The sequence below is a fragment of the Melospiza georgiana genome, chromosome 7 (genome assembly GCF_028018845.1).
Source record: "Melospiza georgiana isolate bMelGeo1 chromosome 7, bMelGeo1.pri, whole genome shotgun sequence".
NCBI classification, from domain to species: domain Eukaryota; kingdom Metazoa; phylum Chordata; class Aves; order Passeriformes; family Passerellidae; genus Melospiza; species Melospiza georgiana.
In genome coordinates this window covers 40,669,786-40,772,167 of record NC_080436.1, presented here as the reverse complement: position 1 = coordinate 40,772,167, position 102,382 = coordinate 40,669,786, and the positions used below count along the sequence as shown (strand labels likewise).

Sequence of the window (102,382 nt, the reverse complement as noted above, 5' to 3'; positions counted from 1 at the left end):
ACTTACTATTTTATAAATACTGTAATGGTACTCAATGAAGAGTGCTATGGTGGAGTGTGAGTACTCTTTTGTCTCTTGTCATCTCTTTGGCAAAAATGGGATGATAAAAAAGCAGCTGAAAATCAAAATACGTATCTTTAAAGAGGTCTAAAGCCTTCTTTTTAACAGTGGTTGTCACCTAGGATTCAGAACAGTGAAAGACCAGGCTTCAGCCGTGGATCACAGAGTGTGTAATCAAATAAAATGCTATAAAACACGGAAGGCCAATTATTTACGGAATGCTTCCTGGGCGCAGTGACTCCGAGAAAAGTGACTTTGTCTCCCTCAAAACGTGTAGGTGCCGGCTAAACCATTTATTATGTGTAAGTTGCTGAGCGTGTATGAGAAGGCGGGGGGAGAGGGCGATGGTGTAAGTTCCCTGATGGCTGCTGGGCCTGGGGGAGCACTCTTTGCTGGAACTCCCCTCGCTCTGCTCGAGGGCCGCGCCTGTGGCGGGCGGAGGCCGGGCTGAGGCGGTCACCGTGTCCATCTCAGCCGCAGAGCGCGGCCCCGCTGCCCGCTCGGACGCGGCTGGCGCCCGGCAGTGCTCTGACGTGCGGGCGCGGCAGTGGCCGGGATGGCGTCCGGCCCCGCCAACGTGCCACAGGCGCAGGGCTCGTGCCAAGGCAGGCCTAGCGCCGGCGGCTGTTGCGCGGCTCCGGGCCGGCGCTGAGGCGCCGAGGGCTGAAGGTCGCACGACCCGCGCCCACGCCGCCCCGGGGCCGGGGCCAATGGCGGCGCTAGAGTGAGACACGCAGCTCCGGCTCCCCCCGCGGCCGGCGCGCAGTGGCGCGGCCCGGAGCGCACCATGCCGGGAGGCCGGGGGAGCCCCGCGCGTGCGCAGCTCCCTGGGCCGCGCGGGGTGGCCGAGGCGGGAGCGGCGCGGGCGGGATCCCCTCACGGCCGGCCGGGGGCCGTGACTGGCGGCCGCGGGGACATCGCGCAGCCGGGCACGGTCTCGTTTACCCGACACGTGCCACTGGAGCTCGGGGCGACTCCGCCGCCCTTCCTAGCGCGTAGCGCGTCCCGGCCGCGCTGCCGGCGCCATGGGTTGGGTGGGGCTAGGCTGCAGGAAAGAGCAGTAGGGAAGTGGCTGCCAGCCGTGTCGAGAATTGCTGCAGCTGTTCCCGTGGGCCCGTGCTGCTGGTTTGTGGATTATGAGAAAAAATACGTAATTGCAGAGATGATGCTGTGGTGCTGAACATTTCTCTGGTGACGAATGCTCCCGCTGCTCCTAGCTCCCTCAGTCGATTTATTGATACTGAAGCCTCTTGTTCTTAGGTTTGCTTTTCTGCAGTGAGCTCCTGAAAGTCTCCTGACAGTGAGATCAAGGTGCCTTTTACAGCTCATCTTTCCAGATGTTAAGTTTTCTCTGACCTCGTCAGAGGTTTCTCGTAGTTGAGGAAAATACGTATTTTCTTTCTGCAGCTATGTTATTGATACTTCTTCACTTGTTTAATGGTTTTAGAGTGGTAGTAAAACTGAGCATCCTGAAGCTAAAGTAGGTAGTATTCAATGATCTTGTCTTTAACTAAATCGATGTGCCATACACTGTCTGAAGAGAATGAGTATTTTTTCCTTACATATGTACCTTTGTGTCTGTAGGTTATACGTATGTACCTCTGCATATGTGTGCATACATTTATACATACTTACATGTCCACATACATACAAACGTGTGTGTGTGTGTGTGTTTCTATGCAAAAAAAGTGTGAGTATAAATAGTTTTGTTCGCAAATGCCTCAGCACTGAAGTTATTATTCAGAATGAAGCACTTATCTAAAACAGCAGACTATTATATAAGTTAACTCAATATAAATAGTATTTCTGGGTTTTCATTATAAACAGCTTATAAGAGCTATAGGTACTTCGTTTTGGCTTTGTGCATTTATTCTCAAGGAACTTGTCTGTGATCTGCAGCATGGGGGATAACTGATTGGAATGTACCTCTTTGGGGATTTCCTGGACCTCAGCAGTGTAAATCACTTGTCTGATACAATTTAAACTAGTTCTAGAAGTTTTACATCCTGAAAAAATGCGTGTGAAGTTCACATTGCCTTTTGTTGTTCTGTGTAGCAGCAAATGCAATTTCTGGAGAGGTTCCAATGCTGATCACACAATTAATATTCACATTTTGACTTAAATGTTTTAGTCAGGCTGGTCAAACTTTGGATTGGCAACACAAGTATGTGGGTTTACGCTGATGTTTTGCCATCAGTAGCGTTGCTGTCTGTGAAAGTAAGCAGAAGGGAGCTCTTGGACAAATTCAAACAAAAAGGGAAAGGATGCGAGTGAGGACAGGTACACTGGGAGGACTGCAGAGAGGTCTTTCGGGCAGTCAGGGGTTAGGTTGGGAAGGCCAAGGTTGGGCTGTGAGGATAGTGAAGCCCTGGCACGGGGTGCCCAGAGAAGCTGTGACTGCCCCATCCCTGGAAGCATTCAGGGCCAGGCTGCACGGGGCTTGGAGCAACCTGGGATAGTGGAAGGTGTCCCTGCCCATGGCAGGGGGTGAAACTGCATGGGCTTTAAGGTCCCTTTCAACTCAGTCTGGGATTTTATGATTCTCTGCTTAAACAATGCTAGGTGAAAAACTTACTTTGCAAATAAGTTTTTCTTTCCTTTTTTTTGCTTCAGAAGTTATCTTGCTAAGGTAGTATGTTTCATTTACGAAACAGGAAAATTAAGTCTGTTTAAATCTTTTTCAGATTTTTTTTCAAATGGCGACATTAATTCACACTTTATCAGATCATAGCGATGATGTCAGTTACTGTGCCTTCTCATCATCGTGCTTGGCTACTTGTTCCTTGGACAAAACAATCCGCGTTTATTCTTTGAGCGACTTTGCGGAGCTGCCGTACTCGCCTTTGGAAGGGCACGCGTACGCCGTGCACTGCTGCTGCTTCTCGCCGTCGGGGCGGCTGCTGGCCTCGTGCTCCACGGACGGCAGCTCGGCGCTGTGGGACACGCGCGACGGCCGCAGGCTGGCCGTGCTCCCGCAGCCCGGGGCCAGCCCCGTCCGGGTCTGCCGCTTCTCTCCGCAGGGCCCCTACCTGCTGGCGGGAGCGGCGGACGGCAGCGCCGTGCTTTGGAACGTGCGGTCCATGCAGCTCTACCGGTGAGTGCCGCCTGCTTCCTGACAAATACTTGTTTTGAGGTGAATACAGTTCAAGCAGTATGCTCTACAGTGTACGAGATACGTACACTTACACCACTGATGGATATCACAACGAAACGGGGATAGGATTTAGATAACCTAAAGGTTATCGATAGGAGAGGGACAAGTGCTAAGTAGCTTTTTGGTTTTTTAAGTTAAACAATGCAAACTCGAGAAGTTTTAATTTTTACAAGGTTATCGTACGTCTGAATCCTGATTTTTTTAAAGTTAATTTCATTGATTTAACATGAGATCAGGATGCATTGCACACTGTATGCATCCGGTTTCTAAGGGTTGGGTCAGCAAACTGTGGTACATAATACACAGTTAGTGTGACTGTACTATGTGCTTTATATTGCATTACACATAGCAGTATAAATTAAATGTTTAATTATTAGGAGTTTGGTGTCCAGGAAGGTCTTAGAAGCTTGCTGGTAATCCAGCAACCAGAGTTTGGAAGCTATGGACCTGTCCTGAAACTGTACATTTTAAGACATCAAGTGACTGAAAGAAGTATTGGTGCTAAATAGGTTAAGCATGACAGCATTTCACATAGGTTTCCAAGAAACATTTGAAGCAAAGCAGATGAGTATATTTATTGGTGTTGCATAGTTAAAGGCATGAATCTTAGAGCTCTCTTCAGAGTCCTCCTTTACATCTCTGTCTTTCAGTAAATTCTTTAGGCCAGTTGTAATCTGTACTTGGGCAGGACATTATTTAGGTTTTAGGGCTTATTGTCCAACTAAATTACTGTCTAAAGTTCGAAAAATAGTTAAGAATTTGAGCCAACTGATGTTTCACTCGGGATTGAGGGAGCAGCTGTTTCTGTTTGATGTTGGTAGTTCCCTGTCAAGCATGTCATTTTGTGGCCTCTTTGCCTTCCACAGTGGTGATTTATGTGGGAAACTGTGCAGTTTTTCAAAATGATTGATTATAGTTACTTGAAATTTTTTAAATCTGGAAAATTGTCCATAAATTGTCCAAGATTTTTGCCACCATGTTTTTTGTAGTACATAAAGAAACACTGAAATGGTTTGTGGTAGTAAAGAGGTACTGATAACCTATTTTTCCTAGTTTTATCTTTCAGAAAAATTAGGAAGTTCAGTCATTAGTATTCTGAAATCTGAGGTTTTGAGACATTGAGAGTGAAGAGATCTTTTTTTTTTTTTTTTTTTTTTTATTCAGAATGCTTGTTGCTAAAGGGAAAAACCCAGAAATATGAAGACAACATTTCTTACAGTTGTATGTTCTTAATACATGCAGTGGTGCATATTTTAGACCTACATCCTAATTTTCTTCTAGTTGAATGGTGGATGTATAATGACTACAAAGAAATTATATTGTTATTACAAGCAGAAATTATTCTGTTTTGGTGTTTTCATTGTAGAGATATAAGAAAAAAATTTAACATTATGATCCTATCCCCTTCAACTACTAAAGGTTCATTTCAGAGTGTTAACAGGCCAGAAGAAGTCAACTTTATATCTATTTTGGAATGTGCACGTGTGTATGTATTTTCAGCTGATGAATATTTTTATTGTGATTTGTAATTGCAGGTAGGAAAATGCACATGTGCTGATTTTAATAGTTGAAATCAGTATAACATAGAAATCATCAAAGTACTTAAAAATTATGTAACTGGAAGTTAGTTAACCATCTAATGTCAATCTGTGGTCCTCTGTTTCTTTGAAACAGTTGATTGTGTTGATGCTGAAAATGAGAAAACATTTTACTACACTCTTTTGTCAGTTGACTAAATATATGGATGATAATTATAATAAAATTACATAAAATTTGTTCCTTATCTACTCAGCTGTTGTAATTGACGGTTCAGATTGTGAAGTAAGGTGGCTATTTAAATAAGTTCTATGGTGCCTGTAAACAACAGGAAAGAAGTTTGTGTGTATTTCTTACTGGTCTCTATTTCCTGTTCAGTAGTAAGTTACAAAACTGGTATTTGGCCTGCAAGTTTTAAATGCATGCAAAATGCTATTTATTTTACTGTTGCTTTCAGAGCAGAGTCAGCAACTTCTTGTGTGAAAGAATGAAATTTGTAAAAGCTACACTAAAGAAAAAGGATTCTACATATAAAAATGGGAAGCACTGTACTGGAGTTGATAATATTTTTAATAAAAGAATTTAAGGAGACAATGCTTTTTAGAAAGTCGTGGATCTGATTAGTGTGACATCGAGTAAAATTTGACTTGTCTTCTGTGACATTAAGCTTGACACCTCTGGCAGTAAATAAAATTTCTGTCAGTAAAAGAGCATTAGCAGCTGTTGTGCGAAGTATGATGACAGAGTAAATAGTTCTGTGATTTCCTCCCCGCACTCAAAGACTCAGCTGTGCATGCTTGGCTGGATCTGGTGTCCATTAAAAGGAGTGAGACTCTTTCCATTAACTTTAGGTTATCAGATAGTGTAAAGGAATCAGGTTGACCCCACTTCCTTCCTGAGGGTTGACCACACTTCCATATCTGCTAGAAATTTTCTTTGAAGGTCAGTTTTGCAAAGTGCTTTGGCTGACTTAATTAAAATACATAATTTCTTTTCCATCTTGCTTTCTCTTGTGTTCAAGTGGTGCAAAATTAATCCTGCATCATAAATCACCACGTATACCACTCAGGTACACCTTATTATATGGGCTATTAGGTGTTCTCTTTTGTCTCTAAAACAGAAGAACTGTCAGTCTTTTTTCCCCCTTGTTTGTGTACATGATGTAAATCTGTGTTAATTACAGTTGTATATTTATCTTTGACTTTTAAAATGTATCCTGCCATAGAATTTTAACAGTGCATTGTGCCTTTTAAGTGTTAAATCCATGCAAATTGTCTTTAGTTTCAAAATTATTTTATCACTCAGTTAAAATTATTGCCTTGGGCCTCCATCTAATATTTTTCCTCCTGCTGTCAAAGAGCAGGTCTCGTCCCTGCTGCAGAGCTCATTTTGCTCTCCTTTCATAGTTGGTTTGAGTTTCTTTTTCCTCTGTTAGCTAGTTCCAAAGTGCAAACCATAGAAGAGTTTGGCTTATTGCATCAGACTGCATTTGAGAGGTCACTTTGTAGAACCTTACCTACTCTAAATTCAATCCTGTGTACTCTTGTTTTTCAGATCTGGGAAAGTTAAAGATGGTTCTTTGATGGCTTGTGCATTTTCTCCCGATGGAAACTGCTTTGTCACTGGATCATCTAGTGGTGATTTAACCATTTGGGATGATAAAATGAGATGCCTGTATAATGAAAAAGCACATGATCTCGGTGTTACCTGCTGTGATATTTCTTCACATCCAGTATCTGGTTAGTTATTCAACTCATCAGAGGAGGAACATTTTAAAAAAGAGATGTTTATTTCTCCCTAGCTCTTGTTTTTGTATTATTTTTGCCATTGGTGCTCAAGATACAAATGACCTTGTGATGTTTTGGAATATTCTGAATATTCTTAAGTAAAGGTTGTGGTCAGGTTGGTGGCAAGGAATGTACTAGGTCAACAGACAAGGTGATAACTTTGAGTAGCTAATTGCCCCCATGGCAGACAAGGGTGTTAGGAGATGCAGTGTTTGGTTACCATTCCCACTTGTCTCTTTCATACTTTGGATTAAAACAGTGCAGAGAGCTGTAAATCTAATAAGCTAAATGCTTGAACTTTGGAATATGAACAGATAGGCTATTTTCCTGCACCTGACTTGGTCATTTAGAGGAATCTGGGGAAGTAACGAGCCCAGAATCTCCTGCATTCCACTAAGATCTTAAAAGATCTTGGAGCTATTTTAACATTTGATCACATAGTCATTTGCTTCTAATGGAGGTTAGGAAATTGGGAAGAAATCTCTTTGTCAGCTTTAGGAAGTAATGAAGCAACTTCACTTAACAACCGTGTGTGTATACTTTTGTGCTTTCCAGATCTTCATAGACATATTTAGGCTTTTGTATTCAGAATACACAAGCTGCCCTTTCAAAGGCCCCAAAAGTTATACCTGAGCAGCCACTTGCATCTTCAAGTGCTGAACCTGGCAATAAGTACTACTGTGTGTGTACCACCATGTCTAAGGAGGTGATGCAGAGCAGAAGAAAACAGGAGAGAAGCAGTGGGAAAGAAAGCAGGAGGAACCTGAGGAAGAAGGATATGAACATACACTTCAGAACAGAGAATTAGTGATTGACAATACCAAATCAAACAAATATATGCCCTCTGAAAGGTGTAGGATCTTACTTGATGAAAATACTACACAAAAAACTCCATCATGAACTAAGAGTTGCATCTGAGAACAAAACATATGTTGCAGCTGAAACAGATCAGAGTGTAATTTCCACCACTGCATTTCATATTGAGATTATTCTATTGGTTTAAAAATTACAGCCTTCTGCCAAGATAAACAGGCAACAAAGCAGGTATTTTCTGCACTGTGTATTTGTTCTGGCTGATTTCTGATAAGTTTTGATTTTTTAATCTATATATTATTGAAAGTCAACATACTTCCTTTTGTGCGTTGCTGTTTAGTCATCAATGGTTGAACCTTCTGGGATTTATGCCAGATTTAATATTTTATGAAATGCATACAAGTAGTGCTTATCCAGAACAATTATAGATAGTTTTAAATTGAGACTCTCTTTACCTGCTTAATTCAGAGCAAGTTTTGGTCCAGAGTGTCTGATAGGTTCTTTGTGCTTTAGGCTGTAATAGGTGGTTTTTCTTCTGCCTTTGAAGTGGATTCAGTCACAGTTGCCTAGGAGCTCATGGGATCTAGAGCTGTTGTGGTGGAGTTTGGTGGAGTTTACCATCTTAAGGGATATAGGTCAGGTAAGGAATAGAGGCAGGCTCTTGAACTTTAGGAAGGCAGACTTCCAGCTCTTCAGGGAGCTTGTCAGTGGGATCCTCTGGGAGACTGCCCTCGGGGACAAGGGAATGGAATGGAGTTGGCAGATCTTTAGGAAGGTCTTCTACTGAGTGCAAGAGTCAGTAGAAGACTGAGGATGTGCTTGCTTGCTTCCTTCTTGCTGCCTATTAAATATCTTCATGAAGATATTAAATAGCACTGTTCCCAATACAGAACCCACCCACAGACACCACTGGTCCATTGGGACTCTGAGCCATTCACCACTACCCTGAGGTTGCAACCATCCAACCACTTTCTTATGCATCTAACAGTCCAGTCATGGAACATGATTCAGAAATGTTCATAGCCACTGAATCCAGAAGGGAAAGCTATAAAACTATTGTTGTATTTCACACTTAATGCAGTATTTACTGAGTGTTTGGCTGACTGCAGTCATGAAATGTCAGTTTATAAAAGTGAAAAGTTGAATGTGTAAAAGTATGAAAATTCCCTGTCAGATACTCTCAGATTTTGTATGTGTATGTGGTTAATTTTGAGAATTGTGCAACTGTAGAAAAAATGGATACAACCATATAATTTAGATTTAAAGACTCTAGTGGTATAATCAGAGGATTCAAACATTTCCCACCAAGAAAGTTTAAAACACGAGCACAGCTCTGGTCTTAATCTACTTATTCAGAAAAGAGTATAATGATACCTATTTCTTACGTCCAAACTGTTTTAGAACTTCTGCAATGATTTTTATGCTGATGTACTTTACTGATGTGCTGTTATTTTCAATGTTTCTGACTCCCATTTATGTATTTTTATTTTGTCAGTTAGTGAAAATGGATTCAAATACTTCCAGATGGCTTCCTGCGGACAAGATAATCATATCAAACTCTGGCTTATTTTGTTTGCAGATTTCTCAGGTTTGTATAGAAATGTTTTTTTGATTTACCAGTGTCTTAGGTCTTTAGTGACAATTTAAATCAAAAATCAAATTTGTGCTACAGGATTCACAGCCAAACTAACCACAAAGTGAAAGTTTTCTTTTAATTATTAGCTGGAGAACAGCTAAGGCATTCAGCACTTTGTGATGCTGTGCCATGTAGATTTTATTTAGCAATCTATTTAACAAGTATTGTAAGTAAAGATTTAAAAAAAATTCTACTGTGGCCTTTCAGCGGATTGATAGGTTAAAACCTCTTAATCTGCCTGGCCAGGGAGAAGTTTGTTTTCATGTTTCAGTATATCCTGGGCCATGAATAAGAGCCGGAGAAAAGAATGTTGGCTCCTGCAAAAACTACAATGTAGAGACTAAGTAAATTACCAAAAATATCTTCAGTGGGTGCTTTTCTGTAATCTCCTTCATAAAAAAGTGTGTAAGCATTAATACTGTGTGTCCAGATACACATTTAATTATCTAAAACCTTGTGAGACATGCTAAGACTACAAAGTGATAAAGTTCGAGATATTAAAAGGGGAAGTTGTCTCTGTGATCTTTTTATCCCCTTTTTTGTAAACAGTATGTCACAGAGTCACATCTTCGGTGCAGCTTTGGGCTTCTTAGAGCAGCTTGTGTTATACCTTGTCAAATATAGCCATATGTAATAATTTACCTTTTTGTTTTTTTAGGTGTTCAGTTAAAATATAAATGCACACTGAATGGGCACTCTGCCCCAGTTCTGGCTTGTGCATTTTCATGTGACGGACAGATGGTAGTCTCGGGGTAAGCAGCGCCTTGTTGAAATGTCAGGCTGTCCAGGTTCATGCTTTAATATTATAAAACAGAAAGTTCAAAAGAGTTAAAAATTTCTAAATATTTATTATCAATAATTAGGGAATAGTTCTGTGACCTCTAGAGCTGTTGAAGTGTCTTTACAATCAGTCTGTGTCTTGTAGGTGATTGAGTTTGAAATCTTGGATTGTGGAGAAAGTTAATGAAACACTTTCCTTTTCCTTCTCTGCATCACTTTCATGTCAATGTATTTTTTTAAGGTCTGTGGACAAGTGCGTCATAATCTATGAAACTGTAAGTATAGCATAATACCAGAGGATTTGTTGGGGTTGTCTTTAAGTATAAATTTCTTCTGCAGTGTCGTAGCAATGAGAAAATACTAAAGAATACAAATTATACGAAGCCAAATGCTTACTGTGCGTTTGGGGGCAGGAGGGGAAGGAGTCTAAGGAAGAATATCTCCTGAGAGCTGATCAATCTTTCTCACTTTCTCTTTACATTGTGAGGATTTGTCAATTGATTTCTCTGCAGCAGGGTGTTACTGAATTAATTCCATACTTATGAGTGTTACAAGATTCACATTGAAGCAGAAGGATTTTTTTCTTATCCTAACTTTAGCTTTGCTTCCAAAGCATGGAAGACTGTGACTTTTGACATAAAATCAGGAATGGTGAACATAGAAATTCTGTAGTTAGTTATATGTAAAGTGCAAATAGAAGCATAATAAAGAATTCAAGAAAATTTTTATATTAAGCACAATATCTTTAAAACCTATTGTTTAAGCATTTTCTATAGTAACGTTATCTCCTTTATGATTCACCTGTAAGTGATAAATATACCTTTAATACTTTATAGTATTAAAAATAATAATTTTGCTGAAAATGAAGGATGAACAAATTTTAAACTTCTTCAGCTTGCTCTGCACATACTTGTTGTATTGATACAATTTTTAAATTAGCATTAAAGTTTTTCACCAAAATCACTAATACAATATCTGCAAACTTTTTGGCCCAGTTATTTTAGTAGTTTAGACAGGTATATAAAATGTCCTCTAGAGTTCAGAAGCCTCAGAAAACTGGAAGATGAAGGAAACCACAGCCTAAATATTTCTTAATACTGTTCATCAGCTTTTGTGGCCTTAGGTTTTTATCAAATTGGACATAACTTTTCTAGTTCTGAAATTCTCCTTTGGATATACTCAAAACCTGCCTGGACACCTGCTCTAGGTGATGCTGCTTTAGCAGAGGGGTTGGACTGTGTGATCTCCAGAGATCCCCAACCATCCTGTGATTCTGTGGGGAAAAGTAGGGACAATAAACCTTTGTGAGAGGGAGAGAGATTTCAGCCTATATTCGGGAACTTTAATCATGTTGGACAGCTCAAAATAGTGGAGTGCTAACTGATCAATTAGTGATTCAGAATAATTTTGCTCATCATCTTTCCAACCTGTCTGTACCTGAAATGCTATTTTTCTTAGGAGGGAAAATCTTTCTATAATAAATTAAAACTGCCAAAATTCAGGAATTTCGTTTTTTTAGTTAATATTTAGTGGCCAAATAGAGAATAGGCCAAATAGTTGTGGTTAATTATTGGTCCAATTGAAGGCTTGTGAGTTGACCCCCACAATGACCCTTTTGGTCATTTCTAATACAAGATTTATAGAAGAAATGTCTTTATCTACACAACCAACCAGCCAATATGGATTTAATTCAGTCAGTGTTTCCAGCACTCTTCTCCTTGCATGTTCCACGCTGGCTGATTGTGCAGGGGAACAGTGCATCAAATAGGGGCTTAAAGCAGGAAATTCAAGTTGCATTTCTGATTCTGCTGCTGATCAGCTTTGTCGAAGTTGTGTAACTTCTCTGAAGGTACCTTCTGTCACCTTTCAAGAAGCAATATTCCCTATTTTGAAAGGAAGCAAACAAGTGAAGAAACCCTTTTTTTATTCTTTAATATTTAAAATCACAAAAACTGTTTTACAGAGTACTGGCAATACCCTTCATACTTTGTCTCAGCATACAAGGTAAGAAACCAGCATGATTATTCTGTTTCATAAATAAAAGAAATCCTTTTCTAATGAATTCTCAGACTTTTTTTTATTTGTAGATACGTTACAACTTGTGCTTTTGCACCACGTAGTCCTTTACTTGCCACAGGCTCAATGGATAAAACTGTGCACATATGGCAGCTTGACCTTAAACAACCCTGTGCAGGTCAGTGTGTGAGGTATTTGAAATCTGTTCTTTTAAATTCAAAACACCTTCTGAAGATGCAAAAATCCCTCATTCCTGCCTGCACTTAATGTGTAACATCAGGATTGTGTGCATGCTTTTTATCTTCTAAATAACCTGACTAATGCCCAGAAGAGGTATTCTCTTTTTGTTGTTTTGTAAAGAAAAAAAATACTAGACGTATCTTAGTTTTATTAATTTGGTCTGTCTGTTTTTCTGATATTTGCAATTGCTTATTTTTTGGCATTTAAGAGGTGAATGTTATTGCCAGTGCTGAAGCACTTCTTGGACACCTGTAATTTGTGATGAGTTGCAAATATGCTAATTGCAAGTGTAATTGTCAATTAGAAATGCACCTTACCAGTTGTTATAGGTGAAAAACTAATTGTACAGATGACATTAGTGCTGTTATTATAGGATAACTAATGGTACAAATTACACCAGTACCTCAAGTGTTTGGAACAAAGGTACATTTTGTCTTTTTTCAAAGCACAACAGTAAGTTTGGATTTTGGTGTGCCTTCTAAGGATGTGCAAGGTGATTCCAGTGTCTGCTAGCACTTTTCTGGTTGTTTGTTAAATTCAAATTTGACATTCAAATTTAATCTAAGAGATTAAATTCCTCTAAACTTTGAAAATTGACAGGTAAAAGGTAAACCCAAATTACTGCCCTCCCTCACAAAAGAATCTCTAAGAAGCATTTATTTTCTTAGTTGAAGAATGTATAGTACTGAGAACACTTAAAAACAGGATCTATTAATGACATTGTTTCTTTGAACTGAGAATTTCATTGTTGTTTGCTTTTGGGGGGTTGTGGTGAGGTTTTTTTTTTTGTGTGGGAGGGAGGATAGTGTTGTTTGTTTTTAATTGGGTTTGTTTTGTTTTTTAACTCTTTTTCGTTTTCAAAGGAGGTACTGTAGAAAATGAATCAAAGGTGGCTGTTGAGGACTGGTCAGAGGATGATGTTTCAGCCTGGCTCTGTGCACAGGATTTAGCAGACTTTGTTGGACTTTTCAAAATGAATAATATTGATGGCAAGGAACTGCTGAATCTTACTAAGGAAAGTCTTGCTAATGAATTAAAAATTGGTAAGAGTATTGAAATTCAAATAGTTTTTAATCTCTAGAGTACTTTGAAATGTTGGAATGAAAGCAAGTTAGGAGTTCGATACATGGATTTTTTCCCCCTGAAATGCCTTTTTTATTTCATTTCCAGGGTTGTTAAAAACCCCCTTATTTTACATTATCCACAGTATTCCTTTTTTTGTGTGTGTTTGCTTATACCTGGAGACATACAATGCAGTTCCACTAATGATACTGTTAAATGGTCTTACCTGATTTTGTTTCTGTTTTCTTTTTTTGATCTTGTATTATTAAGCTGGAAAAGGAATTTCAGCTTTTCTTTATAATTCATGTTTCTCACTTTGGTAAATAGGGTAGTCTGTATTTTTCCTATCTGTCTGCAGAAGTGCAATGTTGAGAATTGCGGGTGGTCACCAGCCTTGAACAGTAAAATTCCTAAGTGTGCGTTTGATGATGGCTTTTGGTAAGGACCAGGCAAAGCTTGCCTGGGTCAGACAATTTCTAGTACATCAGGTTCTTACACTGTGCTATTGCTTTATTGCAAAACTGCGATTACATTTTGGAAGGAATCAAAAGGAAGCACTATATTAGTCATGATTCCACAATGGTCATTATGAAATAAGAACATTTAAAATAGTGAACTGCACTGGAACTTTCAAAATGCAAGTTCTCTATTCATTTTGATGGCCAGATTTAGGTGTAAATTAGGTGCTAATACATTTGTTAAAGTGAGGTCAAGTATGACAAAAGCCTGAATGAGGTAAGAAACCTATTAAAAAGTACAGTTGGATATTTTTTGTTGTAGGAAGACTGCTCCCTTTTGTGTGTGTCTATGTGGAATTGGTCCATATTGGATCATATTATCTCTGTGTAACAGCTGGCTTTTTTGAAATGTAGAAATAACAGAAATGCTGGGAATCTGACAGGCATTGTCATCCGTGAAAGACACTTGGCTTCCTCATTTCATGCAAACATTTTCCTTAGCATTGAAGTAGCATAAAACTTTGTTGCAGCAATTGCCAGCTGAGGCTAATCAGATAACACTGACTAGAAAGTTCTGTGAGAATTGAATGTAGTGTGACTTGCTACAAAGAGAGTTCTCTGTGGGGAGAAGGTATAGAAAGGTATAGAAATTATGGCCTCATGTATCTGACTTAAAAAATTGCTCTCTATCTGCCATAGCTCAAGCATTTACAAAGTAGGAAAATCCTATTTGCCTACAATGACCAACATTTTCTGTGTTATTTATATTCCTGTTTAGCTAAATTTTAGGTGTCTACCAGCATACAAATTCTTGAATGAGCATGTTCTTTCTTTCCTTGATAACCTGTTTTATTTCCTCTGAGACTGTGATGTAAGATCTTGCTAAAGACCTCTAGAAGTTTTTCACAGTCTTTGCAGATTGGAGGACATCGGTGTGCTTTAAAAACCACAGGCCTCAGGCACCTTTCAGGTGTGCCTTTGTGAGCCCCAGACAGCAGTGCTGTAGAGCAGGTGTAGTGTATCAGAGGTGGGTATGAGCAGGCGTGTTGAATGCCAGTGTGAAGGGAGATGCAGTCTGTGCGAGGTGCACAGCTGTGCCTTCCCCTGGCACTGCTCTGTGCCCTGTGCCCAGGCCAGCCCTGCAGTGTCCTGTCTGTGCGAGGTGCACAGCTGTGCCTTCCCCTGGCACTGCTCTGTGCCCAGGCCAGCCCTGCAGTGTCCTGTCTGTGCGAGGTGCACAGCTGTGCCTTCCCCTGGCACTGCTCTGTGCCCAGGCCAGCCCTGCAGTGTCCTGTCTGTGCGAGGTGCACAGCTGTGCCTTCCCCTGGCACTGCTCTGTGCCCTGTGCCCAGGCCAGCCCTGCAGTGTCCTGTCTGTGCGAGGTGCACAGCTGTGCCTTCCCCTGGCACTGCTCTGTGCTCTGTGCCCAGGCCAGCCCTGCAGTGTCCTGTCTGTGCGAGGTGCACAGCTGTGCCTTCCCCTGGCACTGCTCTGTGCTCTGTGCCCAGGCCAGCCCTGCAGTGTCCTGTCTGTGCGAGGTGCACAGCTGTGCCTTCCCCTGGCACTGCTCTGTGCTCTGTGCCCAGGCCAGCCCTGCAGTGTCCTGTCTGTGCGAGGTGCACAGCTGTGCCTTCCCCTGGCACTGCTCTGTGCCCTGTGCCCAGGGCAGCCCTGCAGTGTCCCGCGGCAGGCTGTGGCTGTGGCTGCGGGGCAGCGCTGCACTCACTCTCTGTCGGTCAATTGCACGGCCCCCAGGCCACTGCTCTGCCATGGCTCTGCTGCACCTCCACTGGTTTTACTGCTTGTTTTCATTACTCCCCAAAGTTCCTGTTGCACAGAAGGAGACAGAACCTGTGGCAGAGCTGACTGCAGTGGGAGCCAGGGCTGGCTGCAAGCTTTTGGTTTAGGGGGTGGTGAGATGGAGCTATGTCTCCTGTAACATAGATGCTGACTATTCCAAGACCTGACCTCTTTGCCTTACCTGCTGTGCTGTCCACTTCATGTAAAATAATTTTTCAGAGTCTCTTGGCCTGCGCAGTAAAGTTCTCCAGAAAATTGAAGAACTGAGGATGACAATGACCTCAGTTTCTGTTCCTGATGAGTTCCTGTGTCCTATAACAAGAGAGCTTATGAAAGATCCTGTCATTGCCACAGGTATGTCTCTACGTGACATGGACTAAAACTAATTACTTGAGGGTAAAGATAGGCCTGTTTTTGTATTCTCACACCTATTTAACAGCAGACCTAGAAAGATAAACTATTCTAAATAGCTGTTGCAATAAACCAGAATTGTGATAAATGTTTAATTTGCTGAATTACAGGTCTGATATGGAGAAAAATACTGTATCAAGCAACTCCCTCCTTTTCTTAATGTGCCTCCCTTTATGTGCCTTTGTAAATATAATTACAAGCCTAATTACAGTGTTGGCTCAGTAAATGCAAAATGGAAGTGTGCCATTCATTGGGGTAAAAAGGAAACAAACAAACCAGCCTCCCACAAAAAAAAACAACAACAACAACAAAAAAAACAAATAAAAAACCAACAACAAGAAAAAAACTAAACAGAAAAAAACCCCACAAAAACAACCAAAAAACTCCAGGCACATTTCTGTGCTTAGCACACTCCTATAAATGCAGCAGCCATTGGACCTGTGATATGTCAGCAGCATAGGATGTTATGTAGTTAAAGCATTTTATAAAGACCTATTGTTTTGTAGTTCTATTCTTGGGGGACGAGGGGAAGGGTGAGCATACAAACATAAGATCAGTATATATTTTTTTTTTGTTGCTCTGTAAACAGTAACTAACTTCATCCAGTACTGAGGTATTAGGCAGACTTCTGAGAAGTAAAACGGCCAAAATATGAAGACATTTGCTAACTGCTGGAGTGATAGCTGCTTTATTCAATAAGGAGTAAGGAGACAAGAGGAGGGGCATAGGGCCCAGGCTTGTATTCTACCACAGGTATTCCTGGGGCCTAATTTTTTGCTCTTTAAGGATCAGATGGTTCAGCTACAAACTCTAAGAGCCAAAGTCCTGAACCTGGGCAGGTGGTGAGGGCTCTGCCCAGGCACAGCTCAGGGCTGGGTCAGCCAGGTGGACAAGGCCCCTGTTCAGCAAAGCAGAAGGCTTTAGCTGTGTTAGTCAACTGATGGTAATGAGCTTTTATTTCACATTATGGATCATTCAAACTGAAAAGAAAATCGTATTTAACCTGTGCATAATATATTTAGGTGCTTTGCAGGCAGAGATAGATATATGAAACTAGACAGAACTGTTTATATCCACAGTAAAGATTTCACATACAGTGTACTTAGTTTAGATCTCAGTTTTTGTGTTTGCATGTGTTTATTTCCTTACTTCCCTTTTACATTTAAACTACACGGTGCCACAGTGCCCAAGCCTCTGTAATATGAGCTTGTGTTGATGGTTTCTTTGCAGATGGCTATTCCTATGAAAGGGAAGCAATGGAAAACTGGATCAGCAACAGACGCTCTAGTCCCATGACGAATCTTCCTCTGCACTCTCTTACGCTCATACCAAATAGAACACTAAAAATGGCCATTAGTCGCTGGCTAGAGACTCAGCAGAAATAGTTAAACCACTTAATCTTGAAATTGTTTGTTAAAATTAATTGAAATTTTATGCAGCTGGAGGAATTAACTGTATCAGAAACAAATGGAAAGCAAAACTTGTATTTCTCTTCTATCTGTGGCTGGTTCAACCTTCACTGGTGGAAGCTCCCGGAACACCTTTTAAGTTCCTGGTAGTTCTGCTTTGTGGTATTTCTGTTTAAGAATCAAGTACTCAAACTCAGTTTTTCAAATAAAATTTTCTTATACTTTTTACTACGTTTATGAGGTTTGAGTGTTCATCTTGCCAAGTCAGTCTTTCAGAAGGTAAGAAATAGCAAAGTACAGGATCTGTATTTCTTTTTCTACTCTAACAAACCAAAATGTGTCTTTCTCTGTTCCCCATTGCTGGACACGTAGTTGGAAAAGCTGGGAGAGAGTTTCTCCTGTAACCATCAGGGACTGCATCTCATCCCACAGGTATATTAATAATCTTTATTTTGTATGGAAAGAGTACAGTAGCTGTGCAAAAATAGAACTACAGGACAAGACTAATATGGGACTTGTACAAAATATCAAAGAAACAGTAAACAATAAATAAGCTAAAGTGTAATGATACAAACTGCAAAAGGATGTGTAGAGCTGGGTACAGCTGTTTACAGAACACTGTAATCAAGCATGATGGGAAGAATATAAAGCTGAGCACTCCAATTGAATTGCACTCATAGGAATGTCATTGCAGCAGTTCAGTTTCAGTATGTCCTTGCCAATAAAAATCCTCATTTCCTTAAAAAAACCAACATCTCAACTTCATCCTGTCATGCAACTGCACATACGCTGTTCCTCAAACTTTCACGTTCACTCCATCCCTTTCTTGGGTTTCCCATAAAAACATTTACTAAGCATTTAGTTGTTGTACCTTTTCACAAATAAACAATAAATCATTTTGCTTTAAGATAGCACCCAAAGGTGATTAGATACCCTATATAAAGTGCGATTATTGTTAATAGGCCATAATAGTGTGTTCTTCAGTGCAATAACCAATATGGTCAAAGCCTCCCAATACACATGCAACTGTCACTCATTTTATTTAATTTCTTCTATTTACTAAAAATAGTTTTATTTACACATCAAAGCATGGCTGCTTATAGTTTACTCATACACAAATTATTTATGCTTCCTAAATGTACAGCATGCAACCCAAATTAGATCCCACTAGAAAAGTGATAAAATAATTTGATTTGAAAAAAATGCATGCATGTACAGATCTGAGTATTCTGCAGCAGATTATCGCCCTTAGCGCTGCTGTGAGACACCAGCACGTAAGCATTTGAGAGGCACAAGTACTATGCGTGAGATGCAAGAGAACCAAAAGCCAAGACTGAAGCCATATGTGAAAGGAAAGGCTTATTTACTGGTAACATGTGATAGAAAGGATTTCTCTGCTCGAGCTCCTAGGCCAACCTAATTAAGTCTTTCTACACTAATTTGTTATTCCAGTTACTGTCACTGCCCTGTGGTGGCAGTAACAGTTGGAAGTGGTTGTATCCCATTAAAGACTGCTCCCTGGGACCCAGCCATGCCGAGGCAGTCAGTGTTTTGTAGAGCAGTCAGACCCTGTGATGCTGTGAGCCAAGTCTACCCTGTCAGCGTACAGAACAGTATTTATACATTTGATTCAATGAACGAGCGCTTTGGTTTTGCCGTGGTGACGTGACTGAGGTGGCCGTCCTGAGTGCTGTGGGATGGCAGTTTGGCTACAGCATCGGGGTATAAATGAGAACCTTGGTTGGGCGATCTGCTCTCTGTACAGTGGGAAGGGGTTTGGCACATGAGCTCCTCACGTTCTTTTGCTTGCATGCTGCTCTGGCTGCCTTCTCCAGGGGCAGCGCCTGTAGAGGATCCCTTAGTTGAGTAGTGTTTAACTGAGAACTGCTCCAGGTTGGAGGGCTGAATGCCTGCAGAAGCAACGTTTGTGGACAATCCCTCTGCTGCCTGAGAGTGCCAAGGGCGACTAGATTGTGTGTTTTGCTGCTGAAACCTTGCAGTCTTGTCCATGATTCCCATAAACGGGGTATTGCGAGGTCGGTGCTCAGTGCCCTGAGCTTGACTGATGTTGGTCTCCTTGAGTCGAACATCTGGGCCCAGCCCCTTAACACTGCCTGACAAACTGCTGGCTGCAGTGAAGCTGCTTGATGAGCTGGAAAGAATCACACTACTGGATGGAGAGCCAGAAGAGCCACCACTGGGTACAGGGCTTTGCTGCCTTGAGTCACTGAAATTCATTGGAGCAGAGGCTGTTGATGTGTCACTAGGTTTAGATTTACAAGCAAAAGAACGAGAAGAGAGAGTCTCATGATGCTGTGGATGTGAACGCTGGCTGGGCACAAACTTCTCATTGTGCAGTTCAGCAGCGGGATCTGTGGAAATGCTTCCAGATGAAAATATGTTTGTCTCATCCACCTGTTGACTTCCACAGTGCCGGATGGGCATGGGACTGTGGGAAAGATGCTGCAAAGATGATTGTGGCTTGGTGCTACCTTGACTGCTTCCTGGTTTAGATCCAGGCTGGATGGAGCTCAGATGCTGATTCGTTTTTACAATCTGTGCCTGCTTTGTTGGCTGCATAATCAAACCTGGCTCTCTCAGGTACTTGTTGCTTGTTCTGCTTTGAGGAGACACACACTGAGCTTTCTGAACACCTTCTTGAAGGGTCCTGCTAAATAATGAAGCAGCAGAGGAACACTGCAGCCTTTGTGGAGGAGAAACAGATTCACTGGGGTGTGGCAGGTCATCTTCCCTGTCTTGAAGATTGAAGTTATCGTTCACACCTGATACGCTTCCTTCCTCCTCATTATCTGAATTGCTGGTGTGTTCAAGCAGCTGTGGACACTGATGCTTCTGTTGCTGTGTTCTCTGGAGCTGTTTGCACTCCTCTTCTACCCGAGCCAAGAGACGTTTTATCTCCTGATTGCTGGGGCATATCTGAGTGGCTTCCCGTAGGTCAGAGAGAGCAGCAAGTAGTTTTCTGTTTAGAAACAAGTAAGTAAATAATGAAAACTGGGGTAAATCTGTGTCCCAGCACTGCCTACTACTAATCCACCTCCACCCTTTTAGCCAAATGTCCTGATTTGTTGCTTCCTGCTGCAGGTGGTGACAAATTACAACTGGAAATTCTCCACCTCAGGAACTTCTTAACTAAGGTGGAAGCACAGACCCAACCCTGAATGTTTCCCTAAAGTATCCTGATACCCCATGCAGGCAGGCAGAAGAACTCTCTGCTGGGAACACCAGGAACTGACAATTTGTCTCACAAGCTCTTCCACAGTTACCTCTAGAGAAGGGAACCTGCTGAATTCTGCTTCATGACCATTTATTGATGTTTAGAAAAGATATAGTGAATCAAAAAGGCACCTCTTCCTGTACTTCAGCTACACCACTATAGTTTGTTATTCTTTCAACCTAAAAAGATAGTTCCTCCTCTCTCCCCTTATTTTTGTCTTCAACTGCTGATGATTCATCATATTATTTCCTATCAAAGCAGCCAGTAATAAACTGTAAGCTTGGCAATAAATAATAAAGTGCTGGAATTGGGTGGCACACTGCTGGTCACATTCTGCTGAGTCATGTGGAGCAGCAGACCTATTCACTGTTACATTTAAAATAATCCCTCTTCGTATGAATTTGTTACTTTCTGGACTGTCTCATAAGTACTTACAAAGTATTCAATATCACTATTTGGATGTGGTTGGCTTTATCTGATAAGAGAGACCCAGTAGAGATGTAAAGGGCACTAAAAAATAATTTTTTCTTTGCAAATCTGAAATACAACTAGCAGAAAAGAACAAGTTATTAAAAATGGCAAGTTAAAAAAAAATCTCTGCAGTACCTGCTGTTCCTCTTGGCTCTCGCTCTGGCATAATAGGCCTCGTAACACTTAGGCTTCAGATCCAAGGCTTTGGTAGCAAACTCTTCAGCCATTCCAAAATCCTAAGAAAGGAATCAAACACACCATTACAAAGCGCCAGTCACAGCAAGCTGCCAGCTGCAGGGCATGGCTCCAGGCTCTGCCCCAGCCTGCAAGAGCAGGTATTTGCTCAAAGCACACATGGGCACAGCCATGGCACCTGGCTGTGCTGGTTGATAACAAAGGTAGCAGTGTTTTGCATTCAGTCTTTTAAAAGTACTACAAAGATCCAGCAGTTCATCATTCCACAATAACTGCATGATGTAAGACCAGCTGTAACAGATCCCCCACGACAACATGCCCTCATCTTATAAGCCACCCATTTATTGACATGATAAAGCCCAAGATCAGGATATAGTGAAAAGGATTCTAAAATAGTACAGATGCATGTCCACATACAACAAAGCAATGCAGTAGGATATAAGTCTCAGATTCCCAATGCTAGAGAGGCAGCAGACTAACAGCAAGAGCTTACATTTGTTTTGCGGCGACACCGTGACAAGTTCAGGTATAATGAAACTCTCAGCTCAGTGAAGGCTTTCATTTCCTCACCAAACCCTTCCCTTGGGAATTTCCTCAATGCATACTGATAGCGCTGTGCTGCTTCCCTCATCTTGCCTTTCTGCAAATTTTAGGGAACAAGAGGTTTTTCACAAATGTCTAATATTGCAATACTGTCCAAAAAGCATATTTATATTTGACATCTACCAAGAGATGCCCTTTGAGTAGAAAACACAGAGATTTTTTTAATAAATATACACAGTGTGAACTACACTTTAAAAAAAGCACAGGGAGAGCCTGCATGTTAATCACAGTTTGTATCCCTTTCTGAACTCAAATGTTTAATGGTATTTGACAAGGAAAATACTTGCACTAATATGTACTACTACTAGTACCAGAAAAAAATCATATAATCTGATATATTACTACTCTGTTTTAAACAGATTAGTAATATGTTAGATTATATAACTGAAAAGGAGGCATAAAGGCATTCAGTCTGCCTTCAGGCAGAAGTCCAATGTTCTGCTGCCAGAAAAAAAGAAAAATCCACCTACTTTATAGAGTGTGTTTCCTTCTTCCATCAGCTTCTGCAGAAGAATCAGGAGAATATCAGGTTTGGAGGTGGCCATTGCCCACGCTGCATTTCCTGCAAGTTAAAATTTAAGGCTCTGTGACAAAAGGGAAGCAAGTGTGTTCCTGCTGTCTACCACAGTAGAAAGCCTGGTTCTACTTCAGCATATATTCCACCTACATGGAACCAGTATTACTATGATCATCATAATTAGGGTGTACACATTTAAAATGCATCTATGCCACCACCTGGACAGCAGCCAGGTATTAGATGGCCTGATACATTTCACCTCTGTGAAGGAATGTATAGAAGTCACAATTAAATTCAGGCCTAAGTAAGAACCTGTATTTAATCACATTTACTACCCAAATAATATGAAATAGGGATTCAAATGTACTAAATATTCAGTAATTATCACAAACACAACTGCATCATATACTTGCCTACTGACAATACATAATTTACATTTCTTTGGCAAAAATACACAGTTTATTAGAAGAACGTTATTTAAAAGTAAAACTTCCTAATCTAAATCATTAATAGTGCCACAATTATGTATCAGTAATAGCACAATCACCATTTTCTTGTCTTAAGGCAATATATTAAGGCAGAGTAACCATATACAGTGACTCCTCCAGACCTCGCCATCAGCACACATCAAAGAAGGAGCAGAATAAAAGTCCTTGTGTTTCCTCACTTCTAAAGGGTGTCCTGTGTGTAAGCCTTTAAAGGAGATTGTTTATCTTCGGCGGGCATCTGCAAACCAGACAGCCTGCAAAAATCTGGTGTTTTATTTCATCTACTTTACAGAAATAACTAATTCTGGCAGAGCAGAACCCAGTTGTTTGTCACGGTGCAGGGCAGTTTCACTAACCCAGCTTGGCTCCCTTTCTCAGCAGCATGACCACAACTGAGGTATTGCGGCAGCCAATCGCTCTGTCCAGGGGCCTCATGCCACTGTGGTCCACGTGCTCAATCATTGCTCCTTTCTCCACCAAATACTGCACCTGGGAGAAGAAATGAAACATGCTTTGTAACATGGCTTCTGGCGTGAAAGGCAGACCAAGGAAATATTTAAGGTACCATGTAATTTTCTTTGAAACACACTGAGCATATGCTGCTGAGTAGAGCACAGCCATCTAAAGCCCACCAAAGGCACCACAGCACAGGCAGGCTGGAGGGAAGCAGCAGTTCTTTCCCATAACTATTACCTGCTCAAGTGCCACCAGCAGTGATCTTGTAAGGGAAGAGGCACCAGCAGTCCTGCCCATGGACAAGCCCCATGACCCAAAGCCATGGGCCTGCACAAGGACCTCTTTACTGGCATTGTCCCTGTCCCAGCCTGGCCAGCAGCTGAGCACAGACCTACTGAAGGGACCGGTCCAGGCAGGGAAATGGGAGCTGGCACTACTCCAGGACAATGACCTACAGCAAATCCAGGGACAGGAAGGAGCCTGGACACCCCTCATTCTCCAGCAGAGCCTACAGTACCAGGGTCACAGGCAAAAACAGTGTCTGAAAACTACCAAAGCCACTATGGAACCTGAGGACTTACTTACAATTTCAAGTTAATTCAGACAAAGGCTGAATGGGACAACATGCCATAGTGAGTTACATGCCACAGCAGCAGCTGAAACAGACCTTGTGTATGCAAGCTGCAGAAACACAGGTGTGAGTGAGTGTGGGAGGCTGCGTGTGCTGTTCTAGTTCCTTGCTGACCTCTTGGATCTGTCCACAGCACACACAGACCTGAGTGTGCCCTTCCTCTTCTTACACCTCTTCTTGGGGTATTTCATCTACAAAGGCATCAACTGATCAGGACCCTGAGAAGGGACCTCTGTGGGTTTGCAGTGTAATTCTGGGCTTCTATCTAGAAAATGCTTTCCTGAGCAAACATTTTCACTGCAGTCAAGATGAGAGCAGTGTAACCTTCTTGGTTACTTCCCCAAATTTCCTATTTTGGTAGGTAATATTTTTTGTAAATCCTAAATTTTTGTAACTTTTTCTCGAATGTTATGTTTTGTTATACTTACAATATCAGCATCCCCATAAAAAGCTGCCAAGTCTAGGGGTGTTCGTCCATTTTTGTCTGTCTGATCAGTTGCTGCACCTTTCTCTACTAAGTACCGAACTACTTCCTTGTGGCCTTTCAGACATGCCCAGCTCAGAGCTGTCAGTCCTTCCTTGTCCAGAGATGAAACAGTTGCACCTGTAAAATTAATATGAACTTTGTTATGAAGCTTCTCTGCTTAAATGGAAAAATTCCCTAACTCACCCAGATGTAATCCCTGGTGCAGCTGTAATCTGCTATTTATTTTCTACCTTCAGAAAGGAGAAATTCCACAGTGCTCAGATGTCCTTCACAAGAAGCCACCATCAGTGGTGTCCGGCCTTGCTTATCACTTAAATTCACATCAGCCCCATGTTCCACTAGAAGTTTGGCAATCTGAAACAGAAATTATCAATTTAAAAATACGTTCCATGCACCAGAGGGGGTTTAGATTGGATATTAGGAGAATTTCTTAGAAAGTGCTGTCCAGCCCTGGCACAGGGGCAGGGGTGGAATTCCCACCTGCCTCATCCCTGAAGGGATTTAAAAGCCACGTGGGTGTAACACTTCAGGACATGGGCTACTGGTGGCCTTGGCAGTCCTGGGGAGCAACTGGCCTCGATGGTCTTGGAGGGCTTTTCCAATTTTACCAACTCTATGATTTTATTAAGTTGGCAGATTGAGATTTCAGCCATAATATCATGAACTTTTAACAAAGAGGACTAAGGTAGTATTTATGGCAACCACTGAGAAGTTCTATGTAGCTCAAGCCCTGACTGCAGTTCAAGGCCTCCTGACAGGAGAGGCCAGCATGAGGAAGGCTTCTGAATCCAAGGTTCTCTCTCTGCACAGCAGCAGTACAGAATCTTTGATCTTGGTCTAGGAAATAAAATATTTTAAACTCACATTATTTTTCAGGTATATTGTAACTAAGATTGTTGCGATGCCAATGTGCTTTTTAAGTTATTTCCAGGGATACAAAGGGTTTGGAAGTGAAGCTTCTGAGCATATCCCTCTGAAGCAGATGCAAACATGCATTAGAAAACTGACACTAATTATGTTCACAGCTAGAGACGGGAGGAACCGGGGCCACCTCCCCGGGACCCCAGAGCAGCCAGACCTGGCAGTGGCCGTGCCGGACGGCGCAGAGCAGCGGCGGCGCGCCTCTCCGGCTGGGGCTGCTCACGGCCGCTCCGTGCCCGAGCAGTAACCGGCACACCTCCAGCTTCCCTCTTCCTGCAGCAGCTGTCAGGGCTAGAGAAAGCATCTGCATCAACATCTTGGCTTACTTGGCCTTTCGACACATGCACAATATGTCAGTGTTACTGAATCCCCATTCTTTCGGCTTTTCACTGTGACACTTACTGAAAGCTAAAAAGAACAAAAAAAGAAAATACTTTCCCCATCATAATTTTTCCCCTTCTTCTATTTTGCTCATATTGTGTTTTAAACAGAATTTGAAATTTAAATTTTGTTGTTTGTATTGAAGCCCCACCAGTCATGCCAACAAGTATTAAAAAATGAGTTAACGTGTGACTTATGCAAGAATCAGCAAAGGACTTGCTCCTCCAGCTTCTAAAACCTAGTAACTTCCATTTTTTTTCTAAGAAGTGAGTTAAATGGTGAATTTCCTGTTATTCATTTTTATCATTTTCAAACATGGTCAATTAGATTTTTTGTTTAAAATTCCAATGAATGCTGAAAGTAAAGGAAATTACGAACAGTCAAGGAAGAAGTACATTTTTCTTTTTTAGCACTTATCTTACCCATTCCCTCCTCAGTTGATGAAACTGCACTGTGCAACAGTTATAACAACTGTTTAGAGCTGAACAACTGGAAAGTAACTGTTATGGATATCAATATTACAAGCAAAGAGTTGAGTCTTGTTCAAAAATCCCCCTTTTAGGGAGTTCACTTCCTCAGTGAGTGAAGATTCCCAATGTATTATGCAAGGATTTCAATAAAAAGTACTGACAGGAAAATATTGAAGAAAAAATTAACTTAGATATATGGCTTTTGGAATTTGCTGGATTTGCAGCGAGGGGTTTGTACACGTGCAGGAACAAAGCACATGTGCTTCTCTAGGGAGTGAGAGGCCACTGACCAGCATCCCAGTGCTGCTCCCCTCCCTCGGCTGTGACCATGGCATGGAGATGCCACTCACAAGCACACCAGGGAACTGCAGTGCAGCCATTACAGCCCTCCTTAAAAACCACATGTGGCCTTGCCCAGGCGCCCAAAGGCAGGTCTCTCCTTCCACTGCCTAAGCAGAACAAATGAGGCTATGGCCCAGCACTTCCTGAAAACTAATGATATTTAAACAAAGGTTCTCAGACAGAGAATCCCATAAAATTCCACACTAAAACTTAAGCACTGTATTTCCACAATTTTCCATTTAGTTAAAAAGTCAGTAATTTACAGTAATTTTAATATAAAATAATCTTTCAATATTTGAGATGCATAGATTCAGTAAGTTAAAACCATACTTATAAACTGCATTTTATTATTAAAACTGGTATTTTCCATTATTTTTATTATGGAGAATGAAATTTAAAAAATAAGATTAAAAACTCCTTATTCTTAAATTAGCAATGCTAATTATGAAACACACAAGAAGGGAAATACCTGTTTCTCCCCACAAGGCATCAGTGTCATTGATGTCCATGTCATGGTCTTTTTCAACTGTCAAGATGTAATGAACCACCTGCCAAAACATTGAGCAGAGATGGGTGAGCCACAAGAGCATCAGCTGTCACTCACATGACACAAGGGAGAAAAAGATGTAAAACAAGTGAGAGTCCTTCTCTCTCAATGCATATAATCAACAAAAGAAAATCAGTATTACTCAAAACAAATTCAGTAGGACTTTAGAATGACTTTAAGACAAGTGAATGTTATTGAAAACAATTTTAAAAAAGCCCAGTGCGCTTCTGTTTTTAAAAAAGCCCAGTGCTCTTCTGAATTTGTTGTTTGGCATGACTATGATTTAATTAGTTCCCATGTGGCATATATAGAACAGAATAATCAAAATAAACAATGGCAAAAATAAAGCCTCCCAGTTCAGTAAGGAAACTCCAGATCATCTAAAACAAGAGAGCAAAAATGAGAATATTTGCATACATTTTGTAAAACGGTGATACCTAGGTTTTTCCTTCCACATTGCTTATAGGTTACCTGTTTTTCTAAATTTCTTCCCAGAATGGTCTAAGCACATGTCAATAAATGGTAATTTTTAAAGCTGAAATAAGCTTTAAATTAAGTTTTGCCGTGTTTCTACAATATTAAGGAAATCTGTGTTTTGAAACCACCTGCTAAAAGATCATTAAATGAAAACTTTTTCTCAAGACTGTTTTAAATAGATTTTCTACTGGGGCACATGGTCACTGAGGCTGCAGTCAACAGGTGAGGGAGGAGAATCATACTAACAGAGTTTGGGATGCTGCAGGAAAAAACAAAGGCAGGAAAGGAGAAAGGATCTGTGTGTTTTCAGGCTGTCTGAAAACTGTTGTATACAATGTATGGAAAATCCTAAGATTCAAAATGCTAGAACATAATTTATTAAAATTTATGAAGCACACAGATCATCTTTTCAGCTAAGAATACAGCTTCTTAATGTCTTAAAACAGAGAAAGATGGACATTTTTCAGGTATGTATTTATGATTAATGTGATCTCTTTTGTTGACATTCAGGAGTTGACTGCTTTCATTTAATCGGTGGACAGCAAACAAGAACTTTCATGGGAGTAAAGGAATGATCCATTCATCCAAGTTAACCACAGCTCAGAATCCTCAAGTTTATATTGTAAGACAGCAATGGCTCATATACCATATAATAAATTAACTGCACATAGATATTTCTATATTTAGATCATCTAAACAACTTCAAAGATCAGACTTCTTATAGCAACTTAAAACTAGATTTAAAAGAAGTAAATATTGAAACAGCTTCATTGAAGAGATTTTGTTTCCATTTTGGCACTCACTTACTACAAAACTAAGTCCTCCTGTTTAGTTGATCTTTATTCATATCTTTACTTACCCATTACTTTTCTATCAAGTAAAATTTTACCGTTTATTTTCCCAATGAACAGAAGACATACTTGTATTACCTAAATATCTAAAGCATTTTTAGTACTTCTTATGTGTTTATTTTTAACACACACATTTATTTTTAGTGTTCCTTCCCAAATTTCTGTCTAAAGTGACACTGAGCTGAAGTCTGTAAGTTGGCATGTGCATCAAGCTGAAAACTGAAGCCTGTGCGATTACATGCAATGAAAAATTGGAAGAAAAAAATCAACCTGAAGTAGAAACATACTTGGGTGAATCAGTGACACAGAAAGTCATCACCACTACTAGAGATTTAGGACTACTTCCAAGGACAGGGAGGACAAAGTAGAGAGAAAATTACATATAAACAAACCTTGAAGCAAACTGAATTATCAGATACTCAGCTAGATCATTTAGACCCGCTGCTAATATATACTACAATAAATATCAGAATATTCAACTATTCTTTCCAAGCCTCTTTTAAAAATAGCTGCAAGCACTGTTGTACAGTTCGGACAATTTCCAACAGATCTGGGAGGACCTGTATTTCCAACCCACCTGGCAGTGCCCCATGCTGGCAGCTGCTGTGAGAGCCTGTTGCAGTGCCTGGCGCTTCCTCAGCGAATCCTGTTCTTGGGAGGGAGCCACCCACACCAGGCCGAGCAAGAACTCAAGGATTCCGCAGTGCCCTCTCAGTGCACTGTGCACCAAAGCACACTGGCCCTTCTTGTCTGCAAGGTCAGCCTGAAGGGGAGAAAAGGGAACATCTGAGGTTAAAAGATGCAGTGAAAAGCTGTGGAGAGGAGACGCTTCAGGGCACTATGAGAGAGCAGCTCTCATTCCTGACTTTCAGGACAAGGGGGAACATCTGGGGAATTACAGGCCCAACAGCCTCACCTGAGCAGCTGGGAAGGTGTGAAAAAACTAAACCCAGAGAGCACTGCCAAACACAGGAAGGACAAGGTGAGCAGGACCAGTCAGCATGGGCTTGCCAAGGGGAGATTGTGCTTAGCCTGCTGGACAGCCAGCAGCTCTGAGGGGACCAAAGGGTGGGTAAGGAGAGCAGGGGATGCCCTTGACCTTGACTTCAGAGGGCCCCAACACTCTCTTGGTAACAGTCACTGACAAGCTGATGACAACAGGTCGTGAAAGTGCACAGTGAGGGGCACCCAAAACTGGCTGAACAGCTCTGCCAGAGGGTTGTGACCAGTGGCATGTGCAAAATGCTTCACGGAAGTCTGGACTCACCCCACAGGCCTCTGCCTGAGAATTATACACCTAAGTAATCAATAACAGCTTTTTTAGGCCTTTGTATGACTCTTCTAGCTGCAGGCTTGGCAATCTTTGTGCACCAGCTTACCTTTGCACCTTTTCTGCACAGCAGTGACACGATGTTCATGTGACCTGCAGCAGCTGCGTAACTAAGGGCTGTCATCCCGTTCTCTGAAGTTCCATCAATAGCAGCTCCAAACTCGAGTAAAAGAGTGACCACTTCTTCATGCCCAAGGTGTGACTGAACACACAGCACTGGAGCATTATTCAGTACTTCAGTTCTGTAATTCACATTTGCTCCTGCCAAAATCAGCAGCCGACTCACCTAGAATTTAATTTAAACAAAATAATGTTTTGCTCAGATTTGTCTGAATTTGATATCTTGATCAGGTACTCGTTTGTAATGCCCTAATTTTGATGCAGATTTTACTGGCAGACATCAACTTTAACACACATATAGCAATACACCAGTTTATAATCTTCTATTAGCAAATATATTATTGTATTACTGAGCACTGCACTCCCAAGAGAAGACCTGTCTCTCCCCTGAAACTCACTACTCTCATCACAATTGCATGTGTGACTTGCTGCTACTCTGCAACTACCTCCATTAAGAGAACCAGACTGGATAAAAAGAAAATCTCAAAAAGATGGCGTGAGCATGTGCGTGTGCATTTATGTACACACAAATTTCCAGTTAAAAGCCTTAGCAGTTGGCTCAAATTCCAACTGACTGACTTGGATTTTGCTATCCATCATCTGGGGATTCAAATAACAGTGTAGAGTTGTGGAATTTAAATCCCTTCCTCTCACAGTATTTTCCCCTTTCACAACTGACACTTTCCCACAGAAGCAAAGAGCACTGAGTTCTGCCCAGCAAGGCCATGTGGAACATGTGACCCAAAAATGCAGCCACACACTCACCTGTGCTACAGAGCACAGCCACAGAAGAAAAAAAAGTAAAAACCCTTCTTTCCATCAATACTATCAAGGAAAACTGATTTGAACTTAGCTTACAAAAGTACATGAAAGCTTGCCACAAAGGAGTTCAGATCCAGGTGCTTTTCTGCTGAAGGGTTACACTGACTTCAGCATTCCCCTGCCCAGTGCCAGACAAAGCACTGGCTGTACAGCCCTGCTGACTGTTCTCACCTTCACGTTGGGTGTGTAGATGTTTCTTAGAGAAGCCAGGGCTGTAGACAGTCCATCAGTACTATAACCAATCCACAAGGCTTGGAGATGACTGGAAGAAATTCCGGTCCTTTTACTGAGACCCTAACAGAAATGAGAAACAGGAAATCTCTCTGTAGAATCAGAAATCCTATTTTAATCTACAACTCAGTATCAAAAGAAATAAAATCTGGATTGACAGCACTACCAAATATTTTGCATAAGCTCCCAACAAATTATTCAAGCAAGTCAGAGGAGAACCTCTACGATGCACTCATATGAATAGGTCATAAAGCCTACTAGGCTGCAAGCTTTACCTTGAAAATATGAGCTTTAAGTATATGATGGCCAAGTTCCATGGTTTGTTGGCGGTTTAACTTTCCCTCCTGTCGAGAAAACATGAAAGCCAGTAGAGCATGTCCATTCCTAATAAAAGGGATTAAGAGAGAGCCACTTTCATAATTGTACTTCAGTAAATGCACATCTTTATGCCTGTTATAACAGTTCAACTTTGTCAGACTATTGAAACATACCATCATATCTAAACAAAATTCTTTCCATAACAAAGTAACGCAAAATGAAGAACTGCAAATTTTGAAGATGAAACACTCCTGGTATTTATTTCTGTGCTGTCCCCTCACAGGGGGCCTGTGCCAGCTGTGAAGTAGTTTACATAATGCTCCCTTTTGCATTCTCAGAGCCAGGAACTGCAGGCATGTCAGAAAGAAGCCAATCCTTTTAGAAGCGCAAGATCTGAATGCTTGTGAAATCTGAGCGAAAACATGTATTTAGTAATTCTGCACCTATGTTAGTGGTGGTCAATGTTCTAGGAAACAGTGAGAGCAGCACAACCCTGAGAAAAGAAGGCTATCACATACTGTTTGTTAATCAGACTATACACAGAACTGGGCAATTAGCCATATGTTAGCTGGACTCTTCATCTGAGGGGGGAAGTTGTGGGAAGTGACTTCTCACCCCATCTTCAGACATTTCTGAACAGAACTTTCCACAATCAGAAGCTTTACCTGGGCCCAGGCAGCTCCCACTGCTGCTGGGGCAAGCGTTGGGAGTTCCCAGTGTGGTGAGACCAGGGGTCCACAAGGCTGCAAGCCCCCAGGCCCACCGACAGAACTGGTTCTGTTACAGCCACTTGAAAGCTCAGACAAGTCTTGGGCTGGTAATAATTTTAAATGTCAGCATTATTTATTCTTTTGTAAAACGCAAAAGCTGTAAACCCCAAGCAACATGAAAAAAAAAAGGAAAAAAGGGGAGGCAACTGTGAGAACATGACAAACAGTAACAGCCACTGTCTCCAACTCAACCACCTCTGGCTCTCAAAGTTACAGAACAAACTAGAACAATGCCAACAGGATATAATTACATCACAAAATGTCTCATTTTTATGTTTAGAAAAGCACAAATGATCTGTTCCTTCTATTTCTGCATTCTACATTACATAGACAAGGTGCTCCTGCACAGGATTATAAACAATTTTGCTGTGTTAATAACAATACAGCACTAAAATTTCTCCATGAAGGTAGCAAAGTCAGATGCAAACTTCTGACTTCCACCGAGTCAATTATGCATTGTAAACTTTGAATCTTAAGTCACATTACCTCTAAACATGCAAAAGATTTAATTTTGGAAAACATTAGGTGCGCTTACACTTTAACATCACCTCTTTCCCTTTTTTAATTTACCTTGGCTCACATAAGAAGTCAGTATTTTCACCTTCTGCTCTCCAGACAAGCCATTCCCTGAAGGAAGGATGGCAGAACATGCGTGTTTTGTCACGTCTTTTGATCAGAAAACACGAAAGGGCTTCCATCCTCTGGCTGAAGTCTTCCCACTGTTGTTCACTGTTTATTTGTCCTGCATTAATAGCCTGGAAAATCTGGTCATCTGTCATGGGATGCAGGGATGCCAATGCCACATTCAATATGGGCTGAGCTCGCTCAAAAGCAGAGTTTGTAATGAACTTCATATTGCACTGCAGTAAGTACAGCTCTGACAGAGACACAGGAACAACCTTGTAGCTTGCACTTTTGATTACTAAATGACCTTTTTGGAAAAGATCCAGAGTGAGTTTCAAATAGAGATAAGATCCCAGGCTTCTCATGATCAGGTGGTTACTCACTTTCCCAATTGTAGCTGCATCAGCTTTTCCATTTAAAGACATGTTGTTTATAATTTCCTGACTGTTATTAATTCTGTACTGAATATAAGCATTCAAATCATCGTGAATTCCTTTGTTGTCTGGAAAATTATCCAAGGATATTGCAATAAATGGCAGTGAACTTATCACTTCCTGTGAGGGAGAGAGGGGGGAAAAATAGAAAAAAAAAGCAAACCAAAGACATTATAGTATTCCAGCATTGAGAACTCAACGATGCATCTCTGCTACATTTCCCTTCTGTAGTGAGTACCAGATTAAAAAGGAATTCAGTAACCCTGAGATGGTTTTGCAAATATTGCCTCCTCATAAGAGGTAGAACAGTATTTTTACATTTTATCATTTTTCATAGGAAGGTCTCAAATATTTCACTGACCAAACTCAACAATTGAAAGGGATGAAAAATGACCGCTTCACAGTCAAGGAAATGGAAAACAGTTACCAGACCCTAAGACAGGCCAGGGAAAGAGGGAGGCAAAAGGAATGATCTATTAGGCAGGAATGTTTTATTGAGAAGTATCACAAATGACAAGAGAGAAAAGACTCCCCTTATTTCACCTTCCAGTAACAATGTACCAGAAAGGTGCTGTGCACACATCCCCAGCCCCTTGTGCCTGAAGGTGCAAGTACCAAGCACAGCACAGACATTTCAGCAGGTTCACACACTTTCATGCTTCTGTTACACAGAATACTTTTATGTTTATGTAAATGAAGATCCAAAAGACCTTTATTTAAAAGAAACACTTCTGCAACTTCTAACTTAAACCAGAAAGTTCTTACGTAGAGTCCTATATTAGAAAGGTTTAGCAAACATCTCCCGACCTTCACAACACAAAAAGGAACTATTCCACTTTATGTAATTAAATGGATTTCAAAACATTGCACTTTCAGAGTAGTGAGATGTTTTAAGCAAAGACATGCTTCTCCAGTCTCCGGAGAGGGAACAGTCTCTCCTACATAAATCCCTTTTTAAACCCAAAACTTAAGTTGAGAAATAAACTCTTCAGCCACACACTCTGAGTGCTAGTGGTAAGAAGGCACAGAAGAAATAAACTCTTGGAGACTGTACTGAAGCACAGCTGCACCTTAACACTGCACTCCTGAAGTACAAGGGAGCAGACTCAAATTTCTTCATTTCTTATATTAGCAACTCTACCGACAGCTGTAATAAAGTGATTCACAATGGAAAAGGCCTCCAATATCGCATCTGTTCACTGCAAATAAACATGTAATGAGGGAAGGAAGAAAAAAATCAAGAGACTTTGAGGTCCTCTAAACCCAGTATTTTCATAATAATGCAGCTGTGATCATTTGGTCTTTGAGAGTAAGAAAAGCATTAAAAGGTGTTTTTACCTGGAAATTAGTTCTTACAGTCACAATGAGCTTCAGCCAGGGAGGAAACTTATAGATTATACTTGTGATAAATGAAGAAATTGTGTCACCATAATCAGGTTTATGAAATTCAGCATCATTTAAACCATCTACCAAAATTATGTAGTCTTCCTCAGGAATCTTCTGCTCTGAAATTTGAGAATAAAAAAAGGAAAAGATAAAAACACATTCTCCCTTAAAGCGACTCACCTTTATCCTCAAATTCCATATGTCAAGAAACAAAAATGCACCTTTATGCACACCAGTATACATCTTACAGCATTTAAGCATTATTTAGGAGATTAAAAACAACACTAGAAGACTAAAAACAGTTTAACAGGAATGATATACTCTGTTCATTCGTAGGCAAAGCTGCCATTCTGCCACCCATCAGGTATGTGCTCAAGCTGGCATCTGCTGGGAAGCAGCTGCTTTCAAGGGGAGTTTGCTAGGGCTTTATTAAATACAAAAATCAGGTTGCTACATGCTTTCTTTTACACACCATACTGGAGGGAATGGCTGCAGCTGTGTCAGGGGAGGGTTAGGGTGGGTATCAGGAAAGGTTCCTCCTTCCCTCAGAGGGTGCTGGGCACTGCCCAGGCTCCCCAGGGAACGGTCCCATTCCCAAAGCTGCCGGAGCTCCAGGACCATTGGGACACCACTCCCAGGGATGCCCACGGTGGGATTGTTGGGGTGTCTGTCCAGGGATAGCAGCTGGATTGATGATCCTGGTGGGTCTTTTTCAGGTTAGGATATCCTGTGATTGTTGGAAAACCGCCACATTCATTTTAAAAGCAAGCAAAACCTGCATCCACTTTGCAGATGTTTAGGCCCAGAAAACTAAAGTATGTGACAAAACTAAAATGCATCTTAAAACAAAATCCTTTAATGTGAATTTGCCAGCTTTAACTTCAAACTAATAGCTGCCTCCCCGTTTTCTAGCAAAAAAAGTAAATATAAAGTTTCTATGACCTTTAATATGTTTCACAGAACTTTAATTTAAACACCGATGACCCGTTTAAAACCCGTCTATTATTGCTACAAACAACTAGCACAATTAAGGAATACCTCCACAAATGTTCTGCTTTATTTATTTTTAATAGTTTTCTCTAATATTTATGGAGTTTAGATTTCATTTCCAAATCACGTCCTGCTTAACGTACCTCTCCTGAGGTTTGAGAGCGGTTCCAACACTCCCCTTTTAAAAGCGGCTGCTGGATCCTGGACACAAGACCTCAGGCTCAGCATGCTCTGCAGGTGAGGCTCTCTGATGAGGAGGTCTCTGTACGCTGTTAACTGATGTGAGCGGCAGAGCAGAGCTGCCACGCTGTGCACAAACTCGGGCACGAGGCACGTGTATGTGTTATCAGCCTGGCAGTAATGATAAGCAACCACCTGCAGAATTACAAAGTGAAAAGCATTACTCTGTCAGAATTTTGGCTGGTTACTAGTTAGCGCAGTTATGATAAAGTGTTTTTAAATTTCTCTCAACTACAAAATCTTTTTCAGTGTTAAGATCCCACACTGTAACAGTCTCTGACAGTCTGGGTCAAACACAGGGAGGAAGGCAATGAAATAGGTTTTTGACCTTGCAGGGCACGCAGAGAGGAAAACAAATCAAAGTATCAGATTCTGGCAGGAAAACACAACTTGAGCTTATGGCATTTGGAGACAGTGGGTAAGCAGCTGATTAACTGAGCACAAAAGTAACCTGAGGGTCCGACTAGGTAACCTAGTATATGTAATTTAACAACATCATGTCCCACACTGTAATGACTTAAGGACTAATTTGATCATCAGGCAAAAGTAAATTACAGACAGCTATTAAAGACATGCTTACATAAGCAAATGGAGAAATATGACAACTGGCTTTATTCCGAGTATTTCAAAGCTGTGTAATACTTAAAAATAAACCAGGCCGTAACCCATATTTCTTTGGGGTAAAAAACCCCAAAACAAACTGCAAGGAAAACATGGCATTCACAGTGAATAAAAAGCCTCCACTTCAGTAGTTTTCATAACACTGCTTCAAACGAATATGTATCACTTTAAAGACTGCAAATGTTAAAGATCTCATGTTTTCCCTACAATTATTCATATAAAATATGCAACTCTAATTAATTTTACTACTTAGGCAAAAAATAAAACACCTAACATATTAATCTAATACAAAAATGACTTCAGGCTTTCAGCGGATGTAAAATAAAACTGCATTCAGACTCAACCTGTATCATAGCATATAGATGGGTTATACAAGAACCAAACATTTTTTCTTCCCTGCCTCCCCCCAGCCCGAATTTTGCTTTTCGAAGGTACACTGAGCAGCTCCCTGCAGAAAACATACAGCCCCTTTGGCAAGGAAAGGACCCCAACCTCCCACAGCCACACAAAATTGATGAGAAATTGTTAAGGTAACTCTTTCTAAGACCACGCAGGATTCAGGAGGTCACCTGACAAGTACAAGAGGCGGGAGCTGATTTCACCAGCCAAACAGAGCCACCATGCAGAGGCGCCCGCAGCCTCCCGGGGGCTCTGCAAAGCACACTGACCTCCAGGTTAGAGGGTTCTAGCACACTGAGCGTCTCTTAGGAAGTGAAAACTCACCTTGGAAGCGAGGCGTCTCACAGAATCCCCTGCTTGAGTTTTGTATTCAGGAGCACCAGGACAGGTCAGAGTCTTCATTGTATTGGTGTCACCTGACGGAGGGGGAAACGGGGCTAACTGGCTTAAGGGAATCTCCTGACAGGAGTCACCACCTGCTTGTAAAAGGCAACAAATACAAGAGAAACCAAATTTGCTGACAGGAGATTGCTTTCTAGGAAAACACCACAGATTATCTTACTGCTAGAGTAAAAGTTGAAACTGTGCTATACCATTATAAAAGAAGCCTGCAACTAAGTCTGATAAATACAGTCATGCATTTGCAACTTTACTATTTTAAAACAACTCAACTGACTTTTAGATCAAAACTACAGAATTACAGAAAGAAAAACCACGCTGATATGAAGAGTTTCCTTCAGAAAATTACACATACAATGCCTCATTTAAACCAGTAGTTACTATATGACTGCACTCTTGGGAAATTTATCATTGTTATTATTAGTAATAATAATATTTGAAGTGTCAGGCAGGGAAATATCAGTAATGACAGTCTCACCATCCTTCCAGTTAATGTAGGCACTGGACTGGTCTGGTGACAGGATGCTATGGATCCCAGTAGAAGACAGAAGGGGTTTCTCCACAGCTTTATTCTTACCTCTACAAAAATTCTATAGGAAGCATACACAGTGGGTACACAGCAGGAAAACTACTCACTGCTCCCTTTCCAAACTTGTGAGAGAGAAAGCCTGCTGCAGTCACATCCTCAGAGCTTGGGGTACACACTGCCTGACAAGAAGAAGAGATCCTGCACACTGCCTGTGTTATACCACCTCTCTGATGGGCTGAGCCTACATTATATGTCACTTTGAAGGTATTTGTCAGAACACAGAAGTTTAACTCCTTCCTTTACTCATTGGAAGAAAAAAGTGTTTGCCAAAGACTTGATGAAGCCTGACTACCTTAAGCCAAAAAAGCAAACGTGTGACTGATGTCAGCACATTAACCCAGACCATTACCCAGAAAAAGAACATACTTTTAGGAGATGAATTTGGGCTGTTGGAGGCTATTTGTCTCATGCGACTTCCATGGCAGCTGAGTGCTACCAGCCGGGAAATGACTGCAGTCTTCCCAAATCCCACATTTCCAGTAATGACTGCTCCCCTGCTCTCTGCTGGGTCAGGATTCTGCAGTTTTTCTTCAATGGTGTGAAACAGCCATTCTCTTCCAACAAACACGGAGTCTGTGGTTATGCTTGGCACCTCAAACAACAGCGGCTTCAGCAAAATGTCCTGAGGCTTGTAGGGGATGAAACGAGCTGAAAAGATGTGCCAGGGAGGAAAGTTTACCAGAAGAAACTTGACATGCCATCAAACAGCATGGTTTCAGAAGGTAACATCATTTAGAAGCTTTGTTACTATCAGTCATAATCAGATGAATTCCAGTGCTTTCACCAGGAAAGCAATAAAATAAAATCTGATTGTCTCAGTCCAGGTCATCTCCATAATTTTTGCATAAATTAAATTGTAGAGGAGAGAAGCTACAGGTACAATCTATCTTTTTACAACTGAACACAATTTAGTAAGTTGTAGAATCCAAAAAGTTTTCTTAATAATGCATTCATAATTTTACAAATTGGGAAGAACAGTTTTTCAGTTTAGAGTGAACTATGTGCTGAGCATCACAGTTAGGTCTTCAAATCTGTAAAGGCATTTACAGAGAAACAGAAAAAGGTACACAGAATAACATAATTTTTCTGTTTTAAAAAAAACTCTTAAGTAATAAAAAAATTACTACCTTGTTCTTCTGTACTTTTCAAGTTATAGGATCAGTAGTTACACCTTTGATTACTTTGATATATACATCTGGGAAACACTTGATGACTTAGGAAAGAATTTGGGTTTGATTGCATAAAATACATTGAAATTTACAGGAATAATAATATTCACCAATAATATGCTCTAAAGATTCATTAGCCAAATGTAGTGTTACACAACTTCTGTTTCAGCATTAATCTATGACTGTGAAAAGCCAAAAACGGAAAAGGGCAGCATAGCATCTACATACGATCCTCAGGATCAGTTTAACTCGGAGTTCACCTAAATTTTTCTGCCTTTAATTGTTATTGGTTGTATCAGATACACACACACCTTCCATCTCTAAACCATAGCATAGTGCAGGAAAAAGAGTAAGCAAGCATCTTGCTGGCAGACATGCAGTGACTTGTCAGGAGCACTCCACAGTAACACCGTAGGTCAGGGCTGCTCACAAAGATGGCAGCCCACCCATGCTCCAGCCTGCTGAGGGAATGTGTGTCTGTGCCAGACATGCAGGTGTAAACATCTCTGCCTTTACCTTCCTGCTGCACTCTTCCGCCAGCGGTGTTGTGCCACGGTAAGCGAATTGAAGTTCGTAAAGGAGTATTTCTTTGTCCATCCAAATAACTCAAATCTTCCAATTTGGTTGAACTTGTTGCTAGAGTATTAAAGAACTGAAGCTTATTATTCTTTCAACACTAATTACAAAGAATGTTATTATTTATTACAGTCCTTCATATGCATGTTACTTATAGAGCAGTTTTTCCAGACAATGGCAACAAAGTAATTTGCATTACAACATTTACAAAATGTGTTTCAATCAACTTGACTAAAGATTTAGTTGGGTTTTTCCCAGTTTAAATGGCCCTCAGTTCTCCCATTGAGGGAGTTCCCTTTTTTACTGTAGGAACAACCACATCAGCGAGGTAAGAAGTGTTAGAGCACATTCAGGTATTACCTGCTAATACACCACCTGTCACCAGGCAGTGTCCTGGAATAACTGATGGACTTCTGAAGTGTTTCAAGAGCCCTGACCTAATCAATACCTACCAAAAAGCATGCTAAGAGCCTTCTGGACCACTGTTTTAAACAAATGAGGTAATGCTCATCTATTCAGTTCAGAGCAAGGCTTTTTTCTTTTTATCCTATAGAGGTACTTTCATGCTAACAACAGAAAGATTCAAAATAAATGTCCTATCATCAAGAACACCCTTGGGTTTTGACCTCAGGACTTTACCTGCAACAGAGTTTGGACGAGGCATTATTAAAGAGGCAGAACTCTGAGTGTAAGGAAGGGGACCCTCTCCCGTTGGTACTTCTTTTGGCAGATTCTCAGAAGAGCCAATGGCTTCCTCTTCTGCAACTGGTGAACAATTATCTGTTCTTCGATCACGGCTGATGCCTTGGTGTTTTCCAGCTCTGAGACTCCCATCCTTACTCCATTCTAAGCTGGATCCACTACGATCATCATTTTCTGATGAACTTGTTATAGTGGCTGAAAAAGAGGGAAAAAAACCAGTAAAGTCAGAAGAATTTGACACACGCATAAGAATTTTCATTCTCAAATGGCATTGTGAAACATAAACAACAAGAATTCAATGTTGTTCAGAGGTCCATCTTACCTAAAATACATAATCACATCAGGATGACAATGGCCTGCACTCATACCTAGCAAACCAATCTTGACAGAAACCTTCCAGCAAGTAAGCTATTTCCTGTTCCTTTCTTAAGCACCTACTACATTTCACTGTCACTAAGAGCAAACAGGAGTAGATGTAGGATGAATCAGAACAGTTGAGTATATTAATAAAATTTCAGATTCTATTAAACATATTGATTTATGTTTTTAAAGGAGTGCTGCAGTATAAATTAGAGGCTCAAATAAAGGCTTGGGGGAAAGGGGGCATTTTCTGCTATAAAAATTTCCTGTGCTAGGCAATAAGGAACACAGACCTAGAGAGACCCTCAGGTAAAAGGCAGCTAAGACCACTGAGGTGTTTTTGGATGCTGTGGTACAGAGCAGCAGTTTCTGCTGCTGCAGTGACTCCCTGGATGAGAGACAACACCAACTGCATTATCCAGTGGGATCCAAATGTTCTAGTTTGGTAGCTGAGGGTTATCAGTGTGTGCTTGTGTGAGATTGCATTTAATCAAGGCCTCGTGCAATAATGTGAAGACTTTATATATTCCTGAAGACCTACTTGAGTAATGTTTGATAAAACTATGCTAACCTCCTTGCCTAATTAGGAACACCCTGCAGATATATACTTTTTGCATGACTAATACTGAAACCACTCTGTTTAACCTAAATTTTTTTCAACTACTTACATTAAACTCTCACAAAATAACTGAACAACAAATATTTATTGAAGATTAAGCCAACACTCAATGCATTTTGAACACTTTAATGCAACAGAGGAAAATACAAAATAGGATGAAAGGGCATCAGGATATAAAAAAAAAAAAAATTAAAGAAATCAATACCAGTTCAAACTATAATACCTGTGTGAACTCTGGGTCCTTCCCAGGCCACCAATTTAAAAGTTAAAGCCATATTTGTGGCTATTCTGCACTCAACTGGCCCATTCTTTAATGAAAACATTCTGGCATACCGGACTGCTAACAAAATGCAACCACAGGGGTGGCTCCTGCAATGCTGAGCCTGGTCCAGTCAAGGAAGGACCAACAGATCTTCCACACCAGCTGCACTGAAGCTTCAGCCATGCAGGATGGTGAGGTGCTTGTACAGCTCTGCGTTCCACCAGCTTACGCTCACATTCATAAGAAATAGAAGAACGGATGCTTCAATTCAAGAGCTCATATTCTAAGAAACACCAATAATATGACATACCATTTAGAGGCAGTAGAAGAAAAAAACCAACTTTCCAGGCACCCCATTAATCTTTGCACACACTTAGACTGTACTTCCATATGACAAATTTATTTTATTTTTATTGTTGTGTCAAAAAAATCTGGCTCCTCCTGAAGTATGAAATCTTTAAAACCTTGATTCCTCTTGGAGTGAAGTGCAGCTCCAGGAAACCCGTCTGCTCAAGATTTCCATCCTGACACAGCAGCAAGGATCCAGCAAAGCTTTTGTTTTGGCCAGCAGCCCAATCTTTTCTCCTGCTTTGCTCCTCGCTGAAGTTTAAAACTTGCGTTTGCTGCTACTACATCAACTTCAACAGAAGCAAAGAATTCAACTACAGCAGTAAAACACTGGAAAACTAAAGGAAACCTGAACTGTAAGCATAAAAGAGGAAGAGAGAGAAAAGATCGATTTCCCATCAGTCTGCTGGTCCGGAAAACATTGTGGGAGTAGAAATATAAAGGAGGCCCACATAAGCAGCATGAAGGAGCAGGGTATGTTCATGGCTGGATGAACTCTGTCAAAGTCATCAGAAAACATATACTTGCTGAACAATTTGAAATGCACATTACTAATAACAAATGTGAATGCACAGACACACTTGTATGTAAAAGGCAAAAGCACAGGTCGCTTATCAGAAAGGTGCCTCCTCTTTCCCTTCTTGGTTTCAGGCCTTTATAGATGTAAGGGGTGCTGCCATGGGTACCAAGAGATGGGGTGTTCAAATTCCTCTGGAATTTGAGACACGAACGGCAGCTCTGCAGAGGAGCGGCGGATGACTTCCACGCGGTGCCGCAGCCACAAACCACACATAATTGACTGAAGGAGCCACCAGCAAGTTCCCCCTGCTCTTGCACCCAATACACTCATCTTTCCTTTTCAGTAGCTCAATAAGTAACTTTTATCACTGTTCTAAAATATTTTCTTTAAAACACTGGTACTTACAAGGTAATGTAGTAATGATGTTGTCATGCCAGTACACTGTTCAAAACAAATATGAGGCCATTCTGACCTTATTTAGAGCACGGACTCTTTCAACCTTGTCAAGCTAGTATGTCAGGCTAGTATGTTCACATCAGTATCTACATTTGTGCTCTTTTTCTAAAAGCAACAACTTGGATATATCCTTTTCTTACATCAAGATGTTCAGGCTATCTCAAAACTAGATCTTATACAAAGTGATCAAGTATCAATCTGACATGGAATGAGTACACAAAATAACTTCCTTCAACTGAAACGCTTAAGTTTTATACAGGAGTCTTTTGATCCATGACAAACAACGTCTCTTAGGGTAACTGACCAGTAAAAATGATTTTTACTCAGCTGGTTGGTACAAGGAGCTGTTAACAGTTGGGCTGTGAGGGTGGCAGCCTCCAATGGTCATGGACTCCCCACACAAGATGCACATATACCCTCAATTCAGCCATCTTTCAACAGAGGATCACACCATTTCATCTCTTCCACAATGTCCCATATTAGCTTCATTTTCATGCCAATTACTCAAAAGTCTGCACTTTTTAAAAACAGTTTAATTTAGGCTATTCTCATAAGAAATCACACCAATTATTGTTCCCTCAGCTGGAAATTAAATCAACTTCAAGCCCTGCTGTGCTTCTCCATTATGAAAAGCACTGTTAAGACCTCTGGAAAGGAAAAGAAAAAAGGCATAATAAAACAAGAAATGGAAGAAAAACAGAGGAAAATGATTATTTCAAAGGAAAAAGTGGAGAAATTAGAACTGCGCCAGGAAAACAAAAGGAGAGAAATGCACACATAACAGCAGCTGCTGTAGCCAAGAACAGGATTTCAATCTTTCAAAACGGGATCCATAGACAGTGTAAAACCCAACATGGTGACATAAAGCAGCTGCTCAGACTTGCACAACTAAGAGGAAACGAATTTCTACGACGTGCTGATGAGAATGCTCACCGATAATGCCACTGTCCTTGCTCTCCAGGGTGGAGCTGGGGGTGCTGATGGTGCCACAGGGACTGCCCTTGCTGGCCGCCGCTTTGCCAGCGCAGCTGTTGAGGGTGGAGCAGGGGCTGTCGGTGCTGGGCGACGTCGTGCTGCTGGTGAGGGTGGAACAGGGACTCACGCCCTGGCTGGCGCCCACACCCTGCAGGGAAGAGCAAGAAACACTCACTGCACAGCAGGCAGGACCCTGCTGGGCTGAAAACCAGACACCTCCAGCTGAGGTAGAGTAAGAGCAAAGCAAAGAGCCCATTTCTCAAGTAAAAACTTCTAGAAGTGAAAGTTTTGTCTTGACTGGGAATCTTAATCTTTCATATTACTCTTAAAAAGTGACCCCTGAATTAAAAAGGGATTTTCACAGTTCAGTAAAAAAGCTCTAGTGAGACAGATCTCTTCTCTATTTAACACTTTACTGGATACCCCTCCCCTCCACTTCTTGTATTTATTCTTTGAGTTGAAAAAACCTAGAACTACAGTCTTATTAATTTTTCACTAGCAGTGTGAAAACCCAAACCGATGCACAAAGATTTAGGAGGGCTGGGACTAAAAGTGGAGAGAGCAAGGGGGAGGAAGAGAGGTTGGTAGTTACTGTGAAGTTTTAGTTAGCAGATAAGTTTCATGTGGATAGTAGCTGCCCGCTTCACTGCAATCCCTCTAACCCAAATGACAGAGAAGGACTGTCTGATTGAAGTGAACTTCTCAGGAAGAAATAAACACACTCCTCTCCCCAAGCATGCTCCCATTTTAACAAAATGCTGGCCTTCTCCATTCCTGGAAATCACTGCAAAGAGAAGGCAAAAATTTCCTCCTAAATACTAAAAGCAGAGTGAATTCTAGAAGCTATTCACATTCATAGTAGACTAGATTTAACATCCAGAAGTGATGAGAAATCTATTCAGTTTGTGTGTTTTGAAAATGTGAATTGGTCTTGAATTCTTGAAAACAAACACTTGTTAAAATTGAAATCAAATTCTATTACTGTATTACTATTTAAATGGTTGGTATTTGGGTAGATACCAAATAACTGCAACTAGCAGATAGACAAAATAAGATTAGTCCTCTCTGAAACAGGATGAACATTAAAAGATTATATTCCATTATCCTACCATAACTTCACTTTTCTCTTCCATGTGAGCAGAAGTTGGGATCCCTTCTCCCAGTAAAAACCCCAGTCTTGTCATCAATTCTTGTGCTGCAGGAGAACAGCTTGAGTCTTTGTCAGGCTTTGCTTTGGATTGGGAGGAAAAAAGCTTAAGGTTAGAGTCTTATTTGGGAACTACTAAAAGAGGTAGAAAAAGTACAACCAAATTGTCCACCAGACGTTTAATTCCTGGAGGGTCTTGGATCCTCTGCATAACTGCACAAATCTAGGGGAGGAAAAACCCACCTGCTAGTCAAACCAGAAATGTTTAAGTGCAATCAGTTCATCACTGGACTCCTGACCAACACAACACAACAATTCTCCTAAGAGCAGTATTAACTCAATGCTACCAAAGCTTTGTAGCAAGCTGAAATTCTGTTTCTGTCATATAAAAATGTGAAGAGTAGAGGTTAGTAACACAGATGTTTTGTAATATCACAATTAACACCAGAACTAGTACCAAAAATTTTTGTTTTGCTTGCTATGCAAAAGATGTGACATCAGTTCTAAAAGTCCCAGCTCTTCTGGTGCCAAGATATTTAGTTTTATCAGTACCATGCTTTGAAATGTCTTCCAGCATCCAACAGATATAACAAGACAAAACTCAAAATGAGGCAACCTGCAACAAAAGCAGCCAAGCACAGCTCTGCCCTTGCACACACTCTTGCAGATGGCATCTCACAAACAAGCATTTCCAGCCCTTTTCCTTCTATTATGCCAGCAATCTGGCATCACCCACCAACCTGTGACCACCTGCTCTGACAGGAACATGTACAGGGCATTTATTTCTTTCATCCATTACTAAAAAAAATATATACATAGGCCTGTCCCATCCTCAGCTATAAACAGCTAATTAAATAAGGAGCATCATCGTACCACTTGGAGAAGAAGCTCCCAGTAGGAGCTACCCTCAGAACTGCCAAGGGGGACACTGAGGAGCAGCTGTATGGCCACTTCCCAGCCAGCACACCAGGGAGCCAGCCGAGACACCCACACAGCTCTAGCACTTTAACTTTTGGAGATGTCGTGCAACAAACAATTCCCAATTGCTACAGAGTGCCTCAGCAGGCGAGAGAAGTAGGTGCCCAGACTTAGGGATGAATTTTAGGAGAGGAGATAAAAGGCCCTCAGCTGCAGCGCCTTCTGCCCCACCACCAAAAGGAGCTGGGGTAAGAGGGCAACCCACAAAGCAGCCCAGCTGAACTGTCTCCTGGCCCTCCCTTCACAGAGTCACTGAGCCAGATCAGCATCAGAACAATTTTTAATCTCCGTGAGGAGTATGTAGTCTCTAACCATGTAAGACACAGCTGACACTCAGTGGTAGCTGCAAACAGCATGTTTTTTCCCAGGCTGCAGTCTGGAAGAAAAACACAAAATAACAACTGTAACTGAACAGCTGACCATAAGCACTGCTTCAACAATGGCCCAATTTTATGAGTGCCGTAAACCCCAAAGTTTGCAAACATGCGCAGTACCAGTCAACCCTCTGTCTTTATTTCACTGCAGCTCAATGCCTACTTGAATGCATGCATTTCTTAATTTTGTGGACAGCTTAAGGTTTTACTCTGCAAGATTGATTCTCACTTAATCCCAAAAGAAGGAAGTCAAGGAAAGTAGATAGCAAAAGATTTTTATCTCAGAAGTTTCACAAATTGACAGGTCTTCAAATATTTGCCTGGAAATTATATTTTCTCTTTAAAAAAGCCATTTTAAAGATTACAAGTAATCTTTAAGTCACAATGCTGGAAACTACACTTTGTGAAATCAACATCTTCATTCTTCTCTCAAAACTACTAAAATTATTATTATTATTATTACTAGAAAAATTATAATATCTGACAAGTCTGACTAAATGTTAGGCAGACTGCCAAATTCAGTCAGTAACAGAGACCAAAGCTAAGAGCCCAAGGTGTTCAACACAGCATCCACTGTTCGAGTCTTGAACAGCAGAAACTGGTGCTGATCTCCAGCAGCCTCAGCCTCATCACCTGGGAGCACAGCTCTGTGAGAGGAGGAATATTACAACATGGTCACCCCTCAAATTAGAGGATGAAGACTACATGCTGTCCCAGCTGGACCTAGAACTTTAATGCCAGCACTAGAAGATGACTGTGAAGATGAAGGCACAAGAGCAACCAGGCCAACTATACTGTATCAAGTAGATGGTGAAAACAATTTCAAGTATTTCTACTTCTGCTACTAAGCACCTATATTTTAGAAAGAAAACATTGATTTTTTTTAAATGGTAGTTTCCTTTAAAATTGAAACAAGAGGAAGAAAAGAAAATTTTCACCTGGAACATCATCAGTTATATCCACGACCTTAATGAGGTTAGTTAAACTTAAAAATTAATCTAAAAAGACATGAAATATGACTTATGTCATGACATTTGCTGTAAAAGCCACACTCTCATGTACTAGCCAGTTTAACCAACACGAAACTTTCCAAGAACACCAATTAACTTTAGGGAGGTGGCTTCTCCCAGCTTTGCCAACACAGGAGTTAACTGTTACGGCCCTAATCAGCACACTTTTACAAAATTTCTAAAATGAAGTACTGAGAGGAATGCAAAGCTACACATTTGAGTGAATTTATAATAAAAAACAAGTTCAGAAAAATGCCAGAAGATACATGGCAGTCAATAACACTGAGACATCACTTTGCCTGCAGCACATGAGCAGCCCCAGGAACTGAGACAGCTCTAAAGACGGTGTAGGTGTAACATCAAGCAGCCCCTCCTGCAAAGCCTGTTCCCAGCACAGAAGGAGGATCTCAGCCCACAGCACACGGCAGCACAGCCGGGCAGACAGACACTCCGCAAGCAGACAGACAGACAGACAGACGCTCACCACTGGCGCTGGGCTCTCCCGGCTCCGGCCGCCTCTGCAGGGCCAGGGCTGCCTCCCCTGGCACCCTGGGGCTCTCCACATACTTGGGCTTCCTGACCAGACCTGCAACGGGAACGAACAGAGCATACCCAACTGTTTCCACACGGACACAGAGTTCCTATGTCCTGTATCTATCCTCTACGATGTAAAAAAAGCAGAGAAATTACTTCTTACACACACAGCTGTTATCACAAAGATCAGCGAGCTGCTGCACTTCCGCTCTCGTGAGAAACACATGCTCCAGGCCTTTCAGAACACGAAGGCTGCTAGAAAACAAACCCATTGTATGTGGTGTGTAAGCTGCATACTGCATGTAACCCCAGTAGTTGGTCTCCCTACTCTTCTCAGTACTGATGTGTACTCAGGACTACACCTTGGCTCTCAACCATGCCTCCTCCTGCTCTGCACTTCCCACACCAACAGAGCAAAACCCCTTCAGGGAGCACTGCAGGGGGACTGCAGGTCTGATGCCAGCTGTCCCACATTGACCTTCATAAAGAGACCTTCCCCCTCCCTCCGTTCAGGTCTTCTAAAAGCATCCTTCTCCCTGGTTCAGAGTTCAAGGGCACACCAAAGCTCTCTCATACTTCGTTTATTAAAATCCCACCCTATATTTAGGCTGTGGCACTTCAGTCACATTAAGCATCCCATCTTTCCTTTTGGCAGCAGCCTCAGATGGTACATTAAGTCTCTGAAAATTACATCGATTTCTTGCTGTTTTTCCTGAGCACTTTAAGACTCATGACTGTTTTTAAAGAAAAGCTGCATCTCTCCTCTGTGGCCTCAGGCTCCTAGGGTCACACTGACACAGAGCTGTGAAGGTCTGGCCACCCCATCACAGGGTAACACACATCATTTGCCCAGAACAATCTGGCTGGATCCATCTGTTCTTTCAGATTTCCACCTAGAAGTGCAATATGGGAACATGGTGACTACCTAATTTCTTAGCGAAGAAATACTGGTGAGGAAGTGTCAGTCCTATATGAACACATATTTATATCTAGTAGAGATTCTCGAGTCAATTTCACTTTTTACATGATCAGCTCGGCACCAACACCAGAGGGGGCTCTTCCAACGCTACTTGTCTAACAAAAATAAAGGCCATTGGCCCTGGTGAAAGCAGCTGAAAATGCATGCCTTTGAAACAAAATCCCATTCTTTAGGGGAGACAATAGTCTACACCTGTCATTTGTAAGCAGAAGTATAATCAAACATATCAAAGTTGGACAACAAAAAGCACTCATTCTAAAAGAACCAAAAAAACCGTGTAGCAGTTGTAGAATTAGATCAACACAGGAAGATCTTCAGGATGTATTTTTAACACTCATGCTTTAAGCTGTGAAGGAAACCCTTTACTGAATTTTGTTCCTCACAAACTGCTGTGGAAGTGACTTAACAGTAATTGCAAATCCAATATAAAACACTGCAACAAGTAGGAGAATTCATGGTAAATTTATTCTCATGCACTAATCTAGAACAGGACGCATGAATTAACCCTTGGACGAAAAGGACTCATTTAAATGTGAAGTGTGTCTGCAGAACAGCAGCTCTTTTACAGAAGTGTAGGGTGGCTGAATCAGGTCTGACAGAATGTTCATCTGGGACAGCGCTTTATCAGCAGCAAATTTGCAGAGGAATCTCAGTAAGGGAAAACACACTCCCTGCTATGCTCTCGTGACTGCTGCTGAGTGCCTTATCGTGCCCTGAGAAAAAAGTGGCCGCTTGCTCTTTAGGAGTTTAGATGGATTTTTCTTCCAGGAACTAACTCCAGCCTTTCTCTCACACTCTGTAACATCAGCAGGTGAACACACACTGCCAGACACAGTGACTGCACTGTCTCCTTTTTACAGCTGCCTTTCTCCTAGGCAGACAAACATCACTCCAGTCTATCACCATAACTTCTCTTCACGGCCATCCTGCACCGACAGTCATTCCTGAAGCCTGTTCTAGCTTTGTCCTAAATCTAGTGCAGATTTTTAAAGCTGGTCTCCTCCCAAGGGGAACAAACTACAGATTTATACAATTCCATACCACATCTATTATTTTGCGAATAATTCTTAACGCTTTTTTGACTGCCGAAGAGCTGATGTCTCAGAAGATCATTGCAACTTGTGCAGCTCCATCGCTTCCCTCTTGTCAGGACAAAGTGGATCTGTAGCTGTACTGACCCCAGAGACTGCCTGATGCAGGACCCTGGAGCTGGGACAGCTTAGTGCTTGCAGGAGGAACAGTTCCCAGGGCTCCCATGGGCAGGGCACACAACTGCAGCCTGAGATTAAACCAGTTCTCTGACCTAGTCTAGTCTCAAGTATGAGGATTAATTTGCTTATTAATTAGAAGTTTTAATTGAAGTTTAACTTCAAAACTTACTGAGGTTCTGTTGTACACTTATGCAAGAGTCTCCTAGGACTCACCTCCAGCATTCACTGATGGAAATTCACTGATTTCCAACGAAACCTTTCTCTGTTAAAGCATTATTGTATCATTAATGTAAGGAAAGCAGCAAACATTTTTTTCAAGTGCAACAGCATCATCTTTCATTCATATCTTAAACTCCACAATCCATTTTATTGGAACATCTCTTATAAATCAGTATTTTCATTCTTTTAGTTGAGCCTCCTAAATCAGACTACAATCAACTATTACCCCTCTAAGAGAACAAAAGCTGGTTTAGCTGCACACCTGTTAAGATAACCAATCCAAACAATGCTCATTCTAGCTTTGTAGTAGAAGCAGCTCAACTGGAAGGACTGAAATTAGAATTTTGTTCTACCACTGCTACAACCCAACTTCAGAGCACTACTTCAGCCTCCTGTGCAGTCCTTTCTTCTTTCACTCACCATATCCGGAAAGATCTGTAACTTGCTGTCATGCTAAGAGACCTTTGAAATCAGGACAGTAGTACAGTCCTGTTACTACCCCTGCCCCAGATACTAGACAGCTAATTTATATTGAATCATCTTCCATTAGCTAGAGTTTGGTGAAAGTCAAAGGAATAGCACAATGTTTCTGTCAGCCTCCTATCACCTAGTTAGGTTTTTGTTCAAAATAATGATGCATAAATGCCAATGCATTCCCAGCACTGTAGAATCACAGGAAATCTTTTCCCTTGGCTGTAGGTCACAGTGGAATGACTCTGCATTCATCATGAATACGGCTTTTCAGTCACAACTCATCAACTGTTCAGCATTTTCTGTGCTGACAAAGCCCAGCTTTTGACACTCTGTTCCCAGACCTTATAAACTCAAACCTGTTGAGTGTCTCCACAGGCAACAGGAACATGGAGAGTTTCACTTGTCTCTCCCACACTGACCTGAGTGAACCCAAGTGATGATGGTGTGCTGGAATGATTTCTATGCACAGAATGCTGATAAAAGGAGTCCCATGGAGCCCCATATTTAGTCTGGCTCCCATACCAGTGGGTAGGCACCACTGAGGATAAAACCGCTGAAAATGAACAACTTCCTTGTCACTTCCACAGCAATTTATCTAATAATACATTTGTGTATGGAGATACAAGTAAAATAATTGAACTGTAACAGCCACAAACAATACTCACTCTTACACAGTCACTAACACATGCACAAAGCTTTTTTGCAGCAGTCCTCTACCTGATTAACTAACCATAAATAACCAGGTTTAATCATATTCAGACACTTCAATATAAGTATCTCCAACACCAAATAGATTAATTTTTTGCCACATGAAATAATATGTTCTATTTAATAACCAATTAGTTTTTTAACCTGGAAACATGCACTACTTTTATTCTTGTTGCAAAAGTTTAACATGATTTTACTAAGTTATTTTATGCTGAATTTATCAATAACTGAGTTAACATGTTATGAAGATTTTGGTTGCTCGTTGTTCCATCTTACCTGGAGACTTCTTGCTTGCTCTTGCCTGCATCAGATAGGACTGTCGTGGCAGCAGAGGCGAGGACGGCAGTGACATTGAGACTCCTTTGGCCAAGTTTGTTCTGTAAGTGTCCTGGGAGCCTGGCTGCTCGCCACTGGGGAAATCTGCATTGTGGCCAGATGTTGCTGTAACCTGCGAGGCATTCTCTGGGCAGTAGTCACCTGCTAAAAATAAAATTTTGTCATCTATTTGGTGATGTGCCAAAATAAACAGCCTAGAGTTGCACTGAAATATAAGTATTTAACACAAGAAAACACTTGCCAGCAACAATTGAGCATGACTCGCACTACTGTGCCACCTCCACTGCAAAATCCAGATAACCACTGGGAAAATGTAAATATACAAGTAAGCAACATTCCAATTGAAAGTAAAAAAGAGAAAAAAGGGGAAGAAAAACCTCACTTTCAACAGTCAGCACTTTTCAGACTCCATCCTTAGGGTCAACATCAAGTTCCCTAAGAACATAAAAGTATTTTTCAAACTGAAAAGATGCTTTAGCATCACTGCATTAGCATGAAAGCCAGGACCACCTGAAATACTGTTTACTTAACTAGTTAAAGGAGGGTTGGGTTACTCCTTACATGTAATGAAAAGGTGGATTACTAATATGTACAGTTAGAGATGGGCAGTCTAAGATTTGCTTTCCCATTTTCAGGGCTAGTAAAGAGGTTAAAGATTTCCCTTCTCTGTTCTTTTGAAAATTAAACTTCTACAACAGCTGATTTAAACACAGATTTAACACTGGTGATATTATTATTTGTTTCAAATACAGAGTATGTGAATTTAAATACAGAGTATGTGAATTTGCTTCAAAAGGTATTGAAAAACACAGTTGAATGGTAATACAGCTAAATGTAACTAGAAAATACTGGAATTCCTGTTAATAGCTTTTTACTAGCCACATATCCAGGCTGCAGTTCGGAATTTGTAAGTATTCCAGGTGGACTGCTGAGGGGTGGGGGTGCAAAAGGGTTGACACATGAACCTGCAATTCCTTCATTTCTATTTTCCCCTTTATGATGGCATAATCTTTCATTGCCTTCTTAGTAGACTTTCAAATTCTGAATTAATTTACTTGTCTCTATTGTATATGAAACATTACAATATGGAAGACAGCTGGATGGAGCTAAATAGCTCTAATCAGTAGGTTAGGAGTATTTGATCATGACAGTAACGATATTTACAGTCAATACATAGAGACGCTACTGTATCTTAGGAATTTTTGTTCCAGCAGTACTCTGGTTTTTCTTTTTCCTGATGCTGTGGAGAGCAGGCTTCCATGACTAAGATTCTAACAGCAGTATGACTTAAAAGACAAAAATGTAAAATGTGTACCACAGAAATTCTCCTTTTCATTCATTTCATTACCTAATTTTATAATAAGCCTTTGCACATTACCACTCACATCGCCATGGTGTTCACACAGAGCAGCTCTTTGGAGCAAAACCCACACCTTGAGAAAACCCAAGGCTTCAGCCTAAGGGTGTTGTATCCTCAGTGATGGTCAGCGTATTTGAACAGTGCTGCATTCTACTGAAGCAGAAAAACCCCGGTGTTAAGTGTAAAATGGTTATGATACAATGGAATAGCAGACACCTATTATACAAATAGCATTCCAAGAAAGGAGGAACAGCACCCTGCTCCTCAAAGCCTTTTCTAAAAAGCTGTTAGTAATAGACCAACGCCACACCCGCGAGCTCAGAAACCATGCACACCAGGAATAGCAGGGAACCAGCAGAGCACGTACACCACAGCCCCTGGAATGCCGCCCCAACCACGGGCACAGACCAGCTCTTCCCCAGAACGCCCTGACAGCCCAAGAGCAGCTCCAGTGGAAGCCTGGCACAGCACATGTCCCTCGCTGAACAGGCCGAGGCTCCCTTCGCTCAGCAGGGACAGGAATAGGGGCGCTCCGAGGCTCCCTTCGCTCAGCGGGCACAGGGACAGGGCCGCTCCGAGGCTCCCTTCACTCAGCAGGGACAGTGACAAGGCCGCTCCGAGGCTCCCTTCGCTCAGCAGGGACAGGAATAGGGGCGCTCCGAGGCTCCCTTCGCTCAGCGGGCACAGGGACAGGGCCGCTCCGAGGCTCCCTTCACTCAGCGGGCACAGGGACAGTGACAAGGCCGCTCCGAGGCTCCCTTCGCTCAGCAGGGACAGGAATAGGGGCGCTCCGAGGCTCCCTTCGCTCAGCGGGCACAGGGACAGGGCCGCTCCGAGGCTCCCTTCACTCAGCGGGCACAGGGACAGTGACAAGGCCGCTCCGAGGCTCCCTTCGCTCAGCAGGGACAGGAATAGGGGCGCTCCGAGGCTCCCTTCGCTCAGCGGGCACAGGGACAGGGCCGCTCCGAGGCTCCCTTCACTCAGCAGGGACAGAAACAGGGCCGCTCCGAGGCTCCCTTCGCTCAGCAGGGACAGGAATAGGGGCGCTCCGAGGCTCCCTTCGCTCAGCGGGCACAGGGACAGGGCCGCTCCGAGGCTCCCTTCACTCAGCGGGCACAGGGACAGTGACAAGGCCGCTCCGAGGCTCCCTTCACTCAGCGGGCACAGGGACAGTGACAAGGCCGCTCCGAGGCTCCCTTCGCTCAGCAGGGACAGGAATAGGGGCGCTCCGAGGCTCCCTTCGCTCAGCGGGCACAGGGACAGGGCCGCTCCGAGGCTCCCTTCACTCAGCGGGCACAGGGACAGTGACAAGGCCGCTCCGAGGCTCCCTTCGCTCAGCAGGGACAGGAATAGGGGCGCTCCGAGGCTCCCTTCGCTCAGCGGGCACAGGGACAGGGCCGCTCCGAGGCTCCCTTCACTCAGCAGGGACAGAAACAGGGCCGCTCCGAGGCTCCCTTCGCTCAGCAGGGACAGGAATAGGGGCGCTCCGAGGCTCCCTTCGCTCAGCGGGCACAGGGACAGGGCCGCTCCGAGGCTCCCTTCACTCAGCGGGCACAGGGACAGTGACAAGGCCGCTCCGAGGCTCCCTTCACTCAGCGGGCACAGGGACAGTGACAAGGCCGCTCCGAGGCTCCCTTCGCTCAGCAGGGACAGGAATAGGGGCGCTCCGAGGCTCCCTTCGCTCAGCGGGCACAGGGACAGGGCCGCTCCGAGGCTCCCTTCACTCAGCGGGCACAGGGACAGGGCCGCTCCGAGGCTCCCTCCGCTCATGGGGGACAAGGACAGGGCGCTCCGAGGCTCCCTTCACTCAGCGGGCACAGGGACAGGGCCGCTCCGTGCCCGGGGCAGGCTGCCAGGGCTCCCTGGGGACACTGCGGGGTCCCTGCCCCAGCGAGCCCGCGGCAGCTCCGAGGAAGGCACAGACGCGCGGCCCGGCCCGGCAGCATCCACACCCGCACCAGCAACCTCCTCTGGGGCTGCCTCCAATTCAATTGCATGCGAGATAACGAGGGGTGCCAAGCTTTTTACATGCTTACATCATCCTTTCCTAAATCTCTAAAATAATTCCATTTAATTCTGCACTTTCTATTTTGTGTAAACTGGACTGATGTCCAATCTCCACATTTCATCCAAATAACAGGAAAATTCCTGTAACATATCTGGCTCTACACATGACAAGACAAACCCAAAATTACCAAACTTGTGGGATTCACCCAGTAATAGATTATGCTTCCCACACAGCAATTTAACATTAGGGAAACAATACTAGAAAAATGCATGAGAAATACCTGTCAAAATACAATCTGTTAAAATGCCCAGATACTAGTAGATGCCACACAAACACAAAACCCCAAAATTACCCCAGAAAAATACTTTAAAATTACATGACATTGCCAGGCATCTACCAGAGTATAAAGCAGGTTGCATCAGTTCTGGAGTGGAAGTTTGTAAAACAAACACATAAGGGAAGGTCTTGTGAAACCCCACGTCCATTTTTTTTAAAACTCTGAGTTGTACATTTTCCACTGCCAAGCAGCCTCTGGACAAAAACCTTGCACAAGCATCAATCAACACTGGAGTTCTTACTCAGTGGTCAATGCAACCACAGTAACAAAAAGTTTGAAAAACCACACACAAAAATCTTGGAGAATGAAAATCAAATCCCAGTTTAGCTGCACCTAAGGATGCAACTGATTGGCATAATCTGATTACAAACTCCTTTTTTTTTCTCTTAGATACAAAGAGATACAAGGATGGCCGACTACAGTAATAATTTTATAGAGCTTAATATTCTAAAAGAGAACTTGAATTTTAAATTCAAACTAATCCTATTTGATAGGGAGGATAACTAAAACGGAAACCTTCACACCTGTCTGTATCAGTATTAAACATTATAAAATGCATCTAATTCTTCATTCAATATAAGGTGCTTAGAAACCAGAAGAATGCCACCTACATTACCAAAATATGTGTAAACTGAGTTTGATGCAAATGTGGAATTCAGATCACTTTTTAACATGAAGGAATAGGACCACTACCTTTACAGCAGCGAGAGCTTGAACAATGAACATGCAGCCTCTTTGATCCTGGATATTGAGAGCAGCCACAGAGAAAACTATGTTCCATGGACTCCCTCAACAAGCCCTTCTGGGAAAGCCTGTTTTGTCTTTCTCTCCCTTAACCTTTCTGCTAAAGTGAAACACGACTCTCAACCCACTTGAGAAAAAAATCTGATATAAAATCATGCTACAATAGAAGAAATCCTCAATTCTGTAGTTCTGTTTCAGATGTGTTAAAAAGAAAAAAAAAAGTGCAGGATGCTGCTGCTGACCAAGGATCCCTGAGAACCCCACGAAGTGAAGGACACCACCACATCCAACACTGATGTGACTACACACTAGCACTGACAGTCTTAAAGTCCACTCTGCTCCACAGGATGTGTTTCACCCTAACAAATATTTAAGAAAGGATGAGACCTTACAGACAAGTTCAGAAGGAAACTACATGTGGGAAAAAGAAAACAGTTGTAGGAACAAGGAAAGCCATCCAAACTGGGAAGTCCCTTCCAGAACAAGGCATCTCTATGTCTAAGCAGTAAGAAACCGTGTAAGGATTATGAAATCCAGTGGGTTTGATAGTCTTTCAACAGAACTGACAGGCAAGTGTACACAGAACTCTGTAACCTGGCTCAGTGACCAAGTATGAGGTGCTTCATTTTTATTGTAAAACACTAAGCACTGCTCTTGAAGGGCTGTGTCTTTGAAATGCTTACATGCATGTGTGTGCTTGTACACACAGCCAGCCCAGCCTCAGGAGGGCAATCCAGGAGGCTTGGGGAGTCGTGTCCCAGTCTGTCCAGCCACACCGTGCAAACACTGACCAGGAGCTGCAGAACCACTCCTGCCAAGTGAAGCCATCCACAGCCAGCCTTCTGGGACAGGACACAGGCTGCTGGCATGGCAAATACACGCATGAGGGGAGAGCGGCATTTAATTCTTTTGCTCTCGAGACTCTGGGAAGAAAAAGAGAGAAACTAGCATGGAATGGGAAGAAAACGCATTACAGCCTGAGTAAAGGAAGCAGTGAAGTGCAATGAGTGAGAAACAATCCAGCAAAATTAGAACAAATGGTTTAAATGGCCAACCTTTGCCAACTCTGCTTGTACTTGACATTATTTGCTCACTTTTTGGCATTTATTTCTGCACCCTGGATTATTTTATCAGTACACAAAATATTAACATTCTCCTGTAACTCTTTAAAAAAAAAGAAAGAAAACAGGGAAAAATAAAGGTTATTCAGGTCACTGAAGTAATTTGCATATGTGTTTCAAGGGCAGAATTTTTTTTGAGGGGTGGTGTTTATATGTACATGGGATACATCACTGGAATTAGCTCCTGAAAAGACACATTAAATACTGAGTGCTCAGCAAAAAAGCTTAAGCTCTTAAATAACTGACAAGAGCAGCTGAAAGTGGGCAAAGCAACACAAGATAATCAAAACCAGCTCCATATTTTAAGCATGAAACAATGCTTCCTCTGTTGCAAGGTATTTTTAGAGTAACAACAAAAAGTCAAACTGAAACTTAAAAGTATTCCATTCCAAGTTCAATGTTCAAAATGTTAAAATTCAAAGCCTAATACCACAGAGCATTTGGACAGAAAAAGCCAATTGAATTTACATATTTAGATTGAAAAAGGCAAACTTATTTTATTTAATGGCCTTTCAGTTTTCCAGAATGGTACCTTGATGCTGTCAGCTGGGTTCAGAGTGTATTAGGTCAAAATGCTGAGTCAGATGCAATGTAAGACAGGGGTGTTAAAAGCTGCATTTAGCTGACCACAGTCAGCTGAGAATCAAACCTTTACTGCTACAGGCAAGTAATTCTTAAAACACTCAGTTTTAAAATAAAGATTAAATAGTGGGTCTGGGTCTTAAGAAAAAAATAAGCTTGTCTGCACAGCAGCTTCACTTTTCAGAGTAGCAATTTAGTTGCCACTAGCAATAAAAACAATAAATAAAAAAGCAACCAAACAAAAAACCTCCAAAACCGAAAAACCCCAAAACCCAGTAACAGTGAATTTCAGTACATTTCTGTTTATCATTCCAAGTGCTGCCCCAGTGCAGCACGTCAGGCTTGTAACAGGGGCCTTGGCTGAAAGGAAAAGGAGAAAGTAAAACAGGGGTGGTGGAACCTCATACAAGTGATCATAGCTCATGTCTTCCAAAGACATTTTAGTTATGAAAAAGAATACAAAGTATAATCTCAATTTCTTAATTGTATCTGATTATGTGAATAAAAGAGAGGAAATTCTGAATTCTCATATTTCATCCAACCTGTTCAGTATACAATATTCCTAAAGGGCAAAGCAGACAAACAAAAGTAACTAACGATATGCCAGTCTGCAATGAAACATAATGCAGAAATAAAGCCTCCATTCCATACAAACATTCAGAAGTCTGTATACCCATACTTAAGCCAAAGATACTTACACGAAGATACCAGAATATAAGAAGGAAACGAATGCAAATGAAAACTAAGTCTCAAAAAGTATGGAAAAAAATTAGGTCTGATCTATCAGATCTGAATCAAACAAGACACAGGAAAGATTTATTAATATGGACCCTTTTTGCAGACCAAATAATAAAAAAAAAAATCTAAATATTCAGGCAATTACTGAAAGTCTGATGTATACAAATCCATAAGTACTTCAATAACTTTTATTTCAGAAACCAAAACCACCCATCTTGTTTCTCCAAATTCTCTGCCTTTAAAGCTCCATGTTGCTGCATTCTAAACATCATCTTTTTGTTGACATAATAATCTGTCTCTTGTTATTTGACCACTACTATTAATATCTAACAAGCCCTGAAGCTGGAAAACCTCAAAGTCCCAACTACTTACCACACTGAATTTCTACTGACATCAATGAAGTTTCCACGCATACCATGCACTACATTTGATGTTCAACTTCTGATGGGATTTAGTGCAGAAGAACACTGCAAACTAAGCACAATACTGCCATTATTCATGTTCCTTCAGGCCTGATATTGGGTCAACAGAACGACAATGGTCACGCTACTACAAAACCATCTGAAATAACTGAGTATGTTCTGTAGAAACTTAATATACAGGATTTTATTTTCTTTTTAAATTAAAATACATTACATGTATTTTATACTGAATAAGCTTTAGCTTAGTTAGAAAAAAAAAACAACATTCTCAAATGGAAGTGAGTTGCTGACTTTGGGACAGTTTAAGAAAACAAATATAATTATATACTGGAAAGCAGCTGGCAGTACAGAAACCCAACAGGAAATACTAATAAAAATTTATCTCTGAAGCCTTTTTAAGCATTTAAGAATGAGTAGCTCTGTAGAATTTCTAAACCAATCATAATTGAGAAGTACTTTTTGTTTATATTCTGAAGCTTATTATGTATATTCTTTATACTATCACCTCTTCTAGGCACAGACAGGACTTACAGGTAACCTAGTAGAACTTGAACAACAGTCTTCTGGCCCTGATTGCTTGAACTGTGTCACTAACACACAAAATTTCTATGCTTCATTAAAATAAAAACAGCCAGCTGCTTTCAGCTGAGGCCAGAGGCAGAAGATCTCCTTGTGGTTAGAGGTCAAGTCAAAAACCTCAAGGAAATAAACTGGTTAACAAGTAAACCTCAACTATGAGAACACAGCAGGAGAGAGAGCAGAAACACACAAATCCATGGTAGGTAGAAAGAAACGCAGGGCAGAAACAGACCAAGAGCTGGGATTACCTTAAATGCAGAAAATAAAGTCCATTAACAAAGCAAAGCAAAAGACAAAGAGCAAGGAACAAGAACATACACCCTCATCAGACAGCTCTGCCACGTCCCACTGGAGAGACACCTCCCCAGCAATCTCTAGAGGACTTGGAAACTTTGGAAGAGTTTAAAGAGATAACATGCATTTGATGACAATAAGCTAACAAAGAGGAGACAGCACCACTTTTTACTTGTTTCTGTTTACTCCCTTCCTGTTTCAAACATTGCCCAAACCGTTCTCTGTTACTTTAAGGTTACAGGCGCAGACTGTGGGTTCTTCCCCCTCAGGTTCTGTCCTTTACCAAGTATGTAAATCACTAATGCAAAGAAGGACAAGAGAAAGGAAAAATCAACTTACAGATAGTTATCTCTGTTGTATGGAAATAACTATGTCTGAAGGGCTGTAAAGACAGGTTTCTCCATGCTGCAGAAAACCAGAAAAAATCTGGATACAGAAAAAGTTTTATGTCTGTGTAAAAAATTTAGTTTGTTTGAAATTTTGTTCATTTGGCACATCTGTTTACCTAAGTTGGACACCAACCACCTTGTCTTCAAATCCACATTTAGAAATAACATCCCTAAGTTCTGCTTGCAAAAGCTGCTCTACACATAACTTGCTGCCAACACAGCTCTCTTCACCTGTGTTTGTGTATGTTTGCACAAATTGATAATTACATACGTGCATGTTTAAACACACTCATTTTGCTTCACTTAGATTGCATCTAATTCTACAACAGCCACCTACCTACCTATCAACACCTCCCAGCCACATCCAAATACATCCATTTTAAAATGGGTTTATTACAAAACTGTTGTAGAAGAATTTCTACTGAAGCAACTTCAGGGTCTGAGCCCAACTGTGTATCCATAACTACTGCTTTTGGTGCTGCTTGAGGTATCATTTTTCCAAAAGTGACATTCCCACGTGACAGCCTTCCATCTGATCAAGGCAGAAGTTCTCTCTACAAAGACATTCTACCACTCTTTAGCAGAGCACCTGTCTCTCTCAAAGTATCAATACTAGTTCTTGAAATACTAGTTCTATTTTTCAAGATAACCCTGAATTTAGGAATTTATTAAAACCTGCAATGAACATTCCCAGCAGCTAGATTTCAAAAGTGTTACGCACAACTTCAGCTCTTAAGCCCTTATGTCAGGGCAAATGAGAAATTCTATTATTAAAATCCACACAAGCTACTGTTAAAACAGTTAGGGCTTTTTCTTTTTGTCCTTTAACCCTTTTACGCTTTTTAATGTTACAGCTGTGCCTGCCCTCAATCCAGAAAAAAACACCACCATTCCTACTCATACGAGTTCCACAAGCCTACCAGCTGTAAAACCCATAAAATAGAGTTAACACACAAACAGGAAGTTCTATTCAGTGAAACAGGAATCATCCCACTCAGATCTAAATCATGCAGACTTCCAGGCATTCCTTTCATGGAACCCATGGGACAACTGGGGTTACTTCAGTTTAAGAATAAGCTGCTGCAGCTTAGCCTAAAGCCCTTTCAAAGTGACTCCAAATGGTCACGTGTGGTCAAGGCGCAGCTGCAGCTCATCACTCTGGTGTCCCTCCTGCGCCGGCTGGGCTGCCCACCATGACCCAGGGAGATCTCACTGCCTTCTAGCTCCTCAGGATCACTCCTAAACCATGAATACACTGAGAAAACACCACGCAGTCTTCCCAGCTGCATTCAGGGTGGCCCTACTGAGATGCGCTGTCTCCTTCCTCCCACATTTGGAAGCTCTGCAAAACCTGAAAAATTTCTTAAAACTTCATCAGCAAAAAATCAAGGCCATGTGCCCACAGAGCTGAGAGAAGCATCTAAAGTTACTACTGCACTCCTCTCTCCAACAGCAGTCTGAAGAATGGCCATGGCCACGTTAACAGTCTTATCTCTCTAGTGAGCTCCCATCGCTGGGGTGCATTGCTACTCTCTCCAGACAGCAGGGAATTTTATGCTGTTCAGTTTCTCCCTGTTTTCAGTTTAAAGACCAGGGAGATGAGTGAGCAAAAATAAGCTCTACTAAGATCAATGTTCTTTGCCTTGCTTCACGTCTTTTCTAAAAGTGGAGAAATGTCTTACAGCTGGAAGAATTGGAATGTCCTTTGGAACAACAGAGAAAGCTAATAAACTGGACATAACTTTACAGAAAGTCCTGGTGTAACACAGAACAGAATAAAATGCACACGTCTCTTCAAACTTTTCACATCATCTCTAAATACAAAAAAACTACAAATCTCTGAAATCCAATCTATCAATTATTTACTTCCTTTTAAAAAGCTGCTCCTGAACTCCTCCTTGCTCTAGCTCTCACCAGTTAGGCACCATTCACCAATTTTTCCCAATACTTGGTTTCCATAACATCTAATTAACACATGAATACAAAAAGAGCTCTGCTTAAAAAACAACAAAAAACCCCACACAAATAAACAAACCCACCAAACCAAAAATTAAACCAAAAAACTTCCCACACTCTAAATCTTCCCTTGCTGCTCAGAAATACAGCAGGATTGTATTTGCAAAAACAGAGAAAAATCTTCTTTTGCACACATTACTACAGACAGATGTCATGAGATCCTAAAATAAAAGCCATGCTTTCTGACCTACAGGAAAAGGGTTTTTCCAAGCTTCAGATTTTAATCAAAGCCTGGTCAGAGCTCCATTCTGAACAGCCCAATTTTCCTTTTTGAGCTAAAACCAACTTCCATCTAGTATTTTAACAAAAAATGTACCAGTGAAAGCCTCACCACAGGAATCTTTACCCCACTCTGTTTAAACAACCCCAGCTGGTAATTTCAAGTCAGCAGCACACACAGAATTAACAGAATGCCTTTCGTGTTGCTTTGTGATCTTTTCTGTGCATCTCTGATCTAGTGTCAGTGTTTTTTCTAATCAGCATAGCTCCCATCATTCAGTCATTTAGAAAGGAACTGTGGCAGAGTGAAAACTTCACAAGACCACAGAAATTTCCTGAAGAACAACACATTACCTGCCAGATGAACTCAGAACCAGTTTCTGCAAAAGAACAGTGAAAATACTCTCCCCTTGTAGGACTCAGCGTAACTGCGTAGTTTTAAAAGCTGCAATGCAAGACATGTATGTAACTTGCTTTCCGAGAAAACAGGATTGTGTTGTTTTAAAGGTTCCAATAAACAAGGATGTGGCACCTTTATTATGCTCTGTTCTTTATACATTTAAGAAATATTCAGATTTATTTGTATTTTACTCTGGGGGTAAGAAGTTCATGTTGCCAAAGACCATAAATTTACTCTAATGGATAGTTTAGGATCAAACTCATCAGAAAATCAGAAATGTTAGTCTACGTTAATAGTCTGAAGTTAAAAACGTAACTCTGAAAAACAGGTCACTTTCACTCAGGCCCATGAGCTCTCCAGCCACTGCAGCAAAGACTTCAGCATGCCAGGCACAGAGCAGGCATGTTCACATCAGTCACCAACACCTGCATATCTGCAGCTACTGCTCCTCCTCAACAAGCATTGCTGGGCCTTCCTTACCCTTGAACATGGCAATGAGAGCTCTTAGTTACCCTTCTTCCTGGAAGGTAATGCAGGTAAGTAGTGGCCTGCTAAATTTATGGTTAGTATTAAAATAAGTTTTATTTTAAGTAAGATTTGTTGATAATGATTACTTTTAACTTCGAAAAATCTCTGTAGTTAAAGCAAAAACTGGAACGTAATAGAAACCTGATAACAAGCTTAACAGCTTTTCACTAATTCAATAATTTTTTTTCAAAGGACATACATAATAAAAATTCTATTGCCCATAATACATAACCAGTGCTGAGTTTTTTGTAAGGTAAGGAATAAGCATTTTAAAGTGCATTTCTGTGGTCAGCAGGCCTGGCCCCAGGCCATGTAGGAGCTGGCAGCACACACAGCCTGCTCTCAGTACTTCTAGGGCAACAACCACAACCAGCTGCTGTCCCCGTGCTGCCCGCTGGAGGTGCAGCAATAACTGCACTGGAGCTGCCTTGCAGGCAGACCCAGAGCTGCAGCTCCTGCTCCCCGGGCAGCAGCTGGGCAGGCAGACAGGGAGCTGCTGCACCACAGGCTGGACAGTCCTGGGTTTGCAGTGCTCACCTCACCTGGGGTATAAAACATCACAGTAATATTCATACCTGGGTCTTTCTTGGTCCCTTTGCCACCCTCTCGGCTCTTTTTTAGAACGGCCTTTAACATTTTAAATGTTGCTCCTAGAGAATAACAGAGAGAAACAAAAATAAATGCAAGGTCCATTCACACAAGTCGAAACAAGAAACAGGATCAATACAAATAAAACAGGGAAGTAATTACGAGAAACCTTTTGGTAGTCACATTTATTTCTTACAGCGTCACTTGGTTAAGCAAAGCGGTCATGCACAAGAAATGTTTCAATACTTGAACTAAGCAACTAAGAGTTTGCGGTCTTCTGGTCCAGAAAAGTAATGCAGCATTCTCCACATTCCACATCCAATTGCAGTTACAGGGCTAGACCTGAGTAAGTTGCTCTAAGATACCCCAGCAAAATAAACTAAAATCAAGCCCTAACTTCTGAGCGGAGCTCAGCCGCCTGACTGGCAGCAACGGGAGCAGCCTGGTGTCAGCTGGGAATGCCAGCTGCAAGGCTGTACAGCAGGGACAACAGCAGCACACGGTGCCACCCCACCTGTGCCCACACACAGCACACAGGGCAACTGAGCAACAAACTCCTCCATCCCCACAACACACCAACAGTCAACCTCAAGTGAGCAGAGCCTGACTGCAGGTGGCTGCACATTTCAGAGAAGTATGAAGTGTAAGAAAAATGTACTTGGGCTGATAAACCTGAAAGACAGTTCTTTCACAGAAGTAACTTCAGCTACAAAGCAAGGAAAACAGAATGGAAGCAATTATAAAGATAACTTCTTTCCCAAAAAGCTTTCTGGGAGCATCTGACAATTGTAATTGCATTTGTTTTCTCTATTGAAAAATTCAAAAAGTATCTCATTTAAGAAAACCTTCGGTACGGAATAACACAACAAGAACGGGGGAAAAACGTAACCTGACTATGCTGTCTTATGTAACAGACTGCCATGAACCCCACATGACATCAACAGGAAAAGTAAAAGTCTTCCATCCAAAAACTGGATTCCTCAGAAAGTTCTCTTTATTTGATGGAATAAAGCAGAGAAAGAGAAACCAGTACAACAGAATTGTTCAGCTCCTATGAATAACCTGAAGCACACACAACTAACAGTACCCAGAAGGCTGGAAGGTCTCCAGGGCCTCCAGGGATCACAGTGCCCACGCAGCTCTGCGACAGCCGCACGCAGGTGGCAGCCAGGCAGGGGCTGTGCCCAGGGTGGCACTCCCTGGGGCCACCACGGGCACACACCACACAGACACTGCCGTCCTGCAGGGCCAACAACCTCTGCAGCAGCCCCAGCTGCTTCCCAAAGCGTGGAGATTAACCAGCCCTCCCCAAGCTCAGCATCACGAAAACGGAAAAACCTCACAAACACACCCCCGAAACTGCATCATCTAACCAAAACATGAAATACACTGAAAGGAAGTGATTTATGATTACTTACTGGATAAAAAGCAAAATAAATTTATCAAATTAAGCATACAAAAACCATCCACCATGTTAGAAAGCCTGCATTATGCAATAGTAGGACCTGAAGGCATTAATGAATTTCAGAATCTAAGAAAGGTACTTTACATACATAGCTAGAATAGAGGAGCAAGGGGGAGAAAAAAGAAGGAAGACCTGAAAAGTCACAAATTATATTTAACTTTCTTATTTTGCAAATACAAGTGTGAATTTTCTATTAACCAGGACAGACAGGCTTCATATAGAACTGCAAGTCTACAGTATATGTCATTCCTATTCTTAGAATATAGATAAGGGTTAATGAGAGACCAAATAAAAGGAATCAAGGACAATTCCATCCTAGATTTTCTCTTTTTGGAATTGAGGCCAATTTCCCTACTGTGCAAAGAGTTCTTCAATGATCTATTCTAACACAGAACATGACTGGCATGCAAGATGGTTGCTTATTCAGACCACAATCACTGCAGATATGAAAACTGCCTACTACCTGGAAATAAAGTCCACTTCCTTCCTATAAAATGAAATACAAAAATAAAGATAAGTACTTCCAAAGCAACTCACCTTTTGCTATGTGAGTTATGCACACAGAGAGAGCTAACCCTAAGGGCTGCAACAGCAAAGCAATTGCAAATGCTCTTTGTTTGCAAGCTGAAGGGTATAAAAAATAAACTGAAGTAATGCTAAAACCACCACCTTGGGCCCAGTACAACATCATTCGCGTTCCAGGGCATGCAGGTGAACGCTGAGGGACTGAACCAACTACTACAGCTCAGAAATACTTCAGACAATGTTATCAAAAAGTAAAAAAACAAAGCCAAAAGATATACCAAAGTCATTTGCACCTACTGTGATGCTTACTGACACACATGCAAAAGCATTTCAGCTTCAGGTGACGTATTTCTTCATACCCACAGTTCACACCTGAGTAACACCAATTAAAGTGAACAGAAATAGTGTGCGTTTATGATTTCTCATCCCTTGAATCAGGCACAAGATGCTAGATTTGTTCTGTTTTAAAGATAACTGTATTAATAGGATATTTTACAGTAATGCTGGCACGTTGTCTTTCTAAGCACACTGCACTTTCTTCTCACAGCTAAGCTGAAGTAGAAAAACTCCCTCACTCAGACATCAGGAATCCTTTCAGCTACTGCAATTGCTTCACTTTGGAAAACAACTCCAATTCATGATTTCTCAATTCCAATTTTTAAATTCTGCCATGAAACCACTTGTTTGGTGTTTGTTGGGTTTTTTTAAAGATTTAAAAACTATCATTCCCATTTTAAAATGGGTATTAGATGTGGACTTGTTATCCCAGAGTGCTAATAATAACCATGTCCCAACAGAACTCTTCTGCTTGTTGAATTGAAGACCCTGTCAGCTGCTGACAAAGGTGGACTCCCAGCTCACACCAAGATCATTTTCACATGGATGCTGCCCTCCCACCAGTTCAACTGCTTTCTTCAGAGGCAGAGGACATTCCATTCCATACATGCTTCCTGCTCAGAGCATGAAGGGAAAGGGCAGAAAAGTCCCTTGATTCAAGAATTTATAATGATCAGCTTCTTTATGAACAACTCCAAAGTATCGTCAGCTTTATAAAACACAAATCTTAGCCCGTGGAAAGAGTCAGGAGCACAGGCACATGCAACAGTTCATGTCTCAATCTTTGTAAATTAAGTACTTCATTACCTGAGGAATCCCCTCTGAAAAGCAGAGATGGAAAAATCTCCCCATATTTTCACTCAGCCTGCAAGTCTCTCCTTAAAACTCAGCAACTTCTTTGCATGGGAGTATTTTCCATGTAAAACTCCTGCTGAAGACACCAACATCAGGAACGAGATGATTCACAGCTCCTGTTGCAACTCCCTGGCCTTTTGGAGAGGGTTATTTTCAAGGATCTACCCACAGGAGTTCATCACTACTGCAGAGGTCAAATAAACTAATCCCACACGGCAGGTACGCACCTGAGCTAACGCCCATGGACTCCTGACATTTACACTCCTTACATTACTACCCACAGCTGTGTTCAAGCTTCCAGATTTAGATCCTGAAAATCAATGAGCACTTATTTGCAAAGAAATCCAGGGTAGAACATCTTAGTCTACTGTCCGCACAGAAGTACTTAAGTATTTGCCACCTTTCAGCGTGGGATTTATGAAACACATACTTCAAATAATCTGTATTTTTAAAGTGTACTTTGCATTTTTGAATCCAAAGATTCAAATCTTTGAATCCCAAAATCCTAAGCTTCAAAAGAAAACTTCATTTAGTCAGAACTGCTTTCACTGCCTACAAATACATTTAGAGTGTCATTCTATGTATCACACAGAAAAGTTCCAACATTTCCCTTTTCTGGCAAATTCAAAGTCCTTTAGCTGAACTGCAGGTTTCAAACAAGAGGAATATACAGCAAAAAACCAATACTTAAAGGAGCAAGGTATTACTGATCCAACAAATCAATTAAGTAAAAAAATCCTTCAAAATTACTACATTTTGTAATAAACAGAGGGCACATCCCATGATATGCGACTACTAGTTCATGAATGAACAGACACTTGAAGAGAATAGTGTTTTTACTTTTAAGACACAATTTCCAGTGAGATATATTTCTGTTATGATTATTCAAATGCATGAATGAAAACGATAAAGCATACACTGGAGAGGTCTGTCCCTGACCCTTTGTCCCTACAGCCAAGTAAAAAGTGGCATGTATATAATGTTTCCAATACATTATATTTAGCCAGACCCACTGAAGTTAAATTGTTATTATTGAAATATTTTTATACAATCCCCTAAACAATTATGGCCTTTACCCTTTGTAGGCATTTCTAATGCAGAAAGATCAATCTAAATACAAAAGAGATACAATACAGATACAAAACTGACAAGCCATAGTACATTTGCATCATTTGCTCTTCACTCAATCATCTAATCATTATTAAACTTACCAGTGAGACACTCCACATTTTCTCCCTCTCATCTGACCGAGTGAAAGCTATGCAGCAGTTTAAAAGGAAACTGCAAAACAACAGCAAGGTTTCCAGTTTGTTGTTCACTTCTGAAGTGGAATTATGCCCGGCTAACCCTGTAACTATTATGCCCTGCAATCACCTAGTTTTCTGCTATGTTACTCTTTTACCAAATTGCTGATTATTTTGGCCAGTATCCCCAAGGGCTGCCAACACACAGGGGAAAAGCTGGTCGCTTCATCTGACTGCTGTCCAAAAATCCTGGGCAGGTGCCAGACACTGCAAAAATCACTCTTTATCGTCTTTTCAGAGATTACTGCTCCCCACTACTTGTAACCACCCTGAAGCACTGAAGCAGCTGATCTGCGCTGAAGCAGATGGAGAGCACTCACAAGCCAGAAGCATCCACTCCAAAGGTCACAAGCCCCTGTCTGAACCAACCCGAGGGACTCAGCAATCCTGCAGATGGAGAATCACGAGCGGAATCACCTGGCTGGCACACAGGAAAGAAGAGCAGCAGCCGCCAACACCACCTGAAAACCTTACCTGCTTTTCTGACCACAGCACAGGTGTTTTAGATTTTCTGTTCCCATTCTGCTGAGACCCTCCAGAGAAAAAGCCAAGACCACAGCCATCTACCTTCTTCTACAGTCTTCCCTTTCTTCAGTTATGACTTACAAAACAAAATTAAAACTAACTAATCCAAACAAAATCCCAAACAAGGTCAGTATTATGTCCAGAATACAAAAGAGGTGACTTTTTTCATCATCACAGCTACTTTGCAGGTTTTCAATTAATCTAGTATGCCTGAGATTTTAATTTTTTAAAATAAACATTACACTAATGACAGCTGTATTTCCTTGAATGCTAACATAAGACGGTGCTGGTAAAGCTTCTTTCTATTTTAGTTCCTTATCACATCCTTATTTCCAAATCTCCTATATTCTTCATCCTTATCAAGTATTTTCAGGATTTTATTGTCTGCTTTTTCATGGAGTTCTTCTCCTGTTTTACTAATAGTTTTCTCCTAACACTACAAATCTATATTCAAACACACACCAGAAAATGCACCTGTATTTGGTGTGAATCTTTTCTCCCCCATGTCAGCTACCCTTAGAAATTCTGGGACAGTATGTTTACTATAAACCCAAATCACAAAATACCTGATCTTGAAATGGCTGGGAATCACAGCCCCTCACTTTTTCTAGAAATCAAATGCAGAGCTCTATCCAAAATCTGTACACAAACAACACACTACTTCCTGCTTCACAGGCAGAGATGGACATGTATATGACTATGTAAACACTTTTGAAGGTTTTAATATGGCTTTTAAAATACACTACTCTGATGTCAAATTGATATTTATGTTTTCTTCCTTAGGATAACTATCCTCAGCTTTAGTTACCAGAGGTAGAGTGATACGTGTGCAACAGCCTGAAATATCCAAAATGACAGAAAGGAAATATTAGGACTCACTAGGACTTTGATAAGGGCAGTCACAGAATGGTTAAGGTTGGGAAGGACCTCTGGAGGTCATCTGGTCCAGCCCCCTGGTCAGGGCAAGTCACACAAGAAAATCTTGGAAACCGCTATCAAAAATACAAAGCAAAATTACTTCCTTCAGAGAACATAACTGTCTAAATTGATCACTGCGCTGGATTTGGCTTAGACAGTTAATAACAATTAATATAACATGACAGTACCTCCTGCAACCCTCCTCCTCCCAAAAATAATAAAAGAAAAGCAAGTGCTAAGTGACCCTAAAATGTGGGAGTGAGCAGCAACACAAGGAACACAAAGCTCAAACTGGACTATCCAGGACACATCAGCACAACTACACACATACACAAGAAGAAGGGTATATATCTTTGTGGACAAGTAAATGAGCAAACTTTGGAATTAAACATTTACATTTTCAAGGATGCCTAAAGAACAGACATTAAATTCACATAATCCAGAAAGTATGTTGGGTACCTATATATACTGCCTCTTTAACCTCAGAGCATCTCAGAACACATGACAGCTCACAGCAGCCTGCAGGAAGGGGAACAATCTTATTTCCATCTCACCTGAGGGGAGCAAAGCCCCGTTTTCTCAAGGTCATACTGGTGGAGCCTTTACAAGATGGCCACTGGGGTCAGCCCTGTGCTCCTGCTGCATTGTGTCAGATGGGATTCATCTGCTCTGTGCTTACAGAGGAGATGACGTAGGAAAAAAGAAGGCTCTCACAGCAGATACAGAAGGAAGGAATGCCACTCCCCCAAATCACAACAAACTGTTAGATTAGCTTGGCTATTTCCTGAAATCTCACTCATCAGAATGAGGCAAAGCAAAAATATTACTCTTCCTGCTTTCCACCTCAGATCCTGGGATGCTGCCTTTTTCTGTCTCTCGTGAAATGTAAACCTTCCATTTTTAATTACCCGCTTGTGTTGTTTTACGGACCAGACTCAGGCATTCTCCTGTAGTGCAAACCACAAGCAAGCACTCCCTGTTCTCCCCAGTCCCTTCCCTCGAATCACCCTCACTGCAGCGTGCAGTGCAGGGCACGGGGAGCCCTGGCTACAGCACCAGCATGGGCCGTTTGCACGCTCCTGCCCCCATGGCACCACACACAGGGCCTGCCCCGAGCCCCGGCTGGCACGCGTGGGCTCCCCTGACACACACAGGGCCCAGACTAGGGAGGTCATTCACAGGAACCACACACAGCCCTGCGGTACGACCTAACTGCTTGTCAGCCCCTGCAGAGCTCAAATTAACGACAAGAACATGGAATACCCAGAACATCCCAGAGTTCACTCAAGAAAATTAAAGGCTTGCCTATACAAGGGGCAAACAGCTTCACATTCATACCCTCCTCCATCCTGCAATAACTCCCTGGTGTAGACAAGATCCTACATGTTCTTACCAAAAATATTAAATAGCCGGCAAGCCCGTATTTATTAAAATTTTACGGTTGTCCTGTTGTTTTCAGTAATTAAACGGCCAAGCACCACTACAGTTTCTAACTCAGATGCCAGAAAGCATTCCTTCCACACGAAAGCGTCCAAACCAAATAAATTTAAATCCTCACAACCAGAATTTGACTACTAGTGGAACACAGACTTTTACACTTAAAAACCCCAGTAATTATTCATTAAAATCTTAAGTCTGTGTAAATCTTTACAAGTTTGCCAAGATAGTGCATACTGCCTCCCCCTAACCTGCTCCTGAGACACCTACAAGTCCATGGTACATCACATGAGTAGAGTCCACTGATACACCAAGAGAAGCAATGCAACGCCAGCAAGAACTCATTCAGGTAAAAATCCTGCCAACAGAAGAAATACTGCAAAGAAACAAAATTCAGTTTTTCTCCTGGGGAAGGCTGAGAATTGAAGAAAGGAGGCTCAAGCAGGGCTCACTGAGAAGAAAAGCACCTGTTTTTCCTATTAGCAGAGATGATGAAAACAGGTAGACAGTAAACTTTTTTCTACCAGATGGTGGGACAGTGTGAGATTCCCCAAATGCTAGCGAGGCAGATGTTTGGGATGTGCAAAAGAAGCTTTCTGGAGAAGCCCAGATCCCCAGTGAGACCCAAGGCAGCTCTGGTGGCACGCACTGCACACACAGTGCAAGAGCCTTGGGGGACCTTCTGCACGGGCATGGAGGAGCAAAGAGAGAAACAACTCCTCCCTGACAAACCATTCAGCAGATTCTTCTGGTGCAGACTTGTACCAAGCTTTGAACTCCAGCAGAAAAAAATAATTTAATGTCACTTTTTTTCTTCTTTCCTTATTGCCTTAAAAGGACAAAGTGCAACACTTCTGGTCGGGGAAAAAACCCAATATTAATTAGGTCTTTTTTCCCCCTCAGACTTTTAAACTATGCCCAATACCTCAAAATGTGTATAAAACACTTTATAAGCTGCTGGTGACATACCACAGTGGCACAAAGAAAGGCTTAGACAGAGAATAAATAAACAAAAACATACACACCAGCTCTGTATTGCTAGAGTTTTGAATATACCAGCACCACTGAATTCTGAAGCTGCACAACAGATTAGTACATGACACTAGAAGGCACAATGTTCCTATACTCCATTCTACCTTTGCCAAGTACAGTTTATCTGAGAGTAAAGCAAAGTCTTCCCTTTATGGCTTGTCTCCTATCTTTTCAAAGGAATTTTTGCATAAGCATAAACATTCTGTATCAGTAGTTAGGAAGCACTGAAAATTTTATCCTATCATGCCTAGTCTTTGTGGCAGCAATATTCCGCTTCAAACTTTCAGTTGCGGGAAAATTTTATAGAAAAATCTAGGAAGTCAGTCCTTACTAACAGAAAAAAAAAAAATCCCTTTGCAGCCTCAGTGGTATTTGGCCCAGTGTAAAACAGACCTAAATAATCAACTGACCTCAAAGGCATTTCTGGTGTAAAACACAAAACCAGTCTCCCTAAAACCCACACCGAGAATATTTTGTATTTTGTCATTCTTGTTCAAAAGCTACAACAAAAAAACCCCAAACAACAAAAACCCCCACACAACACAGAAAAAGAATCAAACTCAAGCCTCTACCAACTTCCACCTCATTTAAATTCCAAAAAGCAAAGGTTATATTGTGCTTCTATTTACTCTTACTTGGATATTGTTCAAATACTGAATTGTTAAAGCATGGTCAGAAATATAGATCCTAAGGAAGGGGACACCTGCTAAGACAGAAATGGATTAGTTGAATTGTAAATGACTGAAAAGAGAAAAGCACAGTCTTTAGACTACACAAATTCTAGTATTTTTCTAGATAACACAAAGCTGAAGGAGATAAAATCTGAACTGTCTTTTCAGCAATTAAACGCCTCTGCTGTTTTAAGAGGGATAGCTTTGGATTTAACTTAAAACTACCAGTTTTTGACAAGTTAAAAGACATATTTACTACTTCATGTAGCAAAGTTCCACCAGAATCTAAGACAACATATAAAGATGTAAAACCACTGTGACCTACCCAAAGGTCCACAGGCCCGACTCCATCGTGGAGCTGCAGAGTTCACATTTACACACAAACACACACATCAAAAACCTCCTGTCAGGGCGTTTCCTGTGTGCTAACAAGCTCCAGCTTCTCTCCTGCTGGAGCTAAATTTAGCCACGACTAAGATCAAGTCTTAAAAAAATAAAAAGGAAAGCAAAAACCTCCAAACAATAAACAAAAAAAAAGCCCCACTAGCAAACACAAACAACACAAAAAAACAACCTACTCCACATACACAACTGCAGTGTAGTGCAGCAAACATTTTACAGAACCCTTTGGTCTTAAAGCAGTTAATTATCAAATATATGAAATACGCAGCAAACAAGCAGCAGCCCCTCACCCTACACACATCTGAAAATGCACTTTAAGGGCTCCAAAGCGCAGGTGACCCCAGCTCCCACTGCTCAGCAGGTGTATGTGACAGCTGGTGACATCCACAGGGCAGGCAGAGGCTCCACCGCGGCCAAGGGTGCCTGGCCATCGGAATTAGAGCACCCACCACAGCCTGCATCAAGCCAAAAAGATTTCTTACAAAGTCTTCAGGCATTGCTGCAAACATTGCAATTCTTGAATATGTTAATTACAGATTTGTCTGATCTAGATGGGGCACAGGCAGGCAGAAAGGTATGAAACAACTCAGGGACAAGGAGCTTCAGCACTCAGGCTCCTGCCTGCAGCCACGCTCTCCCATGGCCACACTCCACACTGCCCCGTGTCCTGTGTGCCTGTGGATTGTCCTGACCAACCCTTGGGATCCCACACTGCCCCATGTCCTGTGTGCCTGTGGACTGTCCTGACCAACCCTTGGGATCCCACACAGGATCCCACACTGCCCCGTGTCCTGTGTGCCTGTGGATTGTCCTGACCACCCTCAGGATCCACACAGGATCCCACACTGCCCCATGTCCTGTGTGCCTGTGGACTGTCCTGACCAACCCTTGGGATCCCACACAGGATCCCACACTGCCCCGTGTCCTGTGTGCAGGTGGATTGTCCTGACCACCCTCAGGATCCACACAGGATCCCACACTGCCCCGTGTCCTGTGTGCCTGTGGATTGTCCTGACCAACCCTTGGGATCCCACACTGCCCCGTGTCCTGTGTGCCTGTGGACTGTCCTGACCAACCCTTGGGATCCCACACAGGATCCCACACTGCCCCGTGTCCTGTGTGCAGGTGGATTGTCCTGACCACCCTCAGGATCCACACAGGATCCCACACTGCCCCGTGTCCTGTGTGCCTGTGGATTGTCCTGACCATCCGCAGGATCCCCCAGGGCCCTGACAGCTGTGACACCTCTGTGTCAGGCGGGCTATGCGCCACTGTCACCTGGCACATCTCTTATGTGGGGTCATTCTGACAGAGCTGGGCCACCCAGGTATCTCTTCTTAAAAATAAGAAGAGATAAATTCCACTGCCACTTGATCACTAATCGGCGGGAATTCTACTGCAGAGCGAGATGAGACTGCAAACAATTCTACTGTAGGTTGTGGTGTTTATTTCTCTTTTAAGACCACCCTGTATTACAGAACTCTAAAAGATGGAGGAAATCTGCATTTAATGATAATCTACAAATTCTAATTTGCATCACCATGAATTAAGGGCAGCTGATATAAACCACTCCGATACTCAAAACACATATCTGTAACTTTGTATATATTTTATATATTGTATATATTTATTATGTAGTTACAATATTTAAGATAACTACAACTTTAAGCTGCATGTAGTTTTCCAATTTCATACACACCTAGATACAGCTGAATTCCCTAATGCACATGAGGAAGAACTAGATGACTTCAAGACTATCTGCATTCACAAAATTATTTTGGCCATTTAGACTGCAAAAGTGCCTGAGAAGTGCTTCACAAAGAGTGCCTCACCGAGTCAGTCACCTCACAAACCCCGCAAACCATAACCCTGCACCTGTTGACACGGTGTGTTTACAGAAAAAGGTCAGACAGGCATAATTCAGTGAGCATTGACACCAACTTCCACAGCATGAAAAGGCAGCTTTTGACTTGACCAGACACTTAAATTTCAGCAAGGGCTGTGGCAGAACTCACCGCTGCCATCACTGCACATCACTTCTGCAGCCCAGCAAGAATGCCAGGCTGAGGTGTCACACCAGCCATGAGGCTGACAGCAAACTGTTCTCTGCCAGCACCAAGGACTTGTCCCGTGGGACCAGACACCAACGGGACACTCACATCTGTCCAGCTGGCTGATCTGCACAGCCAGTCACTCCAAAAGCCAGAGGAGCTTCTGCTTTCAAACCGGCACCCTCATTAGAAATGAGTATTCCAGATCGAGAGGAGAAAATATGTGAAATATTAAATAGATGACACCACCTCAGGAAACAAAGCCCATGTGCCAGCAATGCTCCCAATCACTCAGTGGAGAAATACCTCTCACAGGCACAGCTGCCTGGCCCTTTGTTCCCACACTCTAATGAACATCCCTCAGGCACAGGAGTATCTCCATACTTTACACAAGGACGCCAAGCACTGAAGCTAAGATATTACAAAATCGAATATTCTAGTAACAAAGTACCTTTACAGATTAGGCCTATGGCGTAGCAAGCCTCCTCTTGGTGAGAGGGGGAGCAAAAACAAAATTCCAGAAACACAGCAAGGGAAACAGGACTTTCAGAAGTTAACGTAATTCCATGAACATGAACTAGAATGAATATCCTTCAAGAAGCAGGAATGACAATGACGGATGAAAAAAGCCCACACAGTGATGTATCACCTACACAGCACAAAAATCTGAAATCACTACCCTGGATAAACCTCTCAAGATTTATGAAGCTAAAACAGGGAGGGGGAACAAGAGGACATTTTAGCTATGAAAGGAGATGAAAAGTACCCTGTTTGACTGAAGCACAAACCAAGTGAAATATAAACTGTGCTCCAGTTCAGACTCTCCTTCACTCCAGTAAGCAGGAGATGGACACCACAGGAGACTCCAAAATATCTGTGGAGAGCCCAAACACAGCACAGAGATCATCCCCTGAGCTCTACAGTTTTATACTTAGATAAATAATCTAGTCAATTACGCATGCTGAAATACCTCTACAGAACTTCTCAAGTACAATGAATACAGAAGGATTAATTTAGTCATGCTAAACAATGAATTTTAAAAGCAAAGGATAGTAGGAGACAGCAGAGCAAACAGACATATTAACCAAAAGACACAATAATAAATTGTGTTAGACCACACAATAGATATTCTGCATTAATGAGCAACTGATCCCTTTATTTACTTCCCTTCAGGATAAGATCAGAGAGGTTAAGGCTCCACAAAAACAAACTTATTAAAAATAAATAAATAAATAAATAAATAAAATATGCACTTATCAAACTAAAGTTAAACACAAAACCAAACGTAGTGAGGATCACGTAATGTTCTAGAGGTTGCTTCTGGGGTTTCTTCAGTTTGGTGTTACGCTAAGCCTTCAATACCCAGAGGTCAGTTTTCTAACAGTGGAGCTTCCTATACACAAACATATTGTTAAGAAATAAGACCTTACACATTTGGTAGGCCATATGCTGTGATTTTTATTTCCATTGCAGCAGCTTTGTGATAAAAAAACTCTCCAACCTCCACATCAAGTCTTGGGAGCTGAAAGCAACAAAAAGGCTTGAACTAACCCAGTTTTCTCAGACTTTCCCACACATAAACCCAAAGCTGACCTTTATCTATTTTTCCAGAAAATATGAAGATCTAGCTCCTGACAGAGCCTGAAATACCACTTTTTAGTCAAAACAGCATCCCAACATATAAATCTTAATTTTAAAATAATGGATATAAATTACAATTTACAGATATTTATGGATGTCATTACAAATAACAGATCAGGCTAATATTCTTACATGCACAGGAGTTTGAAAACTTGCTAAATAATCTTCCACCTTCAAAGAAAGGTTTAATCTTGATAAAGGGAAGAAGTTCAGCTAAAGAAAAACAAACACCTCTGCTAAGACTGCTCAGCTGCCTTCCAACATATAATTCAGATCACAAAGTTGCCATGGCATCAACTTCAGGACTGTGGTCATACACACAAAATGTCTTTTTTCCTACATACTCTTATGGGAAGCTGAGCAACTCTGGCCATGAAACAAATATGTTTTGGCTCTAAAGCAGATATAATTCATCACTATTTGGACATTCCAATGGTTAGCTACACTGAGAAAGCAAGGCAACCAGAACTTCAGAGCATCCACATAAATGAAGCGCTGAATGCACTACCCAAACAGCGGCAAAAAGAAGCAGTACTTATGTTTACCTTGCTCACTGGCACTATTTAATAATATACTACCATTTTTCACTTAAACAGCACTTATACAGCAGATCAGAACAAATGGGAAAGGTTCATTTTTGGCCACTGTATAATAACAGCGGAAGGAAATTCTCCAGGATCTAAGGCATCACACTTATTTCCCAAATTCCCTGGTATTTTCAATTTTTAAGTATCAGGCTATTTTTAAGCAACAGTTATCAAAAATACGAAGTAACATAGGACTTCTGCATATACTGAATAATCCTGCAAAACTCTGAAGTAGGCTGGATGAGTAAAACATTTAAAATACTCCAGACCAGCGAACAAACCTCTTGCCAACTGTTTTTACACCCAGCAGTCACAGAAGCCCAAAGTAAACCTCCCACATCCTCAGCTGTTAGCTTTCCAAATGGTGCAAAAGCAGCGGCTTCGTCAGGAACCGCCATGCAAGGCAGAGCAGGCGAGTGCCACTGCCACCCGCGGGGCTACAGAGCGGGGACCAGGGGCAGGGGACACATCCGCATCACACCCAGGCGCATCTGAGCCTCCTTCCATCCCCGGGCTCTGACCTCACACAAAGACATCTCCAGACACATTCTGTTTTAGAAAACAGTCATTCAGGACCCAGTCCCCTATCTAACAAATATGCGTTATGAGGCTATGGCAAACAAATGCTGAGAAATCAGAAAGCTTTAAGAAAGTCTGCTTTAAAATACACCGTTCCTATGCACTATCAGTAACTCACGTATTAAAAACTAATCAGCTTATCGTTTTATCATTTTATGCTTGAGATCCCAGCAGGAACACTGATGACATCTAGGGCAGGCCCTTCTGCTCCAGCCGTCAAAACAAGGTCGCTGCCCACAGACACGCACGTGTCCCGTCCCGTCCCATCCCCGCAGCCCGGCTCTGCCCGGGCGTTGTGCCTCTTCTCAGGGGCTCTTCCTCGCCTTCCAATACCGAAACCAAACACAAACACCACCAAGAAAGCAAGTTTTGAAGAAAGCAGTTTTTTTCCCTCCCCCCCAGATCTTTAGTGGTAATGGCATGAAAACCGCCCCAGTCACCAAAACGTGACAGTGCGGGCCGGAGAGGCGGAAATCCCGGCCGGGCCCCGCCCGGGCAGCGCCTCCCCCGGCCCGTGCCGGCCCCGGCCACCCCGGGCCACTGACGAGCGGTGGGCCACCCCGGCGGCCCCGGGCCGCGCCCTGCCCCCGGCCCGTGCCTGCCCGACATGCCCGCACACGCTCCTCCGCCACAAAGTTTCAGCGGCGGCTCCGCGCCCGCCGACCCCGCGCAGCCCCCGGCCCGGCCGGGCGCGGGGCGAAGAAGGGAAGGAGAGGAAGAGGCAGGGAGGTCTCACCCAGCGGCGGGCCCGGCCCCTCGCCTCGGGCTCCGCGCGCGGCCCAGCCCGGGCTGCTCCGGGCTCCTCCGGGCTGGGCAGGCGCGGCGGCGGGATGAGCTCACGGGAGGGGCGGCGGCAGCGCCCGCCCCCCGCGGGACGGGCTGGGGCGGAGCGGGGCCGGGCTGGAGCGCCGGGTGAGGCGCAGCGAGGCAGTGCCCGCTCGGCCCGGCCGCCCTTCCGCGAGCCGCGCTGCCGCTCCACCAACACCGACCGCGCAGAGCCGGGCCCGGGCCCGCGGACCGTGTGCTGCTCCGAGCGCCCCACCATCCCTGCGCTCCGCCCGGCTGAGCTCTGCTCCTGGGAACCCACTGGCACCGCTCGGGGCTGGGGGCTCCTGCCCCGAGCCCCGCGCCGGAGGCCATCCGCTTCCACCAAAGCAGCTTTCCGTCAGGAACACGAAAGTAATCGCGTCGGAGCTTATAAAGGCTGCACACGGCAAAAGACGAGTGGAATATAAGTAGTATAAATAATAACAGCAGGTCTGGAACAGACTGCAGAGAGAGGTTGTGGAGCCTCCCTCCACAGGTGCTTGTATTCAAGAACCGTCTGGACACAATCCTGTGCCATGTGCTCTGGGATGACCCTGATGGATCAGGGAGGTTGGACCAGATGAACCACTGCGGTCGCTTTCAAACTGACCCATTCTGTGATTCTGTTAAGATCTCAGACTGATCCAAGTTACTTTCTGAACTGGACCACACAAGGCATTTCTGACAGCCAGATTTGAAATGCCAGGTGTAGGAGGAACAAGGAGAGTGGCCCTGCCCACAATACAGAAAAAGACAAACTGCGTCTTGGAAAGCAGCACCTTCAAAAGGGTACGGGGCTGCCATGGCAAAACCACATGACATCAGCGTTGCTGCTCCAAGAGAAGCCAGTGTGTTCTTTACCTGTACAAATGAGGGATCGCAAGCACGTGTAGAGGTGGCATTATGTCTGAACAGCATTCCCAATCTATCCATCCATATTTTCCAAGATACTGAAGAATGAGAGACTGCAGAAGAAATCCACAAAACTGATCTGAAGGCTGAACATAATGCCGGGCAGCAAGAGCGTTAAAATATTTAGCTCCTCAAAAAGACATTTCAGATGGTAGCTTATGAGAAAAAAACTGAGGTGCTGGTAATTTTACTGTGGGGCACCCATGGTAACCCCAATAAGCTGTACCAAAGTAGCCACCAAAGAGCATTCAAGTGCCTGGTGGTATTAACTATGTTAAGTATAACATAGGTTTCGCAGTGGTGATCTGCATGCCATTGTTATGAGCACATCAATCAAAAATGTCAGCAGAAACATTCAGTGGATATGTTTTTCTCTCCCAACCTGAAGCTGCTTGCTTCTTCCACCCCAAGTGTCCAATATTGCAGCTATTCCCTGCATAGAGGCCAAAGTGCTTAGCTTTGCTACACACAACCTCTACAATTTCATATAATTAAATACAAAAAGATATCCTCCTCCCACCAGAAAAGAAAATGGAGGGAGAAACCAAAATACATTTATAAATTAATAAGGATTTGCTGTTTTCTGTGCAAACTCTAATTGATTTTCATATGTAATTCATCATGACAAAGCAAATATGAATTTAACTGCAAAATTACAGTACCAGAATATTCTAGAACATTTTCTACACTATGCAAGCATTTCACAAGATGTCTTCCAATGTGTCTGTAAGGAGCACAAAGACAATCCATGTATGTGTTCAGAAAGAAGCAACAGGCGGATACACAAGTAGCACAATGTTCTCTGCAGAACACTGGCCATAACTGCCTTGTTTGGTGTCAGAAGAGCAGAGGAACTGGAGACAAAGCCCTCAGGGTGAGAAGAGCAACAGCAATAAGTGACCTTACTCTTCTTTCACTGTCACTTCACCAACTTGGTAGCTGAAGATTGGTTCCAAAACAAGGGGAGAATGCTGTATGCAACCTTAGCCAGCAGCAAGTGTACAGTGTCTTTTCTCCAGTGGAGAATCCTCTTAATCACATTCTCTTCCCTACATTTTGCCACTGTGATGAGGCCTATATCTGGAAATAAAGGAAATTTCCTTCTAAGAAGAAAAGTCAAAAGTTTGGTCAGCATTTTATGATTTTGTCTTCGTGTCTGAAATCTGAGACAAGAAACTGAGCTATGACTCCACTGTTGCTGATTAGTTTTTAATACGTGAGTTACTGATAGTGCATAGGAACGGTGTATTTTAAAGCAGACTTTCTTATTCCTCAGCAGGTCCAGCACCAGCACTCTCTTCCTCTAGATATGAACCCAAAAGTTTTGAAATAGTACTTACAGTCAATTGGATTTAGGTCCTGCTTCACAGGAAAGCTCACAATGGATTCTGGTGCTTCCCAACTTGTCTCAGTAGAGCAAATGCTTTTGATATCAGGAACATAAAGATTTTTGCTCCCATCAGTAGCTTCCTTCTGGGAAGTATTTAGCTCACAGCTGTTCTACTTTAACTGTTCTGCCTTCTGCTCCTTCCACTCATTTGTTCAGATGATTTATCCATTCCTAGCCACTGAAATTCTTCAGCTCTTCTTTCTTCTCACAAAGGCTATGGCTCTCCTCAGTCTCACACTTATCATGCAGGCTTCTAGTAGTTTTTTTTATTTTAGGAAAACAGGAATCAGATCACACTGAAATAGAATGGCAGCAGTGTTCATTGTATTAACATATATGCTGGGATCTAGAGAAATTCAAAAGCAGACTTTTCCCCCTTTTCAGCTCAGCTTCAGTGTTATCTTAATTCATGCTTCTCATCTTAACCTACTATTCCAGTTCTTAGTTTTGGAAGGTAATTCGTAAATTTCAGAGGTTTCCATTCAATGTAGATGCTTTTATCCCAGCAGATTCATTCTCATGCAACATAATAATTTGGTATTAAATCCTTAATTTACTGATTTTAAGGTAGTAGATTGTCATGATTTTAAACCCACCTGGAGATGAAACACCATGCAGCTGCTCCCTCAACCCGCTTTCCTCACCCCCACCCCAGTGGAATGTGGAGGAGAATCAAAGTAAAACTTGCATGTTGAGATAATAAGAGTTTAATAACTGAAAATAAAGTACAGTAATAATGGTAAATAATAAAAAGGGAAAAAACAAGTGATACACAACGGAATTGCTCACCATTGGCCGAATAATGCCAGACCCCCCGCTTCCCAAATTTAGATAGACCCTTCTGGGTACCTCCCCCAGTTCAGAGACTGGGAATGAAATTCTATGGTATGGAATATCCCTTTGGTCAGCTTTGGTTACCTGTCCCAGCTCTGCTCCCTCCCAGCTTCCTTTGTGAACCTCCTCACTGGCAGAGCATGACACAAAGGAAAAAAAAACCTCCCATTTGTGAGCTGTACGCTTTTTAGAACAGTATATGAACTTCAACCAGCAGAAGCATGCAGTGTAGCCACTTCTACCCACCAAATTCCTAAATTCCTTACAGCCTAGCTCTGCAAAGTGTTTGGACATTCTGCCATCTCCCTGTCACCTCCTTTATTGTCTTTTTTATTCATTGCAATTCAAGGCATCAAAACTAATTTTAGAACTAGCAGCTAGAACTTTTGACATAATTGGAGAGCTGCTTGTGGCATATTTACAGGTACTGTCTACAGAAACCTCAACAGACTTTACTAGAGAAGAGTTCAAATGCACACATACCAGAGATATGCAACACACCTGTCACCTGTGAACAGCTTCAGCAAAATCAGTCTAAATTTGTGGTTTTGACTTGTTTTACTTTTTAAGGCTGAGATCCACAAAACAAAGCAAATTAAAAGTTTTCAATTTCAGCTATTTTTTAATAGATAACACGTTTTGCATTATTTTTCTTGATTGCAATATATAAAAAACAAATATTTCAGGCTTATGCAGCTTAAGGCTAGCTCAGTTTGCTCCAACTCTCTCTTTAAATTTGAAAAAACATACTCAACATGAAAAATTTAAACTAGAAAGAATTTAATAAAGTTGTGATCAATGAAAGTAGAGAGTTGAATTTGAATTTTAATATCAATCTTCATTGTAGTGACTATTCTATTTCAGTATATGGTAATTGCATATTTTGCAACTAAAATGATACCTATTATATAAAATATGTTTATCATAACTTAAGAAAAGTCTTAATAATTCCTTTACATAACGAAAACATCTGAATTGCACTCCAGAAGTCAGGCCCAAATATAAAAGAAATACACTGTGTCTAGAGAGGGGTTCAGAAACTTCATCTCTCAATACGTAACTGTTGACTGTGGGATGCTATATCCAGCTTTCTAACGTTGCCTGTTTCATGGAGCAATGAATTTGCTATGAAGTGACCACATTCAGAAACATACTATATAAGCACCCACAAACTGAGAAAATCATACTGAATGTACTCAATACCAACACAGTCTGCACTCTTTCCTGTTCCTGGTGCTGCCTCACCTGTACCTGACTCCAGCTGGGAACCCAGAGACTGGAGGAAGGGTGGGGAGTCTGATACCAATTTTTGTTATCATGGAATTATGGTACTATGGATACCCTTTGTATCTTCACAGCTTCTAGGTAGTCATGTCCCCCATGAAATACTAAATGAGGTTTTTATAAACTTATCTATTCTTTTTCTTTAAAACTTTTCCAGCAGATTAAAATACACCTCCTTGGCAGAAAACAGCAGCATTTCTGAGGGCAGCTCAGCTGGCAGAGCTGGAACAAGCTGTAGGCATACAGCAACCTCTTGTGGCAAATCCACTACACATGTAATAATTAATAACCTTTGAAACTGCATAAGAGTCTCTTGGTATCATTTATAAACCTCTATAAAATTGCTTTAATGAACAACCGGAGAGTTGGAGAGTCTCTGTTAGCTGAACGCTCAACAATACTCTGTTGTCATCTTACCACAAAAGTTCCATACCTTTTTGGTGATTTCTCATGGACAGCTCCTCACAGCACTGACTCCTTCTTCACAGCACAGCCAACAAACTCCAGCTCTCTTCACCACCAGCTAACCCACTCTTCTGTAGCACTCATGCTTATTGGACACAGCTGTGACCTATTAAGGGCAGGCTTGTTCCTAATCTTTGGTAATTAGTACAGCTGCAACTCCTCAGGGGTGAGATTACCTTCTGCACCATCTTTATTTTCTTACATTCTATCCCCCCACAATACTCAGACTTCAGAGCTGTAGTAGTTTTCCTCTTCAGTTCTGGAATTAATTAAACATTGGTAGCCCATTATAAATGCAGTATCGGACCAAAAATTCTGCCAATAATAGAATCTAGAAATTTTTCATTAAAATTGAGCAAGAGTGGCATAATGGCCACAAGTAGAATCTGTGGCCATGTATGACAAGAACCATAAACATACTATAAAAGTACACATTCCTCCAGCCATCTCACCAGCTGGCTGTCCTGTGCAGGCTGAGGAGGAAAAGGCAGCAAGAAGGTGCAAGGAGGGAAGAGGAGGAATGACAACATGTGAAAACAAGGGTATTCAACAAGAGCAAGATTTTCCAAACCAAGAGGCGCCTTCATGGGAACACGCTGTGGGAAATGCATCCAACAGGAACAATAAGAGTATGGCAGGTGAGACTGATTAGACCACTGAATTTGGGTTGTTTGGGTTTTTTTTACATTGTAAAAATAAAGTCTTCTATCCTGGAATTAAAGGCAAACTCAGGAAATTATGTGACTTACGTATGCACCGCTTACCAGGACTTTTGGGGCTGATATGGCAGGCAGAGGTTACTGTGTTAGAAATTATTTGCAGATTTATGCATACCACTTAGAGAGGAACAGGCTGAACAAGTACATCCTGGAACGCATAAAGGCTCTGAACAACAGCTAGTATTTGTTTATTAAAATTAAGTCTTGTGCTGTAGCTCCGTTTTATTGCAACTTCCCAGTCTCACCATGTGTAATTTCTTTGCCATTTCATCTGTTGCAGTTTCACACAAAATTCAGGAATCCCTTCATCTCAATTCATGCCTTGGTCTGTTCACTCAACAGCATATCCTGTAGCTCCTGCTAGACCAGTGACAAGCTGCACAGTCCTGAATTCCCAAGCAGCTCTGTCCAGTACCACCCAACCTAGGAGCACCAAGTGCTTAAGGGTAGAGTCTCTTCCTTGCCCCAGAGGGAACTCCTCCCTGCAGAGAAGTCCAACAGATTACGGGTGTCTCAGGCCATCAAACAGCACATGTGACATTACCAAGCTGACAAAGACAATGAACCAACCAACATGTACTGAAATCTCTTTTCACAGCTTTCATTGTCCCTTGGCTTCCCGTCTCTGTAAGGTGTTTTGAGGGCTACAGCTAATAACAACTGCATATTAACCAACATTGTGTCCTCCTATATGGTGAAACAAAGATCAGGAGCAGAAATACTTTCCTGAAATCATGTCATTCTCACTGAATGCCTACATTGTTTGAAATAGTCCATGAAAAGCCTGAAAATAGTCTTCCTGCAGAGGTTTGATTTTTCTAGCAAATCTACTGCATTTGTTCTTTATGTGCTGAATTTGGTGGCAATTTATAATTAAATAATGAAAGCTAAGTATTACAGCTTGAACTAAATAAAACAAACTCCCTGCAACAGAAGGCACAACAGCCTCATCACAGTATCACCAATGATAGTGCAAACACAAACTGGACACCACCTGACTGAGCAGGACATGGAACAGAACACTTGCCAGGATTTCCTGATCTGCAAGATTCATCTTCTAGAAGAGGAGATTGCACCTGCTCTACAATTGGCAAACGCACAAAACAAAGTTTATCACAACTAGACCATCCTAGGTTCTTGTCCGGACCTCTTTTAATATGTGAAAGTTTAACCAGGCAGCAGCTGGAAGATCCTTTCCATTCCAGCCTGCTCTCTGGCAGGCCATGGGGCACTCCCTCAGCACCCTGCAGCAGTGTTCCACATACAGGGGAGCCCTGATGCTGCTGCAGGGCACACCTGGATCTGTTGGGTTGGGTGGGCTGATGCAGCTCAGACACATGGGCTGAGCCCATGCTGCAGAACTCCTGTTTGCACACAGACATGGCCTTGCCAGAAACTCGAGTTACTGAATGTACTTAGTTCATCTCTGTGGGACTGCACTTGCCAAGTGTGCACTGCACAGAGCAGTGCCTAGGGCTTTCTGACAGAACTGTTCCATCCCTAGCAATCCCTGTATGACTGCCTGATTTGTGCCACAAAAGGGATTTACTACAGTTCCCTTCTACACCAAGCACATCCCTCCTCCCTGAACGTACTGCCTTAAACAGTTAAATAACATTCATACAAAGCGATGTTTATAAAGGCCTGAAGAATCAGACCCCTACAACTTTTCCCTAGTTATTGATTTTCTTCAGAAACAAAAAACAAAAAGATTAGAATTCTAAAGATTTTACAAACATTCTTTGTATAGGGAGCATGTATTGGCCATCAATACATTAGAGTGCACTGTGCTAATTTTGGCTTTGAGAGCATGGACAGTCATTTGACACATGGAGCTTTGACTCAAGTCCTGTTTGTTCACTGGCATTCCTATCAGTATTCACTGCCATAGAGCCAGCCTGGGGAATAGAAGTGTGCTGTAAACAATAGAAAAGCAGACTGGTTTCTAAATCCCATACCTACAACTTCAACACCCATAAAGTATATTGCTGCTGTTGTCCAGGAAAACACTGATAGTATTTCACAAGTGGCTATCAGTCAGTAATGGAACCAGAGATAAAAAACAGTTGTCTTCAAAGGAGAAGCAGTATTTTAATTTTTTCTATTTATTCAAGCTGTAACCAAAATATTTATTGCACATGCTACTTATCACCACCTCCTGTGATCATAATTTAATCCTTCATCAACACAAGGGTATTTACATTTGATGGGTGGATGAAAAGATGCAGACGTTAGTGTTAAATAGCAACACTAACTCTGGATAACCTTCCCAGGATCCCTTCATTTTAGAGGGAGTATCTCATATATTTGCAATAGCTTTCCACTGCAGTCATGTGGAAAGTGCACTTTGAAAAGAATCCTCATTGACTGTATAGCCATTTTTTGAGTGTCACCTTTCACATTAAGCATGAAGTTAAGTATACAATTTTAGTGTACAATTTCACTACTCTGGTTATGCATGGAGCTGAAGCATATTTAGAACATGGGTAGGATTAGGATAGGTATAGTTGGGTTCCTCTCTTGAAAGAAACAACCCAAGAAAAAATTCAGATATGCTGCAAAATGATGGATGGATCTACACATGGGAAAGCCACTCAGACTTCAATGTTTCATAGTACAACAGAATCAAGTGCAAAAGGCTCAAAAATTTCTGCCACCAAAAGGTGGGATTGTTGGTATAATATTACCCTGGTTAAACCTGTTTTTGTTATATGACTTTGGGACCACCATAATGTGGGACTAACATTTAAACTCAAGGTAGATGTTACTGAAACCAAAACAATTACACCTGCCCCAGTCAAAGAGGATGAGAAAATTCAATCCCCACGAATTTTTGAAATTAGACCATGTGATCAAAAATGCAGATCAGCAACAAATGTTGTTTAATCCACCTTGGTTTCTTAAACGTATAGAACTAGTAATGCAGATTAATATTTCTACACTTAAACCAATGTGGTCACCATCCTTAAGTGCTTCCCATGCAAGACAGCTTGGCTACATGGGCAAATCACCACAAGGAACAAGAAGATTTGTGACTGGAACCACAGGGAGTTTTAAATTGTGCAGATGCTGAAGTACTTATAAATAACCTGAGCACAACCACAAGTGATTTAAGCAAATTGTGACACCCTCTGTGTCTTCTCTACCAGCATTAGAAACTAATCAATGGCTCTTATCTGACACATTGCCTCAGTGGGAAAGAATCAATGCGCGAGCTCATGGTTGATCCCAGAGGCACTTGGTGCAAACCACGGTGAAGGTTCTTTTTCTCTCAGCTACATCTGAGCTCAGTTGTGGATACAATCAACAGCAGCAGCAGCAATTTTAAGAGAAGGTGAAGAAGGCACCTCCTCCATCCACTGAACTTCAAAAAGTAACTTGGAATAATGACTGAATTTGCAAAGGAATTCCAGTCTTGGTGGCATCTAGTAATTAAAATACCATCAATAGCACAGTCCTGGTACTAATCCATATAGGAGCCTCAGTGTCCATCACTCAGTCACTGCACTAGGCCTGAATCATAACCGAGCCCTACCCCAGAGAGTTTCCCGTGTGCCCATGAGGAATGGCAAACCATCACTGTTAGTACATGCACTATATGGGAATAGGGACTCACTTGAGCACTAACACCAAAGCCCTGACATTCATCTCGATTCAGAATGGCGTTTGTCATTTTGAAATCCATCCTGAGGAAGCTCATGAACGTGTACTTTAATATATTGGAAAACTATGTTCTTATATGAGAATAAATTGTGGCTTCCTATTTGTAAATAACCTTATTGTAGATACAGATAATTACTCTAATGTTTGTGTTCCCAATTTCACCAAAATCAATGGGTGGGATTTCAATTATTCAGTTCCTGTCACATTATTATCAGCTATTGCAGTATAGTTATATGCTGATCCCCTGTTGGGATGAATCTCACTTGAGTAAGAAAATTATTATAGCTGGATGATCTGCATCAACTGCTGAAACAAGTTCAGAAGAATGGATAAAATACTTTGATTACTGTCCATCGTGATGCAGAAAGCACACAAGGGCTGGAACAAGTGAAAAGCGTCCTACCACAGGGGTAGTAGGACACTTTTCAGATGGTCACTAACCATCACTACAGGGAGTTTAAATGAGATGTCTTACCTTGTTGCTCTCCTAATACTAACCCTATCATGCTTTGTCTTAATTGTAGCACTGTGTATTTGCATTTGGGAAATTATGAAGTAATTGATTTACCTGTCAGCACCATGATTCTTTTCAGGAAAATATGTGACAGTTCCAAAGTGAGACTTATGATATGTATAAGAAGCATCATAAGTACAGAAGTGGGGAACTGATGAATAACAGGAACAAAGTTCCAAATAATAAGACAGAGAACAAAGCAGTTAAGCAATGGAAGCAACAGCCACAGGAATGTAGAAAACAGAAAATTGATGTCCTATGTCCTTGAAGGGGAGGAAACAAAAAGATAACACCCTTTTTTTTCAGGACCTTATATGATGGGCCAACAAACCCCCAGGTCTGACTGCTTCTGTGGTGAGAACTTGCCCTTGCCATGCACTTTCCTCATAGGATTATAATTATAATAGTAAGAGCCACATCTCTAGCTCAGCCCCCTCTGCCCACCAAGAGCCCGCTGCTCACTGAGCACATACCACGACTTCTTGGGCACTATACCTTGAGACTGAAACAGAGAGAAACTTCACTGCATGGTTAAGTTGCTGTTAGCAAGATCTGCTTGGCCTGAGACTGTAACCTATAGGTGTGCCTGCCTTGGTCATGTCTCTGACAATTCACCACCCAGCACCCCTTTCTGCACACAACTGTAAACAGATCAAAAACCTCCACTCTCTGTGGGGATCAATTTCTTGCACACCAAAAGGGTCAAAGAATCAGTTTTGTGACAATATTCTTCTGCAATCACTACCTTAGAAAAAAAAAAAAGGTCAAATTCTGAGTCAGTGCAGCTCCACAACCAACTCCCAACAGCAGGACAGTATTATCCCCTGGCTCTATTGTCCCTGCTGTCACTGCAAGCAGGTTATGGCTCAAGGACATTGCCTGGACTGGGATTTACACTTGTTCCTCCCCATTTTTAAGCTTGACCCTTCATGATCGTACTTTTCCAGGCAGTGCCAAGTCTCATACACCATTCTAGCAAGTCCAAACTCCAGTCACAGCATTCTCTGCACCTTGGCTCCTCCCTGCTACCTGCCCTCCTATGCCAAGGGTTCAGCTCCAAGTCAGGCAATTCTTTCATTTATCCACCCCAGCCCCAAACAGGTTCAAACAGACTTTTTCCACTCAGTTCTTCCTGCTCCTGCTTGCTGGATCTCTGCAGAGGAGCTGGTTTTCTTACAGCAAGAAATGCAAACAAAAAATACTTCTTTCATTGCACAGAAATCCTTCACAGGACTTTGTGAATTACTTATCATGCAGTAAGCCTCAGGCCTGCATTCAGCATGGAAAACCTCAGGCTCAATTGAAAGAAGCCCCATGTCTCTCAGTCATGCTTTCTTAGAATCAAGTTCACATCAGCTTTGCTACATTAAACTAAAGAAAACCCCAAAACAATAGGGCTGACAGCTCCCATTCCTTCACTCAAAATTCACACAGTAATTGAAACTTAGACTTTTTGGCATTGAGTAATTACTACATACTAGTAACACCAGGTTAGACAGAAGCCATGATATTGTAATAAATCCTGAGTACATTTAGTAACTCTTCTCATATTTTATTGTCAGTAACAGAAACACAGCAAGATACAAGGCACACAACTTTTGAGCACTTCACCACAGTGTGCTAAGTGCTATTTGGAATAGAAACTCACTTTTAAGTAAACATAAGTGTTTTACTGATTATCTTAACATTTCCGTGGCTGTTGAATAATGTAAATTCTTTTAGGCAGTATGAACTTCTCCAAGGTAGGTTGTGGCTTTTGGTGAGCCACTTGTAATGTTGCTGCATGCATTTTGTGGCTCATCTGTAATATTAAAGGGGGAGAAAAAAGTTGTGATAGAATAGAGATTTTCAGCTATTCTCTTTCTAAATTTTATCCTATTAAAGTAGTTTAAAAGGAGCAGTAAAACCTAAACCCACAAAAAGTTCAAGTGATCAATACACAGAACTCATGGTAACTTGGTACATTTAGTTATAATTTCTGTTTTCAAAGTCATATTAGTCTGACTACCTTTAGGGAATTTTTGATTTTTTTTCTTCCCTTGTTCGGTAGCTCATAGAATGAGCTTCCAAGATAAAGAAAACACAGCAAATAATCAGTATGTCAGAGTTAACAGTAAGTTGAAGCAAATTCTTATTTTCCCAGGTTCAAAATCATAATTATTACAGTAACTAACTATCACATTCTAAAGTAGCAAGGAAGTTTCATATACAAGATTGTGGAAACCAGGAGGAGAAGGAAATGGTGGGTCAGAACAGAGGGGATGAGGACAGGTGGAAGAGAAGGAGGATGAGTTGTATCTGTTCTTCATTTAAAAGTCTAAACAAAAATTCAAGATTTACAGGCTAAATCTATAAATACAACTGTTGATAAAAGGCTTGTGTTGAAATTATGCAACTGATGTTTTACTGAGCTCTAGGGACGAGGAACTCTTGTAGGCTTCAGAGTCTGAACATTGCAAGCATGTAACAAAGAGATGACAGCTGTCAGATCTTCATATTACTATGCAAACCAAAGAGCTGCTTGTGAAATCAGCTCTTCCAAAGGGCAGGTGTAAGTCTGCACCAACAGCCTAATAAGACACAGGACAGGAGCTGTAAGCATGTGATAAACAGAAGGGTCTATCAGCAGCTGTGGGATACAAGATTTTACAGGATCCCGTAGTATTCCTAAGGGAGAAATCAAAAGGTAGCTTGACTGAGTGATTTCAGGCCTCAGCTGAAACAGCAAGATGTGGGGCAGCAGTAGGACATGCTGTGGCTGTTGTCTCGGGGATCATTCCCAGAGCAGGACACTGGATCACCATCCTGGTGTCCCCTGCACTTGCCAGTCATGCCACCCACCTCCCTCAAGCAGCTCTTATCTCTGCTGGACCCTTATAGAAGCTGAAGTGATTTCCACGGTGGGATAAAGCACTGAAGACAAGGTTTTGCTCTGCACTGTAATCCCAGCTTGGCCAGACACTTAGATGCCACTGGTAATTCTTCCCCATATTTCACTGGAGCTAGTGCACTATGCCACGTTACAAGCAGGACACAGCTCGCTGCCTGGCTGTGCACAGGGGAGCACAACTACCCAGGGCACGCTGCAGTAACTAGGAGTGGAATCAGTAAGGAGAGAAGCCCAGGTACTTTTTAGCCATCTAGCAGCTCAGCCACACAACCACTACAGAAATAGGTTGTCCCAAGAACATTTAGTGCCAGATGAAACACCTGCAACTACCAGACACCAGTTTAAGGAAATTTCACTTTTTAACATTTTTTCCTGTTTAGATTTATAAAGAAACCCTGACTTTTCTTTCAGACTTACTTTGTTCAGTGCTTCTGCTACCAAGACTCCCATGTTCTGAGGTTTTGTAAAACTGACAATAGCACTGTAAAGCAGAAAAAAAATATTTAGCATTTCCATCTCACAAAAACACACAAGCATTTGTCACTTTCATTTTCCAGACTTAATACAAAACATTTTGCAATATAAATTTAGGATTTGGAGCTAAATCTTTTCATCACGTTAAAAACTATGTCATATCAAAAAAGGCATGCTGTTTCAGAATGGAACAGCAGAAAATCTATGACAGACTCATATTTTTGTTCAGATATACAAGAAACTGTATATGAAATACCCTTGAATATCTCAAAAGGAATTTTTTTTGTACACTGTGAAATAACTTCTCAGAAGCTGAGCAGTTATATCCTAATCCACAAAACATTTTCTTGATTCCAATCTAGACCCGTGAAAAAAAATTTACCCTCTGCTTTTGGAGAGTGTTTCCTTTCACAGCAACTATTTGTCAGGCAAGAGCTTTTTTTTTCACAAGATTACCCTATTAACCTCTCCACATTCCAATGAATATGTTACCATGTTATTATTCCATGTTACCAATATTCCACACATAAACAAATCTGTGGATATGAAACTATTTACTTCAGCAACAGGAAGAACTTCAGATGGCACATTCTTCTGATGGTACCATTATAACCACTGACACATCTGTAGCTTAAAATGGAGTAGGGAAAAATCATTATAAACCCCAAATGCCATAAATGTGACTCTTGAAAAAGCAGATATTGCTTAAGTTAATGATTCTGTGGATTAGGCAAGGCATTTCCTACCGACATTTCAATTCAGCAATTGACAGTTTGCTACACTGACAAATATGTTATTTAAGATCTGTTTATACCATTAGGTAACTATGTCTATGGAGAAGACAGCTGCAAAATTACACCCAGACAATTGGCAACAAGTGAAAATAAAAAGCTTCTAATCCCAGAAGAAAACAACAACAACAAAAAAATTCTGGAACATCACAAATCATTCAAATTTTACTGTCATATCCTTATTTTGGTTAATTTAACTTTTTGTTAAGTGACATTTAAGAAAAGTGCAGGTATTTAGGAAAAATGTTCACTCTTTGAAAAAGCTGCAAGAAAATACTTGTTTTAATGATCACATCAACTGGTGGCTGTTATTTTATTCAAAATAGAAGTATGCCTTCATTTTTAGCGCAAAACAGCTTGGTTAACCTTATAAAGTAGCAAACAGCAAAAGCCAAATTAGATCTTAGATTGAAATAGGGGGTATAGCCTATACAGGAGATAAGACTCTTCCTCAGGCGAGTTGATGTGGGTTTAATTTCCTTGAGAATGTGGACAGCCTGAAGTTCATTCCTATTGCACTGGAAACTGTTTGACCATTCTTTTATTAGGCACAGGTATGTAATACATTGTTTTAGTTTCTGTTCCATAAAACATGACAATAGATATGAGATTCAGCCTTTGCCTTTCATTGCAAGGCACTATCCTTGGGTTTTGGGGTTTTTTAAGTCAATACTTATTTCAATATCAGTATTTATCTTCAAATTGCACAAGATAATTTAAGAATTAAACTCTTGTAGAATAAGAGTTTTCTTTGTTTTCAAGATCATTACCTATGAACTTGAGCTACAGGACAGGGGGAACAGGCCCTGCATTGTAATACCTTGACTTTTCTTTTCCTGGAAGTTTAGCATTTTTCTCAACAGGTCCATTTTCTTGCTTTTTAGACACTCTCATACCTCCAGCTTTAACTGCAAGAAGAAAATGAAATGTAAGTAAAAATACCTAGAGAACTACATACCACATTACATACACAAGAAGAGAATAATTTTACCCAGGATAACCATTAACCAGAAATCATCTTTCAGTATTTTGCTCCATGCTTTACTTGTACACACACTTACACAGGAGTAGCCAAAGAGATGCAGCAAAGGCTTCAAAATTCTGTGTCACAGCAGACTCAAATCAACTTCCAGATACCATAAATCAGGAAATCAAGAGTGGTTTCAGGCACCACTAAATATATTAAACCTCAACACCTTACTATGTTAATATGCATTCTTCCCAAGAAACTATTACATCTCCGATTTGTATTTTAAAAACAAAAGAGAAAAACGAACACCATCTGAACACTTTCAGGTTTTTGAACAATGTGACTAACAGCAATAAGGGCTTCATGATCAGTTCAGGATATCCCAGAATAAATTTAATAATGCAGATAACAACCAGATGTATACTCATCTTGTACTTGTGTTCCAACATGTTTAATTATATTTTATTAACATATCTGCCAATCACAAAACCAATTAGTATTAATTAGGCTACAGGCGACCTAACAACAACAATTTAAGTTCTGAGGCATATCTGAAAATTGAATTCTGAGCAAAGAACACATAAAGTTATGTAAAATATTCTCTTGAAAGAAATACTTTCTCCCTCTTCAGGAGAGCATTTTAAGTTTTAAAACTGTAAGTAAGAAAGAAAAACCTTAGTGTTCTTTTCTCATCCTATTTAGCAGGTTGCTTCACCTCTCAGCAAGACTCCTGTTCTGATAGTGAACAATCAAGGCTAGAGTTTTAATTTGAGGGAAGGAGAGAATAGGGAAAGGTTTCTAGAATTACTTAACCAGCAAGCATGAGAAATGCATTTGTACCCATCTGTAACTAATGCCCATTTTCTACCAAATCTGACTCCTGACCATGTATTTCCTGGTTGCAGGTTTAATTTTAGAAACAAAAATTCTCCCTCAGTCATGTCCATGGCAGCTTTATAAGACCAGAGTTATGCTATAGCTAGACTTGGCTTTTCTCTCTTCCTAAAATGACATACATACAGTGCTGCATAAGCAGCAAATTCTTTGCCCAGCCATCTTACAAATACACTGGAGACGTAGACTGAACCTAGTCCTTCTGGCAGCCTAACTGCAAAATTAAAAGCATCTGAAATGGAAATTTCAACCGTTTGTTTCCAAGTATCTACCAGCAAAGAGAACTGAGACTCTAAATACCCTCAGCTTACAAGGTGTGAAACTCTTCCTTGTCTTTGAGGCATCTTCAAACTAAAATGACAAAGCACGTTAAAAAAAACCCCAAACTAAACAACCACAAACCAAATATCAACAACAAACCAGACCACACACAAAAAAAGTGCCCTGGCATCTTTCAAGATCTCAGAAGTCTTCTCAACATAATTTCTCTTTATATAAATTCATCCAGAACACAACACAGGTTATCCCAAGTGTTCTCCCACACACTGATAGGCTCTCATCTTTTTAGGAACCAGTCAAACCACAAACAGGAAAACCACTAAAATTTTAGAATTAGGTAAAAAAAATGTAACTGAACCTAGACCTGCAGCTTTTGGTTTGGGACCTTCCCTCACATGCAGGATTGACAATTTCTAGATACAAGCATTGTTTTTAGTTTTAATTTAGCAGGGCAAGGAGATCCAGACAGAAGCAGACATTTTAACACTATGAGGCTTTATACAAAACACAAGGGGAGCTAGACAAGGAGGAGAGAAATACCCAGCGTGGGAAGAGATACTGAAACATGGACAGTCTGGAATTATGTCTATTACCACTAGGCCCACAAAACAATGTTATCTATAGTGATTAAAAATAACTCGTGTTCCTTTCCATCTCTGCACTGACTTGGAACTAGCCACTAGGAACAGCTGTCCCACCTGTTCACACACATCCATGGTGGGGGAAGAGTTAAACATAGATGCATCTGGGATGCACCACAAAGCTGTTTTGAAATTTGCTTTCCAAAGCAATAGAGAGGTATGGCAAACTTTTAATACAGAGTTCAATTTTGTGATTTTTATAAGTGACCTGTTAGCAATGTAATCCAACAGTTAAGTGACAAAATCTTTACTAATTTCCATTTTTAAAAGACCATGCATTTTTAAAATAAAACAAGAAAGTAAGGAGGTACACTCCTTTTTATGCTCCCCTCTCAAAAAAACAAAAAAACAAAAAAAACCCAAAAAAAAACAAAACCAGAAAAACAAACCAACAAAAACTAACAACAGCAAAAAAACAACATAAAAACAAACCCAAGAGAAAACAAAGCTTGGCTGAATACTGGTCAGAATAAATACTGGTCAGCACTTACTCTGCTACCTCCACCCCTCGGCCAAGCTGGGCCCCACTGCAGTCACACATAAGCTTCACCAAGACTTGCAAGTCTACAAGTTGCAGAATACTATCATGCAAGTTCAGAAAGACCAGTACCTGCTGCAGGTCACTGACTGCAGCAGTTTAAAGCCCCTTTCAGGTACAGCTCAACTGTCCCTGCCACACACACTAAAGTCCAGGAATGGACTAGAGACAAGATGAAAAATTTATTTACATCCCAAATTCATGTAAAAGTATGCTAAAAAACCCTCCAAACAAAAATATTTCCAAGAAAACAAAACCATTCTATGGGGTACAGGGAGACAGACAAGTATGTGCTCCTCAGGCACTAACTGCTCCTAATAAACCGAGGGGAAGTCCCAACTAGTTTAAAGCCTTGTAGTGACGGTTCCTCAAGTATCAAAGGCTGAGCCTGCAGTGGCTGTCCCTGCAGTGACTATCTCCCAGCTCCAAAGGCTGAGCCTGCAGCATCTCTGCGTGTGCCCCAGAACAGGCACACAGGGACACGGCTCACTCACTGGGGCGTGAGAGACAGCTCCTGGCATGGCCCAGGAGCCGCTCACATTGTATGCATTTACACGCTCCCCTAACAAACACAGGCGCTACTACACTCACCACTACGTCCTTAAAATAGCAGTACTACATCCTTAGAGCCGCCACACAGACAGAGCGGCGGCTGGAACAGCACGCTCGAAGGCTTCCTCACAGAGAGATCTATCTTGGGGGGGGGGGGGGGCCTCGGTGGAGGGGAAGTAAGTTCTTCACCTTACTACAGGAGGAGGGGGATACGGCAGCCACATTAAACACAGACATTAAAACATGGACACCCATTTCTCTCGCTACATCTCAATAACGCCCGAACACCGAGCGGCGCCAGCCGCACACACGCCGACCGAGCGCACCCGTGATGGGGCGGTGCGGGACCTGCTGGGAAGAGCGGGCCGCGCACCACAGACTCGCCTCTCCAATTCCCGGTCCCCTCCGCGGAGCAGCTGCATCTGCGATCTGTGTGGGACAGTGCGGCGGCAGAGCCCCCCCACACCGCGCCCGGAGCGGCCCCGGCCCCTACCTGCGGGAGAGCGGCGGCCCGGCGGGACACTCTTCCTCAGCGCCATGGCGGAACCGGGAGCGCCGGGAACCAAGCGGGGCAGGCCAGGGCAGAACCACGGAACCGCGCAGGGAACCGCGCACCGACCCGAGCGGCAGCGCCTTCGGCGGTTCGGAGCGCGCGGGGCGGGGCAGGGTCCTGAGAGCGGGGAGCGGTGTGAGGGGCGGTACGAAGCCGATAGTGAGGGGCGGGAAGCACTCTGAAGGGAGGTGTGAGAGGCGGAGCGGTGCGAGGGCAGGTGAGAGAGGCGGAGAGAGGCGGAGAGCGGCGTGAGGGCGGCGTGAGGGCGGTGTGAGGGGCGGTGTGAGGGGCGGTGTGAGGGGCGGTGTGAGGGGCGGTGTGAGGGGTGGGGAACGGCGTGAGGGCAGGTGAGAGAGGCGGGAAAAGGCGTGAGGGACGGCGTGAGGGGCGGTGTGAGAGGTGGGGAACGGCGTGAGGGCAGGTGAGAGAGGCGGGAAAAGGCGTGAGGGCAGGTGAGAGAGGCGGGAAAAGGCGTGAGGGCGGCGTGAGGGGCGGTGTGAGAAGTGGGGAACGGCGTGAGGGCAGGTGAGAGAGGCGGGAAAAGGCGTGAAGGACGGCGTGAGGGGCGGGGAGCCCTGTGAGGGGCGGGACTTTTAAAAACGTTGCTAAAGAGTCAAAGAACTTGATTTAGTGAGGTAAATCTCACCCGCTTCAACCAGTAGTATCTGCTTGAGACAAGCAAAACATTGTTATTCATATGCCCTCTTTTAAAAAATCCATGACCTTAACAAACGTTGACGTTTTACGCAACATGTTAGAAACACAAAACCAGAAAGTAGATACAGCTAATCTGGAATTATTTACTGTATAAACTCCTCAACATTTTCATTTTCGGCATTTAAAATGACCAAAAAAAAAAAACAAAAAAAAAGGAAGGAATTATCTATAATGTTTACCATCTATGCTATAAATTATACTGCCGATGAAGAAATCTTCATCACAAAAGTTGTCAGTTTCTGGAAGCAGTCAGTGGCTGTAAGGTTTTGCATTACTATCCCGGTGCCGCCGGGTCTCCAGAGGGATGTGGCGGGTGCCGGGCAGGTGTGAGGCGGAAGGCGCATCCCACGGCGATCTCACAGCGTTCCGAGGGGATGTGCGTGCCCCGGGGAGGGAGCGCTGCCGGCGCCGGCCCTTGCTGTGCTGCGCTGGGCTGTGCTGCGCTCGGCTGTGCTGCGCTCGGCGGCTGCTCGCCGTGCCCGCCGAGGGAGGGCGGCCCTGCCCGTACTGCCGCCGGCTGGGCTGAGCTGCAGGCAGCTGCTGCAACCATCATGCATAATGTCAAAAAGATTTTCCTAGACTGCTGTAAACATGTTCTGCTTTGCTGTGCTAAAGCACTTCATCACAAAAATTTGCTCTTTTAGGGATTCTGAAAGCAAAACACGAAAGAAGAAAAAGAATTGTTAAGGCTCATGATTTATTTGGAATTGTCTTATTATTGGATGTCAATGATTAAAAAAAAGGACAGAGGGAATGTAAAAATAGGATGTAGGTCGAATCTGAAGAAAGGGGAAATGAAGTAAAAAAAAAAAAAGGAAGACAAAATAGACTAAGAAACCAGTAGGTATTTATAGCACAACAATCACCTTACGAGTGACTACTGTTGGCTTGGATCTTTAAAGCAGAAAAAATGAAAGGACATCCAGTCTAAACTAGATCTCTCTGATATTTCATTCTGTATGTATGAGGCAGGAAATAGTTTTGAAATGCAGCAATTTCCTCCCTAGAAAAGCAACTTTGCAAATATTAAAGTTGATAGTGCTGCAAATCTCTGCCCATAAGCATTGAGCCTGAAGTGGATGATGGCAATTTTGATTGGGAAAATAAATTCTTTCAGGTAAAATGATCTGCAGGAGAGAGAACAAAAGAACCCTACTCTGAAGTACTTGGCCAGGAGTAAGGGGTTTTGATATTCATGTTTCTCTGCCTCAGCAGAGAAATACTGATTTTTTCAGTTTGTTTACCTGAGCCGTTTGTTACTGCACAGATTGGAGAGGTGAAATTTCATTACTTACCACATAAGGCAGTCATGTAGTGCAGCTTTGGTGTGCTGCCTAAAGCATTATAATTATAAGGTTTAGTGCCATTGTACATCTGTTCTAGGAATTCTTGGGACAAGCATGGGAACTTAGTTTAAATAAGAAATTTTAAGTTCATGTTGTCTTCCTACCATATTAAATATAATATGCCATTTCTTTTTTTCTTTTTCTTCCACCCTCTTTACTTAATTTCCTTTGTCACTTGGTATATCTTTAAATCAGAAGCTGTTGTGAAGTGAAACCATATTTATATAGTACTTTTTGGTGCACCTTATTCTTGACAGGCAGCCCTTGGCATGACCTCAACAATGCCACTGTGCCAGCTTGGATTTGTAAACCTGATTTTATGTAATGATTTCATTTATTTAGACTTTTTACCTGTTGGAAATTGTTAGACTGGTTTGTCTGGGTGAGAAGAATTAGCAAGAGAATAATCCTTCTGTGGCCGTGGGATAGTGCAGTTGAAATCTCTTGCCTTTCCTGACATCCTCAGTCCCATTTCCCAATCACATAAATACCAAACTTCAGAGATGTTCATCTGATGCTGGGGATAGATTTATTTTAATGATAGCAATTTGTAAATGACTGAATTAAAAATGAGTTTATATTGTAATGGTTCTATCTATTTTCAGAATGTGTTTTTTTTCATAACAGAGGCAGATGTGGGAAAGCCTGGGGACAGACACAGAATTTTAACTGTGATAAAGAGACAACAGTCATTTAAATTTTCCTGAGTGGTAATCTCAGCATCTCTCAAATTCCTGGAAATTTCTCCTTTATAATCTATGTTCTACAGGCAGGTTATTAGTCGATTGCAAAGTTTGAAAAGTCACTTGGCAGGAACAAAAATCACTATGCTCCCAAAGCAGACTGTCTGTTCTAATCCAACTAACAGCGATTAGCATAATTATACCCCAGTGTCGTGGGATGACAACCAGACATAGCCCACATCTAAAACAAGCACTTAGCACGCAGACATATGGAATACCTTCCTCATGTGTCATATTTTAAATCACACCTCTCTGTTGTTAAGATCTATTGCTCATGACTCTGCAGTATTTTCCCTTCTCTGTATTATTCCCAGTATTTCTTGTTTTCAAATGTCAGAATTGCTAAGTTGTGGCTACTGATACAAACCAATACTGGTTTTAAATCTGGCAACTGAATGGTGAAATACCACTGCTGCTTTCTTAAAGTCAATGACAGGTAGGCAATACTTTTTTCAGATTAGTCAATATAGCTGGTTTTAGATGCTCCAGAAGCCCAATGGAGACAACAAATATTCTGGGGCAGGTATATAGCACTTTTTTTTTGTTTTGTTTTTTGTTTATCATGCTTTAACTTCCCCCACCCTTGGTTTTATTTTCTGTTCAGCACAAAGTTAATAATATTATGAGAGATCATTTGTGTTAAGTGTCTAAAGCAAGGAGAAGTAAAGGCAGATGTTTTCAGTGGGGTTTGTGCTGATATAATTTTTCACTAGTGCATGTAGTATATATTTGATAAAATCTGGAGGATATGTCTGGCTTCACATCTGTAAATCTTGCCTGTTTCTTGTAGGAAAACTGACAAGTTCAGGTCTTGGTTCTGATCTGGATGCTGGTTGTTTCTCAGACCAGAGGAGAAAAAGAAGTCTCCAGGCTGGAAGGTAAAGGGCAATATCATTAAGCAGAGGAACCTTACTGGCTAATTTTAATAATTGATTTTTTTTCTTTTCCCCACAGAAGGACTAAAAAGACATACTTTTGTCATCATATGTTTTATCCACCTAAGTGCCCGTGTTTAAAAAGTATTATTGGGCAGTGGAATAAGTGAGTGAATTCTAAAGAATTAGGTTGCAACACACAGACAGAGGCCTTTGGAATTTCATCTTAATGGAGATCAGTTTCTTCTCAGAGTGCGATTGCTTTTTGCCAATGAATAGGCAGATAGTTCATTCCACAATCTTTCTGACTTTGAGAGCTAGCTGAAAATTAGCACGTTACATAGCCTGCTACATGTCCTATTCTTTCAGACACGATTCATATAATGTGGGACAGACCAGAAGGGGATGTTTCATACAACAGAACAGTAGGTATAACAGTATTTACTAGTGTCTGGGGTGCCCTGGAGCAGTAAGGAGATATGGTGCCTGATATCATTGGCCTGCTGTAGGACTAGCACTGGTCAGTGAACCCTGCCAAGCTGATCCAGCCCTTTGGATGGCTGCAGAAGTGCTGCAGTCTCCCCAAGGGACCCCTGCTTTGTTTTACACAGCACTATCAATTTCTACTGGCGTGACAATGAGTCCACTATGGCTGCACACTAAATCTTGTGATGTAATTACCAACTCTACTCTACTCTGAACTAAAATGCCATTAACCAAGCCAAATAAATTTTTTTTGATGGGATAAAAACCTTAATAAGAGCAAAAAGAAAACTCAGTATTTTTTGAAAATGCATGCATTTTAAACTAGTGAATGCCCTATAAGTTGTATCTATCTCAATACAAAATATTTAGAATCTCTAATACAGTATGGATGTCTTTGGATAACAGACCTCATGAATGTTACGTTGATGCTAATTGTGAGCAAATGAAGAACCATTCTGCTGATTTCTGCCTTCCAGGCAGACAGTTACTTAGCCCCCCTCCATGGCAGTGTTTCGAGAGGTTTCCAAGTGGGGCAGCCAGCACTGAGTCCCTCCCTCACCTCTACCTGATGGCCACAAATGAATCCCTGCACTCTGTGTTGGGAAATGACCAATCTTCCAGCACATCTCTGTGACAGCTTTCCCCTTGTGCCTGCTGTTGTTGACAGCTACAGGAATCTACTTGTAGCTACAAAGTCATGTTTGCCTTGTTTTACAAAAAGATTATTCATGTTTATGTTACCTTTTGTGAGCGTTAGTCTTCGATACAGTAACTGAAATGAAGAATGCATGCTTGAGTCCTGTCCTCGGCTGAGATGGATTCTCTTCAGTCTGTTAACTGTGATGGAAAAAATCATTAGCCTTTTCCCAGTGCTCTCCCATCCTTCTTCAGAAGACTGGAAACCCTGAAAACCCAAGGAAAATGCAGT

General features: G+C 41.8%; 3 protein-coding genes across 11 annotated transcripts; 1 reads left to right on the top strand and 2 right to left on the bottom strand.

The window, feature by feature from the left end:
- The first annotated feature begins 347 nt into the window (after window positions 1–347).
- Window positions 348–17,501, top strand: WDSUB1 (WD repeat, sterile alpha motif and U-box domain containing 1). 4 transcript variants are annotated; one of them, XM_058028477.1, is made up of 11 exons: window positions 919–1,371; window positions 2,745–3,154; window positions 6,305–6,489; window positions 8,846–8,938; window positions 9,645–9,738; window positions 10,008–10,041; window positions 11,730–11,770; window positions 11,854–11,960; window positions 12,886–13,065; window positions 15,562–15,696; window positions 16,984–17,501. In XM_058028477.1, the coding sequence occupies exons 2-11, from the start codon at window positions 2,757–2,759 to the stop codon at window positions 17,136–17,138; spliced, it is 1,422 nt and encodes a 473-aa protein (XP_057884460.1). In that variant the 5' UTR covers window positions 919–1,371; window positions 2,745–2,756; the 3' UTR covers window positions 17,139–17,501. The 4 variants fall into 4 exon arrangements, with proteins under 4 accessions (XP_057884464.1, XP_057884460.1, XP_057884461.1 ...); XM_058028478.1 differs by having other exon boundaries at window positions 919–1,540; XM_058028481.1 differs by lacking the exons at window positions 919–1,371; window positions 2,745–3,154 and adding an exon at window positions 348–362.
- A 97-nt stretch (window positions 17,502–17,598) lies between these two features.
- Window positions 17,599–78,931, bottom strand: TANC1 (tetratricopeptide repeat, ankyrin repeat and coiled-coil containing 1). 6 transcript variants are annotated; one of them, XM_058028472.1, is made up of 26 exons: window positions 78,854–78,931; window positions 63,777–63,851; window positions 51,405–51,608; window positions 47,488–47,589; window positions 44,604–44,725; window positions 43,453–43,642; window positions 39,892–40,149; window positions 39,193–39,312; window positions 37,874–38,155; window positions 36,844–36,995; window positions 35,403–35,634; window positions 34,222–34,388; window positions 32,396–33,003; window positions 31,013–31,121; window positions 30,678–30,800; window positions 29,614–29,850; window positions 28,812–28,997; window positions 26,829–26,907; window positions 25,324–25,457; window positions 24,476–24,599; window positions 24,187–24,362; window positions 23,028–23,160; window positions 22,137–22,228; window positions 21,557–21,703; window positions 21,004–21,104; window positions 17,599–20,142 (listed from the first exon to the last, which is right to left on the bottom strand). In XM_058028472.1, the coding sequence occupies exons 2-26, from the start codon at window positions 63,835–63,837 to the stop codon at window positions 18,780–18,782; spliced, it is 5,502 nt and encodes a 1,833-aa protein (XP_057884455.1). In that variant the 5' UTR covers window positions 63,838–63,851; window positions 78,854–78,931; the 3' UTR covers window positions 17,599–18,779. The 6 variants fall into 6 exon arrangements, with proteins under 6 accessions (XP_057884455.1, XP_057884458.1, XP_057884457.1 ...); XM_058028475.1 differs by lacking the exon at window positions 78,854–78,931 and adding an exon at window positions 56,597–56,836 and having other exon boundaries at window positions 36,844–36,998; window positions 63,777–63,813; XM_058028474.1 differs by lacking the exon at window positions 78,854–78,931 and adding an exon at window positions 56,597–56,836 and having other exon boundaries at window positions 36,844–36,998; window positions 51,405–51,605; window positions 63,777–63,813.
- An 11,320-nt stretch (window positions 78,932–90,251) lies between these two features.
- Window positions 90,252–97,396, bottom strand: DAPL1 (death associated protein like 1). The gene is made up of 4 exons (XM_058028482.1): window positions 97,228–97,396; window positions 93,681–93,768; window positions 92,013–92,076; window positions 90,252–90,506 (listed from the first exon to the last, which is right to left on the bottom strand). The coding sequence occupies exons 1-4, from the start codon at window positions 97,271–97,273 to the stop codon at window positions 90,387–90,389; spliced, it is 318 nt and encodes a 105-aa protein (XP_057884465.1). The 5' UTR covers window positions 97,274–97,396; the 3' UTR covers window positions 90,252–90,386.
- Between the last annotated feature and the right edge of the window lie 4,986 nt (window positions 97,397–102,382).

Bases quoted from the DNA above. Each gene is read 5' to 3' on its own strand.
- WDSUB1 (XM_058028477.1), top strand. From the start codon at position 2,757: ATGGCGACATTAATTCACACTTTATCAGATCATAGCGATGATGTCAGT. The intron at 10,042-11,729 runs GTAAGTATAGCA...ACTGTTTTACAG, and splicing joins GCGTCATAATCTATGAAACT to AGTACTGGCAATACCCTTCA. The intron at 11,961-12,885 runs GTCAGTGTGTGA...TCGTTTTCAAAG, and splicing joins CCTTAAACAACCCTGTGCAG to GAGGTACTGTAGAAAATGAA.
- TANC1 (XM_058028471.1), bottom strand. From the start codon at position 63,837: ATGTTAAAGGCCGTTCTAAAAAAGAGCCGAGAGGGTGGCAAAGGGACC. The intron at 38,156-39,192 runs GTAAAGGCAGAG...ACATCTTTTCAG, and splicing joins CGGAAGAGTGCAGCAGGAAG to CTCGTTTCATCCCCTACAAG. The intron at 26,908-28,811 runs GTGGGTTGGAAA...ATGTTTTGGCAG, and splicing joins CCAGCATGGGGCACTGCCAG to GTGGTTCATTACATCTTGAC.
- DAPL1 (XM_058028482.1), bottom strand. From the start codon at position 97,273: ATGGCGCTGAGGAAGAGTGTCCCGCCGGGCCGCCGCTCTCCCGCAG. The intron at 93,769-97,227 runs GTAGGGGCCGGG...TTCTTCTTGCAG, and splicing joins GGGCCGCCGCTCTCCCGCAG to TTAAAGCTGGAGGTATGAGA. The intron at 90,507-92,012 runs GTAAGTCTGAAA...TTAATATTACAG, and splicing joins TAGCAGAAGCACTGAACAAA to ATGAGCCACAAAATGCATGC.